Source organism: Hordeum vulgare, chromosome 7H, assembly GCF_904849725.1.
Source record: "Hordeum vulgare subsp. vulgare chromosome 7H, MorexV3_pseudomolecules_assembly, whole genome shotgun sequence".
Classification (NCBI taxonomy): Eukaryota; Viridiplantae; Streptophyta; class Magnoliopsida; order Poales; family Poaceae; genus Hordeum; species Hordeum vulgare.
Genome location: NC_058524.1, coordinates 169,760,093 through 169,904,271, shown reverse-complemented (window position 1 = coordinate 169,904,271; position 144,179 = coordinate 169,760,093). Strand labels below are relative to the sequence as shown.

At 43.9% G+C, this 144,179-nt stretch overlaps 1 protein-coding gene across 1 annotated transcript; it reads right to left on the bottom strand.

The window, feature by feature from the left end:
* Positions 1 to 137,539: 137,539 nt before the first annotated feature.
* Positions 137,540 to 143,454, bottom strand: LOC123413615 (glycerophosphodiester phosphodiesterase GDPDL4-like). Its single transcript, XM_045106552.1, has 9 exons — positions 143,212 to 143,454; positions 142,658 to 142,951; positions 141,210 to 141,322; positions 140,614 to 141,112; positions 139,968 to 140,006; positions 139,577 to 139,867; positions 139,293 to 139,432; positions 138,268 to 138,754; positions 137,540 to 138,018 (listed from the first exon to the last, which is right to left on the bottom strand). The coding sequence occupies exons 1-9, from the start codon at positions 143,360 to 143,362 to the stop codon at positions 137,726 to 137,728; spliced, it is 2,307 nt and encodes a 768-aa protein (XP_044962487.1). The 5' UTR covers positions 143,363 to 143,454; the 3' UTR covers positions 137,540 to 137,725.
* Between the last annotated feature and the right edge of the window lie 725 nt (positions 143,455 to 144,179).

The following is a 144,179-nucleotide window of genomic DNA, read 5'->3' as shown; positions in this document are numbered from 1 at the left end:
TTGTTGGGGCATTGCCTGGAGTAGTGTCCATTCTGACCACATCCAAAGCAGGTGACCTGCCCTGGAATGTTGGGCTTGACCCCACTATTGTTGGGCGGATTGACCGTTCGCTTAGGGTTGGCATGTTACTGGGGATGATAGTTCTGACGGAACGTAGGTGCCTTGTACTGTTGTTGCTGATAACTAGGTCTTGCCGGGGTGGATTGCCACAGACGTGCCTTCTGGTTACTAGAACCTCCATTGCCCATCAGCTTACGCTTTATGAAGCGCACAAGATGCAATAGGGCGGGGTCTGTCTCATGGTCTTCGTTGGCTACTTGGGGTGGCCTACTATAACCTTCACAGCTAGGGTAACAGTAGAATGAGCGGTAGTTAACCCTCAACTATAGGTGTCAGAGTTGAACTATGACCTCTCGAGCTGCTAGCTGGATGGCTTGTGGTTCGTAGGAAATTGACTTTCCTGTGAACCGGTAAGGGCATTCTCGCGAGATACCCCTGCCATATATGTGCATCGTGGCCCAGAAGTGACGGATTGCATCACTTGCATGCTCTTGGTACACAACATACTGTGGGGGCTCTTCTAATGCAAAATCGCGGCGGGTGAGGTTGGCGAGGATGGTTACAAAACCTCCATGCTCAGATGCGGTGCTCTCGCTGTAAACAACGAGGCCCGACATCTTGTTGGTTTGGCTCTTGGGATCTGGATGTGGTGCACTGGGCTGGGGCAATCGTTTCCTTTATGGAAATAAAATGGAGTCGTCTCTCGCACGCTTGCGGATGGGACACCATAGGATCGAAAGTATGTATAGAGGAGGGGTGATTAGACAACTTGACAAGATAATTTTTTTGCCTTTTCCCAATTTTACTAGAGAGGCAGCTACGACAGTTATAACAGGTCAAGTACACCCTGATGGGGATATGTACCTAGGGTAGGGTCATAGGCCTGACCTATATGTCCTACCCAAGGGCACCTCATTATTAGGACAAAGGCCAGACAGAAGACTCCGACTGGATGAAGATGGTATTTAAAAGCCATCCACTCGACAATCCAAAGGCACTTGAAAATTCCAGTCGGTACTGAAGAACATGAGTCACCCACGACTGTCAACGGACACACGTTCAACCAATGGTCTTTAGTAGCATTTATTACCAACTTACGTTATTCGTAACGTATATCTTTAACTCATATTGATCGAGCCCTTAGATGCTGAGGTATTGATGAGAGGTGGCACACTCTATATAAGCCACCCCTCCCCTCTGGCACAAGGGTTCGCACCCCCTGTATTACACAAAAACCAGTCTGCAAGAGCTCCTGAGCAACTGAGACGTAGGGCTATTACCTCCAAGAGAGGGGCTTGAACTCGTACATCTTGCGTACAATATTGTCATAGCTAGGACTGTGCCCTCTCCATTCGTACCCTACACCTCTACTGTCAGGTTTATTCCCACGAAAGTTGGTGCCCACCTTGGGGTAGGTGTCTAAGCGACTTCCGACAAGTTTGCATTTTTCACTCTTCATCATGTCTTCCGGCGACAGTTCGTTCATGGGCGGTGTGATCCATTTCGGCGCCCTCATCTTTGTCGCCGACGACTCGGCATGGCTCCCAAAAGCACCACTTGACGTCGGGACGCTTCCAGTCAGTGTAGGGACGCACTTCCATGCAAATTCCTTTGACGTTATCCTTCTGCAGCCGTCGACCCCACTGTCGGCTCTTCACTCCGCTGTACGTCACCGCAAGCGATCCGGTCGCTCTCGACTCCAGCGGTGGGTGAAGCACACGGTGGCTCGTCAGGCGTTGTCTCCGTCGACCCTTCAAGTTGCAGCCATTGAGCCCGTTGTACCCCTGTAGAGCCCGATCCAGTCGGTGTTAGTCTAGTCTAACGTTCCTTACGAGTGGAAGAGCTGCAACCCAGCAACGGAGGTCTTCATGGCGGGATCCGCGGAGAGCCCACCCGGGTTCGGTCGCAGCGAGCACGTGGTTGGCGAACCGTCTTCTGGACGCGGTCGACGCCGTCATCAAACTTCCAGTCGGCGTCAGCGACAACTCTTCTTAGGCGACCATCGCGCCAATACTGAGGTATATCGTACTCCGGTACTTAATGTTGCAGCCGCAACCAAAATAGCAGATTCAATCCAGCTTTCAGATTCAGAGGCAGGCAGAGGTTTAGAATAGATTCGCGCTTTGCTTCAAGCAGCACAACAACAGAATTCGGCTGTTTCACTGTCGATCAATAGATTGCATAACAATTCGCTAAGGACAGAGACAGTCCGGTCATTATACAGTCCAGGTTCACCCCAGCATCACAGAGACGGGGGTCACGAAGAGTATCAACACAGAGACAAGGGTCGGAATCAGCTTCCCCCTCGTCATCACCGTGATGACCACCATCGAGTGCATTCTCCTCCGAGGAGCGGCTCGTATGTGCCCCAACACTATGATGAACGGCGCCCGTTCGGTGATGAGCGAAACCCCGGATTTGATGCAAGAGATGTGCTTGCGCAGAGACGGATTGACAGAGGCATAGCTCACCTGGAAGGTCTTTACACAGATCAACCGAGTGGAAGTGGAACCAGAAACTCTGGTCCCGAGTGTTTCAGTACATCAATCCACTCTGCTGATATCCCTCCTAACTTCAGGTTGGCAACTGGAGTGAGTAAGTCACAGGCGAGTCCAAGCCTGAGACTTGGTTAGATGATTACCGAGTTGCAGTCCAGATTGGTGGCGGCAACGACAATGTTGCAATGAAGCATTTAACCCTGATGCGAGATGGCTCAGCCCGTGCATGGTTGAATCAATTGGTTCCTTCAACTATATACTGTTGGGCAGATCTGGCCCGAGTGTTCATCAAGACCTTCGAGGGCACGTGCAAGCGTCCTGCTGGCCTTTCTGAGCTACAACATTGTGTACAGAAGTCGAGTGAGTCTTTGCGTGATTACATTCAGTGCTGGACCACCCTTCACCACACGGTGGAGAATGTTACCGAGCACCAAGCAGTCTGCGCCTTCAAGGCAGGTGTCAGGTATCGAGAGATGTATCTGAAGTTTGGTCATTCAGGCGACATGTCAATGAGTAAAATGATGGAGATAGCCACCCGTTATGCAAACGGAGAAGAAGAAGACCGCCTCCGTAGCGGCAAGGGAAAAGCAGTCGACAATGCTGATGCTAATTCCAATCGGAAGCAGAAGCGGAAGGTTGAAACTATAACCCCAGTAGAAGCAACCGCTCCTGCGGCATCAAAACTTAAGGGAAAGGCCAAGGCACCATTTCCTCCAAAGAAATCCAAGATGCAGTCAGATGTTTTGGATCAGTCGTGTGTCTTTCACACGAAGAAAGATGATGATGGCAACCTGATCTTGCCAAAGCATTCCACTCGGTAGTGTTGATTGTTGCTCCAAGAGTTCAAGGGTCAGTCGAGTGGAAAAGAGCCTGTAGAAGAAGAGGATACTAAGGACAAGGAAGATTTCCCCAAGGTCATTGCAACCCTAATGATTTTTGCTGATGTAGAAAACAAAAGTCGATTGGAAGTCATAAACAGGGAGGTCAACATGGCAGTACCAACAACCCCATCGTTCTTGAAATGGTCACAGACTCCCATCACGTTTGATCAGTCGAACCTTCCAGCTATTGTTCCGACTCCAGGTCGCCAGGCTGTGGTTGTTGACCCAGTTGTCGAAGGTGTTCGGCTCCGCAAAGTGTTGATGGATGGAGGGAGTGGGCTCAATATCTCATATGCAGAAACCCTCAAGGGGATGGGCATTCTGATGTCCCTACTCAGCGAGAGTTCCATGTCCTTTCATGGAATAACCCCATGGAAGAAGGCCAAGTCACTCGGTCAGATCGGAATGGATGTTTTTTTTGGCTCCGACCGAAATTTTCGCAAAGAGAAGCTAACATTTGAGGTGGTGGACTTCTAGAGTGCATATCATGCTATTCTGGGCCATCCTACTTATGAACGTTTCATGGCCAGACCATGTTATGTGTACCTGAAGATGAAAATGCCAGGCCCTAAGGGTGTTATCACTATTTTGGGCAATCCGTAGAGGGACGAAGACTGTTTGCAGCAAGGGTTGAAGATTGCAGACCAGCAGATGGTTGTGGTAGAATTGGAAGAATACCAGAAGACTGCCGACCCAGCTCACGTGATGCGTGCCAAGAAGCCAGCTTCAGAGTCCGCTTTTCAGTCGGTAGGAGAGGTCAAGCCAGTTAACATTCATCCGACTGATCCCAATGCAGCTCCAACCAACATATCAACGACACTCGACAGCAAATAGGAAGCCGAGCTCACCCAGTTCCTCCGTTAGAACTAGGTCATCTTTGCATGGAAGCCTGCTGACATGCCGGGTGTACCCAGGGAGCTAGCTAAGCACCATTTGCGAGTGGATCCGAAGGCGAAGCCAGTCAGTGAGCGCCTACGACGATCTGCGTCTGAGAAGAGGAAGGCAATCGGCAAGGAGGTAGCGAAGCTCTTGGAAGCCAAATTCATTCGGGAGATTTACCACTCCGAGTGGCTCTCGAATGTTGTCATGGTTTCCAAGAAGGATAATTCACTTCGCATGTGTATCGAATTCAAAAACTTTAATAAGGTCTGTCCAAAGGACCACTTTCCGCTCCCCCGCATTGATCAGATTGTTGATTCAACTGCGGGATGCGAGCGTTTGTCTTTTTTGGATGCTTACTCTGGTTACCATCAGATTCGTCTGTTTGGTCTAGATGAAATAAAAACAGCCTTCATCACCCTTTTTGGGTGTTATTGTTACATCACTATGCCTTTCGGTCTAAAGAATGCTGGTGCAACCTTCATGCGCATGATCCAGAAGTGTCTGCTCAATCAGATTGGTTGAAATATTGAAGCGTACATGGATGATATAGTTGTCAAGTCACGCAAAGGTTCCGACCTATTGACTGACTTGGCGGAAACATTTGCCAATTTAAGAAAATATGACATCAAGCTCAATCCAGCTAAGTGCACTTTTGGTGTTCCTGGGGGAAAGTTACTCAGTTTTCTCGTTTCCGAACGAGGGATCGACGTTAACCCTAAGAAGATTGGCGCCATCGTCAGAATGCAGAGCCCTGTGCGAGTGTATGATGTGCAGAAACTTACAGGATGTCTGGCAGTATTGAGTCGGTTTATATCTGGTCTCGGTGAGAAGGCACTGCCTTTGTACCGATTGATGAAGAAGTCAGATGTATTCGAGTGGAATGATGAAGCCGAAGCAGCGTTTGTGGAGCTCAAAGCTCTTCTTTCCACCCAGCCAATGTTTGTTGCTCCGTACAGCAAAGAGCCACTGCTCCTATACATCGCAGCCACCAATCAAGTCATCAGTACAGTCCTGACAGTCGAGGGACAAGAAGAGGGCAAAGCCTACAAGGTTCAGTGTCCAGTCTATTATATTTAAGAAGTATCGACTCCTTCGAAGCAAAGGTATCCCCATTACCAGAAGCTTCTTTATGGAATATATTTGACAGCAAAGAAAGTGGCACGTCATTTTCAAGATCACTCCATAGCAGTCGTCAGTGATGCTCCGCTATCAGAGATCCTTCACAATTGGGATGCAATGGACCGAGTGGCCAAACGGGCTATGGAACTGTTGTATTTGGATATTAAGTTTGAATCAAAGAAGGCCATCAAGTCTCAGGCCTTGGCTGATTTCATGGCCGAGTGGGTGGAACAACAATAGCCTGCACAGATTCACTCGGCGCATTGGACTATGTTCTTTGATGGATCCAAGATGTTAAATTAGTCTGGTGTTGGTGTGGTATTGGTGTCTCCAAAGGGCGACAAGCTTAATTATGTCCTTCAGATCAACTTTGATTCATCCAACAATGAGGCTGAGTATGAATCTCTCCTTTACGGGTTGCGTATGGCCATCTCACTCGGCGTCCGGCGCGTGATGGTCTACGGCGACTCAGACTTAGTGGTCAATCAGGTGATGAAGGAGTAGGACGTCCGGAACCCTGCCATGACAGGTTATTGTAATGCAGTGAGGAAGATGGAGAAAAAGTTTGAAGGCTTAGAACTCCATCATGTTCCTCGATTGAAGAACCAGGCAGCTGATGAATTGGCTAAGATCGAATCTACTCGAAAACCTATACCCAACAATGTGTGTTTGGAACATTTGCGCATTCCGTCTGTGCAAGAGGATCCCTTCACTGAAGAGCCCCCACAGCCAACAAGTACTTCTGATCCGACCGAAGTCGATATTCCCGTAATCATTAACCTTATCATGGAAGTTCTGGTGATTACTCCCGACTGGACTGTACCATATATTGCATACATTTTAAGGCGAGAGTTGCCAGAAGACGAAGATGAAGCCCAATAGATTGTCCGTAGGTCGAAGGCCTTTACAGTAATGGGTGATCAACTTTACAGAGGAAGTGTGACCGACGTAGCTCAACGATGTATCTCCCCTGAGGAGGGCCAACTGATTTAGGAAGAAATCCACTCGGGGACCTGTAGTCACCATGCGTCCTCTCGGACCATAGTTGCCAAAGCATATCGATCTGGATTCTTCTGGCCTCGTGCTAATGAAATGGCCAAAGACCTCGTCGACCGCTGTGAAGGCTGTCAGTTCTACTCCAACTTTTCTCACAAACCTACATCAGCCGTGAAGACGATTCCTCTCATTTGGCCATTTGTCGTTTGTGGTTTCGACATGGTCGGACCTTTCCTGACAGGCCAGAGTGGTTTCACACACTTGCTCGTCGCAGTCAACAAGTTCACCAAATGGATTGAAGCCAAACCAATCAAGAAGCTGGATGCTCGCACAACCATCATGTTTGTGAGGGAAATTACATTCCGGTATGGAATCCCGCATAGCATCATCACAGACAATGGGTCGAACTTCGACTCAAACGAATTAAGACGTTTCTGCACCAACCAAGGTACCCGAGTGGATTATGCATCCGTTGCTCATACGCAAACCAACGATCAAGCAGAGCGAGCAAATGGTCTGATCCTGCAAGGATTAAAGCCTCGACTCATGCGAGACCTTGAGTATGTCGCAGGTGCTTGGGTGACTAAGCTGCCCTCTTTCCTTTGGGGTTGGAGGACAACACCGAACCAGTCGACTGGGCGAACCCCGTTCTTCTTGGTCTATGGAGCCGAAGATGTTCTGTCGAGTGACCTGATTCACAGTTCCCCCCTGAGTGGATTTATATTCAGAAGCTGAAGCCGAGAAAGCACGTCAAGATGGAATAGATCTTCTAGAGGAGGAACGCGAGATGGCGCTAGTTTGATCCACATTTTATAAACAGGTCTGATGGCGTTTTCATTCAAGGCATGTAAGGAGTCGGGAATTCCATGAGGGAGATCTGGTGCTCCGAGTGGATCAGCAACGTCCTCATAAGTTAGCTCTTGCTTGGGAAGGACCCTTCATCATTACAAGGGTGTTAAACAATGGATCTTACCGACTCTACAATCTTCAGAGGAGGACAAATGAACCGCGTGCATGGAAAGCAGATCTACTGAAGCGTTTTTATGCTTGATTACCGGTCTATTCGATGTAAGAGACAAAGTTTGCTGAATAAAGTTGCTTGTCCGTGTCATAACTTCCTCAGTTTTAGTCGATTCTGGTCGAGTGGCTATGCGCCCAAAAAATGTACTTCGAGTGGAGAGTGATCCTCACACTCGGGGGCTTAGCTGCGAACAAGATTCACCTAAGTTAACAAATTCTTCCAAGTGGATAAAAATTATCCTCTCGGACGCTTAGCTGCGAACCAGTCTTCGCCTAAGTGTAAACGTACTCCGCGTGGAGAGCGATCCTCACACTCGGGGGCTTAGCTGCAAACAAGATTCCTCTAAGTTAACAAACTCTTCCAAGTGAATAAAAATTATCCACTCGGACGCTTAGCTGCGAACCAGTCTTCGCCTAAGTGTAAACGTACTCCGAGTGGAGAGCGATCCTCACACTCGGGGGCTTAGCGGCGAACAAGATTTGTCTAAGTTAACAAACTCTTCCGAGTGGATAAAAATTATCCACTCGAACGCTTAGCTGCGAACCAGTCTTCGCCTAAGTGTAAACATACTCCGAGTGGAGAGCGATCCTCACACTCGGGGGCTTAGCTGCGAACAAGATTCGTCTAAGTTAACAAACTCTTCCGAGTGGACAAAAATTATCCACTCGGACACTTAGCTGCGAACCAGTCTTCGCCTAAGTGTAAACATACTCCGAGTGTAGAGCGATCCTCACACTCGGGGGCTTAGCTGCGAACAAGATTCGTCTAAGTTAACAAACTCTTCCGAGTGGATAAAAATTATCCACTCGGACACTTAGCTGCGAACCAGTCTTCGCCTAAGTGTAAACGTACTCCGAGCAGAGAGCGATCCTCACACTCGAGGGCTTAGCTGCGAACAAGATTCGCCTAAGTAAACAAACTTTTCCGAGTGGATAAAAACTATCCACTCGGAAGCTTATCTGCGAACCAGTCTTCGCCTAAGTGCAAAACGTACTCCGAGTGGAGAGCGATCCTCACACTCGGGGCTTAGATGCGAATCAGTCTTCGCCTAAGTACGAAACATATTTCGAGTGAAGAGGAATTCTTACACTCGGGGGCTTAGCTGGACATGATTCACCTAAGTAAACAACTTTGTTCCGAATGAATAGCAATCAATTCATTCGAAGGAAACCCAACAAATCTGGAAAATATCAAACGCAAATAAATTCATAAGATCTCAACACGGATCAAAATTATCCGTGCAACCATAAAGTACTCGAGATCAGCAACCGAACGAAGTTTAAGCGACCACTCGGCATACCGAGGCAAATTTAAAGTTTTTGAGAATAACAACAATTTTTTCTCTTTCAAGGACCTCCGGGACTTGTGGGCTAGACAAAGGTATCGATACCGATTCCATCAGCAATGCGAGTCACAACACTGATGAAAGTCTCCATAAAATCTTTGAACTGGAGCTTCTTGGTATTTGCTACCTGGAGCGTCTTCAGTTTTTCCTCCCTCGCCTCCTTACAGTGGACCCTGACGAGAGAAAGAGTAACATCAGCCCCACACCGAGCGGCCGATTTCTTCCATGCTTTGACTCTCTCAGGAACCCGACCCAGGCGCTCCATCACAGCATCCAGATCAACGAGGAACGTGTCTTCAAGACATAGCTCTTTGTCGATTCTTCCTGCAGCAGCTCGCAGTCGAGTGAAGTATCCTGGGACTTTCACGAGGCGGCAGTTGAGGCGATACATGCTCACGGCCAAGTCATCGCGAACAGGAAACTTGACAAGATTCAAGTATGGCTCCACCTCGAAGGTTTCTTTTTCGAAATTAGGACAAAATTCTGTAGAAGAAGAAAAATGAAATATCATCTGCATGTCAGTCGACGAAAAAGGCTAAGATCCACTCGGCAAAGAGAACATACCAATGAGAGAATCAAGCATCTTCGCCAGGAAATCTTTTACAAAACTTTCTAGGGCATTTCCCCTTTTTGTCATGTAGTTAAGCTTCTTGGCCCATTCATCTCTTTCTTTCTTCATCTTTTCATTTTCTTCCATCAACTTATTAAACTCTGCAAGCTTCAGTTCATAGGCTTCGGAATTTTCCTTATGCTTGGCAAGGACTAGATCCTTGTCCTCCAGCACCTTTTTCATTGCATCACACTCCAACTTCAGTTTGTTCTTCTCAGATTCCATCTGGGTGTACTACGACCCAATCTCACAAGCTTTCTGAAAATACATCCGAGTGGAAAAGTCAATTTAATTCAGCACAAGTATTTTTCCACTTCCGAGTGGAGAAATATAAGTCATTAGACACAATTATTTTTCTACTCCCGAGCGGAAAATAAAAGTCATTCGACAATAGCGGCCCGCCACAACCACCCAAGTTCTTGAGACTACTGCCCTTCGTAAACGATTGACACTAGTCTCGGGGACTACACCCAGTGGGTGCACTTAGCGTGCCCCCACTAGATACAAACTTACTCGGCCATACCAGTTTGCCCGAGTCCTACATTTGCTAATTCTAAATAAGACCATTGCCGAGGTAAGCACTCGATAACGGTCTCGGGGACTACACCCAGTGGGTATACTGAGAGTGCCCCCACTGGAAGACAAAAACACTCAACCAGGTCAGACCTGGCCGAGTGACAAAAAAAGTATACATCTTAAACTTCAGACTACTGATGATGCAAGCATTCAACAACAGTCTCGGGGACTACACCCAGTGGGTTCACTAAGCATGCCCCCACTAGAGTAACGAGATCGACAACATTCCAATCGAATTGAAAAACGAGACTCAATCGAAAAATAATTTATGGTGCAACTCACTCGGATGTTTGCTTCAAGTGCCGAGCTGGTGTCATACACCAGTTTGCTGGCTTCGAACACCTCTTTTGTATGTTGCATCATCAAATTGGCTTGGATCATCGCCTCTTTGGCAGCGCCAGTTTGGTCCTCTGGGATGCGATGCATAGGGAATGCAAGTGATGAAGAAGTGGGCATCACGACAGGGGTAGCTTGGGTTACCTGAGGAGCACTCGGCACAGTCGTCACAATAGTTGATCCAATCGGAGGGGCCATCGCCATAGCACCTGAACCGACTGGAGGAGCAGTCGACGCAGGCGTCACAAGCATCCCCAATGCAGTCGTAACTAGCTCAGCACGAGTGTGTTCCATAGCTGTATGTTGAGGCTCTGGATCTTCATCCAAGAAAATGACACCCGAAGCTATAATGGTGATGACCAAATCAGTCTTGATCTGATATATGAAATGGAGTGAGGCTAAGGTTGATCATACCTGGTCGAGGCGCGGGCTGATCCACTGCATCCAGGTCCATACGGTCCTCTCCCATCTCAACAGGAGTCGACACTGAGGTAGCAGCACTCACATATGAATTGCACTCGGTCAACAAAAGTTTGAAAAGACACCATGGCAAGATAAAAAATACAAACACTTACACTGAGGTAACCGGCACAACGATTCTCATTCGCGGCAAAGCCTTCCGGAGTTTCTGCGTATCAGGCTTCGACTGTTTTGTGGTCTTCTGCGCAGAGTCAGGCGCGACGGCTCGGTCCCGTTAAATGCTTGTGCTGCTGGAGGCGACTATTTTACTTGGTGCAGCTGATGGATCGTGGCGTTGCTTGGTTCGTGGTTCTCGGCGTGGAGGAGATTGTTCTTCTTCCTCACTGTCTTCTGAAGTGTCTTCGCTCTCTTCGTTTTCATTTTCTATTCACTATTAGCACTCCCACCTTCACTTTCTCCTCCAAGGTCGAACTAATAACCGTTGGGAACAGGAGAGTGCAGGTGGCTCCATTCCTGCAAAGTTCAAAGGTAACAAATTCAGTCAGACGAATACAAAGTCACTCGACAAAGACATAAATACAATCAGAAAAGAGGCAACATACCAGCTTCCGTGGCTTGTTCTCGGCAAAATAGGGCGCGACTCGTCTAGATCCCATGGGGTTGTCGCAAGGACGAGTGATGCTTCTGGTCCACTGGCTTACCGTCTCCTCGTCCACTTCCTCTTGGTGCGACCTAGTGGAGTCTATGAAACCAGTGTAATGCCACATGGCATGGTCCCTTGCTTGAAGAGGCTGGATGCGTTGACTGAGAAATGTTTCCAGCAGATGCAAACCAGTGAGCCCGTTTCTGACCAAGTTGATCACTTCCCATGCTAGCATCTCCACTTCTGCCTTTTCGTCCTCGAATACGATCAATATCCTAGGGGCATCCGGACGATCTAAGGTAAAGGGAGGAAGACCAGTTGACGTGTTTGGGGATGCAATATCATTGAAGTAGAACCATGGTGCCTGCCAGTTCGTAACCGATTCAGGGAGAATCATCGGAGGATAGGTACTCCTATTCCTCTTCTGAATTCCAAGGCCACTGCACAACTAGATAACATTGGTCCGAGTGTCCCCAGGGTTCGCTTTCTTCACCGTCTGAGACCGGGCAGTAAATATCTTCTTGAACAAACCCCAATGGTGGGGACAAACCAAGAAGCACTCACACAAGGTGATGAACGCAGAGATATATGCGACAATTTTGGGAGGGAGATGATGGAGTTGAATCCCGAAATAGAAGAGGAAACCGCAAAATAAAGGATGCGGAGGAAGAGAGAAACCTCGCTCGACATGAGTGGTGAGGAGGACCCGTTCCCCCTCACGAGGTGCAGGCTCAAGCTCCCCCTCGGGCAGTCTCCAGGACTTCTCCGCCACCATCTCATGTTCCACGAGATCCAAAACACCTTCCCTCGTCACATTGGACGGGAGAAAATCCCCTTGTATCCACCCCGGTGGCAATGCGATCCGACCGGCTTTCTTCGCCTTGCCGCCCTACTTGGCAAGCTCAAGCTTGAAGGTCTTGGCTTTCGTCATGGCTGTGGCGGTGAGGAGAAGATTGAGAAACTATGGTAAAGCTAAGGAAGAAGAAGATCAAGGAAATATTAAGTCGCAACTGTAACCCTAGCCAGGGTTACATTCATATAAGCAACCGACTGAGTCACCGACTGGTGGGACCTCCAGATCACAACGTATCCAGATATCAGTGGAGACGTGCCGTGTGGCGATGATAATGGCGCGATAATCGAGGTGCAGTTTCACAACTTGCCTGACGGTTGCATCATCATCACGAGGTGCACGGAAACCAAAATTTTGAATCCCAGAAAATCTGGACCTACCGCAGTGATTAGTCATATCAAAAGATACCCGTAGTCACTCGGAATAAGCCTAAGCATCCGAAACCACTTGGGCAAACTTCAGAACAAAATCGATCAAGGCGAATGATGAAGATTTCAGTCGACCCAAAGTTTTGTCAATCTCAGGAAAAGGACCAAGATCGGATCGACTCGATAAGAACTCATGTCGACCCCTTCCTCACTCAAACCCCGATCCATTCGGGGGCTAATGATGGGGATATGTACCTAGGGTAGGGTCATAGGCCTGACCTATATGTCCTACCCAAGGGTACCTCATTATTAGGACAAAGGCGAGACAGAAGACTCCGACTGGATGAAGATGGTATTTAAAAGCCACTCGGATTAAATTTACATTCACTCGACAATCCAAAGGCACTCGGAAAGATTCCAGTCGGTACTGGGGTCACCCACGACTGTCAACGGACACACGTTCAACTAATGGTCTTTAGTAGCATTTATTACCCACTTACGTTATCAGTAATGTATATCTTTTACTCATATTGATCGAGCCCTTGGATGCTGAGGTATTGATGAGAGGTGGTGCACTCTATATAAGCCACCCCTCCCCTCTAGCACAAGGGTTCGCACCCCCTGTATTACACAAAAACCACTCCGCAAGAGCTCCTAAGCACCTGAGACGTAGGGCTATTACCTCCAAGGGAGGGGCCTGAACTCATACATCTTGCATACAATCTTGCCGTAGCTAGGACTCTGCCCTCTCCATTCGTACCCTACACCTCTACTATCAGGTTTATTCCCACGACACGCCCTACACATGCAGTTCTAATTGTATAGCAGCGGAAGTAAACACGCAAGTGTAAATAGAGGAGTAAGGTTGGGAGATCAAACGCATGAGGTTGACACGACAATTTTGGCATGGTTCCGGTAGGTGGCGCTATCGTACGCCCATGTTAGTGGAGACTTCAACCCACGGAGGGTAACGGCTGTGAGAGGCCACAGAGGGCTCCACCCACGGAGGGTCCACAAAGAAGCGGCCTTGTCTATCCCACCACGGAGGGTCCACAAAGAAGCGGCCTTGTCTATTCCACCCACGGAGGACTAGCCTTACTCATGGTAGATCTTCACGAAGTAGGCGATCTCCTTGCCCTTACAAACATCTTGGTTCAACTCCACAAAACGAAGTAGGAGGCTCCCAAGCGACACCTAACCAATCTAGGAGGCACCACCCTCCAAAAGGTAATAGATGGGGTAGATTAATGAACTCCTTGCTCTTGTGCTTCTAAAGATAGTCTCCTGAACACAAATCACTCTCTCATAGAATATGCATGGGTAGGAGAGGCTGATTTGGTGGAATGCAGTTTGGGGAGGCTAGATATCAAGTTTCAAATGATTGGATTGGAATATCTTGGTCTCAAGACATGAGTAGGTGGTTCCCTCTCAGAAAATGGATCTGAAATTGAAGTGTGTGTTCTGAGTGCTTCTTCCATGAATGGGAGGTGGGTGAAGGGGTATATATAGGCATCATCCAAAATCCAACCGTTACACCCAAAAGAGCAAACTTGGTGACACTAAAGTTGGAAACTCGGTGGTACCGACTAGCACTAAAGGTGTGAACTTTTGAATCTCGTTGAGACTGATATATACAACTCGGTGGCAACGAAAAGGTGAATAACGATCAGATGGCCAAACTCGGTGGCACCGATACTCAAACTCGGAAATTCCGATTTTGTGTATCTTGGCAACAAAATGTTGGTCACCCAAACTCGGTAGCATTGATGCAATTTCGGTTGCACTGATTTGGTGGGAGTGGCTACGGTTCTGTCTGAGGTTCAAACTCGGTGGGTCCAATGTGGAAATATTGATGACACCGAATTTGTGAATGTGGAACTTGACACAGTGGATATGTGGAAAAATGACTTAGTGTTTTGGTGGCTAATTTTGAGAATTTGAGCAATGAGTTCATTTTAATACATCACCCCCTTTTAATAGTATTGGCTTTCCTATGGAATCAAAAGTGATTTCTTACCAATATAAAATGAAGAGTCTTCTTGCTTGAAGCTTGAGCCAATATTATTCCTTTCTTGCATCAAGGGGCACCTCCACAAAAACTTTAAGCCATAGCATCTTTTGAACTTTTCTGAAATATACTTGGAGAATGCGTTAGTACAATGATGCATATGTTGTGATCAATTATCAAAACCACCCTAGGGAGCAATTGTGCTTTCAATCTCCCCCCTTTTTGGTAATTGATGACAACAAATAGATCGAAGCTTCGACAAAAGATATAATCAGTGATTAGCATTGACGCTTTGAGAAGTATGTGAAAAGCAAGAGCTCGCCCTAAATTTGTGCATTATTTAAAATTTGTGTTTGAATGCAAATGCACAATCGATTCGGATCATGGGTTACTCTTCCATGTCACATACATCTTAGTGGTGCGCAAAAATAATAGCAATGCACACGACACCAACAAGATAAGTGAGTGATCATCACAAGGATAGCTAAGAGATGATATCGTAGCATCACACAGGATAAAGCGTATGATAAATCACACAGATAGGATAAAGTCATCCAACAACCAAAATTTTGAAAACCAAATGAGAGCAAATAAATTTAAAAGCTCTCTCTCACACAAAGTCTACGATCTATACATTTCTCCCCCTTTGGCAACAAGTTACCAAAAAGTTTAAAAGTGTAGAATGACTCATCTCTCTGGGCAGCTGACAATGGAGTCAATAGAATAGCGTCTACGAAGTTGTGTGCTGATGTCCCTGGAGCTGGAGGAATTGATACTGGAGGTGCTTGAGCTGGAGCTGGTGCTGAAGCTTGTGCTGAAGATGTCTGACCTTCCTCCTAAGCTGGAACAACAGCTGACCGAGGCCTGGTGCTGAACCTAGTAGTAGTGGGAGGAGGGGACTCATCCTCGTCATCATCATCATCTTCATCTTAATATTCATCACCTGAGCGTGGAATCTCCATAGAGTCAACTTCATGTTGAAGCTATCTGACAATGGTGGTCAACTCAGTTACCTTCACATCCATGTTATGGAATTTTGTCTCCATGACTTTCTCAAGACTCTTCTGATTTTGCATGATCTCTTGGATGTTCTTCTCCATGCCTTGGATAGTGCTCACTAGAAATGCCATTTGCTCAGCTAGAGTTCTGAGCTGTGGAACTAGAGGTGGCCTATTGCTAGCAGCTTCAACCTCTGCTACCTCTGTTGCCATTCTTGCTGCAGCTGAGTTGGGATCATTGTCATCCATCACAACCTCATTATCTTCAAATTCAGGCTGAAGAGGTAGATGGGGACGATCAAGTAGATATACATGCTTTCCTAGCTTGGCATTGATGAACATCTGAATGTAAGGTGCATATCCACAAGATCTCTTCTCATCTACAGCAGTTCTCCGGATAGTCTCAACTATCAAGTCCATCACTCTAAATCTGGTATGGGTGTCTAGCATGTGCAGCAGGTTGATGGAATATCCTATGATCATCTTCTCATCACCTGACTTAGGCATGAGGGTGTATCGTAGTATAGTGTTCGTCGTGGGAATGCCATCTTGAAGAAAATACACTGAACCAAGCTTGTGACTGGTCAAGTAGTGGTGTGGAATGGTCTTGTGCATATTGGCCATGGAGTTGTGATTCCGCTTAGCGTATGCATACACATCTGCATCTGATTCTTCCTGCTCGGGAGCACCAATGATATCCGCCCATTCAGCAATTGTAGCTTCGTACTTATGACCATTAGTCATCCAGACTAAAGAATCATCATAGAAATGAACAGTTGCATAGAACTGCATGATCAGCTCGTCATTCCATGGGGTCATCTCTTTGCCAAGAAACTTTTCAATGTCCACTAACCTGAAGTTCTCTTGGACATGGGGAAAGAAATTCTCATTTTCCTTGATATATGCCCAGTCGACATACCTCATATCACTGACAACGGGACTCTTGTCATACAAGACAGTCTCATAAAAATCTTGTTGTTCCTTGGTGTGAAACCTTGGATCAACAACATTTCTTCTTCTGCATATGGATCATTAGCTCTCCACTTTCTTAGTCTAGCATCCTTCCTCTTCTTCATGTCTTCTGCTATTGGATGAGCAACATTGTGAATTGGAATGGTTGGTCTGGGCTTCCTAAGAATTGGTGCATTCTCATCTTCTTCCTCTCCACGAGGGGCACTGGATGCAGGGCCTTTGCTCTTGGCAGCTGCATGTATGTCTTTGGTGGTCTTCCTGGAAGCTGGAGCCTTCTTTGCTTTAGCAGCGGGCTTAGGAGCAGACTTCATGGCGTCGGCCATCAACTTCTTCCTCTTGGAAGGAACTGGGATCTCCTCAGGAGCTTCTTCCTCAGCATCTTGTGGGTCTTATTGATGTCTTTCTCCCAAGAAGATGAACAGTTCTCTTCCCGGGCCTCTTCACACCAGCCTTCTTGGCAGGTGCATCCATGGAAAGTGTTGTGCTCTTCCAGGCATATTCAAGTGCTCTCAGATTAGCAGGGGTAGCAGTTACTTTCCTGACAGCTTTCCTTGGAGCCTTTGAAGGAGTGATACGTCCATTTTGCATCATGTTTTCATGTTGTTATTTATCACTTCTTTGGCTGTTATTTCACTTCACGGTACTATTCTTATGCCTTTTCTCTCTTATTTTGCAAGGTTTACATGAAGAGGGAGAATACCGGCAACTGGAATTCTGGCCTGAAAGTGGAGCAAAGTTGAGATACCTATTCTGCGCAACTCCAAAGCCGTGAAAATCAACGGAGATTTTTTTCCCAATATATAAAAAATACTGGGCCGAAGAAGCGTCAAAGGGGCGCCAGGGGGTGGCCACAAGCCTACACGGCGCGGCCACCCCCCAGGCCGCGCCATGGGGGCTTGTGGGCACCCTGCTGGCCCACTGCCCCCCTCTTTTGATATATGGAGGGTTTCTTCCAGAAAAAAAATCAGAAGGGAGCTTTTTCGTGGTTTCGCCGCCGCCACGAGGCGGAACTTGAGCAGAACCAATCTAGAGCTCCGGCAGGACGATCCTGCCGGGGAAACTTCCCTCCTGGAGGGGGAAATCGTCGCCATCGTCATCACCAACACTCCTCTCATCGGAGGGGACTCGTCACCATCAACATATTCATCAGCACCATCTCATCTCCAAACCCTAGTTCATCACTTGTAACCAATCTCCGTCTCGCGACTCCGATTGGTTCTTGTAAGGGTGCTAGTAGTGTTGATTACTCTTTGTAGTTGATGCTAGTTGGATTATTTGGTGGAAGAGTTTATGTTCAGATCCTTGATGCTACTCATTACACCTCTGATCATGATTATGATTATGCTTTTTGAGTAGCTACTTTTGTTCCTGAGGACATGGGATAAGTCATGCTAATAATAATCATGTGAATTTGGTATTCGTTCGGTATTTTGATATGTTGAATGTTGTTTTTCCTCTAGTGGTGTTATGTGAACGTTGACTACATAACACTTCACCATTATTTGGGCCTAGAGGAAGGCATTGGGAAGTAGTAAGTAGATGATGGGTTACTAGAGTGACAGAAGCTTAAACCCTAGTTTATGCGTTGCTTCGCAAGGGGCACATTTGGATCCACTAGTTTAATGCTATGGTTAGACTTTGTCTTAATTCTTATTTCGTAGTTGCGGATGCTTGCGAGAGTGGTTAATCATAAGTGGGATGCTTGTCCAAGTAAGGGCAGTACCCAAGCGCTGGTCCACCCACATATCAAACTATCGAAGTAACGAACGCGAATCATATGAACATGATGACACTAGCATGACAGAAATTCCCGTGTGTCCTTGGGAGCGTTTTTCCACCTATAAGACTTTGTCCAGGCTTGTCCCTTGCTACAAAAGGGATTGGGCCACTTTGCTGCACCGTTGCTGCTTTCTTACTTGTTGGTTGCTACGAATCATCTCACCACACAATCACTAGTTATCGACAATTTCAGTGCTCGCAAATATTTCCTTATTGAAAACCACTTGTCAGATCCTTCTGCTCCTCGTTAGGTTCGACACTCTTACTTATCGAAAGGACTACGATTGATCCCCTATACTTTTCGGTCATCAAGACTCTTTTCTGGCGCCGTTGCCGGGGAGTGAAGCGCCTTTGGTAAGTGGAACTTGGTAAGGAAACATTCATATAATGTGCTGAAATTTCTTGTAACTTGTCACTATGGATACTAATCCTTTGAGGCGCTTGTTCGGGGTATCTTCACCTCAAACGGAAGCACGAATAGTTGCTCCTCAACCTGCTGCACCTACTGAAAATATTTGCTTTGAATTTCCTTCGGGTATGCTTGAGAAACTGCGGGCTAATCCTTTTACAGGAGATGGAACATCACATCCAGACTTTCATCTTATCTATGTAGATGAAGTTTGTGGTTTATTTAAGCTTGCAGGTGTGCCTGAGGATGATGTCAAGAAAAAGGTCTTTCCTTTATCTTTGAAGGATAAGGCATTGACATGGTATAGGCTATGTGATGATACTGGATCATGGGCCTACAATCGGTTGAAATTGGAATTTCATCAAAAGTTTTATCCTGTGCATTTAGTACATCGTGATCGAAATTATATTTACAATTTTTGGCCTCGTGACAGAGAAAGCATCGCTCAAGCTTGGGGAGGCTTAAATCAATCCTATATTCATGCCCCAATCATGAGCTCTCGAGAGAAATTATCATTCAGAACTTCTATGCTCGGCTTTCTCATGATGATCGCACCATGCTTGACACTTCTTGTACCGGTTCTTTTATGAAGAGAGATATTGACTTCAAATGGAATTTATTGGAGAGAATTAAACGCAACTCTGAAGATTGGGAGCTTGAAGAAGGTAAGGAGTCAGGTATGAATTTCACTTTTGATTGCGTTAAATCCTTTGTTGAGACAAATACCTTTAGTGATTTTAGCGCTAACTATGGACTTGACTCTGAGATAGTAGCTTCATTGTGTGAATCCTTTGCTGCTCATATTGATCTCCCCAAAGAGAAGTGGTTTAAATATCATCCTCCTTTAGAAGTCAATGTAGTTAAACCCACTCCAGTTGAAGAGAAAGTCATTGCCTATAGTGATCATGTTGTTCCCGGTGCTTACATTGAGAAACCACCTTTCCCTGTTAGGATAAAGGATCATTCTAAAGCTTCAACTGTGATACGTAGAGGCTATATTAAAACACCTACACCCCTTGAGCAAATTAGAGTTGAACCTAGCATTGCTATTATCAAAGATCTTCTGTCTGAAGAAGTTGAGGGACATAATATTCACTTCCGTGAAGATGCTACTAGAATTGCTAAACCACACGCTAGAGACAAACATAGGCCTGTTGTTGGCATGCCTGTGGTTTCTGTTAAGATAGGAGATCATTGTTATCATGGTCTATGTGACGTGGGTGCTAGTGTTAGTGCAATACCTCAATCCTTATATGATGAAATCAAAGATGAGATTGCACCTGTTGAGATAGAACCTATAGATGTCACTATTCAGCTTGCCAATAGAGATACTATCTGCCCTATGGGAATTGTTAGGGATGTTGAAGTCTTGTGTGGTAAAACGAAGTATCCTGCTAATTTCCACGTTCTTGCTACCGCACAAGATAGCTTTTGTCCCATCATATTTGGCAAACCCTTTCTCAATACTGTCAATGCTCATATTGATTGTGAGAAGCAAACTGTCACTGTTGGCTTTGAAGGTGTGTCACATGAGTTCAATTTCTCTAAGTTCGGTAGATGACCTCATGAAAAGGAGTTGCCTAGTAGGGATGAAACTATTGCCTTAGCCTCTATTGTCGTGCCCCCTACTGATCCCTTAGAGCAATACTTGCTTGAGCATGAAAATGATATGCATATGGATGAAAGGGATGAAATAGATAGAGTTGTCTTAGAACAATATCCTATCCTTAAGAATAACTTGCCTGTTCAACTGCTTGAGGATCCACCCCCACCAAAGGGTGATCCTGTGTTCGAGCTTAAACAGTTGCCTGATACACTTAAGTGTGCCTATCTTAATGAAAAGGAGATATATCCTGTTATTATTAGTGCTAGCCTCTGAGAGCAGGAAGAAAAGAAGTTACTAAAAACTATGAGGAAGCATCGTGCTGCTATAGGATATACTCTTGATGATCTTAAGGGCATTAGTCCCACTCTATGCCAGCACAAGATCAAAACTGATCCTGAATTCAAACTAGTTGCTGATCATCAAAGGAGATTGAATCCTAAGATGAAAGAAGTAGTAAGAAAAGAATACTAAAGCTCCTAGAAGCGGGTATTATCTATCCTGTTGCTCATAGCGATTGGGTGAGTCTGGTGCATTGCGTTCCTAAGAAGGGAGGCATCACCGTTGTCCCTAATGATAAGGATGAATTCATCCCACAGAGGATTATTACTGGCTATAGGATGGTGATCGATTTTAGGAAATTGAGTAAAGCCACTAGGTAAGATCATTACCCTTTGCCTTTTAGCGACCAAATGCTAGAAAGGCTGTCCAAACACACACACTTCTGCTTTCTAGACAGATATTCTAGTTTCTCCCAAATACCAGTTGCACAATCTGATCAGGAGAAAACCACTTTCACCTGCCCTTTCGGTACCTTTGCCTATAGACGTATGCCTTTTGGCTTATGTAATGCACCTGCCACCTTTCAAAGATGTATGATGGCTATATTCTCTAACTTTTGTGAAAAGACTGTTGAGGTTTTCATGGATGAATTCTCCGTTTATGGGTCTTCTTTGATGATTGCCTCAGCAACCTTGATCGAGTCTTACAGAGATGTAAAGACACCAACCTTGTCTTGAATTGGCAGAAGTGCCACTTTATGGTTAATGAAGGCATCATCTTAGGACATAAAATTTCTGAAAGAGGTATTGAAGTTGATAAGCCTAAGGTTGATGCAATCGAGAAAATGCCATACCCCACAGATATCAGAGGTATAAGAAGTTTCCTTGGTCATGCTGGTTTCTATAGAAGGTTCATCAAAGACTTCTCTAAGATTTCTAGGCCTCTTACCAATCTCTTGCAAAAGGATATCCCTTTTGTCTTTGACGATGATTGTGAGGAAGCCTTCGAAATACTTAAGAGGGCTTTGATAACCGCAGCTATTGTTCAACCACCTGATTGGAACATGCCTTTTGATATCATGTGTGACGCTAGCGATTATGCTGTTGGTGCTGTTCTAGGGCAAAAAGTTGATAAGAAGTTGAATGTTATTCACTATGCTAGTAAAACTCTAGACAGTGCCCAGAGAAATTATGCCACTACGGAGAAGGAATTTTTAGGAGTCGTGTTTGCATGTGAAAAGTTCAGGTCTTACATAGTTGATTCCAAAGTCACTATTCACACTGATCATGCTGCTATTAAGTACCTCATGGAGAAGAAGGACGCTAAACCTAGTCTTATCAGATGGGTTCTCTTGCTACAAGAATTTGATTTGCACGTTGTCGAGAGAAAGGGTGCTGATAAACCAGTAGCAGATAACTTGTCTAGGTTGGAGAACATTCTTGATGACCCACAACCTATGATGATAGCTTTCTCGATGAGCAATTGAATGTCATCAATGCTTCACGTAGTGCACCGTGGTATGCTAATTATGCAAACTATATCGTTGCCAAATACATACCACCTAGTTTCACGTACCAGCAAAAGAAGAAATTCTTCTTTGACTTGAGACATTACTTTTGGGATGATCCTCACCTTTACAAGGAAGGAGTAGATGGCGTTATTAGACGTTGTGTACCTGCACATGAACAGGGACAGATCCTACAGAAGTGTCAATCTGAGGCCTACGGAGGACACCATGCGGGAGATAGAACTGCACACAAGGTATTGCAATCAGGTTTCTATTGGCCCACTCTCTTCAAGGATGCTCGTAAGTTTGTCTTGTCTTGTGAAGAATGTCAAAGAATAGGTAATATTAGCAAACGTCAAGAAATGCCTATGAACTATTCACTTGTCATTGAACCATTTGATGTTTGGGGCTTTGATTATATGGGACCTTTTCCAAAATCCAACGGGTATACTCACATCTTAGTTGCTGTTGATTACGTCACTAAGTGGGTAGAAGCTATCCCCACTAGTAGTGCTGATCACAACACCTCTATCAAGATGCTGAAAGAAGTTATCTTCCCTAGATTTGGAGTCCCTAGATATCTAATGACCGACGGTGGTTCACACTTCATTCATGGTGCTTTCCATAAAACGCTTGCTAAGTACGATGTCAACCATAGGATTACGTCTCCCTATCACCCTCAGTCCAATGGTCAAGTAGATCTAAGTAATAGAGAGATTAAACTGATTCTGCAAAAGATTGTCAACAGGTCTAGAAAGAATTGGTCTAAGAAGCTTGATGATGCACTGTGTGCTTATAGAACTGCCTATAAGAATCCCATGGGCATGTCTCCGTACAAAATGGTGTATGGGAAAGCATGTCACTTACCTGTTGAGCTAGACCATAAAGCTTATTCAGCAATCAAAGAGCTCAACTTTGACTTCAAACTTGCCGGTGAGAAGAGGTTATTTGACATTAGCTCGCTTGATGAGTGGAGAACTCAGGCATACGAGAATGCCAAACTGTTCAAAGAGAAGGTTAAGAGGTGGCATGATAAAAGGATACAAAAGCGCGAGTTCAATGTAGGTGATTACGTCTTGCTATATAACTCTCATTTAAGATTCTTTGCAGGCAAGCTTCTCTCTAAATGGGAAGGTCCCTATGTTGTTGAGGAACTATATCGTTCCGGTGCTATCAAGATCAACAACACGGAAGGTAATTGTCCGAGAGTGGTAAATGGGCAGAGAATCAAGCATTATATCTCACGTACTCCCATAAATGTTGAAAGCAATATCATCAATACCATAACTCTGGAAGAATACCTAAGGGACATTTATCAACCTGTTTCAGACTCCGAAAACGAAGAGGTATGTGATTCGGTTAGAAAACAGAGTCCAAAACTTTCCCAATAGGAAATTTTATCCGTTTTGGAATATTTGGAAAATTACAAAAATTGGAAGTAGTCCAGAAAGTGCGCGAGGAGGCGACAAGCCTGAACGGCGCGGGCCCACCCCCTGGCCGTGCCGTGAGGGCTTGTGGCCACCTCGTGCGCCTCCCGGACTCCGTTTTCGTGTAGGGTACTCCTTCTGTTCTGGAAAAAATAATTATATATACTTCCGTTTGGTCTGACCCCTGCATCACGCAGATTTCCTCTGTTTTTCGTTTCCAGCCTGTTTTCTGCCGTAGATCTAGGTCAAGATGTCGTCCCAGGAATCTGTGGTGGAGAACAACCTCCGTCAAATCTATGGGGAAGTTCATGCTGATCTGAAAAGGATGGAGGTCATGGAGGCTAGAGAGAGGCTACCTAAAGAAAACAAGAGCAAAGCCAAGGAGAAGGATCAGGCTTGGAATGAAGTGCAATCTGTGCTCAACAAGGAAGAAGTTGAAGAAGTGGATTTCCTCATACCTTACCTCCACCTACTGTCTCCATCATTGATTGAACTCTTGAGGTTTTGTGAAACAACTCATGCTCGCAATACTTGTCTCACTCGTGAAGTTGTTTTGCTCGAGAAACATGTCATAGATCTCCAAAGTATAAATCGAAGACTGATGGCCCTCTTGGAGTCAAAGATTACAACAGCTTCATCATCCTCACCTCCAAAGGAAGACAATTGAGCATTGGTATGGGCAATCCCCTTGGCTTTTGCCAAGCTTGGGGGAGTTTCCCCGGTATCGTATCACCATCACATATTTTGCCTTTACCTTTGTTTTAGTTTTCCTTTTCAGTTTTCTTTTTCTCTAGTAGTTTAAAAGTCTTAGTGTTTTAGTCTTTAGTTTTGCTTTGTGTCACCCCCGATGTATTCTTGCGCGTGAGCCATATAATAAAGAGTGTCTTAGTTGAAGGACTTTGCCTCTTGCCATGATCAAAAGAGTGAGAATAGAACAAAACCATGAAAGATCATGTAGTGATCTTATGGGAAGTGATGGCTTCACATATAAAAAGAATGAGGATTGAAACTTGTTGAGGGTAGGCAAACGTAGACCTTGGTCATTGTTGCAATTAATAGGAAGCGATAAGGAAGGAGAGGTTCACATATAAATATATCATCTCTGACACCATCTATCATTGTGAACACTCACCAAACTATTGCATGCCTAGAAGTAGATGTTGGACAAGGAAGACAACGTAATGAATTGTGTTTGCTTAGCTCTGAACAATGTTATATGACTAGAGATCCCTTGGCATGTGATGATTGCTTCCACCTCTTATTAGCCAAAACGACCCACACCAAGTAGAGATACTACTTGTGCATCCATAAACCTTCAAACCAGTTTTCCCATGAGTGTCCACCATACCTACCTATGGATTGAATAAGATCCCTCAAGTAAGTTGTCATTGGTGCAAGCAATAAAAATTGCTCTCTGATATGTATGATCTATTAGTGTGTGGAAAATAAGCTTTGTACAAACCTGTGATGAGGAAGACATAAAAGCGACAGACTGCATAATAAAGTTCTTTATCACAGGGGGCAATACAAAGTGACGTTCCTCCGCACTAAGAGGACACACATCCAAACCTCAAAAGCGCATGACAACCTCTACTTCCCTCTGCGAAGGGCCTATCTTGTACCTTCACTTTTTGCACTTGAAAGAGTCATGGTGATCTTCACCAATTCCTTATTTTGCCTTTGTCTTGGCTATCGTCACATGCTTGAGAAAGATCTATATTCATATGTCAACTTGGAGGTAGGTATCCATGAATTATTATTGTTGACATTACCCTTGAGGTACGCAGTTAGGAGGCAAATATAAGCCCCTATCTTTCTCTGTGTTCAGCTGAAACTTTGATCTCATGAGTACCACGTGAGTTGTAGCAATTGTAGAGAATGAAAGAATGGTTGACACTACTGGAAAACAGTTTTTTGCCATCTGCCTAGTCTTTGCCGTGTGTTAACTCATGGCAAAGAGTGTCTTTGCCGTCAACTTCAGCAAAATAGACGGCAAAGCACTGGCTGATGGCATAGAGTGTTTTTGCCATCACTCACATCTTTGCCGTCTGCTAGCGGACGGCAAAGAGTCCGAAGGCAGATGACAAAGATGTAGATGGGCCCACCTGAACGCGGGGTGGTTAGGTCAAACCGGAGTCCCTTCTTTGCCCTCTACTAGCGGACGACAAAGATTCTGGAGGCAGACGACAAAGAGTCTAGACTCTTTGCCGTCCGCCGGCAGACGGCAAAGCGCTAACTCCGTTAACGGCACCTTCCCCCCACCCCGCCCCTCTCTCTCTCTCTCTGTAATGGTCACCTCGCGCGCCCCTCTTTCTCTCTCCCAATCCACGACGCCCACCGGCCGCCACCACCACCGTCGCGCCGCCGCCCCCGTCGCGGCACCGCCCCTGTCGCCCCCGCCGCCGCCCCTGTCGCCCCCACCGCCGCCCCTGTCGCCCCCGCCGCCACCGTCGCGCCACCACCACCGTCCTGCCGTGGCCCCTCCTCGCCCACGCTGCCGCTGCCCCATCACCGTCACGCCGCCGCCCCCGGCGCCGCCCCGCCACCCCCAACACCCCGGCCCCTCCACAGCCGCCTCTCCCGATGAGCCCCCACACCCCACCCCCGCCCCCACCCGCATTATTTTTTAGTAGTTTTAGTAGTTGTTATTGTTAGAAATTTTAGTGGTAGATTTAGTTAGGTTAGTAGTTTTAGTTAGGTTAGTTAGTTAGCTTCGTTAGTTAGGTGGAGGAGGAGAAGAGGAGGAGGAGGACGAGAAGAGGAGAAGAAGAAGAGGAGTAGGAGGAGGAGGAGGAGGAGAAAAAGAAGAAGAAGAAGAAGAAGAAGAAGAAGAGGAGAAGAAAAAAATAAGAAGGAGAAGAAGAAGAAGAAGAGAAGAAAAAAATAAGAAGGAGAAGAAGTAAAGAAGAAGAGAAGAAGAGAATAATAAAAAAATAAGACGGAGAACAAGAGAAAAAAGAAGAAGACGTTGATTTTTTATTGTTTGGTATTTAGTGGTAGCTAGATTCTTTTTTATTTACTTAGTGGTAGATTCTGTTTTTGTTATAGTGGTAGATTCTGTTTTTGTTATTTTTTTGCTGTTTAGTGCTATCTAGGTTTACCGATAGGTTTAGTTAGCTTGGTTAGTTAGGTTAGTTAGTTAGTTAGATTAATACAAAGAATAGGAAGAAGAAGAAGAGGAGGAGGAGGAGAAGAGGAGAAGAGGAGGAGGAGGAGGAGAAGAATAAGAATAAGAAGAAGAAGAAGAAGAAGAAGAAGAAGAAGAAGAGGAGGAGGAGAAGACAAAAATGAGAAGGAGAAGAAGAAAAGAAGAAGAAAAGAAGAAGAGAAGAAGAAGAGAAGAAGAGAAGAAGAATACCTTCTCCTCCTCCTTCTTCTCCTCCTTCTTCTCCTCCTCCTTCTCCTCCTTCTTCTTTATTTCTTCTTCTTCTTCTTCTCCTCCTCCTCTTTCTTCTCCTCTATCTTATTCTCCTTACCTTATTTTCCCCAACAATGAGATAATTAGCCCATTTAGCTACAAAATGGCATAAAAACCTTGGTTAGCTCATGAATATTATATTCTTAACTTGTTTTCCTCTAAAATAACATAATTAGGATATTTGTGTTGATCTGGTGGATTTACATGTCATAGTTGTCTCGTCGATGTGAGGTCTGCTGTGCGAAGACCTGCCCGTGCGTTGTACGAGCTCCGCCCCTGCATTCGTGGTTTAGTAAAAATTTCATCTCCTCCATGCCCCTTCATTTACGATGGCTCGGTTTCCTGATGAAACTTTCTAGATTTAGGTAATTAAATTAATTTATCAGTATGCGTGACCAGCATGCGTCTCCCGTTCGAAAGGGCGACATCTATAAATATGCATGTCTTTGCATATTTATAACCGCCATCCTTTCGAATTGTCCAACATTATCCATGGACAGCCCGAGTATGTGTAGATTGGGTTCATTTTCCCGTATGCTGTGCTCTGGATCCGATGCGGAATTTCGTCAGTGCCTCCCTGTTGTTCTCCGGATGCACATCCTCTCTGTTTATTGCGGAGACGTGTATCAGGAGAACAGCGGGGAGGTGCTGCCGAAATTTTGCGTTGGATCTGGAGCAGAGCATGGGAAAACGAACCCAATCTACACATACTCGGGTGGGATTAGGACCTATCTTTATCTATTAGCGTGTAGGTTGCTTGGACGTAATAAAAATGGCGAACCTGGTTAACCGATGAATATAAATGCTAAATTATATATAAATATATTTCTTCTGTCTTCAGTAGCTAGGCAAGATGAGTGATCGTGCGTGGATGTATACCGGTCACCCTAGTCAGAAAGATATGACGAAAGAATGGGTTATAAAAACAAAGGAATTTGTGAAAGTCGCATTCGCAAATGGCCAGGAAAGAAACTATTTCCCCTGTCCTGGATGCGACAACAATAAAAAGACGACAGAGGCTGTAATGATTAAACACCTGTGGAGGAGGGGTTATAAGCCTAATTATACGGTGTGGACATTTCATGGTGAGTCTATACAACGCACAAGAGCTGAGGTGGTCCGTCGTCACACGGACGAGCATGGTACCGGGATCGAAGACATGGTGCAAGACTTTGATGATGCTCGGGATTCGGAAGATGAGATGGAGGAATCTGCAAAGGCCTTTTATGAAATGTTGGAGTCTTCAAAACGTCCTCTCCATGAGCACACTGAGCTCTGTCTGCTGGATGCAATTGCACAAGTAATGGCTCTGAAGGCTCAGTTCAACTTGGGAAGAGAATGCTACGACGCGATGATGACACTATTTGGACGCTTCCTTCCCAAAGGCCATGTCATGCCTGCAAACCTGTACCAGTCGGACAAAATACTTCGTGTACTTAAGATGCCCTATGAGAAGATAGATGCATGTGAGAAAGGATGTGTCTTATTTAGGAAGGAGTATGCACACTTGGACTATTGTCCCAATTGTGAGTCTTGCAGGTATCTTGTGGTAGACAACGGTATGGGTGAGAAGAGGTAGACCAAAATCGCAGTTAGTGTTCTTCGTTATATGCCAATCGTACCAAGACTTCAACGTATTTTCATGGTCGAAGAGACAACCAGACAGATGACATGGCACAAATTGGGCAAAAGAACCGAACTAGATGCGGATGGGAATAAGATGGTGGTACACACATCGGATGGGGAAGCGTGGAAACATTTTGATGGATTGCATCAGGATAAAGCGGCAGATCCAAGGAATCCTCGAGTGTGCGCCGCCACGGATGGTTTTAATCCCTTTGGCATAACGGCAACCCAATACAGTTGTTGGCCTGTATTTGTCATTCCACTCAATCTCCCCCCCGGGCAGATTATGCAAATAAATAACAGATTTCTGAGATTGATAATTCCAGGGCCCAATTATCCGGGGAAGAATATGAATGTGTACCGGCAACCGATTAAGGATGAATTGGAAGAAGCTTGGAATAATGGGGTCAAGACATACGATGCCGCTAGAAAAGAAAACTTCAAAATGCATGTGTGGTACATGTACTCTATGCATGACTTGCCAGCGTATGCGCTATTCTCTGGATGGTGTGTGCATGGAAGGTTCCCGTGCCCCCAATGCAAGGCAGCTCTTCAGTTTCATTGGTTGCAGGAGGGTCGGAAGTATTCTTGCTTTGACTTGCATAGACAGTTCTTGGATCCTGACCATCAGTTCAGAAAAGACAAGAAGAACTTTACCAAAGGTAAAGTTGTCAAAAACTTGGCACCACCTGCGTTGACAGGCCAACAGATCCTGGATCAGTTAAACGCCCTCGAGCCTGATCCAGAGCGTCCAGGGTATTTCAAGGGGTATAATTCAAAACACGCCTGGACTCACAAGCCATGCTTCTGGGATCTGCCTTACTTCAAAGACCTCCTTCTTCCACACAATATCGACATGATGCACACTGAAAAGAATATCGGAGAAGCTAATTTTGGTACATTGTTCGACATAGATGGGAAGACAAAGGATAATACTAAGGCTAGAGTCGATCAAGAGACACTATGTCATAGACCGTTACAAAACATGCGAGAAGGCAAAGGAAAGCAGAAGTGGTCGAAGCCAAAGGCCTGGTTCAATCTTGGAAGGCCAGCTATGAGGGAAATTATCTTGTGTGTCAAAATGCACTTGTTGTTCCCCGATGGGTATGCAGCAAATCTAAAGAGGGGAGCGAGTCTTGAAAAATTAAAAATCTTTGGTCTTAAGAGTCATGATTGGCACATATGGCTAGAGCGGGTAATGTCAGTGATGTTACGTGGGTTTATTCCTGAGGATGAATGGCTAGTACTGGCGGAGCTGAGCTATTTCTTCTGTGTTCTTTGTGCGAGAGAATTGTCGCCTGGCGTGGTAGAAGACATGGAGGAGTTTGCACCGGAGTTTTTGTGCAAGTTAGAGAAGATCTTTCCACCGGGCTTCTTTAATCCAATGCAACATTTGATTTTACATCTACCGACCGAGGCAAGATTGGGTGGGCCCGTGCAAGATCGTTGGTGCTATGCAACTGAGAGGATGCAGAAGACCCTTTGAGCTAAATGTAAAAATAAGCGTAGAATTGAAGCATCGATGGCTGAGGCATTCATTATTGAGGAGGTGGCAAACTTTGTGATAGCACACTACGAAGCCTAAAATCATCATTTGCATAATCTGAAGCCTCGACACAATGATGCAGACCCTAAAAAGGTGGGTCCAACCTCAGCCTATTCAAAGGGAAGCTTGCACCAGCCGGTGCTTCGAAACCAATAACGTTGGATGTCGAAGAATGGCAGAACATTTCGTTGTATATCTTCAACAACCTAACAGAAGTGCGGCCGTACATCGAGTGAGTTCTCGGCACATTTTCCCGTAACTTCTAATTCATTTGAACTGCTCTTATTCCTGGATATTTCAAACAACCGTTATGTCGCCAAATTCTCGGATGGAGCGATGATCGAAAATGATTCCGTCGAAGAGTATGAGCTTCTGTCAAAGACAGGAGGCGGCTATCCCGGTTTCATCTCTTGGTTCAAACAAACGATAATTATCAATAATGGACCATTTCATTTCTTGGTCTAACTTGCGGCTAATGCAACACTCGTTTCGTATTAAACTTGTAGGCTAATTCAGAGTCTATGGACGCCGAATTGAGACAAGTCGCTAATGGTTTTGACTATAAGGTCCGTTCATTTGAGAAATACAATATCAACGGGTATCTCTTTCGTACCTTTGGCAAAGAGCTATCTATGCCCGACCGGAAATCTACAAATTGTGGTGTCTCTGCTATCGGCGCAGGTGTTATCGAGTATTATAGAAGAGTTGAAGCAATTTATGAACTTCAATTCTATGGTGAAAACCCACCAAACGTCGTAGTCTTCAAATGTTATTGGTTCCAGCCGAAGGAGACTAGAAGGACTCATGAACATATAGGACTAGTCGGAAACAATCCAAACACCCATTTAGATGTTCCCGATGTCTATATTACGGCTCAACAGGCGACCTAAGTTTTCTATCTACCGTGGGCATGCCAAACGGATAAGAATCTGGAAGGTTGGTATGTTGTTTATGAAGTGCCTCCTTCTTCTTTATTTCTTCTTCTTCTCCTCCTCCTCCTCTTTCTTCTCCTCTTTCATATTCTCCTTGCCTTAATTTCCCCAACAATGACATAATTAGCCCATTTAGCTCCAAAATGCCATAATAACCTCAAAATGGCATAAGAACCTTGGTTAGCTCAATAATATTATATACTTAGCTTGTTGTCCTCTAAAATGGGATAATTAGCCCGTTTTGCTCCAAAAAGACATAGTTAGCTAATTTAGCTCCAAGAAGAGGAGAAGAGGAGAAATGAAAATAAAGAACAAAAAGAAGAAGAGAAAGAGAAGAGAAGGAGAAGGAGAAGAAGGAGGAGGAGAAGAAGGAGAAGGTGGAGGAGGAGGAGGAGGAGAAGGAGGAGAAGGCCAAGAACCTTCTAGTCCTTCTCCTCCGCCTCCTCCTTCTCCACCTTCTTCTTTATTTCTTCTTCTCCTCCTCCTCCTCTTTCTTCTCCTCTTTCATATTCTCCTTGCCTTAATTTCCCCAACAATGACATAATTAGCCCATTTAGCTCCAAAATGCCATAATAACCTCAAAATGGCATAAGAACCTTGCTTAGTTCATTAATATTATATACTTAGCTTGTTTTCCTCTAAAATGGGATAATTAGCCCATTTAGCTCCAAAAAGACATAGATAGGAAATTTAGCTCCAAGAAGAGGAGAAGAGGAGAAGAAATTGGAAAAATGAAAAGAAAGAAGAAGAAGAAGAAGAAGGGAAGAAGGAGGAGGGGGAGGAGGAGGAGAAGGAGAAGGAGGAGAAGGCCAAGGAGGGGGAGGAGGAGGAGGAGGAGGAGAAGGAGGAGAAGGCCAAGGACCTTCTAGTCCTTCTCCTCCTCCTCCTCCTCCCCCTTCTCCTCCTTCTTCTTTATTTCTTCTTCTTCTCCTCCTCCTCCTCTTTCTTCTCCTCTTTCATATTCTCCTTGCCTTAATTTCGCTAACAATGACATAATTAGCCAATTTAGCTCCTAAAAGACATTATAAGCTCAAAATGGCATAAGAACCTTGGTTAGCTCATTAATATTATATACTTAGCTTGTTTTCCTCTATAATGACATAATTAGCCCATTTAGCTCCAAAAAGACATAGTTAGCTAATTTAGCTCCAAGAAGAGGAGAATAGGAGAAATGAAAAGAAGGAAGAAGAAGATGAAGAGAAGAAGAAGAAGAAGAAGAGAAGGAGAAGGAGAAGAAGAAGAAGGAGGAGGAGAAGAAGAGAAGAAGAAGGAGAAGGAGGAGAAGAAGGAGAAGGAGCCCTCCTTCTTCTCCTTCTTCTTCTCTCCTCCTTGTTCTCCCCCTTCTTCTCCTTCTTCTTCTCTTCTTATTTTTTCTTCTTCTCCTCCGCCTTCTCCTTCTCCTTCCCCTCCTCCTCCTCCTTGTTTTTCTTCTCCTTGTTCTCTTCTTGCTTCTTCTCTTTCTTCTTCAATTTATCTTATTTGTCATATATATGTTGTTGTCCTTGTTCTTCTGACTTTCTTATTCCCATTTTGCAGATTGGATGTACTACATGTATGGAAGCTGGCATTGGAGTGCTTTAGTTTCTGTTTTTATTTGAGTTGATGAATAATGTGGAACTGTATGTATATCTATATATGGATGAACAATATATGTGCAACTATATGTATGTATATATGGATGAAACTTTGTATGTGTTGGTTCTTTTGATATATGGGATGTACGTTGATGAACAAATGGCATTGACGAGCTTTATATTTATATCATATATGTGTTGTGACCTATTTATCATATATGTGCTATGAATTATATGTATGTGTGCTGTGAAATAGAAAAAATAAAAAAATGTGACAGTATAGGCTCTTTGCCGTCTGCCAGCTGATGGCAAAGGCCTTTGCCATCAGCTGGCCGACGGCAAAGGTGCCACGTGGCGCCCAGCTATGCAACCTGGGCAGTAGCAGCTGGCCATATGGTATCTTTGTCGTCTGCTTCCAGGGGTAGACGACAAAGAAGAGGGCACAGAGGAGGGGGTGGAGGAGGTGGAGGCTGACGACAAAGAAGAGGGGAGGCAGACGGCACATAAGAGGGGGGAGGCAGACGGCAAAGAAGAGGGGGGAGGCTGACGGCAAAGAAGAAGGGCGAGGCAGACGACAAAGCCTCCGTTAGCCCCTAACGGAGGCAACACTTGTCGGCTGCCGTCTCGACCACTTTGCTGACAGCTCCTATGAAAAGTTGAAGGCAAAGCTCTTTGCCATCCGCTTTGGGGAGACACACGACAAAGAAGCTACAATGCCGTCGTAGGCTGACACAGAAATTTTGCCGGCCGTGAGATTCTTTGCTGTCTGTGATATTCTCTTTGACGTCTGTGATGGCAGACGGCAAAGAAGCTAATTCCTGTAGTGTGAGTATGTGGATTTTCTTTACAAGATCTTACTTGACTCTTTCTGATGTTCTGATAAATTGCAATTGCTTCAATGACTAAAGGCTATCGGTTGTTACTTCTCGCTAAGGTTCTTGATCCATGCTTTACTTTGTGAAGCAATTATCACTTTGGCATGAGAGATTATATGTTGGTATGTTGTTCTGATCATGATCATGATGCATGCATGTTCGTATCTTGTTTTGTTGACACCTCTCTCCCTAAACATGTGGACATATTTAGTGAGCTAGGCTTTCGCTTGAGGACAAGCGAGGTCTAAGCTTGGGGGAGTTGATACGTCCATTTTGCATCATGTTTTCATGTTGTTATTTATCGCTTCTTTGGCTGTTATTTCACTTCACGGTACTATTCTTGTGCATTTTATCTCTTATTTTGCAAGGTATACATGAAGAGGGAGAATACCGGCAATTGGAATTCTGGCCTGAGAGTGGAGCAAAGTTGAGATACCTATTATGCACAACTCCAAACACCGTGAAAATCAACGGAGATTTTTTTCCCAATATATAAAAAATACTGGGCCGAAGAAGCACCATAGGGGCGCCAGGGGGTGGCCACAAGCCTGCACGGCGCGACCAACCCCTAGGCCGTGCCATGGGGGCTTGTGGGCACCCTGCTGGCCCATTGGCCCCCCTCTTTTGATATATGGAGGGTTTCGTCGAGAAAAAAATCAAAAGGGAGCTTTTTCGTGGTTTCGCCACCGCCACGAGGCGGAACTTGAGCAGAACCAATCTAGAGCTCTGGCAGGACGATCCTGCCGGGGAAACTTCCCTCCCGGAGGGGGAAATCGCCGCCATCATCATCACCAACACTCCTCTCATCGGAGGGGACTCGTCACCATCAACATATTCATCAGCACCATCTCATCTCCAAACCCTAGTTCCTCACTTGTAACCAATCTCCGTCTCGCGACTCCGATTGGTACTTGTAAGGTTGCAAGTAGTGTTGATTACTCTTTGAAGTTGATGCTAGTTGGATTATTTGGTGGAAGAGTTTATGTTCAGATCCTTGATGCTACTCATTACACCTCTGATCATGATTATGATTATGCTTTGTGAGTAGTTACTTTTGTTCCTGAGGACGTGGGATAAGTCATGCTAATAATAGTCATGTGAATTTGGTATTCGTTCAATATTTTGATATGTTGAATGTTGTTTTTCCTCTAGTGGTGTTATGCGAACGTCGACTACATAACACTTCACCATTATTTGGGCCTAGAGGAAGGCATTGGGAAGTAGTAAGTAGATGATGGGTTGCTAGAGTGATAGAAGCTTAAACCCTAGTTTATGCGTTGCTTCGCAAGGGGCTGATTTGGATCCACTTGTTTAATGCTATGGTTAGACTTTGTCTTAATTCTTCTTTCGTAGTTGAGGATGCTTGCGAGAGTGGTTAATCATAAGTGGGACGCTTGTCCAAGTAAGGGCAGTACCCAAGCGCTGGTCCACCCACATATCAAACTATCAAAGTAACGAATGCGAATCATATGAACATGATGAAACTAGCATGACAAAAATTCCCGTGTGTCCTCGGGAGCGTTTTTCCTCCTATAAGACTTTGTCCAGGCTTGTCCCTTGCTACAAAAGGGATTGGTCCACTTTGCTGCACCGTTGCTAATTTTGTTACTTGTTACTTGCCACGAATCATCTCACCACACAATCACTTGTTACCGACAATTTTCGTGCTCGCAGATATTTCCTTGTTGAAAACCACTTGTGAGATCCTTCTGCTCCTCGGTGGGTTCGACACTCTTCCTTATCGAAAGGACTATGATATATCCCCTATACTTGTGGGTCATCAAGGAGCTGAAGTTTCTTCTGGCGTAAAATATGAGTCATCTTCATCAAAAATTAGCGTCTTCCTTTGCCTGGTGGTTGCCTTGGGCAAGCCATAAGAGCTGGGAGAACTTGGGACTGAAGCAGACTTCTTTGGACTAGTGCCTAAGTCCATCTCTACGCCCTTCTCTCTGAAGTCATTTTGACTATCATGTGAACCTGGCATATTGACAGACATGCTCAGTGGTAAACAACAGAAACTTCTAAGTGGATATAGGAAATATAGAATGGATGAGCATCACAAAATTCAGATATTTTTGAAATTTTGAAGTCTGAAACTTAGGGTATGATCTTCTGAAGGATGTAAATCGGTGGCACCGAGTTGGCATTTTCGGAGTCACCGAGAAAGCTTACCCATTTAACAGAAACTTGGCAGTCTTTTTTGGTGGCACCGAAAAGAGCTGCTCGGTCTCACCGAGTTGCTTCTCAGGAACCCTAAAACAAGAATCGGTGGAACCGATTTTACAAACTCGGTCTCACCGAGTTGCATACTGTGGTAGATCAGATCCGAAATTTCCTACTTCTACTAATCTAAGGATTCATCTGGTGGAGAGTAGGTTTGCACACGGTGTTATGAAGAATAAAGATTCGAATGCGTGAGAATCGGATGGGGAAACGCAAAGGAGATCGAACCATTCCCTAGCTCGGTGGCGTTTTGGCTACAACGACAATAGTGGAGTAGATTGCGTCGACAGTGGCGAGTCCCAGAGGCAGCGGCACTCGGGGAGACAAAGGCAATGACTTGGGGTCTGGGGGCAACAAGGGTTTGGCGAACAAACCGTTTGAAAAAGTGAAATCAAAGGATTTGGTCCGCGTATATATATATATACTCGTGCGCTGCCGGTGTCACCGAGATGGCAAAATCGGTGTCACCGAGTTCCTCTACTGTCAATAGATAGGGAAACTCGGTGTAACCAAGTTGGCAATTTTGGTGGAACCGAGATAAGAAAACCTGATCAACTTTGAAAAATCGGGGGCGCCGAGTTTGTGGAGTTGGCCACACCTAGTTTTTTCAAAGAGGTTTTGGAAGGCACACTTTGAAGATATGGAACTCCGAGTGCACCTTCACATAGAGGAATCAACAAGTGCTTGTTCAAGTTTTGTGATGAAGCATGAATAGAACTTGAGATCAGATAGCATAGATAGGTAGAGATGGGTCCTAGGCATTCTTGTCCATCCAATTGGCAAAAGATAAATCAAAAGCCAAATAACAACAATTGCATGTCCTCGAATGATCAAACACATGCAGGCCAACATGCTCACACAATAAGAATGATGAATATAACATGGTGAACATGCGCAAACATCCTAGCACCTATCAAGCACTTGGGAGATGACAAAGTCATATATATATGATATATTGACATAGGATCCAAGTAAGAATACTTGATCATAGGTCACACTCGTCGTTAAGCACAAGTGGGGTTACCACTTTTACATAAGCATTAATGTGTTCATATCCTTAGGAGATGCTTATACTCAAGTCTTAGAGTAAAGCTCCCCTTGATTTGGTATCCCCACTAAGAGGGATCAACTAACCTTTTGTCGTAGAATACTTCAAGTAGGTGATGTAGTGGTGGATGCTCAATGTTGATGAAGATCATCTTGAGTTGGGAGCAATCCTTGTTGTTTCCATACTCCTTTCACCTACATGGGTTAGTCCCAAAGCAAAAGCAACATATTCAAGAATATCTATGGACATGGAGTGAAGCACACATGGGATAATGTCCAAATGTGCATTAATTACCTTGTTCCTTGCTTACCTTTGAGGAAATGTGTGAGTCCTTGAACTAATGCATATGGTTGAGGTTGATTGCATATAGTTCTTGCCAACACGAATAAGAGTGAATTTCATTGGCAGAGTCACCCCTCAAGAACTTCTAGGCATTCCTCTTGGGAATCCACAACAAAGTGATGGGAATACTTGGAGTTGTGGTAGCACTTGTTGAGGTAGAGCTAGTAGCATCCTTGGGAATCCACTTGACCTTGGCTTGGGGTTCTTCTTCAAATAGGTCAATGTCATCTTGAAGCTTTCACTTGCCTTTGTGGTCTTGTGGTAGAAGGCCATCTTGTGAGCTCGTTCCTTCCGAAGGATTGGAATCACACTTCTCTTCTTGGGGAACAAACTTGGGAGTGGGATATGGACCTTCTTCCCAAACATCTCCGTTGACGTTCAAGTAGCCAACACCTTGTTCCTTCCGATGTCCTCCTTGCTTGCGCACAATTTCCTCAAATTGCTTACTTCCGGCAAGACTCCTAAAGACACCTCTCTCTATAATCCCTTCCAATAGATCATTTTCTTGCTCAAGTGTAACTTGGCTAAGAGAATCGTTAGTGGAATCAATAGAGTTATTAGCAACAACATTATTGGATTTAGCTTTAGCATTGTTGTTACTAGATGAAGAAACCATCTTGCCTTTGTTACTAGTGTTCCTAGATTTAACTTGTGGAACAAAGTTAGACAAGAGCAATCGTTTGGCTAGATAAGAAGAACTCTTCTTCTAGAGTTCATCATTGATTGCTTTTAAGAACTCATGCTCTTGCTCCAAGTTGAGCTTCTCAAAGTGTAGCTTCTCATGGGTTATTGCAAGCTCTCTATGATCTTTTAGAGTAGTCTCATGAAATAACTTAAGAGTTTTTAATTCTTGAGTGAGTCATTCAATTTCTTTCTTATCATCATGATTCAATTTCACTTGACTAGCGTGATAAATAGAAAGTTCATTTTTAGTGCATTCACTAGTTTTATATAGAAGCAAGTCATCTTCTCCTCACAAGTCATCCTCATTACTATTGAAATCAAGATACTCAGGATGTGATACCTTGGGGCCTTTAGCCATGAAGCAGTGTCCGACTCCCTCATTTGGTGAATCAAGTAAGTCGTAGGAGTTGGTGGAAACAAGCGCAATCCCGGCAACACCTTCCTCTTGACTATAGTCGGAGTTGGAGTGATAGCTTCTCTTGGAGTGGTGATCGGACTCGGAGCCATAGACCCATTCACCAACATGAGCTTGATGTCTTCTTCTTGAACTTCTCTTGGTATATTTGTCCTCCTTCTCTGATTCCTTACCTCTCCGTGAGTGTCTTCGTTCATAGTAATCTTCTCTACTCCTTCTCTCTCTACGAGGTGACACATCTCTTGAGCTTCGTCTTTGAGGTGACTCTTCTCTTCTTTTGTAGGGAGCCAAGCACTCATTTGAGTAATGTCCGGGATTCCCACAATTGTAGCAGTTACGGTCACGACTGGACGAACGCTTATCATCATGTCTTGAATTTGAGCTTCTATCTTTGCCCCTACTCTTGTAGAACTTGTTGAATTTTCTGACCATGAGGCTTATCTCTTCATCAGTGACAAGATTGTCTTTTGAAGTACTGGGAGCATCACATGAAGATTTATAAGCACCGTTTGACTTGTTGTGCAACTCATCTTTGTACTTGAGTAACATCTCATGATCAACAATCCTACCAATGACTCAAGTTGGCTTGAGATCTTTGTAATTTGACATCATTTGGATCAATGTACACACTGTGTCATACTTGTCATCAAGAGATCTAAGTGTCTTCTTGATGATGAATTTGTCGGTCATCTCTTCGCTTCCTAAGCCGACAATCTAATTAGTCATGAGAGCTATCCAAGAGTACATTTCAGCGACTCCTTCACCATCCTTCATCTTGAACTTGTCAAGCTAATTTTGAAGCATGTCCAACTTAGATTCTCTGACAGAATCAGTACCTTCGTGCATATCAAGCAAAGTATCCCAAATTTATTTTGCATTCTCAAGACGACTGATTTTATTGAATTCTTCGGGGCAAAGACAGTTGAAGATGATATCGCAGGCTTGAGCATTAAGTTGCAACATCTTCAGTTCATCAGCTGTCGCATCACGATCTGCTTCATGCCCATCTCCAAAGAATTTACATGCACACCAACACGAATAACAGCCCAAACATGATGATTAAAGCCAAGTATATGCATTTTCATTTTATGCTTCCAACTAGAAAAATTAATGCATCAAAGTAAGGACCTCTACGATGATAATTTCCCTCAGTAGATGCCATACTCTCCTGGGTTGCTAAAACAATGAAATGGAGACCAAAGCTGTGACACCACTTGTACGATCGAAAGTATGTCTAGTGGGGGTGTGATTAGACAACTTGACAAGATAATTTTTTTGCCTTTTCCCAATTTTACTTGAGAGGCAGTTACGACAGTTATAATAGGTCAAGTACACCCTACACATGCAGTTCTAATAGTATAGCAGTGGAAAGTAAACATGCAAGTGTAAATAGAGGAGTAAGGTAGGGAGATCAAACACATGAGGTTGACACGGTGATTTTGGCATGGTTCTGATAGGTGGCGCTATCATACGTCCATGTTGGTGGAGACTTCAATCCACGAAGAGTAACGGTTGCAAGAGTCCACAGAGGGCTCCACCCATGGAGGGTCCACAAAGAAACGGCCTTGTCTAACCCAGCACGGCTTCCGTCCATGGAGAACTAGCCTTACTCACGGTAGATCTTCACTAAGTAGGCGATATCCTTACCCATACAAACATCTTGGTTCAACTCCACAACACGAAGTAGGAGGCTCCCAAGAGACACCTAACCAATCTAGGAGGCACCACCCTCCAAAAGGTAATAGATGGGGTAGATCAATTAACTCCTTGCTCTTGTGCTTCTAAAGATAGTCTCCTCAACACAAATCACTCTCTCACAGAATATGCATGGGTAGGAGAGGTTGATTTGGTGGAAAGCAGTTTGGGAGGCTAGAGATCAAGTTTCAAATGATTGGACTGGATTATCTTGGTCTCAACACATAAGTAGGTGGTTCTCTCTCAGACAATGGATCTGGAAATGAAGTGTGTGTTCTGAGTGCTTCTCCCACGAACGAGAGGTGGGTGAAGGTGCTATATATAGGTAGCAGTGAAAATCCAACCTTTACACCCAAAAGAGCAAACTCGGTGACATCAAAGTTGGAAACTCGGTGGTACCGACTAGCACTAAAGGTGTGAACTTTTGAATCTCGTTGAGGCCGATATATACAACTCGGTGGCATCGAAAAGGTGACTAACGGTCAGATGACCAAACTCGGTGGTACCGATACTCAAACTTGGAAATTCAGAATGTTGGTCACCCAAACTTGGTAGCACCGATACAGTTTCGGTTGCATCGATTTGGTGGGAATGTCTAGCCTTTTATCTGAGGTTCAAACTCGGTGGCCCCGATGTGGAAATGTTGGTGACACCGAATTTGTGAATGTGGTACTTGACAGAGTGGATATGTGGAAAAATGAATTAGTGTTTTGGTGGCTAACTTTGAGCATTTGAGCAATCAACTCATTTTACAACCTCGCCCCCTTTTAATAGTATTGGCTTTCCTATGGACTCAAAAGTGATTTCGCACAAATATAAATAAAGATTCTTCTAGCTTGAAGCTTGAGCCAATATTATTCCTTTCTTGCATCAAGGGACATCTCCACAAAAACCTTAAGCCATAGCATCTTTTGAACTTTTCTGAAATACATTTGGAAAACACATTAGTCTAATGATGCATATGTTGTGATCAATTATCAAAACCACCCTATGGAGAAATTGTGCTTTCAATCTCCCCCTTTTTTGGTAATTGACGAGAACATATAGATCAATGCTTCGGCGAAATATATAATCAGTGATTAGCATCGACGCTTTGAGAAGTATGTGAAAAGCAAGAGCTCCCCCTAAATTTGTGCATTATTTAAAATGTGCGTTTGAATGCAAATGCACAATCGATTAGGATCATGGGTTACTCTTCCATGTCACATACATCTTGGTGGTGCGTAAAACTAACATCAATGCACATGACACCAACAAGATAAGTGAGTGATCATCACAAGGATAGCTAAGAGATGATATCGTAGCATCACACATGATAATGCGTATGATCAATCACACATATAGGATAAAGTCATCCAACACCGAAAGTTTTTAAAACCAAGTGAGAGCAAATAAAGTCAAAAGCTCTCCATCACACGAAGTCTATGATCTATACATTTCTCCCCCTTTGGCAACAAGTTACCAAAAATTTCAAAAGTATAGAACTACTCGTCTCTGTGGGCAGCTGATGATGGAGTCGATAGAACAGCGTCTGCGAAGCTGGTGTCCCTGGAGCTAGAGGAGTTGATATTGGGGGTGCTTGAGCTGGAGCTGGTGCTGAAGGTGTTGAAGCTTGTGCTAAAGAAGTCTGACCTGTCTCCTGAGCTGGAACAGCACCTGACCGAGGCACGGTGCTGAACCTAGTAGTAGTGGGAGGAGGAGACTCATCCTCGTCGTCATCATCATCTTCATCTTCATCTTCCTCCTCTGAGCATGGAATCTCCACAGAGTCAACTTCATGTTGAAGATGTCTGACAATGGTGGTCAACTCAGTTACCTTCACATCCATGTTGTGGAACTTTGTCTCCAAAACTCTCTCAAGACTCTTCTGAATTTGTATGATCTCTTGGATGTTCTTCTCCATGCCTTGGACAGTGGTCACTAGAAATGCCATTTGCTCAGCTGGGGTTCTGAGCTGTGGAACTGGAGGTGGCCTATTTCTAGCAGCTTCAGCCTCTAATGCATCCGCTCCCATTCTTGCTGCAGATGAGTTGGGATCATTGTCATCCATTACAACCTCATTATCATCAAATTCAGGCTGAAGAGGTAGATGGGGACGATCAAGTAGATATGCATGCTTGCCTAGCTTGGCATTGATGAGAAACTGAATCTAAGGTGCATATCCACGGAATCTCTTCTGATCTGCAGCAGTTCTCCGGATAGTCTCAACTATCAAGCCGTCACTCTAAATCTGGTATGGTTGTCTAGCAGGTGCAGCAGGTTGATGGAATATCCTCTAATCATCTTCTCATCACCTGACTTAGGCATCAGGGTGTATCGCAGTATACTGTTCGTCGTGGGAATGCCAGCTTGAAGAAAATACACTAATCCAAACTTTTGACTGGCCAAGTACTGATGTGGAATGGTCTTGTGACTAGGGAGAATACACCTTCACTTATCCGCGGATGGGAGCGAGTATGACGCTGACAGTAGGTCCTACCCGGCCCATTTTTGGGTTTGACCGGTCCAACTAGTCTTCTCCCTCCTCCGGCGAGCGGAGTCGTGACCTCCAGCGATGCTTGCCGGCGATTGGGGACGCAGCGTGGGAGTTTACTACACCATCGGTCTCAAGAGCCTTCCGTGATCATGAGGAGGTGCAGTGAGGTTGGCATGGAGAACGAGGTCGTTGGCGGCGAGCTCACCCGAGAACCTCCGACGGAAGAAAAAGAGGGCCTCCGCCGAGAGAGCGCCTCCGGCGAAATTGACGGTCGGAATGGGCTCTAGACTTTGGCAGGGGCTTTATTGGGGTGGAATAGGCGAAGGGGACGACTCGACTCTGCGGAATTTAATGGGGCAACAACGGCGGTCGAACTCGGCAAAGGTGTGGAAGACGACCATCCCCGAACGATTTGCTGGCTTGGAGACCACAGAGAGGGAGAGGGCAGCGCTCTCTAGACCAGAGATAGCCTAGAGAGGGGCTTTTATAGGCGGAGACGTCGGTGGCCTCCTGTGGCCAAGGTGGCCAAGGTAGCGCTAGCCATTACTAGTGCTCCAAGCTATAGGTGGGGGTTTACGTGCGACCGAGGCGCTGTCAATAGGCTTAGGCAAAGGCGAAGATCACACTACTGGCCTAGAGGGAGGAGTGCTTAGTCACGCTGATGTGTTGGTTTCCCTCCAAGCTTAAAGGGTGATGTGGCACAACAATAGAAAGTAGTTCCCTCAGTTAAGAAACCAAGTTATCAATCCAATAGGAAGATACACAAGACTATGTAAGCATCACCTGCACACAAATAGCAAATCCTTGCAACCCAACGCGTGGAGGGGTTGTCAATCCCTCGTGGGTAAAGTAAGGATAGATTGATAGATGCAAATAAGAGTGACAGCAAATAGAGCACAACAGGGTATTTTTTGGATTTATTGATAATATAGATCTGAAAACAAAAGAGCAAATGAAGTAGAAACGCAAATAGCAAAGTAGAGATTGCAAATAGATGGTGTGAAGTAGACCCGGGGGCCATAGGTTTAACTAGTGGCTTCTCTCGAGAAAATAGGAAATGGTGGGTAGACAAATTACTGTTGGGCAATTGATAAAAGAGCAAATAAATATGAAGATATTCAAGACAATGATCATGTACATTGGCATCAGGTCCAAGATAAGTAGACCGACTTCTGCCTGCATCTACTTATATTACTCCACACATAGACCGATATCGAGCATGCGTCTAGGGTATTGAGTTAATGGAGAAATGGAGTAATGCCTTAAGAACTATGACATGATGTTGACAAGATGTGTTCATGTAGGAATAGACCCCATCATTTTATCCTTTATAGCAACAATACATGTGTTTCATGTCTCTTTTTGCCACCGAGGTTGAGCACTGCAATATCGAACCCATCACAAAGCATATCTTCCCTTTGCAAGATAAAAGATCTAGTTGGACACACAAAAACCAAATATCAGAGAAGAAATACAAGGCTATAATAATCAAGCATGAATATGTTTTCATAGATCTGATCATAAACTCACAATTCATCAGATCCCAACAAACACACCGCAAAAGAAAGAGTTACATCATATGGATATCCAAGAGACCATTGTATTGAGAAAAAAAACGAGAGAGAAAGACATCTAGCTATTGCCTACGGGCCCGTAGATCTGATAAGAACTACTCACGCATCATCGGAGGAGTACCAATGAGGATGGTGAACCCCTTCGTGATCGTGTTCCTCTCCTGAACGGGCTCTAGATTGGATTTCATGGCTCCATAACTTGCGAAGGCTAAAATGATTTTCGTATACTCCCCAGAGTTTTCTAAATATTGGGGGTACTTATAGAGCTGACGGGGGGTGGAGGAGGTGCCCGAGGTCCCCACTAGACATGAAGCCGCGCTAGGGGCCTCTAGCATGTCGTAATGTCTAGTTGCCCCACTGGGCCTCATGTGCAGCTCATTCTTAGCTCACAAGTTTCCTTCTGGTCCTAAAAAGTCTACGTAAAATTTAGTGGCAATTGGACCTCATCTGATATGGATTTTCTGTGAAGGAAAAAATAGCAAAAACAACAACTTGCACTAGGCACTATGTCAATAGATTTGTCCCAAAAAATGATATATAGTTGCTATAAAATGATCATAAAACATCTAAGAATAATAATATAACAACATGGAACAATCAAAACTTATAGATACATTGGAGACGTATCAGCATCCCCAACCTGAATTCCTGCTTGTCCTCGAGTTGGTAAATGATAAAAAAAATATTTTTTGATGTGGAATGCTTCCACACATGTTCATCATATTATTTTTCTGTCAGCATGGACATATGGACTTATAGATGATGCAAAGGAATAGTCTATAATTTGATATGAAGATCTCAATACTCAAGCATATCAACAAGCAACCAAGTATTTCAAAATATCAACGCTAAAGAATGTTATCCCTAGCCCATCACGCTGTATCATTGATCCATTCATGCAACACACTCAAATATTAACTACATCTAATTCTCAAGTATGATAATGATGTTCCTTAGTTGGTGCTTTATAAGAGAAGATGGAGACTCCAATTCAAAATAAAAATTATGTAAAGTAAATAGATAGGCCTTTCGCAGAGCGAAGGAAGGATTCGTAAAGGTGCCAGAGCTCAAAGTGAAAAACTTAGAGATAATGTTTTTAGGGTGTCATGCATTTCCTGTCAACGAGAACAACCAAGAGTTTCCAATATCCTCCATGCTAAACAAATTATAGGCGATTCCCAAACTGAAAATAAAGTTGATTCCTTTTTCCACCATTCTTTCACATTCCATGGCTAGCCGTATCCACGGGTACGATCCATACCAACGCTTCCCAAGGAATTTATTATTTGACAACATAATTTTTTTTCTTTTTGGAACTGGGCATCCCTATTACCGCCATACTCTTGTGCAATGATAAGTGACTAAACACTCATCTTGAGAATAACCAACTTAACATGGAAGATATCGGGCACCCCTCGCCACTTCATAAGTAGTACGGGCACACAAAACAGAATTTTATTTTGAACATTAGAGTTGGCACTTGCAAATTTACTTGGAACGACGTTGAAATACCGCATATAGGTAGGTATAGTGGACTCATTTGGCACCAAATTTGTTTTATGATTTGGATGCACAAGCGTATCCACGCTTAGTACTAGTGAAGGCTAGCGAATAGATTGAGAAGCGCCCAACCAAGGAACAAAAATCATCATAATTTAAAATTAAACATAACTAACACCAAATAATGCAACACAAGTAGGATGTAATTTCATAGAATAATTATTGACTTCATGTGCATGCATAGGGAATCACAACCCTTAACACAAATATTCTTACTTGAGCATAGTTACTCATCAACATAACTCACATATTACTATCTTCATACCGCAAAACTATTGCAAAGAATCAAGCTTAATACCCAATGATCTTCATGAAAGTTTTTATTTTATCTTTCCTAGACATTCATCACTTTGGGACTAATTTTCATTTAATGCAAATAACAAGCTCTCAAACAATTATAAGTCAAGAACGAGACACAAGTTTCTTTGAAATTTCAACTCTCAAAATTATATAAGTGAAGCAAGAGAGGATTTATTCAAAATTTCAGTAACTCTAAAAATAATCTAAATGAAGCATGAGAGAAAATTTCTTCAAAATAATAGCACCACTATCCTAAAAAATATATAAGTGAAGTACTGGAGCAATTCCATGGCTCAAAAAATTTAAGTGAAGCATAGAGAGCAATTCTAACAAATCATAGCATAATTTAGCTCTCTCAAATGGGTGTGTCGAGCAAGGTTTATTATGAGAAACTAACTAGAAAATAAAGTAAAGAAACAAATGACACAAGTCGCTCCAAGCAAAACTCATGATACGTGACGAATAAAAATATAGCTCCAAGTAAAATTACCGATGGTTTTTAGAAGGAGGGGATGCCTTCCGAGGCATCCCCAAGCTTAACTGCTTTGTACTACTTTGATATTGCCTTGGGGTGCCATGGGGAATCCCCAAGCTTAGGATTTATCACTTCTTATTCCTTCATCAATCATGATCTCACTCAAAACTTAAAACTTCAATCACGCAAAACTCCACAAAATTTTCGTGAGATCCGTTAGTATAAGAAAACCAAACTTTACTATGGGTACAGGTTAAAACCTGTTATAATTTTATTTTTGCATATACCTATTGTATTCTATCTTTACCATGGCTTATGCCCTGATATAAACCATAGAATCATTAAAATAAGCACACAACACAAAGAAAACAGAATCTGTTAACAATAGAACAATTTGTAAATATTAGAAATTTACTTATACTTTTGTAACTCTAAATTCTAAAAACTTAGGATAATGTAGGGTATTTTTATATTAATCTTGTGTAAAAAATTCAGACACTTTTGACGTTTCTGTGATTTGTTGGATTGTTTCTACTCGACGCAAAAGTTTCTATTTTTAACAGGATTAACTAACACCCTACATGATCCCAAAGGCTTTACTTGGCACAAACACTAAATAAAACTCAAAAAACACAATTATAACAGTAGAATAATTGTGAAAACACTCAAGAACAGAAAGCGAAAGTGAAAACAAATTGTATTCATTGGGTTACCTCCCAACAAGCTCTTTCTTTATAGCCATTAAGATAGGCTTGAGGTTTTATTGATGCTCACATGAAATATTGTAGATGAAACACAAAGAGAGAATCATGTAGCATAAGACAAACACATTTAAGTCTAACATACTTCCTATGCATAGGAATTTTATAAGAAAACAAATTATCGAGACAAGAAATATCTAACATATGCATGGAAGAAGAAAGAAACAATATCAATCTCAACATGAAGAGGGGAAATTTAGTAACATGAATATTTCTATAGCCATATTTCCCTCTCTCATAATAATTACATGTAGTATCATATTCAAATTCAACAATATATCTATCACATAAAATATTACAATCTTCAGCATGCATAAAAGTGTTACAATCTTCCAAGATAATGGGATTAACATTAAATAAAGTCACGACCTCTCCAAACCCACTTTTATCGAAAAAAATCACGAGATAGGTAATTCTCCAAAATAGTGGGATCATTATTACCTAAAGTTGACACTCTTCCAAAACCAATTTAAATTCTATTGCAAACATTATTATCAATATGATATTCATCATGAGGATTAAATAAATTTTCAAGATCATAAGAAGCATCACCCCAATCATGATCATTACAATGAGTAGTGGACATGAAAAAATTGCCATGCCCAAGCTTGTAGTTTTGCATATTATTAGAACAATTGACATTAATAGAATTTATAATGACATCATTGCAATCATGCTTTTCATTCTAGGAGATATCATGAATCACTTTATAAATTTCTTCTTTTAACACTTCATCACAATATTCAGATTCACGATTTTCAAGCAAAACTTCACCAAAGAAATCAAGAGCATTTGAGTCACTAGAAATTGGTTCAACATAATTATATATTTTGAAAAGATTAGCAAGTAGATGAGGATCCATATGTATTTACTTTTCTTGTTTATTTTTCTATTTTCAAGTGTTGTCATGATGGCAATAGAAGCAAGCAAACAATAAATAGGAAAATGGAAAGAAGGAAAATAAAAGGAATTTTTTTGTGAAGTGGGGGAGAGGAAAATGAGAGGCAATTGGCAAATAATTTAATTAAAGGAGGAGAGATTTGTGTGTAGGAACCTGATAGATCTTGACTCGATCTTCCTGGCAACGACGCCAGAAATCTTGCTTAGTCTCGCTGATGCGTTGGTTTCCCTCCAAGCTTAAAGGTTGATGTAGCACAACAATGACAAGTATTTCCCTCAGTTAAGAAACCAAGGTATCAATCCAGTAGGAAGATCCACAAGACTATGTAAGCAACAACTACAGACAAATAGAAAATCCTCGCAACCCAACGCCTGGAGGTGTTGTTAATCCCTCGTGGGTAAAGTAAGGATAGATTGATAGATGCAAATAAGAGTGATTGAAAATTGAATGCAGAAAGGTCTTTTTGGGTTTTTCGATAATATAGATGTGAAAGAAAGAGAGCAAATAAAGTAGAAACGCAAATAGCAAAGTAGATATTGCAAATAGATGATGTGAAGTAGACCAGGGGCGGTAGGTTTCACTAGTTGCTTCTCTCGAGAAATAGCAAACGGTGGGTAGAAAATTACTATTCGAAAATTGATAGAAGAGCAAATAATTATGATGATATTCAAGACAATGATCATGTATATATGCATCATGTCCAAGATAAGTACACCAACTTCTGCCTACATCTACTTCTATTACTCCACACATCGGCCACTATCCAGCATGCATCTAGTGTATTGAGTTCATGGAGAAATGGAGTAATGCCTTAAGAATGATGACATGATGTAGAAAAGATATATTCATGTAGGAATAGACCCCGTCATTTTATCCTTCATAGCAACGATAGATGTGTGTCATGTCTCTTTCTATCACTGAGATTGAGCACCGCAAGATCGAACCCATCACAAAGAACCTCTTCCCATTGCAAGATAAAAGATCAAGTTGGCCAGACGAAAACCGAATATAAGAGAAGAATTACAAGGCTATAATAATCAAGCATGTATATGTTTTCATAGATCTGATCATAAACTCACAATTCATCGTATCCCAACAAACACACCGCAAAAGAAAGAGTTACATCATATGGATCTCCAAGAGACCATTGTATTGAGAAATAAAATGAGCGAGAAAGCCATCTAGCTACTGCCTATGGACCCATAGGTCTGATATGAACTACTCACGCATCATCGTAAGAGCACCAATGAGGAGGGTGAACCCCTCCGTGATCGTGTTCCTCTCCGGAACGGGGTCTAGATTGAATATCGTGGCTCTGGAACTTGCGGTGGCTAAAACGATTTTTCGTCGACTCCCCCAGGGTTTTCTGAATATTGGCGTTTTTATAGAGCTCCGAGGCGGTGGAGGAGGTGCCCGAGGGCCCCACTAGACACCAGGCCTCGCCAGGGCCTCTGGTGCGCCCTAAGGTCTAATGGGCCTCCTGGGCCTTGTGTGCATCTCATTCTTAGCTCCCAATTTTCCTTCTAGTCCAAAAAATACCGCGTAAAGTTTCATGTAAATTGAAACTCATCTGATGTGGATTTTCTGTGAAGGAAAAAACAGTAAAAAACATCAAGTTGCACTAAGCACTATGTCAATAGGTTACTCCCAAAAAATGATATAAAGTTGCTATAAAATGATCATAAAACATCCAAGAATGCTAATTTAATATCATGGAACAATAAAAAATTGTAGATACGTTGGAGACGTGTCAAGGAGCTGGTTGGCTCTGGTTGCTCGGGCGGCGCCGACCATGGCTAATCATGGCGACGACGCTAATTGGCAAACCGAGGCTGCGCCAAAGGCTGGTAGGGGTGTCAGAGGTTTTGGTCGCAGCTATGGATAAGCCCAACGAGATGGAGGGCTCAGGGATGCACCACACGTCTTGTATGGTAGCTCCTCGCTACTATGGCTGCTGCGGTGGTGTTGCGAGGTGCGAGGAGGCGGTCGGGGTGACGCTAGTGAGTTGGAGAGGGTGCAGTGCGGCTCTCCGGACGAGGGAAAATCCAGGGGCACAAGGTAGGTTGTGCACGGCGACTCGGCTATGTTGGCTGCAATAGACGCACTCTGCTCGCGCTGTGAGCATGCACATCACGTGCTCGACGCAATACGAGAGCATGCTAGGCTAGTCCAAGGGAGCTAATGTTTGGCACAAGGGTAATAATGGTCATGTAGGAGGTCTAGGGCATTATGATCCAAATTTTGTGGAATTTTTAAAGAAATATTGAAAGAGGTTGTAGTGCAATGGAGGCCCTTTAAAGAATAAAAATGCTAGTTTAAAAAAAAGTGAGACAAGTTTACCTATTTAAATATTTATCATTAAACTCTTAAAATAAAAGGAAAACTTTTAAATAAAACATCCAAGTCTCGCAATATTTTTCAAAAGCCTCTATATGGTGGGAAAGGATCTGAGAATTTAAAGAGAAGGGGTGGTTCTAACTTTAAAAGTAAATGTAGAAATTAAATATTTAATTGCATGGCAAAAAATTTAATTAACAAAACATGGAGAAAATTTTGGGGTGTGACACTAAGATCATCAACGCTTTTGGATGGAGGTGCCGCATATGTAGGCTATAGTGATCCTGCACCGCCAAGAAGAAATCGGAGAAGGGCGCACCAAACCTGTGACAAGGAAGTTAACAAAGATAATAAACATGTCATCATCTTCCCCTGGGCTACTGACTCCCTACTGATTTGCGTTGGTTTCCCTCCAAGATTAAAGGTGATGTAACACAGCGACGACCGTTACTTATGAAACCAAGGTATCAATCGAGTAGGAAGATTCTCTCGCCATGCCATTCTTCAATACAACGTATAAAAATCTTTAGGGTGTGGTACCATCGTGGGCGATACCCGCCACACGGCAAGGCATTGGAGTGTCATGGCCCCATTACACATCTCGGGCCACGCTACTAACAAAATGAGTAACGGGCGTGGAGGCCACTATCAGCGTTAGTAAAACTAGGGTAATGCCGACCCGGTAAGAAGAGCCTTGGTCATGGAGGAATGGATAGTTTCTCCATTTCGAGAGACGCTGATGAAGACCCTAGTGCACGGAATTGTCCATACCTTGGTGCGTCAAAAGGAAGCTCCAAGGAAAAAGGTAACTTTTGATAGGGACCTCTTTGCGGGACCTTTCCCGCTAAGCCACAACAAGGTGTCACCCAATTTTTCGGACGAAGCCCATGGTTTCTATTGGAGGCATACAAAGGTGCATACAGGTAAACCCTACTCCATGCGTCAGGAGGCGTACGGAGGTTGAATGGCTGGCCTTGGCACACATGTTACAAATATACCTGTGAGGCCCAAGGCATACATGAAGATTACTGTAAGATTCACCTGTCGCTTACACCGCTACATCACAGGTATTGTGTCGCAGACCAACGAATACTGGAGGCAACATGTAAGTATCCGCGGGATAACACGCAGCCCTGGAAGGACATCATCATCGCTTGTGTAGGCGTGTTGTGGGTGGACATACAACCAAGGTATGGACTATACTAGCCTATTCACATGTATATTCAACCAATGAGAGCATCCGGCAAGACATCCCTCTACACTATAAATAGGAGAGTCGAGGGCCTCTCAAAGGGTTGATCTTTTCGAGCATAGAGGAGACATAGGTTAACCTCTCACCTTTTAACACACATTGTAGCTCTAAACCATTGCAATACAACAAAGCAGGAGAAGGGTATTACACCAAGAAGGTGGCCTAAAACTAGGCAGCTCTTTGCATTCATCACCATTTCATCCACCACATTTCATCGTGACTTAGGATTGTAGGACGTGTTCAGTCCCTAGCTGAACTCTTGAAGAGTTTTTGTTCAGTGCTCATATGTAGATTCTTAGAAACCAACAATAAGTACTCCACATTGTAGTTGTGCATTTTTTGAAAGGATAAGAAATAACTAGATATGCTAGTTCACTGAAGGTTCAATTTACAACAGGGCAAGCAGAAAAATAAATGAATCCTATTAAAGTTTAAAAGTTCTTTTGTAAAAAGAGTTCTCATGAGAGTCATGTTTAACTAGCATATCACATGAAAAGTGAAGTTATGCTCTTAATCATGTCCCAATGACAGGAGACCAAAAATGCTTAAACATAATACGGAATATGTGAAAGTAAAGAGGAGAAAGAATCTTAATCTGCTTGCCCAGTTGTAATAACGATGAACTAGGATTGAAGTTGTTACCTGTCTACAATAAAATTGATTGACAATGTCTAGACCCATTCATGACCATTATCATAGTAAAGACGATATATCATTTATGATAAACCCCCTTATCCCTACTCATTTCTATAGGTAGCAATGGACTCATACTTCTTTCATATCTATATCGCATAAATATCAAGTTGATCGTGTTATTTACAAGCTATGGTACTTTATCGAGGACGAGCAAGACTTGATCTTGGGGAGTTGATGAGTCCAATTTATGTGATAATTTTTCCAAGTATTTTATGCCTTACATGGTAGGTTTTGTGGAATTTTACCACATTCGTGCACCTCTTTTCGTTGATAATCTCTTAGGTAATGCTTTTCGGACCAATTACATAATATGGAGAAGATCCCCAGGAATGGTAGTAAATCACATATTTAAAGTGATATTAGCCTACCATAAAATAACCAGGCAAGAAGGCCGAAGGAGAAATCATCATTGCGGTTCCAGACCAAAAGACGACATTCATACGACTGTGCCTGCTCGTATGGGCGGTCATATGTAGTGCCGCCACCATTTCTAGATCAATTATTTCAACCCCGTGAAATCGGATCGTGAATCAAATGCCCAAAAACACCGGAAAATCTTCTAGAAGGCAAAACCCAATGAAAGGACGTGGATGTCACCTAGAGGGGGGTGAATAGGCGCTTTAAAATAATTATGGTTTAGGCTTGAACAAATGCAGAATAAAACTAACTTTTAATTTTTCAAGCACAAAACCTAAAACAACTAGGCTCACCCATGTGCACCAACAACTTATGTGAAGCAAGATAAACAACTAAGTGATAGCAAGATATATAACAAGAAACAATATGTCTATCACAAAGTAAAGTGCATAAGTAAAGAGCTCGGGGAAAGGATAACCGAGGCACGCGGAGACGGCGATGTATCCCGAAGTTCACACCCTTGTGAATGCTAATTTCTGTTTGGAGCGGTGTGGAGGCACAATGCTCCCCAAGATGCCACTAAGGCCACCGTAATCTCCTCACGACCTCGCACAATGCAAGATGTCATGATTCCACTAAGGGACCCTTGATGGCGGTCACCGAATACGTACAAACAAGGTTGGGGCAATCTCCACAACTTAATTGGAGGCTCCCAACAACAACACGAAGCTTCACCACAATGGATTGTGGCTCTGTGATGACCTCAAATGCTCAAGGCAATCTCCACAACTTAATTGGAGACCCCGAGGCTTGCTCGGAGCTTTACACCACAATGATTGAGCTCCAAGGAACCACGAAGCTTCTAGGACGCAAAAGCATCCATGAAGAACAATCTCTAGGGTACCAAGCACCCAAGGGTAACAAGCTTCTCAAACTTTTCACTTCCACGTATCACTATGGAGAACTCAAACCGATGCAGCTAATGCAATGGCAAGAACACACGAAGTGGTCAAGTCCCTCACACTCAAATCCCTCCACAACAACGAAAGCTATGGAGGAATATGAAAGGGAGAACAAGGAGCTCACAAAGAACTCAATGATCAAGATCCATCGGGTTCCCCTCACATAGAGGAGAAAGTGATTGGTGGAAATATGGATCTAGATCTCCACTCTCTGTTCCCTCAAGAACTAGCAAGAATCATTGGAGGGATTGAGAGTTAGAATTCTCTAAGAAGGTCAACAATGGGAGGCAAACACGAGGTGGAAAGATGGGAATCATTGGGGAAGAAGACCCCCTTAAATAGGTCCCCACAAATCTGCCCGTTATGTGTAGAATTACACATGGGCGGTACAACCGGTGATGTGGGCGGTACAACTGGTCAGTGTAATATAGCGGTACAACAGGTTCACAACCACCCAAGAACTGCTCCGAAACAGAACCTAGTCCGGTGGTAGAGCGGTACATGGCTGATACAACCTCCGGACCAATTCTGGAGAGGTACAATGGATCCAAACACCGGTTTTATCGGTACAACCTTTGTTAGAACCGGTACAACCTCTGAGTGAAAACAGGTAAGACAAAAACAGCCATAACTTTCGCATACAAGCTCTGAATTGAGCAAACTCAAGCTTGTTGGATAGCAAACGACAAGTACTATCCAAACAAGGAAAATGCCAATGATATAGAGATGTGAAACGTCTATGAATGAAGAACCAGAAAAAACTCCAACATTGAAATATCATAGAAGATGCGCATGAACTACGTTTTCTCTGAACTCGAGCTTGTCATAAAGATGACCATAAGCTCTAATGCTCACAACACCAAACAACAACCAAGAAAGATGATGCAAGGATGCAAAAGGTCTGAGCTCTCAATGAATGATACGATCAAGCTACTCACTTGAGAGCCCCCCCTTGACAGGATGACACTCTATCCTAAAATAGAAAAATCTATCAAGGGCAAACCTATACCTTGCACATAGTCCACTTTAGCTAGATTATGAAGATCTTGACTTCCTCAAGATGGACAATGTTTCTTGATTGCGTTGGCTTGATGAAGACTGGTTGATTTCTCCCCCATACTCAATATGGGTGAGCCACTCTTCAACACATCTTCACAAGCCCATTGCCACCACAATGGACGACAAGCTTCAAGCATGATGTCTTTGTGATGCTCCTCTTGAACTTGCACACCACAATCTTGATGATGATCACCACTTGATGTCATCCTTCATGGTTTGAATGACATCTATCTCTTGACAAAAGCCCATGAAAACACACCTAACCCCACATAGAACTCTCACGAAGCTTACTATACAATGGGATCACTTGATCCCTCTCAGTACATCTTGTATGCTTTGTGTGTTGATTAACTTGATTTTACTCTTTGTCTTAGTCTTGATCAACCTTGTGTCCTTATGACCATTATTTGGATAATACCTTGAATACCACCTTGGTCATCATGAAAACTCCTTGAAACCAACACATGGACTTCAAGAAGTGCATGTGGACAAATCCTTTGAATAATACTTAAGACAACCATTAGTCCATAGGGATTATCATCAATTACCAAAACCACATATGGAGAAATACGCTCTAACAATCTCCCCCATTTTTGTAACTGGTGACAATCACTTTCAAGAGAGTTTATATACGGAAATAAGGATAACCAAGCACACGCATGCAAAGCACTAATGCATGGGTTCAAGATGCGAATGCTTGAGCAATAAAAGCAAAACTCTCTAAACATCTCTAAACTAAACTCTCTAAATTTGATATCCACCATTTTGGTAATTGATGACAACCACTTTCAAGAGAGTTTACATAAGGAAATAAGCCTAACCAAGCACACACATGCAAAGCAACAATGCATGGGTTCGAGATGCAAATGCTTAAGCAATAGAAGAAAAACTCTCTAAACATCTCAAACTAAAATCTCTAAACTTTCCCCCATTGACATCGATTGCCAAAACGGACGAAAAGTTTAGAAAGCCAATATAATAGGTGGTCCTCCAAAACGTGTGTACTTCTTGACAAAAGAGTGCAAAGAAATATACATATACAATGATAATTAGTTGGAGGAAAACGAACTATATCGAGGACCCAAAGATTGCAAGAAGGATCATATGGCACAGAGACATACAAAAGAGAAAAGCAAACAAGCAATCAAAAGATATCAATTGGAATAAACAATAACATGGTCCTTCGAACCACATAAATAAAGGATATTATGATATTGGCAAAAGAGTGTTTTATCAAAAGTAGAGAAGCTCCCCATCATTTGTGCACTAATAATAAAAAATTGTATTTGATGCAAGTGCACAAAATAGGATCGTTGCTCCCGAAAATTAATAAAAACACACAACAAGTGCAAGCAATTAGATAAGACCATAAGCATATGACTTGCACAAAACATATGGTTGAGAACCATTAAAAAGAGGCAACTTAAGAAAAGGCTCGACCAAAAAGATGTGTGTGAGTCATAGCAAAGCACTTGAAAGGACTAAGATAAGGATGAGCACTACTCATGAACATAGTCTTGATGAAGTGAGACACAAAGTGCAAGACATGTCCTTTCCCCACACACACTACTAGAAAATGGGTTCACAAACTTACTAATAAACAAATTAACAACCAACGCTTGTGACAACCTATGGTGAAGATAGGAAATAATAACCTTGTGAAGAGGAGGGATATTAATCGAAATGGCAAAACCCTCGTCAAGACAAGAATGAGGAAGAATGATCTTCACCACCAAAGAGTGCATCAAGATGTAGGGATATAAGATCTGCACTCAAGATAAATCCTTTCACGAAACCACCAAAAACTAAAAAAGGAAATACAACAGTGGGCGTGAAAGAAAAGAAGATATCAATTAGAGATGTAACTTCTCTCATGTGTAAAAGATTCTAGGTAGAATACAATCATGATGATATATATATCCACAAAGAAGGATGTATACACAAAATAGTTACAAGCAGGGACAAACAAGATATCCAAAAGGAAGTCATAAATATACCAATAAGATCTTTGCTTGAAAGCATAGCACATGGCCTAATATTTTCTTATTGTATATAAATGAACTTACAACTTACGAACATCAAAGACATCACAACTAGCAATAATACATCATCATTGGGATGGTTTGAGAAAGGAAACAAGTACCACAAGAAATGAATCAAGAAATTCATGCCATAATGCAACCTACGAAAGGTTGAATGCAAGAAATGTATACATGAAGTAGAGACTTGTTATCGAGATAGCATTGGATTGATGTAGTAGATAATTGTTTGTTCACCATCCTAACTTGTATCCAATAAGCCCATGGTGTCAACACCTTCCTTGTAAGTGAGCCGAGCATCCAATGCATCTCCAATTGTTCCTAGAACAACAACACAAACAGAATGGTGCCCAAACTCATTGGGACCTGTGGGGACCCCGACTTACGAGTCGAGAATCGCTGTGCTCAGTGATCCCAGAGATCAATGCTCACCGAACACAAATACTAAATAAAGAGTCTTACATTCAAACCTACACCAATAGGCATTCTGACTCGGAAGCGTTCTAGTTCGCAGGGGTGTCGCCGAAGACGTACTCATCTCCAAACCCGGTCCTGCCATGTCTGGTCAATAACATAACCAGTGGCTAGCCAATGAGTACTTTGAATGTACTCGCAAATAGCCCATGATATGAACAATGAAAGTGAAGGATGACAATATCATGCATTTTCTAGTATAACTCATCTGGGTGGAATGATCAAGAATATGCATCAAGTTAAAGAATTACTCTTGAAGAACAGGTTACAGATATCAATATATATCTGCTGAGGGCTGAACCGTCCGGGTTCACCCTATATGCCAAGTTACCGAACTTGGTCATATCCTCAATGTATCAGTTGAGGGTCAAACCATCCGGGTTCACCCTATATGCCAAGTCACCGAACATGGTCATACATTTACTTTCATAACAACACCTTTTTAACACCACACACACTCACTCACGCACACTTGGTTTATGCGGAAATATCAGGACGTAGTTTAAGCAGGATTACCCAACTGTCCTTGACCATGGACACGGCCATTCGAATAGTTTACACTCGGCAGAGGTAGTACGCTCGACCCACGAGATCCGGGAAACTTCCGTGTCATCCACCACTTGCGGTATATCACATACCCGAGGTAAGTACCCGATCAATGCCTTTCCCCTAACGATAATAGACAAATAGGTCCACTCGATTGGTACCCAGCCCACATGTCGTACGTCTTACGAGCACCAACTCTGGACCGTATCGACCATGCGGGGACCAACGGTGTGACTGGAAGTCATAAAAATGGCATAGTCGTCCTACCCAGCACGACCCCATCACGAGAGTGACTACAATCACTCCCGCCACTAGTAATGTGGCTCTTTGCTAGCACTGACCAGAGTTATTAACATAGCCCCATCCCATAAGGGGTAACGTGGCCGTACTGGTAAGGTTGGGACGGTCGGCACATCATAAATCTAATCCCATTTCCGAAACCTTACTCACACAAAATACCGGGTGCATCACTTCACCAAAAGTGACCACCTAACTCATCATCACCCTTGGGCATTAGTGGCACCTGACGGGGTTTTCATAAACTCTTGTTTTATGATAACAACATGCTCATGATAGTACTACTGCTACTTCTACTTGTCAACATGGTATTAGCATGACCCTAAGGGGTAGAGTCAAGCTTAATGCATGTGCTCCGGAGGAGCCTTCGGTAAAATCATATCGAATGATTACCGCCACTTATGATCATATGCAACGGGAATACTTGCTATTATATCATGCAAAGTGATATATGCTCAGTCATGGTCAAAGGGCTGCTTGCCTTGGTCAGCTAAGTATCCGGGGTCTTCGAGGTCTTCGGCTCCGATTCCCTCGTCACACGGGTTTTCTATCGTCGATAAAACCACAAACAAGAAATAGCTCACAAAGAAACAGTCCACACAGTCATTTTAAAAATGTTCCCTATTTCGAATAAATCTAAGATATCATTTTAAAAATACTTGCCTAAATTTTCCTTGAAGGGATATTTTTGAAAACAACCAAGCAGAAGCAAAACTATTTCATTTTAGTCCTTTTTAATATTGCAAAATAGAATAGTTGCTGGAAAAATTCATCTAAGCATCTCATTAAATACTACACATTTTTAGAAAACTAACAGTGGAAGAATTATATTTATATACTGGTTAAATATTTTTATAAAAAAATTAGAAATACAGTTCTTAAAAATAAAAGAAATACACAGGCCAGCTCCTCGCCTGGCTCGGCCCAGAGCTGGGATGGCCCATGGCTAGCCGACGGCCTGCCCAAGCGCGTGCGCCGTCAGGTTTGAACCTGACGCACGGGGCCCTGCGGTCAGCGACCGAGGCCAGCACGGGGGAGGAGGCTGGGCCACCGACATGTGGGGCACACCTGTCGGGGTCGTCTCCTACCTCCAGCCAAAGAGGAGGAGGAGGACACCAACATGGCTGCCGACGTGCTCAAGCTACAATGAGCACGGGAATGGGTTCGCCTGAACGTCGCCTACCTGCTGGTGGTCGAAACAACGACGGGGAAGTAGGGGTTCACCAGCGACGAGGAGGCCGTGGCGAAGGGGTTTCGGGAAGTGGTCGAGGAGGTGGCTAGAGGCAAGAAAAAGCTTGGGCGAGTTGGGGGAAAGCTTCCTCGGGACAAGGGGGTCAGTTTGTTGGGTCGAGGGGCGCAGGAGCCTTCGTGTAGCCGGAGATCAACCGGAGCTCCGAGGCGTAGGGGCCTCGGTCGATCTCGAGCACCGGGGCTCTGCTAAGTTGCTGGGGTGGCTAGGGAGGTGCTAGTGGTTGCGGCGAAGCTATCTGAGGGGTGCTGGAGTGAGGGGGAGGGCTATTTATAGGCCCGCGACGGTGAGCAGACTCGGGTGTGCTGATGACTCATAGTGGCGCGCATGGGGGTGCAGAGAGACGTTGGGGTTGAAACCACGGTCTCAGGACGTGGTATTGGACTCCCCAAACCGTCTGCTTCAGAGAGAGAGAGAGAGGAGAGCTGCATTCGTGGCCGCGCAAGCTTGGCCGAATCTGGAGCGCGCGGGCACGCGTCGCGTGAGCTCTTGCGCGAGAGAGGAGGGGCCCCGAGGCTTGCCCGACATAGAGGGGTTGTCGGGGAAGGGGTTGGACATCTCGGGGGAGGCTGGAACTACCTGAGGGCGTCGCCCCCACCTCGGAGACTCCCTATAGCGCGCCCAGAGCGCAGTTTCGGCATGCCACGGCATGCTGGTGCGCTCTGGGGCACTTTGGACGTGTCTAGCATGTCCTGGCATTTGTTGGGGGTGTGGCTAGCCGTTTGGTTTTAGTGGGAGCTTTGGCTGGTCAAAGGAGGCAACAAATACCGGTGCTTTCAATCATGAACTGAGGTCTAAATTGGGGGTTTTTGGCCTTTCCACTTTGAACCAGTGAGGGGCCAGTTGACTGGGGTTAGCTACTTGTGCTACTAGTGCTGGCTACATAATCTAGGAGTTTGAAGCAAAGGAGTTTGGTTTAGCTATGGCTAAGGTGGCTTTTTCCTCTCTGTCAGAAGGTGTTCGACAGTGGTCACACGGGGTTGCATCCCACCACTGGTGCTGAGGCTTAACATGTTTGGTTTTGGGGATAAACCATGGAGTTCCACCAAATTTGAGCTCCAATGGACAAGTTTAGCTTTGTAAACTTGAAATCACTCCAATATGACCAGATTTGTTCCTTCCAAAGGGAGTGTGGGCAAACTAAGTCCCACAAATCCCGTTTTTGGTGTAGAACCCTCATTTGAGGTATTAGGCACTCCTGCAAAGTTCTAGCCTCATTGGAAAACCTTTGCTATGTAGAGTTGCTCTAACTTGATTCTGGACAGACAAGGTATTTGGGTTATTTCGGGTCCTTATCCACCTGTGATCAAGGTGAAACTTTACGTGGACAGCAAACAAGGCTTAGGAACAACACTGGAATTTTCTAGGAATTTATTGAGAATATTTCCTTTGGAAATATTTCAAAATGCCAAAACAGACAGAAATAGTTTTTATAGTTTTAATAAATAAATATAATATAATATGGGGTATAAAATCCTATGTATGGAAAATATATGTTCTTCTGATCATCTCCAATTTAATCAGATTTTTCTAAAGCAGAAAAGTATTTTTCATTGTTGGTATACCAATTCTGACCTTAGAAATGGACAGGTTATTTAATTAGGAAAATACTCACAAAAATAATTATTATTGTGGTTTTGAAATATAAATATAGGTAAAAATCACATTACCAAATATGAGTAGAAGCACTGCTTGCTATCAAGGACATGTAGTGCAACTCAAGGTCGTTTTACTTTGGTTATCAAAGGTTTTTGGACATCACTAAAATACGAAAAGGATTTTTGGGTTTTAAAACTCACATAATCAAACATACAAGCAATGAATGTCAATCATGGCACTCACAACATTAGTTTTGAAAAAGTTTTAACAATCTCAGAATTTTACAACACACAGAGGTGACAGCAAAAACAGGGTGTGACAGACCTATCCCCCTTACAAGAATCTCGTCCCCGAGATTCCTAAGCTAGGTGCTAAAAAGGTCTGGAAACTCAGATCGAAGATAGTCTTCACGCTCCCATGTAGCTTCGGCTCCGGTGTGGTTGCTCCATTGAACCTTGAAATACTTGATGGTGCGGCTTCTAGTGCATCGCTCTGCTTCATCCAGAATGCGGATTGGCCTCTCGCGATAGGTGAGATCAGACTGAAGGTCAATGGCCTGGTGATTAATGTCCTTATAAGGATCGGAACGACTTGGCGTCTGGAGACACTTCCGAAGCTGTGACACGTGGAAAATGTTGTGCACACCCAAAAGTTCCGGAGGTAACTCCAACTGATAAGCGACCTCTCCACGCCTAGTCGTGATCTTGAATGGCCCAATGAACCTTGGAGTGAGTTTCCCCTTAACGTGGAAACACTTGGTTCCCTTGAGAGTTGTGACTCGGAGGTACACCCGATCTCCGAGAATGAACTCCACATTCCTGCAGCAAGAGTCCGCATAACTCTTTTGTCGCGACTTGGCTGCCTTCAGATTTTCTTGGACTAGTTGCACCTTTTCTTCTACCTGGTGCAAAACTTCCGGTCCGAAGATCAGCCCATCTCCGGTTTCTGACCAGTTGAGCGGGGTGCGGCATTTTCGTTCGTACAACACTTCGAACGAGGCCATCTGGAGACTAGACTGGTAGATGTTGTTGTATGAAAACTCAGCGAACGGCAGACAGTCTTCCCATTTGGCTCCATGCGCTAGGACACATGCGCGGAGCATATCTTCAAGTATTTGATTCACCCTTTCCGTCTGTCCTCCTGTCTACGGGTGGAAGGCGGTGCTGAAAGAGAGTTTGGTACCGAGGGCTTCCTGAAGTTTCCTCCAAAACATTGAGGTGAACTGCATGCCTCGGTCAGATACAATCTCCTTGGGAACTCCGTGAAGGCTTACTATGTGCTCGATATAGAGACTGGCCAACTTGTTCCCGTCATAAGTGGTGTTGATAGGGATGAAATGGGCCACCTTGGTCAAATGGTCGACAACAACCCATATCGAGTTATGTCCCTTGCTAGACCTTGATAGACCGGTAATGAAATCCATCCCTACCTTGTCCCACTTCCATTCCGGCACTTGGAGAGGTTGTAGCAGTCCTGTGGGTCGCCGATGCTCAGCCTTAACTTGCTGACACACATCACACCTGGCCACATAGGATGTGATTTCCCTCTTCATGTTGTGCCACCAGAATCTCTCTCGGAGATCTTGATACATCTTGGTACCACCGGGGTGAATGGAGTAGGGTGCATCATGAGCTTCCCGTAAGATGAGTTCCTTGAGCTCGGCCTTGTTGGGTACGCATAAACGTTTCCCAAACCACACCACTCCTTGATCATCCACCAAGAATCCTGGGGCCTTGCCTTCTGGAATCTTCTTCTTGATACCTTCGATACTCTTGTGACCCTCCTGGACCTCCTTCATGTCGTCTTCCAGTGTTGGTTTGACTTCGAGATTATCTAGGAATCCTGGTTCCACCAGTTCCAATCCGAAGTTCTCCAACTCTTCGTATAAGGCGGGCTGCCTTTCCTTAAGCATGACGTTTAAGGTGTTGGTCTTCCGACTCAAGGCATCGGCCACTACATTTGCCTTACTGGGGTGATATTGAATGTTGAGGTCGTAGTCTTTGATTAACTCCAACCATCTCTGTTGCCTCATATTCAATTCCCTTTGGGTAAAAATATACTTCAGACACTTGTGGTCGGTGTATATTTCACATCGCTTCCCCAGAAGGTAATGTCGCCATGTCTTCAGGGCATGCACTACTTCTGCCAACTCGAGATCATGGGTGGCATAATTCTCCTCGTGCGGGCGCAGTTGCCGCGACAAGTATGCCACGACCCTGCCATCCTGCATTAGAACTCCACCTAGCCCGGTCCTGGAGGCATCACAATATATCACGAACTCCTTGCTGATATCTGGAGTGGCCAATACCGGGGCGGTGGTTAGCCTCTTCTTTAACTCTTGGATACTTGCCTCACATTCTGGCGTCCATTCGAACTTCTTGACTTTCTTCAAGAGCTGAGTCATAGGTCGCGCGATGCGGGAGAATCCTTCTACGAACTTGTTGTAATAGCCCGCAAGTCCGAGAAAACTCCTGACTTTCTTCACGTCGATTGGCGATTCCCAGTTGGTTACCGTGGTAATCTTAGAGGGATCAACTGCCAATCCACTTGCTGTCATGGTATGACCTAGGAATCCTACTTCGTTCAACCAAAACTGGCATTTGCTCAACTTGGCATATAGTTGGTGTTGAAGCTTTTCCAATACTAACGTCAAGTGTTGCTCATGCTCTTCTTCAGACTTGGAAAAGATTAATATGTCGTTGATGAATACGACGACAAACTTGTCCAAATATTCCATGAAGACCTTATTCATTAGGTACATGAAGTAAGCTCGGGCATTCGTCAATCTGAAGGACATGACAATGCACTCGTACAGACCATACCGGGTCACAAATGCCATCTTCGGAATGTCTTCGGGTCGAATCTTTAGTTGGTAATATCCAGATCGGAGGTCGATCTTGGAGAATACCTTTGCTCCATTAAGCTAGTCGAACAAGTCTGCAATCTTGGGGAGTGGATACTTGTTCTTGATCGTGACCTCATTGAGAGAACAGTAATCGACACAAAGTCGGATTGTCCCATCCTTCTTGGACACGAAGAGAACAGGCGATCCTCAAGGTGACGCACTTGGATGAATGAATCCTTTCCTGAGTTGCTCATCCAGTTGCTTGTTCAACTTCGCTAGCTCTTCGGATCCCATCCTGTAAGGCTTCTTATAGATAGGCCTTGATCCGGGCATGAGTTCGATGATGAACTCGATGTCTCGGTCAGGAGGCATCCCTGGTAGCTCATCAGGAAAGACATCCGGGTACTAACAGACTATCGGCACTCGGTCGAGTCCTTCCTCTGATAGGCTGTTAACTCGTGGCACTCAAGAAGGTACTTGCTCAGAGACATACTTGACTTTGACCCCTTGATCACTTGTCATGGTAATGGCCTTGTTAGCACAGTCCAAGATACTCTGATGCTTGGCCAACCAGTCCCTACCAAGGATTACTTCTAGGCCTTTCGACTTAAGCACAATGAGATCCGTTGAGAAGCTCGTCCCATTGATAACTATCCCAACCTTTCTACACCCTAGGTTGGTTCTCAAAACTGCTCCCGGTTTTGAATTGCCATATGCCCACAAAGCAAGGTAGGTTCTAGCCCACACTTTTCCGCAAACTCTTGTGTAACAAAGGAATGCGAAGCACCACAATCAAACAATACTGTTGCTGGGGTAGAGTTGATGAGGAACGCACCCAAAATGCAGTCCGGGTCTTCCTATGCCTCTTCCACGGAAATATGATTAATCCACCCCTTGTTGTGATACTGCTGATTGCGGGGAGCCTGGTTACTGCCGGTGCTCCTTGGCCTGGATTTGGCGCATTGGGGCGCGGAACATCGGGTTTCTTATTGGGGCACTGCTTGGAATAGTGCCATGGTTGTCCACACCCAAAACAGGTAACTTGAGCTGGAAGATTGGTCTTGCTCCCACCGTTGTTTGGCGGTGTGCTTGCTGGCTTGTTGCTGACTTGTTGAGGTTGGTAATTCTGGTGAAATGTTGGGTGCTTGTTCTGCTGCTGCTGATAGTTGGGTCTTGCTGGAGCTGACTGCCATGGTCGTGGTTTCGAGTTGATCGGTCCTCCACTACTTATTAGCTTGCGCTTACGGGTGTCGTCCATTGCAGGACGCCTGTCTTCCAACATAAGAGCCTTATTAACCAGGTCACTGAAGGTCCGACATTCGCAAAAAACCAGTTGATACTGGAGTGATTGCTGCAGTCCTTCCATAAAGCGCTCCACTTTGGCAGCCTCATTGCTGACATCTTCAGGTGCATACCTTGATAGAAGGTTGAACTTCTGCAAATACTCCTTGACTGATCCACTGCCTTGCATTAAGGCTCGGAATTCCTGCTTCTTAATGGTCATCATCCCCGGAGGAATGTGAGCGGCGCGGAATCCATCCTTGAACACGGCCCAAGTGATGACTTGCCCGGCTCACATGATCTGAAATCCATCCCACCAAGCTCTGGATGTGCCACCAAGACAGTGGGTTGCATAGAGAACTTTCTCGTTGTCGTCAGTGCATTTGACCAACGCGAGAAGGTCTTCGATAGTGCGGATCCAGTCATCGACATCCAAGGGCTCAGTCATCTCCGTGAATATGGGTCGCGTAGTCCTCATAAACTCAGAGAGAGTTGAGCGACCGTTGCCATTCCCGTTCTACGGTGGGTGGTTCACCAAGGTTTGAGCCAGCTGCTGGATAGCGGCATTGTTGGCTTGGCGCTCCTCCCGAAGAGCTTGAAGGAACTGAGCCATGGTCAAGATTTCAGGGGGTGGTGGCGGCGAAGGAACATTGTCTTGCTGCACATGGTGATCTCCAGCTTGAGCTTCCCCTCCGGTTCCCTGCTGCTGTCCCAAAGAGGCAGAGCCGGGGTTGCCGAAAGTGCTGTTGCGAGTTGCATTCACCATCCTATCAGGGGAGTAGACAGGTCAAATTCTGCTAAACCGGTTGCACTCGAAAGGGATGACGTTCTAGTAAGGAGGGGGGGGGGTCTGGTGTGTGCTAGTGTGCAAAGTTTCATGACAAGGTTTTTGGAAAGAACTACTGTATTAAATAAAAAGCAAGCGATGTAGTCGCTCACACACTGCTCAAGGCAGAATGCGACTTTCATCAACAGGTTCACACAACATCCGGGTCATAAAATCCTAATACAAGAACTTCTACGCTCGGTACATCTTACCCTACTATGCAATCGACTGCGCGGTCTCATAAGCCGCCTCTGTGGGATCTTCGTCTTCATCTTCATCTCTATCTTCATCTTCCTTAGTGCTTCCTTTCCTCGAAGGGGTAGGGGAAGGAAGTAAACCATCTCGGCGTCTCTTGGTTGGTGAGGTAGCAAAAAGCTCGTTGTACTCTTTTGCGGTTAAGCGTCGACTCTGAAGAGGAACTGCCTGAAACGGGGGTATTCCTCCTCGGAAAGCAAAACCCAGTGATATCACAGGTGCTCCTTCTTTCTTCACCTTGTTGTTCTTCATCTTCTCCATACGATATAGGTCCTTAACTTGGTGCAGCTCTTGGCGAATCCTAATTGACTCCTTGATCAAAATATGAGTCAAGGTGTCTGAGGAGAGGCTGAAGTAGGTCTGAAACCTTAATGGCATCCCGTCCTCAGGTGAGGGGTTGAGTGTCTAGCTTCCGTCTATCTTATCCTTAACAAAAGGTAAGTGATGAGTAGCGGGTTTATTTGCCATATCGAGAAGGATGTCGCGGAGTCGCACGAGTGCCTCTTGTGCTGCAGTGTCCATGGCCAACATCAGGTCCTCCATTTGCGGCCCTTCAAAGAGCCAGCTAGTTGGGAAGTCATTAGCCTTCACTATCACATCCACGTGATACTCCTTAGTGTCGGCGTTGACCCAGTGTTTGTGGTAGAGAAAGACGGGCGTGCTACACACTTGACACTTCTCGAGGCTATCACTCAAAAGCAGAGGAAAGCCCGTTTCTAGAAGCGTCTCGAGTACGGCGGCCATCTACAAGGTGTAGAGGAGAGGGTTAGAAACATATAGTGGGTGTGGTTCTCGGCTCACTCTAGGACCACAATCGTCCGGCTATCGTCCATGCTACCTAAGGCTTCCTATAGTCAGGATGGCTCTGATACCAGCTTTGTGGGGACCCCGACTTACGAGTCAAGAATCGCCGTGCTCAGTGATCCCAGAGATCAATGCTCACCGAACACATATACTGAATAAAGAGTCTTACATCCAAGTACCGATTATTACAACACGTGACCGAAGGGTCAAGTTCACAAGACAGGGCCTAAGGCCATATCACACGAATACACTAACAGCGGAAAATATAGGGCTAAGCGGGTGCCCATGCCATCAAGCCTACACCAACACGCATTCTGACTCGGAAGCGTCCTAGTTCGCAGGGGTGTCGCCGAAGATGTACTCATCTACAAACTCCGGTCCTGCCATGTCTGGTAAAGAACATAACCAGTGGCAAGCCAATGAGTACTTTGAATGTACTCGCAAACAGCCCATGATATGAACAATGAAAGTGAAGGATAACAATATCATGCATTTTCTAGTATAACTCATCTGGGTGGAATGATCAAGAATATGCATAAAGTTAAAGAATTACTCTTGAAGAACAGGTTATAGATATCAATATATATCTGCTGAGGGCTGAATCGTCCGGGTTCACCCTATATGCCAAGTTACCGAACTTGGTCATATCCTCAATGTATCAGTTGAGGGTCAAACCATCCGGGTTCACCCTATATGCCAAGTCACCGAACTTGGTCATACATTTACTTTCATAACAACACCTTTTTATCACCACACGCACTCACTCACGCATACTTGTATTATGCGGACATATCAGGACGTAGTTTAAGCAGGATTACCCAACTGTCCTTGACCGTGGACACGACTATTCGAATAGTTTACACTCTGCAGAGGTAGTATGCTGGACCCACCAGATCCGGAAACTTCCGTGTTATCCATGACTCGCAGTATATCACATACCCGAGGTAAGTACCCGATCAATGCCTTTCCCCTGACGATACTAGACAAAGAGGTCCACTCGATTGGTACCCAGCCCACATGTCGTACGTCTTACGAGCACCAACTCTGGACCGTACCGACCATGCGGGGACCAACGTGTGACTGGAACTCATAAAAATGGCATAGTCTTCCTACCAGGCACGACCCCATCACGAGAGTGACTACAATCACTCCCGCCACTAGTAATGTGGCTCTTTGCTAGCACGGACCAGTGTAATTAACATAGCCCCGTCCCATAAGGGGTAACGTGGTCGTACTGGTAAGGTTGGGATGGTCGACACATCATAAATCGAATCCCATTTCCGAAACCTTACTCACACAAAATACCGGGTGCATCACTTCACCAAAAGAGATCACCTAACTCATCATCACCCTCGGGCATTAGTGGCACCCGACGGAGTTTTCATAAACTCTTGCTTTATGATAACAACATTCTCATGATAGTACTACTGCTACTTCTACTTGTCAACATGGTATTAGCATGACCCTAAGGGGTAGAGTCAAGCTTAATGCATGTGCTCCAGAGGAGCCTTCGGTAAAATCATATCAAATGATTACCGGCAATTATGATCATATGCAACGGGAATACTTGCTATTATATCATGCAAAGTAATATATGCTCAGTCATGGTCAAAGGGCTGCTTGCCTTGGTCAGCTAAGTATCCGGGGTCTTCGAGGTCTTCCGCTCTGATTCCCTCGTCAATAAAACAACAAATAAGAAATAGCTCACACAGAAACAGTCCACAAAGTCATTTTAAAAATGCTCCCTATTTCTGATAAATCTAAGATATCATTTTAAAAATACTTGCCCAAATTTTCCTTGAAGGGATATTTTTGAAAACAACCAAGAAGAAGCAAAACTATTTCATTTTAGTCCTTTTTAATATTGTAAAATAGAATAGTTGCTGGAAAAATTCATCTAAGAATCTCATTAAATACTACACATTTTTAGAAAAATAACAGTGGGAGAATTAAATTTATATACTAGTTAAATGTTTTTATAAAAATCTTAGAAATGCAGTTTTTAAAAATAAAAGAAATACACAGGCTAGCTCCTGGCCTGGCTCGGCCCAAAGCTGGGCTGGCCCATGGCGCGCGCGGCGTCAGGTTTGAACTTGACGCGCGGGGCCTTGCGGTCAGCGACCGAGGCCAGCGCGGGGGAGGAGGCTGGGCCACCGACAGGTGGGGCACACCTGTCGGGGTCGTCTCCTACCTCCAGCCAAAGAGGAGGAGGAGGACGTCGACGTGGCTGCTGACGTGCTCAAGCTCCAATGAGCACGCGAATGGGTTCACCTGAACGTCGCCTACCTACTGGTTGTCAAAACAACGACGGGGAGGCAGGGGTTCGTCGGCAACGAGGAGGCCGTGGCGGAGGGGTTTCTGGAATTGGTCGAGGAGGTTGCTAGAGGCACGGAAAAGCTCGGGCGAGTTGGGGGAAAGCTTCCTGCGGTCAAGGGGGTCAGTTTGGTGGGTCGAGGGGCACAGGAGTCGTCCTGTAGCCGGAGATCGACCGGAACTTCGAGGCGGAGGGGTCTCGGTCGATCTCAAGCACCGGGGCTCTGCTGGGTTGCTGGGGTGGCTAGGGAGGTGCTATTGGTTGCGGCGAAGCTATCTGAGGGGTGCTGGAGCGAGGGGGAGGGCTATTTATAGTCCCGCGACGGTGACTCCCTCGGAGACTCCCTGTAGCACGCCCCCACCTCGGAGACTCCCTGAAGCGCGCCCCCACCTTGGAGACTCCGTGTAGCGCGCCTAGAGCACAGTTTTTTGGTATGCCACGGCATGCTGGTGTGCTCTGGGGCACTTTGGACGTGTCTAGCATGTCCTGGCACTTGCTGGGGGTGTGGCTAGCCGTTTGGTTTTAGTGGGAGCTTTGGCTGGTCAAAGGACGCAAGAAATACTGGTGCTGTCAATCATGAACTGATGTCTAAATTGGGTTTTTGGCCTTTCCACTTTGAACCAGTGAGGGGCCAGTTGACTGGGGTTACCTACTGGTGCTGGCTACTTAATCTAGGAGTTTGAAGCATAGGAGTTTGGTTTAGCTGTGGCTAAAGTGGCTTTTCCTCTCTGTCAAAAGGTGTTCGGCAGTGATCACAGGGGGTTGCACCCCAGCATTGGTGCTGAGGCTTAACATGTTTGGTTTTGGGGATAAACCATGGAGTTCCACCAAATTTGAGCTCCAATCGACAAGTTTAGCTTTGTAAACTTGAAATCACTCCAATATGACCAGATCTGTTCCTTCCAAAGGGAGTGTGGGCAAACTAAGTCCCACAAATCCCATTTTTGGTGTAGAACCCTCATTTGAGGTATTAGGCATTCCTGCAAAGTTCTAGCCTCATTGGACAAACTTTGCTATGTAGAGTTGCTCTAACTTGATTCTGGACAGATAGGGTTTTTGTGTTATTTGGGGTCCTTATACACCTTTGATCAAGGTGACACTTCATGCGGACACCAAACAAGGCTTAGGGACAACACTGGAATTTTCTAGGAATTTATTGAGAATACTTCCTTTGGAAATATTTCAAAATGCCAAAAGAGAGAGAAATAGTTTTTATAGTTTTAATCAATAAATATAATATAAAATGGGGTTTAAAATCCAATGTATGGAAAATATATGTCCTTTTGATCATCTCTAAATTTAATCAGATTTTTCTAAAGTAGAAAGTATTTTTCCATGTTGGAATACCAATTCTGACCTTTGAAATGGATAGGTTATTTAATTAGGAAAATACTCACAAAAATAATTATTGTTGTGGTTTTGAAATATAAAGATAGGTAAAAATCATATTACCAAATATGAGTAGAAGCACTGCTTGCTATCAAGGACATGTAGTGCAACTCAAGGTGGTTTTACTTTGGTTATCAAAGGTTTTTGGAAATCAGTAAAATACCAAAAGGATTTTTGGGTTTTAAAACTCACATAATCAAACATACAAGCATACAATGTCAATCATGGCACTCACAGCATTAGTTTTGAAAAAGTTTTAACAAGCTCAGAATTTTACAACACAGACAGGTGATAGCAAAAATAGGGTGTGACAGGACCAAAGAGTTAGAAAACCAAAAATACATAGGAGTAACTCCACATAAATATGTGCATATAGATGTGAAATAGAATTTCATGAACACTTTAGCTAATTCGTGACAAGGTGGAGTTTCCCCTATATATCGTGTCAAAGAAAGAAAGCATGCAAAATAAACTATATATGTAGTAAACATGCATGCTCAAGGCTTTCAAAAATAAAAAATCAACATATAGTTGATAAGACACCAAAGGACAAGGTATCAAGTGAGAATAAAATACTAAACGAAAAATTATCACTTGAAGGATATCAATTAAAATATACATCAAGGAATGTGATATCCATTGACACATTCAAATAAAAAGACAGAAGATACCAATTGAAGGAAAACAAACACGAGGTATCAAGTTCCCAAAAGAGAGCAAGGTTCCTAACAAACCAAATCCTCGACAAATTTTTATGATGGCACAAAGAACTATAAAGAGCAAGACTTGCCTCCCATCAACACACACTTGATGGGGATATCTCCCCCAAGATATGTGCATTATATAGAATTTGCATTTTAATACAATAATGCACAAGATGGGATCATCACTTTCTCTATATCTATAGAAGCACTATACATGTTAAAAAAGATCCACAAGAGGCGATGAAAAGGAATGAAACACAAAATCCAATGTAAAGATGATTAGCAATTTCTACCACAAGAAGGGAATACCAATTCTCAAAGGACAAGAAGTATTTGGAAATAATTCCCATTGGTAGATTGCAAATATATCCAACATCATCTTTACAGCTAAAACACAAGCAAATCGCACTTGTAGAGATAACATACCACCTAAGAACAAGATAATTTTCAATATCAACACTAAGTGGAAATACCTCAAATATACACATTTTCTAGGCTTGTAATATGACATAGCATATTACTCCCCCATAATGTGATAACCCAACATTTATTAACAAGTGACAAATGAAACCCGACAATAGATAATTAATGGACCAGTTAGAATTTGAATTTTTCATGAGTAGGACATACCACATAGAGACTAGATGAACTTGTAATATCAATACTAAGTGGTATTACTCATGTATACACATTTAGATGATTCTGAGGAAATTGGGATAATCCATTAATCTCTCAAAGGATCCAACAAAGATACAAATAGGATGCCAAAAGGCTCAACACAAGACTCACACATACATGATGTGCAAACCAATATACACATACTTTATTACTCAAGATAAGAAAGTTGGAAGCACAACATATACAAACATATGCAAGGTACAGAACCACAACATGCAAAGGGGCAAGTAACTAACAATTTAAACAGTTTAAGTATAAGTTACGGTAAGGAGGCACATATGATATAAGATAGAAACTCAATAATCCAAATGACTTTTCCTTATATAATATGAAAGATGAAGATCCCTTAGTTCTTCATGATGTGGACAAGTCTCCAATGTCCTCCAATATCACCTATTTATCAAGTTTGAGCTTGTTGGTACCCAACCAAGTTGGGTCCTAAGAGGTTAGTCACAATAGGCTTGGCTACCAAAATGATTCTTTTCTTGACACCACTTTGAGTACCAACAAACTTGGCAAACACATTTCCAACCGTATACTTCCCAAGAGAATAGATATAATCAATAGTTATTGTGTTGGATAAGTAACCTCTCATGCAAGAAGAAGCAAAGTGACCCTTCTCATGGCATAAGTAGCAATATCTACCGTTTACTTTCTTCCCAATCTTGGGCCTTCCTGGGAAGAGGTCTTTCCTCAACTTGTAGTTTAGAATGGGACTGAACTTGTGGCAGCTTCCCATGTTTCTTGTGACTTTTGGGCTTCTTCTTTAATGGGCAAGATTTAACATGGTGCCCTTCAATTTTGCAATTGAAAAAAATAATCTTGGTCGAGTTCTTGACTTGTCCTTGGCCCTTCTTCTTGAAGCTTTTGGACTTCTTCTTCTTGTTGGAGTCGAATCCAAGTCCACCTTTGTCATTTGCGGATTTTTGCCCCCACAAGATATTGTTGAGTGTGGACATAACTTCATGACCCTTTTCAAAGTCCTTCTTCAAAGAAGTGACTTGGACCTTGAGCTCTTTGATTTCCTCTACATGGTTAGTATAAACACAAGTACTAGAGGTACTATAAGCATCATTGTTAGAGCAACAAGGTAAGGAAAGTAATTCATCACAAGATGTAGCGACATTATGAGTAGATGAATTACAAGGACTAGCACATGGCAATATAGCATTTTCACTAGAAGTAGTGCTAACGTCAACATGAGACTCACTTGATGGTACCTTGGTAGTAATAGCCTCATGAGCTAACTTTAGCACATTATGGGATACTAGAAGATCATCATGAGACTTATGAGCATTAAATGACTTTCTTCCAATTTCCCATAATTGCTAGATAGCAACTGAAGTTGAGCCCTTATCTCAACATTCTCCTTTAATATGGATGCTTCACAAGAAATAGAGTTAGTAGCACAAGCATTATCATTAACAACAAGAGGAGTAGGCAACTTGGCAAGATCTTTTGCATAAGAAGTTTCAAGTTGAGCATGAGACTCAGCATGTTCGATGAGCGAACTCTTAAGAGTCCTTGAGACATTTTCGAGGTGCTCATAGTCCTCAAGGAGTTTAGCATGTGCAACTTCACGCTTATCATTTTTAGTTCTAAAAACATTAGCCACCTCGAGAGCTCTTTCATGGGATTCCTTTAATCTAGATAATTCTAGGGCAAAGGTTTCCTCAAGAGATTCCTTGGTGGTTTGTTCATTTTCAAGAGCTTGAGATAGGTCCGCTATCTCATTAGCATAATCATGCTCAGGACCTTCCATTGTCTCAATGGTGGCCTCATGCTCCTCGAGATGAGCTTCCAACTCCTCAATACATCTCTTGCCCTCAATGGCAATAGCCATGACTTCAGTAAAGTTGGAAAGAGCAAGATTATTCTTATGAATAGCTTTAAAAATCATTTCACCCTTAATTTTTAAGGATGCAATATTGTCACTCTCTTCATCATTATACACATCCTCATTATCATCAACATCATCATCATGAGACACATTGGGATTCAAAGTAGGAGATACCTATGAAGCCTTAGCCATAAGGCAATAGTGAGACACAATAGCTAATGATGTAGGATCCCTTGAAGCATCACTCAAGGCCACATCTTGTTCCATGGAGTGATGGATTTCATCTACATTGTTAGCACAACAACTAGAGGAAATAAATACATTTTTATCATGGCAACAAGACAAAGAAAGCATATCATCATGAGATTTAGTCAAGCAGTTTTTACATGATATGCAAGGACTATCAACACAAGAATGTAAAACATTTAGAGTGCTCGAAGTGTTAACGCCCAAAGATGAAGCATTGTGATACGTCTCCAACGTATCTATAATTTTTTATGGTTCCATGCTATTATCTTGTCAAACTTTGGATGTTTTGTATGCCTTTTATATCTTTGTTGGGACCAACTTATTAACTCAGTGCCAAGTGCCAGTTCATGTTTTTTCCGTGTTTTTGACCCTTTTCATAGGATAATATTAAACGGAGTCCAAACGGAATAAAACTTCCGAAAAGATTTTTTTTCAACAGAAGATACGCAGGGGGCGTGAGAACCAAGGCAGAGGCCACCAGGGGAGGCCACAATCCCCATAGGTGCGGCCAGGGGGGTGCGCCTAGCAGGTTTGTAGGCCCCCTGTGGCTCGTCTGCCCTACCTCTTCCGCCTATAAATTCCCGAAAAATCCAAAACTACGCGAGAGATCCACAAAAATACTTTTCCGCCGCCACAAGCTTCTGTCGCCGCAAGATCCCATCTGGGGCACGTTCTGGTGCCCTGCCGGAGGGGGTTCGGATACGGAGGGCTTCTTCATCAACACCATTGCCTCTCCGATGATGCGTGAGTAGTTCACGATAGACCTTCGGGTCCATAGCTAGTAGCTAGATGGCTTCTTCTCTCTCTTGGATCTTCAATACAAAGTTCTCCATGATCTTCATGGAGATCTATCCGATGTAATCTTCTTTTGCGGTGTGTTTGTCGAGATTCGATGAATTGCGGATTTATGATCAGATTATCTATGAATCTTATTTGAGTTTCTTCTGATCTCTTATATGCATGATTTCATATCCTTGTAATTCTCTTCGAGTTGTGGGTTTTGTTTGGCGAACTTGATCTATGATTCTTGCAATGGGAGAAGTGCATGGTTTTGGGTTCATACCATGTGGTGACCTCACCCTATGACAGAAGGGGTAGCGAGGCACGCATCGTGTTGTTGCCATCAAGGGTAAAAAGATGGGGTTTATATCTATTGCATGAATTTATCCCTCTACATCATGTCATCATGCTTAAGACGTGACTTTGTTCGTCATGAACTCAATACACTAGCTGCATGTTGGATAGCGGTCGATGTGTGGAGTTATAGTAGTAGATGCAGAAAGTATCGGTCTACTTGTCTCGGACGTGATGCCTATATGTATGATCATTGCCTTAGATATCGTCATGACTTTGCACGGTTCTATCAATTGCTCGACAGTAATTTGTTCACCCACCGTAATATTTGCTATTTTGAGAGAAGCCTCTAGTGAACACTATGGCCCTGGGTCTACTTCACATCATATTTTCAGCCTTACACTTTTATTTTGTTGCACTTTCCGCCTTCAGATCTCACTTTGCAATCAATCTTGAAGGGATTGACAACCCCTTTATAGCGTTGGGTGCAAGCTCGTTTGTGTTTGCGCAGGTACCCTGGACATTTGGCTTTATTCTCCTACTGGATTGATACCTTAGTTCTCAAAGTAAGGGAAATACTTACTGCTACTGTGCTGCATCACCCTTTCCTCTTCAAGAGAAAAACCAACGCAAGCTCAAGAGGTAGCAAGAAGAATTTCTGGCGCCGTTGTCGGGGAGGATCAAGTCAAGAATAGTCTCCCGTCAACGTGTCAATTTCTGGCACCGGGGATTATTCTAAGTGAAGCTTATCCAAGTAAGTGTCGCAAACTCATCTCTTGCATTTACTTTTTTGCCTCTCGTTTTCCTCTCCCCCAATTCTGAAAAACAAAAAATTTACAAAAGTATTTGCCTTTTTCGTTCGCCCTTTTCTTTCGCTTGCTTTCTGTTCGCTTGTGTGCTTGTCTGCTTGCTGAAGTCACCATGACTGAAAACACCAAACTTTGTGACTTCTCGAATACTAATAATAATGATTTTATTAGTACTCCGATTGCTCCCGCCACTAGTGCGGAATCATACGAAATCAATGCTGCTTTGCTGAATCTTGTTATGAAAGAGCAATTCTCCGGCCTTCCTAGTGAAGATGCCGCATCCCATCTTAATACCTTCATTGAGCTTTGCGATATGCAAAAGAAGAAAGATGTGGATAATGATGTGATTAAATTGAAGCTATTTCTGTTCTCGTTTTGAGATCGAGCAAAAACTTGGTTTTCCTCTTTGCCCAAAAATAGTATTGATTCTTGAAACAAGTGCAAATATGCTTATATATCCAAGTATTTTCCGCCGGCTAAGATTATCTCTCTCCGTAATGATATCATGAATTTTAAGCAACTTGATCATGAACATGTTTCACAATCTTGGGAGAGAATGAAATTGATGATTACAAATTGTCCCGCTCATGGCTTGACTCTTTGGATGATTATACAAATCTTCTACGCTGGTTTGAATTTCGCTTCTAGAAATATCTTGGACTCTGCCTCCGGTGAACGTTCATGGAAATCATATTAGGAGAAGCCACAAAACTCCTAGACAATATCATGACAAACTATTCTCAGTGGCACACCGAAAGGTCACCTACTAGTAAAAAGATACATGCTATAGAAGAAATTAACTCGTTTAGATCCAAATGATATTGTTTGCTAAGATGGATGAGTTAATGAAATTGTTTGCTAGTAAAGGTGCTCCTTTAGATCCAAATGATATTCCCTTGTCTTCCTTGATTGAGAGTAGCAACGAAAGCTTGGACATTAATTTTGTTGGTAGGAATAATTTTGGCCACAACAATGCTTTTAGAGGAAACTATGTTCCTAGGCCTTTTCCTAGTAATCCCTCTAATAACTTTGGCAACTCCTACCACAATGCTCATGGATATTACAACAAATTACCCTCTGATATAGAGAGTAATATCAAAGAGTTCATCAACTCGCAAAAGATTTTCAATGCGTCCATAGAAGAAAAACTACTCAAAATTGATGATTTGGCTAGGAGCGTTGATAGAATGTCTATTGATATTGATGCTTTGAAAGTTAGATGTGCTCCTCCCAAGATCAGTATGGATGAAACTTTGAAAGCTATGTGTGTTTCCATGAATGAGAGTAAAGAAAGAACCGCCCAAATTTGTGCTAGACATGAATGGCTTAAAAAGGCGTGTTCTCGTGATGAGAATCACGAAGATCTTAAGGTGCTTGGTGTGGCTCCCATTGAATCCTTGTTTTGTAGTGTCAAACCTAATGATGATGGGGCTGGATATGAATCCACCTTGGTTGAAAAATTCCCGAATGATTCGGAGTCTATCTATCTTGATGCTAAAAGAATTGAAAGTGGAGTAGAGGATATCAAAACTTTGAGTAGTAATGAAACTACTACTTTGGATTTCAAGGAATTCAATTATGATAGTTGCTCTTTTATTGAATGTATTTCCTTGATGCAATCCATGCTAAACTCTCCACACGCTTATAGCAAAAACAAGGCCTTTACCGATCATATCGTCGATGCTACGATATAATATCTTGAAGAGAAACTTGAGTTGGAATTTTCTATTCCTAGAAGGCTTCATGATGAGTGGGAACCTACCATCAAAATCAAGATCAAAAACTATGAGTGCAATGCTTTGTGTGATTTGGGTGCTTGTGTTTCCGCGATTCCAAAATCTTTATGTGATGTTCTAGGCTTTAATGAGATTGAGGAGTGCTCTCTTAATTTGCATCTTGCGGATTCTACTATTAAGAAACCCATGGGAAGGATCAATGATGTTCTTATTATTGCAAATAGGAACTATGTACCCGTGGATTTCATTGTGCTTGATATTGATTGCAATCCTACATGTCCTATCATTTTGGTAGACCTTTCCTAAGGACTATTGGTACTATCATCGATATGAAGGAAGGGAATATTAGATTTCAGTTTCCTTTAAATAAGGGCATGGAGCATTTTACTAGAAAGAAAATAAGATTGCCTTATGAATCTATGATGAGGGCTACTTATGGTTTGAGTACCAAAGATGACGATACGTGATTCTATAACCTTATGCCTAGCTAAGGGCATTAAACAATAGCACTTCTTGGGAGGCAGTCCAATGAATTTATCTTTGCTTTTTGCTTTCAGTTTTGTTGCGTCCACACCATCATAATTCTGTTATGATTGTGTCTTTTGTGTTTCTTTTTGTGTTTGAGCCAAGTAAAACCTTTATGACTAGTTTGGTGATGGTTCTTTGATCCTGCTGGAAAAAGACAGAAACTTTTCGCTCACGGAATTATTTTTCATTTTTATCCAGAAAGAGCTTTTGAGTTGATTCTTTTTTCTGCTGGTCGATATGCATTTTTCCCAAACAGTCGTAATGTTTCAGAATTTTTGAGATACCATAAGTATACAAAGTATACAGATTGCTACAGACTGGTCTGTTTTTGACAGATTCTGTTTTGTTGTTGTGATAGGTTGCTTGTTTTGATGAAACTATGGATAGTATCGGGGGTATTTGTTGGAAATATGCCCTAGAGGCAATAATAAATTAGTTATTATTATATTTCTTAGTTCATGATAATCGTTTATTATCCATGCTATAATTGTATTGATTGGAAACACAATACTTGTGTGGATACATAGACAAAACACTGTCCCTAGTAAGCCTCTAGTTGACTAGCTCGTTAATCAAAGATGGTCAAGGTTTCCTGGCCATAGGCAAGTGTTGTCACTTGATAACGGGATCACATCATTAGGAGAATCATGTGATGGACTAGACCCAAACTAATAGACGTAGCATGTTGATCGTGTCATTTTGTTGCTACTGTTTTCTGCGTGTCAAGTATTTATTCCTATGACCATGAGATCATATAACTCACTGACACCGGAGGAATGCTTTGTGTGTATCAAACGTCGCAACGTAACTGGGTGACTATAAAGATGCTCTACAGGTATCTCCGAAGGTGTTAGTTGAGTTAGTATGGACCAAGACTGGGATTTGTCACTCCGTGTGAACGGAGAGGTATCTCGGGGCCCACTCGGTAATACAACATCACACACAAGCCTTGCAAGCAATGTAACTTAGTGTAAGTTGCGGGATCTTGTATTACGGAACGAGTAAAGAGACTTGCCAGTAAACGAGATTGAAATAGGTATACGGATACTGACGATCGAATCTCGGGCAAGTAACATACCGAAGGACAAAGGGAATGACATACGGGATTATATGAATCCTTGGCACTGAGGTTCAAACGATAAGATCTTCGTAGAATATGTAGGATCCAATATGGGCATCCAGGTCCCGCTATTGGATATTGACCGAGGAGTCTCTCGGGTCATGTCTACATAGTTCTCGAACCCGCAGGGTCTGCACACTTAAGGTTCGACGTTGTTTTATGCGTATTTGAGTTATATGGTTGGTTACCGAATGTTGTTCGGAGTCCCGGATGAGATCACGGACGTCACGAGGGTTTCCGGAATGGTCCGGAAACGAAGATTGATATATAGGATGACCTCATTTGGTTACCGGAAGGTTTTCGTACATTACCGGAAAAGTTTCGGGCTCATCGGTAGTGTACCGGGAGTGCCGGGAGGGGTGCCGGGGACCATCGGGAGGGGTGTCACGCCCCAAGGGGTCTCATGGGCTATGGGAAGAGATAAACCATCCCCTAGTGGGCTGGAATAAGTTCCCACTAAGGCCCATAAGGTTTGAGAAGGAAAAAACACAAGGTGGAAAGAGTTTCCAAGTGGGAAGGTGGAATCCTACTCCAAGTAGGATTGGAGTAGGACTCCTCCACCTCCAATTTCGGCCAAACCTTTAGGTTTTGAGGCTGCCTCCTCCCCTCCCTCCCACCTATATATACGGAGGTTTTAGGGCTGATTTGAGACGACTTTCTCACGGCTGCCCGACCACATACCTCCATAGTTTTTCCTCTAGATCGCGTTTCTGCGGAGCTCGGGCGGAGCCCTGCTGAGACAAGATCATCACCAACCTCCGGAGCGCCGTCACGCTGCCGGAGAACTCTTCTACCTCTCCGTCTCTCTTGCTGGATCAAGAAGGCCGAGATCATCGTCGAGTTGTACGTGTGCTGAACGCGGAGGTGCCGTCCGTTCGGTACTAGATCGTGGGACTGATCGCGGGATTGTTCGCGGGGCGGATCGAGGGACGTGAGGACGTTCCACTACATCAACCGCGTTCACTAACGCTTCTGCTGTACGATCTACAAGGGTACGTAGATCACTCATCCCCTCTCGTAGATGGACATCACCATGATAGGTCTTCGTGCGCGTAGGAAAATTTTTGTTTCCCTTGCGACGTTCCCCAACAGTATTAGCCATGGAAAAGTGAGAATACAGTAATCTAACACCAATATAAATAGAAATCAAGATTGCTACAGTACCTAAAGAGGTGGTAGTTTGTTTTCTTGTGCTAATGATATCACGAGTTTCTGTTTAAGTTTTGTGTTGTGAAGTTTTCAAGTTTTGGGTGATGTTATCAATGACAAAGGGATAAAGAGTGGAAAGAGCTCAAGCTTGGGGATGCCCAAGGCATCCCAAGCCAAATTCAAGGATACCAAAAAGCCTAAGCTTGGGGATGCCCCGGGAAGGCATCCCCTCTTTCGTCTTCAATCCATCGGTAACATTACTTGGAGCTATATTTTTATTCACCACATGATATGTGTTTTGCTTGGAGCATATTGTATCGTAGGAGTCTTTTATTTTTGTTGTGTCACAATCATCCTTGCTGCACACCTTTTGAGAGAGACATGCACTCATCGTGATTTTTCTAGAATAATCTTTGAGCTTCGCTTATATCTTTTGAGTTAGGCAATTTTGCTCACATGCGCTTCACTTAGATCTTTTAGAGCACGGAGGTGTCATATTTTGGAGAAATAAGAACTCTCGATCTTCACTTATATCTTTTTGAGAGTGATCTCTCTGAGAAACTTGGTAGTTTGCGTGTGTTATGAAAGTAGTCCCAAAGGTGATAGGAATCCAAAGAGGATACAACAAAACTTCCATCTTCATGTGCATTGATTAGAAAGAGAAGTTTGATTCCTCTCGAATATTTTTGAGACATGGATTTGGTAATATTAAGATTTATGTTAGTAGGGTGTTGTGAATCTAGAAATACTTGTGTTTAAGTTAGTGATTCCCGTAACATGAACGTATGGTGAACCGCTATGTTAGGAAGTCGGAGCATAATTGATCTATTGATTGTCATTTTTTGTGTTGCGGTCGGGATCGTGCGATGGTTAACACCTACCAACCCTTACCCTAGGAGTATGCGTTTAGCACATTGTTTTGATTACTAATAAAAACTTTCGCAATAAGTATGTGAGTTCAGCATGACTAATGTGAGTCCATGGTATAGATGCACTTTCACCTACCACCATTGCTAGCCTCTCTAGTGTCGCGCAACTTTCGCCGGTGCACAAACCCACCATATGCCTTCCTCAAAACAGCCACCATACCTACCTACTATGGCATATTCATAGCCATTACGAGATATATTGCCATGCAACTCCCACCGTTCCATCTCATGACTTGTACCGTCACTTTCATATTGCCATTTCATGATCTTAAGATAGCTAGCGAGTTATACGCCAAGCTAAATCGTTGCACATCCCGGTACATTGCCGGAGGCATTTCCTATAAGAGTCATCATTGTTCTAAGCATTGAGCTTTGAGTAAATTAAAGTGTGATGATCATCATTATTAGAGCATTGTCGCATGTGAGGAAAAATAAAGAAAATAGGACAAAGTTGCCCACAAAAAAAGAGATTTGGAAAGAGGCCAAAGAGCCCAAAAAAGGAGAGAAAAAGAGAGAAGGGACAATGCTATTATCTTTTTCCACACTTGTGCTTCATAATAGCACCATGTTCTTCATGATTGAGAGTCTCTCGTTTTGTCACCACCATATGCTAGTGGGAATCTTCATTATATAACTTGGCTTGTATATTCCAATGATGGGCTTTCTCAAAATTGCCCTAGGTCTTCGTGAGCAAGCAAGTTGGATGCACACCCACTAGTTCTCCTTTTGAGCTTTCACATACTTATAGCTCTAAGTGCATCCATTGCATGGTAATCCCTACTCTTTCACATAGATATCTATTGATGGGCATCTCCATAGCCCTTTGATACGCCGAGTTGATGTGACCATCTCCTCCTTTTTGTCTCACAACCTCCACCACACTCTATTCCACCTATAGTGCTATATCCATGGCTCACGCTCATGTATTGCATGAGAGTTGAAAAAGGTTTGAGAAAGTAAGAGTGCGAAAACAATTACTTGGCCAATACCGGGGTTGTGCACGATTTAAATTACTTGTGTGGGGATGATGGAGCATAGCCAGACTATATGATTTTGTAGGGATAACTTTCTTTTGGCCTTGTTATTTCGAAAGTTCATGATTACCTTACTAGTTTGCTTTAAGTATTATTGTTTACATGTCAATAGCAAACTATTGTTTTGAATCTTACGGATCTGAACATTCATGTCACATGAAAGAAGTTACAAAGGACAAATATGCTAGGTAGCATTCCACATCAAAAAATCAGTCTTTATCACTTCCCTACTCGAGGACGAGCAGGAGTTAAGCTTAGGGATGCTTGATACGTCTCCAACGTATCTATATTTTTTGATGGTTCCATGCTATTTTCTTCTCAAACTTTGGATGTTTTGTATGCCTTTTATATCTTTTTTGGGACTAACTTATTAACTCCGTGCCAAGTGCTAGTTCCCGTTTTTTCCGTGTTTTTGACTCTTTTCACACGAGAATATTAAACGGAGTCCAAACGGAATAAAACTTCCGAAAATATTTTTTCCGAAACAGAAGATACGCAGGGGGCGTGAGAACCAAGGCAGAGGCCACCAGGGGAGGCCACAAGCCCCCTAGGCGCGGCTAGGGGGCACGCCTAGCAGGCTTCTGGACCCCCTGTGGCTCGTCTACCCTACCTATTCCGCCTATAAATTCCCGAAAAATCCAAAACTACGCAAGAGATCCACGAAAATACTTTTCCGCCGCCACAAGCTTCTGTCTCCGCAAGATCCCATCTGGGGCACGTTATGGTGCCCTGTCGGAGGGGGATTCGGATATGGAGGGCTTCTTCATAAACACCATTGCCTCTCTGATGATGCGTGAGTAGTTCACCATAGACCTTCGGGTCCATAGCTAGTAGCTAGATGGCTTCTTCTCTCTCTTGGATCTTCAATACAAAGTTATCCATGATCTTCATGGAGATCTATCTGATGTAATCTTGTTTTGCGGTGTGTTTGTCGATATATGATGAATTGTGGATTTATGATCAGATTATCTATGAATCTTATTTGAGTTTCTTATGATCTCTTATATGCATGATTTCATATCCTTGTAATTCTCTTCAAGTTGTGGGTTTTGTTTGGCCAACTTGATCTATGATTCTTGCAATGGGAGAAGTGCTTGGTTTTGGGTTCATACCGTGCGGTGACCTCACCCAGTGACAGAAGGGGTAGCGAGGCACGCATCATGTTGTTGCCATCAAGGGTAAAAATATGGGGTTTTTATCTATTGCATGAATTTATCTCTCTACATCATGTCATCTTGCTTAAGGCGTTACTCTGTTCGTCATGAACTCAATACACTAGATGCATGCTGGATAGCAGTCGATGTGTTGAGTAATAGTAGTAGATGCAGAAAGTATCGGTCTACTTGTCTCGGACGTGATGCCTATATGTATGATCATTGCCTTAAATATCGTCATGACTTTGCACGGTTCTATCAATTGCTCGACAGTAATTTGTTCACCCACCGTAATATTTGCTATTTTGAGAGAAGCCTCTAGTGAACACTATGGCCCCCGGGTCTACTTCACATCATATTTTTAGCCTTACACTTTTATTTCGTTGCACTTTCCGCCTTCAGATCTCACTTTGCAATCAATCTAGAAGGGATTGACAACCCCTTTATAGCGTTGGGTGCAAGCTCGTTTGTGTTTGCACAGGTACTCTAGACACTTGGCTTGATTCTCATACTGGATTGATACCTTGGTTCTTAAACTGAGGGAAATACTTACTTCTACTGTGCTGCATCACCCTTTCCTCTTCAAGGGAAAAACCAACGCAAGCTCAAGAGGTAGCACATTGCAATAAGGTTGTGATGAATGATCATCAACAACAAGCCCGCTATCATCATTGCAACGATCACCACTACTCACCATATCATTACCTTGTGGCAACCCACATGTAGGTGAAGTAGTTGAAGTTGACAAGACAACACGACCGGAAGTGGAGGGAGAACAATCATCCCTACAAAATCTTGGACACACCATATTTATCTTGACGCTTTGTACACAACCCATGAGCATCCTGGAATGGCAGGAGTTGAAATATAACTACATTGCTCAAAGCATCAAAATGCACATTAGAAGCTTGAGCATTGAGATAAGAGTTTTTCTCATTCTCTAAATATATATATTGAGAATCCTTTGGAGGAGAAAAACCCATACGTACAACTCACTCTAATTTTGGGTCCATGACCCTAAAGAGATTAAGCATGCAAATTACCCAAACATAGACATTTGTGCCATTGAAACTAAGAGTGTGAGAGAATCCTAATCTCCTAGTAAACATCATTACTCTCTAGGTGGTAGAAACTAATAATTAGATACCTCGCTTTGATGCCAATTGAAAGGACGTAGATGTCGCCTAGTCGCTTTAAAATAATTATGGTTTAGGCTTGAACAAATGCGGAATAAAACTAGCGTTCAATTTGTCAAGCACAAAAGCAAAAACAACTAAGCTCACCTATGTGCACCAACCACTTAGGCTAAGCAAGATAAACAACTAACTAATAGCAAGATATATAACAAGAAAAATATGACTATCACAAAGTAAAGTGCATAAGTAAAGGGCTCGGGTAAGGGATAACTGAGGCTTGCGAAGACGAAAATCTATCCCGAAGTGTACACCCTTGCGGATGCTAATCTCCGTTTGGAGCGGTGTGGAGGCACAATACTCCCCAAGATGCCACTAAGGCTACCGTAATCTCCTCACGCCCTTGCACAATGCAATATGTCATGATTCCACTAAGGGACCCTTGAGGGCGGTCATCGTACTCGTACAAACAAGGTTGGGGGCAATCTCCACAACTTAATTGGAGGCTCCCAACAACACCAGGAAGCTTCACCACAATGGATTGTGGCCCCGGAATGACCTCAAATGCTCGGGGCAATCTCCACAACTTAATTAGAGACCCCAACACTTGCCCGAAGCTTTACACCACAATGATTGAGCTCCAAGGAACCACCAACCTTCTAGGACACCAAAACATCCACGAAGAATAATCTCTAGGGTACCTAGCACCCAAGGGTAACAAGCTTCTCAAACTTTTGACTTCCACGTATCACTGTGGAGAACTCAAACCGATGCAACTAATGCAACGGCAAGAACACATGAAGTGGTCAAGTCCCTCACACTCAAATCCCTCTACAACAACAAAAGATATGGAGGAATATGAGAGGAAAACAAGGAGTTCACAAAGAACTCCAAGATCAAGATCCAAGGGGTTCCCCTCACATAGAGGAGAAAGTGATTGGTGGAAATGTGGATCTAGATCTCCCCTCTCTTTTCCCTCAAGAACTATCAAGAATCATTGCAGGGATTAAGAGTTAGAAAGCTCTAAGAAGGTCAACAATGGGGGGCAAACACGAGCTAGAAAGATGGGGAACCATTGGGGAAGAAGACCCCCTTAAATAGGTCCCCACAAATCTGCCCGTTATGTGTAGAATTACATAGGGGCAGTACAACCGATGATCTGGGCGGTACAACCGGTCAATGTAATATAGCGGTACAACCGGCCCACAACCGCCCAAGAAACGCTCCAAAACAGAACCTAGTCCAGTGGTAGAGTGGTACATGGCTGGTACAATCTCCGAACCAATTCTGGAGTGGTACAACCACTCCAAACGACCGGTACAACCTCTAGTAGAATAGGTATAACCACTAAGTGAAAAAACAGGTAAGACAAAAACAACCATAACTTTCGCATACGAGCTCCGAATTGAGCATGTTCAAGCTTGTTGGATAGCACACGACAAGTATTATCAAAAAAATGAATGGTCATAGAAAGAAGAGGTAGTAGAAAATGCCAATGATATAGAGATGTGAAACCTCTATGAATGAAGAACCGACAAAAACTCCAACATCCAAAACATCATAGAAGATGCACATGAGCTTCGTTTTCGCTGAACTCGAGCTTTTCATAAAGAATACCATAAACTCTAATACACACAACACCAAACAAGAACCAAGAAAGACGATACAAGGATGCAAAAGGATTGAGCTCCCAATGAACGATACGATCAAGCTACTCACTTGAGAGCCCCCCTTGATAGTACGACAATCTATCCTAAAATAGAAAACCCTATCAAGGGCAAACATATACCTTGCACGTAGTCCACTTGAGCTAGATTATGACGATCTTGACTTCCTCAAGATGGACCACCATTCTTGATTGTGTTGGCTTGATGAAGACTGGTTGATTCCTCCCCCATACTCACTATGGGTGAGCCACTCTTCACCACATATTTACATGTCCATTGCCAGCACAATGGACGGCAAGCTTCAAGCATGATGTCTTCGTGATGCTCCTCTTGAACTTGCACATCGCAATCTTGATAACGATCACCACTTGATGTCATCCTTCATGGGTTGAATGAGATCTTTCTCTTGACGCAAGCGCATGAAAACACACCTAACCCCACATAGAACTCTCATGAAGACCATAGGTTAGTACAGAAAAGCGTAATGGACAATTCTTACCATACCAAGGGATCACTTGATCCCTCACGGTACATCTTGTACGTTTTGTGTGTTGATCAACTTGATTTTACTCTTTGTCTTACTCTTCATCAACCTTGTGTATTTATGATCATTATTTGGGTAATACATTGAATTACACCTTGGTCATCATACAAACTCCTTGAAACCAACAGATGGACTTCAAGAAGTGCCTATGGACAAACCTTCGAATATAAGTTAAGGCAACCCCAAAACCACATATGGAGAAATATGCTCTAACAATCCCCCCCATTTTTGTAACTAATGACATTCATTTTCATGAGAGTTTATGTAAGGAAATAAGCATAACCAAGCACACACATGTAAAGCAATAATGCATGGGTTCGAGATGCAAATGCTTAAGTAATAAAAGAAAACTCTCTAAACATCTCGAAAGTGAACTCTCTAAACTTGATCTCCCCCATTTTGGTAATTGATGACAACCACTTTCAAGAGAGTTTATATAAGGAAATAAGGATAACCAAGCACACACATGCAAAGCAATAATGCACGGGTTCGAGATGCAAATGCTTAAGCAATAGAAGCAACACTCTCTACACATCTCCAAACTAGACTCTCTAAACTTCTCCCCCATTGGCATCGATTGCCAAAATGGACGAAAAGTTTAGAAAGCCAATATAATAGGTGGTCCTCCAAAAAGTGAGTACTTCTTGAGAAAAGAATGCAAAGAAATACACATATACGATGATAATTAGTTGGACAAAAATGAACTATATCGAGGACTCAAGGATTGCAAAAAGAATCGTATGGCACAAAGACATACAAACTTGAGAAGCAAGCAAGCAATCAAAAGAAACCAATTGGAATAAACAATCACATGATCCTTCGAACCACATGAATAAAGGATTTTATGATATGGGAAAAAGAGTGTTTTATCAAAACTAGAGAAGCTCCCCATGATTAGTGCACTAATAAGAATTTTTTTGTATTTGATGCAAGTGCACAAAATAGGATCGCTGCTCCCCCAAAATTAATAAAAACACACAACAAGTGCAAGCAATTAGATAATACAATAAGCATATCACTTGCACAAAACATATGGCTGGGAAAGATTAAAAAGAGGCAACTTAAGAAAAGGCTCAACCAAAAAGATGTGTATGAGTCATAGCAAAGCACTTGAGAGGCCTAAGATAAGGATGAGCACTACTCATCAACATAGTCTTGATGAAACGAGACACAAAGTGCAAGACATGTCCTTCCAACACACATACTACTAGAAAATGGGTTCACAAGCTTACTAATAAACAAATTAACCACCAACACTTGTGACAACATATGGTGAATATAGGAAATAATAACATTTTGAAGAGGAGGGATACCAATCGAAATGGCAAAACCCTCCTCAAGACAAGCATGAGGAAGAATGATCTTCAACACCAAAGAGTGCATCAAGATGCAGGGATATAAGATCCACACCCAAGACAAATCCTTTCACGAAAACACCAAAAACTGAAAAGGGAAATACAACGGTGGACGTGAAAGAAAAGAGGATATCAATTAGAGATGTAACTTCTCTCATATGTAAAAGATTCCAGGTAGAATACAACCGTGATGATATATATATATATCCACAAAGAAGGATGTATACATGAAATAGTTACAAGAAGGAACAAACAAGATATTCAAAAAGGAAGTCATAAATATACCAATAAGATCTTTGCTTGAAAGCATAGCACATGGCCTAATATTTTCTTATTCGACATAAATGAACTTCCAACTCACGAACATCAAAGACATCAAAACTAGCAATAAGACATCATCATTGGGATGCTTTGAGAAAGGAAACAAGTACCACAAGACCGAATCAAGAAATCATGCCATGATGTAACCTACGAAAGGTTGAATGCAAGAAATGTATGCATGAAGTAGATACTTGTTACCGAGATAGAATTGAATTGATGTACTAGATAATTGTTTCTTCATCATCCTAACTTGGCTCCAGTAAGCACATGGTGTCAACACCTTCCTAGTAAGTGATCTGAGCATCCAATGCATCTCCAATTATTCCTAGAACAACAACACAAACAAAAGGGTGCCCAAACTCATTGCGACCAAAGAGTTAGAAAAACCAGCAATACATAGGACAAACTCCACACAAATATGTGCATATAGATATTAAATTGAATTTCATGCACACTTTAGCCAATTTATGACAAGGTGGAGTTTACCCTATATATCGGGTCAAAGAAAGAAAGCATGCAAAAGAAACTATATATATAGTAAACATGCATGCTCAAGGCTTTCAAAAATCAAATCAACATATAGTTGATAAGACACCAAAGGACAAGGTGTTAAGTGAGAATAAAATACCAAAAGAACAATTATAACTTGAAGGATATCAATTAAAAGATACATCAAGGAATGTGATATCCATTGACACATTCAAATAAAACGAACAAGATACCAATTGAAGAAAAACAAACACGTGGTATCTAGTTCAAAAAAAAGAACAAAGTTCCAAACAAACCAAACCCTCAAAAAACTTTCATGATGGCACAAAGCACCATAAAGATCAAGACTTGGCTCACATCAACACACACTTGATGGGGACCAAAATATTTTATGATAAACGCATAAAGAGAGTGTTCCAAAGCAAATAGGATAGCTCCCCGAGGGTATGTGCATTATATAGAATTTGCATTTGAATACAATAATGCACAAGATGGGATCATCAGTTTCTCTATATCTATATAAGCACTATATATGTTCAAAAAGATCCACAAGAGGCAAGAAGAGAAACGATAGACAAAATCCAATGTAAAGATGATTAGCAATTTCTACCACAAGAAGGGAATACCAATTGTCAAAGGACAAGAAGTATTTGGAAATAATTCCCATTGGTAGATTGAAAATATATCCAATGTCATCCTTACACCTAAAACTGAAGCAAATGACACTTGTAGAGATAACATGAAACCTAAGAACAAGATAATTTACAATATCAACACTAAGTGGCAATACCTCAAAGATACACATTTTCTAGGCTTGTAATATGCACATAGCATATTACTCCCCCACAATGTGATATCCCAACAATTATTAACAAGGGACAAATCAAAACCAACAATAGATAATTAATGGACCATTTAGAATTTGAATCTCTCATGAATAGGACATACCACATAGAGACTAGATAAACTTGTAATATCAATACTAAGTGGTATTACTAATGTATACACATTTATAGGATTGTGTGGTGCGCAAAGACCCTCACTCCCCCAAAATGGGATAATCCATTAATCTCTCAAAAGAGCCAACAAAGATACAAAGAGGATGCAAAAGGCCTCAACACAAGACTCACACATACATGTTGTGAAAAGCAATATACACATACTTTACTACTCAAGATAAGAAAGTTGGAAGCACAACATATACAAACACATGAAAGGTACAAAACCACAACATGAATAGGGGCAAGTAACTACCAATATAAACAATTTAAGTACAAGTTACCGTAAGGAGGCACATCGGATATAAGATCAAAAATTGATAACCCAAATGACTTGGCTTGAGATAATATGAATGATGAAGATCCCTTAATTCTTCATGATGTGGCCAGGTCTCCAATGTCCTCCAGCATCATCTATTGATCAAGTTTGAGCTTGTTGGTCCCCGAACAAGTTGGGTCCTAAGAGGTTAGTCATAATTGGTTGGGCTACCCAAATGGTTCGTTTCTTGACACCACTTTGAGTACCATCAAACTTGGCAAACACATTGCCAACGTTATACTTCCCAAGAGAATAAATATCATCAATAATTATTGGGTTGGATAAGTTACCTCTCATGCAAGAAGAAGCGAAGTGACCCTTCCCTTGACATAAGTATCAACATCTACCCTTTGCTTTCTTCCCAACTGATTTCTCAACTTGAGGATTGTTGGATTGGGTCTTCTTGGGAAGAGGCCTTTCTTCAACTTGTAGTTGAGAATGTGATTAAACTCGTGGCAGCTTCCCTTGTTGCTTGTGACTTTCGGGATTCTTCTTTAATGGACAAGATCTAACATGGTGCCCTTCAATTTTGCACTTTAAGCAAACAATCTGGGACAAATTCTTGACTTGTTCTTGGCCCTTCTTCTTGAAGCTTTTGGACTTATTCTTCTTGTTGTAATTGGATCCAAGTTCACCTTTGTGATTTGGGGATTTTTCCCACACAAGATATTGTTGAGTGTGGACATCCCTTCATGACACTTTTCCAAGTCTTTCTTCAAAGAAGTGACTTGCACCTTGAGCTCTTTGATTTCCTCTACATGGTTAGTATAAACACAAGTACTAGACGGACTATAAGCATCATTGTTAGAGCAACAAGGCAAGGAAAGTAATTCATCACAAGATGTAGCGACATTACGAGTAGATGAATTACGAGGACTAGCACATGGCAATATATCATTTTGACTAGAAGTTGTGATAATGTCCACATGAGACTCACTTGACGTTACCATGGTAGTAACAGCCTCATAAGCTAAATTTAGCACATTATGGGATACTAGAAGATCATCATGAGAGCTTGTGAGCATTACATGACTTTCTTACAATTTCCCATAATTGCTAGTTTGCAACTCAAGTTGATCCCTTAGCTCAACATTATCCTTTAATATGGATGCTTCACAAGAAATAGAGTTAGTAGCACAAGCACAACAAGAGGAGTAGGCAACTTGGAAAGCTATTTTGCATAAGAAGCTTGAAGTTGAGCATGAGACTCAGTGGGTTCGATGAGCGAACTCATAATAGCCCTTGAGCCATTTTCGAGGTGCTCATAGTCATCAAGCAATTTAGCATGTGCAACTTCAAGCTTATCATTTTTAGTTCTAAAAACATTAGCCACCTTGAGAGCTCTTTCATGGGATTCCTTTAATATAGTTAATTCTAGAGCAAAGGTCTCCTCAAGAGATTCCTTGGTGGTTTTTCATTTTCACGAGCTTGAGCTAGCTCCTCTATCTCATTAGCGTAATCATGCTCATGACCTTCCATTATCTCAATGGCGGCAAAATGCTCCTCGAGATGTGCTTGCAACTCAATATATTTCTTACCCTCAATGGCAATAGCCATGATTTCCATGAAGTTGAACGAGCAAGATTATTCTTATGAAGAGCTTTAAAAAACCATTTCACCCTTAAGTTTTAAGGATGCAATATTGTCACTCACTTCATCATTATCCGGAACCCGGAAAGTCATAATGGCAAAACAAAAAGTACAAATATTCACACCGAGGCAACTCGCACAACAATGCTCATTCGGGGCACAGCCTTCTGAAGCTTGGTCGCGTCGGGCTTGGGCTGTTTAGCAGCCTTTTCCGCGGAGTCAGTCGCAGCAGCCCGGTCGCGCTTCACGTTCGTGCTGCTGGATACTACGGTTTTGCTGGGAGTAGCCGTTGGGTCGTGGCGTTGTTTGGATCACGGTTCGTGGCATGGAGGAGACTGATTTTCTTCTTCACTGTCGTCCGAGGCATCTTCACTCTCCTCGTTGTCGTCAGCGTAATCGCTCTCGGCACTGCCGCCTTCACTTTCCACCCTGAGGTCAAACTGCTCCCCGTTGGGTACAGGAGAATGCAAGTTCGTCCACTCCTAAAAAGAACAAAGGAAGGAGAGTCATTCACACAAGTATGCAGTCACTTGACAAAGACATGAACACAATCAGAAGAGATACAACATACGAGTTTCCGTGGTTTATTCTCAGCGGAATAAGGCACGACTCACTTGGATCCCATGGGATTATCACAAGGTCTGGTGATGCTCTTGATCCACTGACCTACTGTTTCTTCCGAAACTTCCTCAGGATGCGACCGAGTGGAATCCTCAGAGCCCGAGTAGTGCCACATGGCATGGTCCCTCGCCTGAAGGGGCTTGATGCGCCGGCCAAGGAACGTCTCCAGCAGATCCATTCCAGTCAGTCCATTCTGGACCAAGTTGATCACCTCATCTACCAACATCTCCACCTCTGCTTTCTCGTCCTCGAATACAGTCAGTGTTCTAGGGGCAGTTGGACGATCTAAGGTGAAAGGAGGGAGACCAGTCGACATGTTCGGAGACGCGACATCCTTGTAGTAGAACCGTGAAATCCGGACCTGCCAAAGTGATCCGTCACATCCAAAGATCCCATCAGTCACTCGGCGTAACTTCAAGCACTTAAACTCACTCGGACATGCTTCGCAATAGAATCGATCAAGGTGAATGACGAACATTGCAGTCGACGCGAAGTTCCATCAATCCCAGGAGTATGACCAAGGTCAGTATGGCTCGACAGAATCTGCATCGACGCCTTCTTCACTCGAACCCCGATCCATTCGGGGGCTAATGATGGGGATATGTACCTAGGGTAGGCTCATAGGCCTGACCTAAATGTCCTACCCAAGGGTACCTCATTATTAGCTGAAGGGTCACACAGAAGATTCCGACTGGATGGACATGGCACCTAAAAAATCACTCGGTACACAAACACAAAGAAGATATTCCCATCCATTCGACGACCCACTTCCACTCGGAAGGTTCCATACGACATAGAAGACCAGAAGCCACCTCCACGGAGGCCAACGAGCATGCGCTCAGCTAATGGTCATGAATAGCACTAATTACATACATACGTTATCAGTAACATATATCTTTAAACCATATTGATCGAGCCCTTAGATGTTGAGGCCTTGATGAGGGGTAGTGCACTCTATATAAGCCACCCCTCTCATCTAGCACAAGGGTCCGCACCCCCTGTAACACACATTCCACACTACAAGAGATCCCGAGCACTGAGACGTAGGGTTATTACCTATAAGAGAGGGGCTTGAACTCATACATCATCTGTACAAGCTTGTCCTAGCTAGGACTCTGCCCACTCCATTCGTACCCTACACCTCTAGTGTCAGGTTCATTCCCACGAAAGTTGGCGCCTGCCCACCGTGGGCAGTTGTCTTGCGACTTCCGGCAAGTTTGCGATTTTCACTCTTCGTCATGTCTTCCGACCGCGATACGTTCATGGGTGGTGAGATCTGTTTTGGCGCCCTCATCTTCGTCGCCGATGACTCGGCATGGCTTCAAGAAGCGCCACTCGACATCGAGGCGCTCCCAATCCATGGAGCGATGCACTTCCGTGCAAGCTCCTTCGACGTACTCCTTCGGCAGCCGTCGACTCCGCTGTCAGCCGTTCACTCCGCTGTTCGTCATCGCAAGTGATCCGGTCGCTCACAACTCCAACGACGGGTGAAGCACGCACTGGCTCGCGAGGTGTCATCTCCGTCAACTCCTTAGCTCGCTGCCATCGAGCCTATTGTACCCCTTCGGGACCCGATCCACTCGGGATCAGATCAGTCTGATGTTCCTTTCGAGTGTGAGAGCCACAATCCAGAAGCGGAGGTCTTCATGGAAGACTCCGCGGAGAGCCCACCCGGGTTCGGTCGCGGCGAGCATGAGGCTGGTGAACCGCCGACTGGATACGGTCGGGGCGTCCTCCAACTTCCAGTCGACGTCAGCTACAACTCTTCTCAAGTGGTCGACAAGACAACATTGAGGTATATCATACTCCGGTACTTAATGTTGCAGCAGCAGCTAAGATAGAATAGTCTATTCAGCCATCAGATTCAGAGGCTGGTAGAGGCTTAGAGCAGATCCGAACTTTGCTTCAAGCAGCACAACAACAGAATTGAGCTGTATCACAGTCACTCAATAGGTTTCACATCAATTCACGAAGAGCGGATACAGTCCGTTCAGTTTTCAGTCCACGGTCACCGCAGCGTCGCACAGACCGGGGTTACCGAGAGAATCAGCAGAGAGACCAGGGGCGGAACTAGTTCCCCCCTCGTTATCACCGTGATGACCAACGTCGGGTGCATTCTCCTTCGCAGAGCGGCATGTATGTGTCCGGACACTACGATGACTGGCGCCCGTTCGGTGACGAGCGGAATCTAGGATTCGATGCGAGAAATGTGCTCGCGCAGAGAACGATCGACCACGGCAGTTCTCATAAAGATGGTTTCTACAAAGATTATCCGAGTGGAAGTGGTACTGTAGTTTCTGGTCCTGAGTGTTTCAGCAGAGCAATCCGCTCTGCTGATATTCCCCCCAACTTCAGGTTGGCGGCTGGAATCACCAAATTCACATGAGAATCCAAGCCTGAAACGTGGTTGGACGACTATCGTGTCGCAGTACAGATTGGTGGTGGCAACGACAATGTTGCGATGAAGCACTTGCCCCCGATGCTAGATGGTTCGGCCCGTGCATGGGTGAAACAGTTGGCCCCCTCAAGCATATACTGTCGGGTAGACTTGGACCGAGTGTTCATCAAGACCTTCGAGGGCACCTACAAGCGCCCTGTCGGCCTTTCTGAGTTGCGGCATTGCATACAGAAGCCGAGTGAGTCCTTGCATGATTATATCCAGCGCTGAACCACTCTCCACCACACAGTGGAAAATGTTACCGAGCATCAAGAAGTTTGCACCTTCAAATCAGGCATCAGATACCGGGAGTTATATCTGAAGTTCGGTCGGACAGGCGACATGTCAATGAGCAAAATGATGGAGATAGCAACCCGTTATGCGAACGGGGAGGAAGAAGACCGCCTCCGTAGCGGCAAAGGTATACCAGTCGACACTGACGCCAATTCCAATCGGAAGCAAAAGCGAAAGGTTAAAAGCACTACGTGAGCAGAAGCAGCCGCTCTAGCGGCAGTGAAATACAAGGGAAAACCCAAGACACGGTTTCCTCCCAAGAAATCCAAGACTCAGTCGGATGTTCTAGATCAGCCGTGTGTACTCCACACGAAAAAAGACGAAGAGGGCAATTTGATATTGCCAAAGCACACCACCCGGCAGTGCCGACTATTGATCCAGGAGTTTCAAGAGGGTCAGTCGGGTGGAAAAGATCCTAAAAAGGAAAACGACAAAGAAAAAGATGATTTCCCTGAAGTCCAAGAAACGCTGATGATTTTTCCTGATGTAGAGAGCAAAAGTCGACTGAAGGTCATCCATAACGAAGTCAACATGGCAGTTCCTTCCACCCCGACGTACCAGGAGTGGTCGCAGACCCCCATAACGTTTGATCAGTCAGATCACCCAGCTCTTGTTCCGACTCCAAGTCGACAGGCTCTAGTGGTCGATCCAGTTGTGGAGGGTGTTCGGCTTCGTACAGTATTGATGGATGGAGGAAGCGGACTGAATATCCTGTATGCAGAAACTCTCAAGGGAATGGGCATTCCGATGTCCCGACTCAGCAAGAGCACTATGTCATTTCGTGGAGTCATCCCAAGAAAGAAATCCAACTCACTCGGCCAGATTGCATTGGATGATGTTTTTTGCTCCGACAAGAATTTCCGCAAGGAGAAGCTGACGTTCGAGGTGGTAGACTTCCAGAGTCCATATCATGTGATTCTGGGTCGTCCCACTTATGCACGTTTCATGGTTCGACCATGTTACATGTACCTGAAGATGAATATGCCAGGGCCCAAACGAGTCATCAGTGTCTCAGGAATTCGGCAGAGAGTTGGAGAGTGTTTGCAACAAGGATCTAAAATTGCAGATCAACACATGGCTGTAGTCGAATTGGAACAGTATCGGAAGAACGCCAACCTTGCTGACCTAATTCCCTCCAAGAAGCCTGCTTCTGAGTCCGCTTTTCAGTCGGTAGGCCAGGTCAAACTAGTGCACATCCACCCGACGGATCCCAATGCTTCTCCGACCAACATATCCACAACACTTGACAACAAATAGGAAGCCGAGCTCACCCAGTTCCTCCGTGAGAACTGGGATATCTTTGCATGGAAGCCTGCTAACATGCCCTGTGTACCTAGGGAGCTGGCGGAGCACCGCTTGAGAGTGGAATCGAAGGCAAGGCCGGTGAAGGAGTGCTTGCGGCGGTCTGCAGCAGAGAAGAGAAAAGCAATCGGCAAGGAGGTGGCGCGACTCTTGGAGGCCAAATTCATTCGCGAGGTCTACCACTCCGAGTGGCTCGCGAATTTCGACATGGTCCCCAAGAAGGACAAATCCCTTCGCATGTGTATCGACTTCAAGAACATTAATAAGGTCTGCCCGAAAGACCACTTCTCGCTCCCCCGCATTGATCATATTGTCGATTCAACTGCACGGTGTGAGCGTTTATCTTTCCTTGATGCTTATTCTGGCTACCATCAGATTCGTCTGTTTGGTCCAGAAGAAATAAAAAGGGCCTTCATCACCCCTTTCGTGTGTTTCTGTTATATCACCATGCCTTTTGGTCTGAAGAATGTCGCAGAACCTTTCATGCGTATGATACAGAAGTGTCTGCTCGATCAGATCATTCGGAACGTTGAAGCGTACATGGATGATATTGTGGTCAAGTCACGCAAAGGTTCTGACCTGCTGACTGACCTAGAAAAAACATTTGCTAATTTGAGGAAGTATTACATCAAGCTAAATCTATCCAAGTGCACTTTCAGCGTTCCTGGTGGCAAGTTGCTCGGTTTCCTCATTTCCAAACGAGGGATCAATGTTAACCCCGAGAAGATCGGCGCCATCGTCCGAATGCAAAGCCTTGTGCGGGTGCACGACGTTCAAAAACTCACAGGCTCTCTGGCAGCATTGAGTCGGTTCATTTCTCGTCTCGGTGAGAAGGCACTGCCTTTATACCGACTGATGAAGAAATCAGATGTGTTCAAGTGGAATGATGAAGCAGAAGTCACGTTTGTAGATCTCAAAGCCCTGCTTTCCAACCAGTCGGTGCTTGCTGCTCCGCATAGCAAAGAACCACTGCTCTCATACATCGCAGCCACCAATCAGGTCGTCAGCACAGTTCTGACCGTCAAGAGAGAAGAAGAAGGTAAAGCCTACAAGGTCCAGCACCCAGTCTATTACATTTCATAAGTATTGACCCCTTTGAAGCAACGGTATCCCCATTACCAGAAGCGTCTTTATGGAATATACTTGTCAGCAAACAAGGTGGTGCATTACTTTCAAGATCACTCTATATCAGTCGTCAGTGATGCTCCACTATCAGAAATCCTTCACAATCGAGGCGCAACCGGTCGAGTGGCTAAATGGGCCGTGGAGTTGTTATATTTGGACATCAAATTTGAGGCAAAGAAAGCCATCAAATCTTAGGCCCTTGCTGGTTTTACGGCCAAGTGGGTAGAACAACAACAGCGAGCTCAGATTCACTCGGCACATTGGACTATGTTCTCCGATGGCTCCAAAATGTTAAATGGGTCTGGTGCTGGTGTGGTGGCGGTGTCTCCAAAAAGCGACAAGCTTAATTATGTCCTCTAGATTTATTTCGATTCCTCCAACAATGAGGCTGAGTATGAAGCTCTCCTTTACGGGTTGCGTATGGCCATTTCACTCGGCGTCCGACGCCTGATGGTATACGATAACTCGGATTTGGTGGTTAACCAGGTGATGAAGGAATGGGATATCAGGAACCCCGCCATGATTGGATACTGCAATGCAGTGAGGAAGCTGGAGAAGAAGTTTGAAGGCTTAGAACTCCACCATGTACCCCAACTGAAAAACCAAGCTGATGAATTGGCTAAGATTGGATCCACTCGGAAACCTGTACCCAGTGACATGTGCTTGGAACACTTGCACACCCCTTCGATGCAAGAAGACCCTTTCACTAAAAAGAGCCTCCGCAACCTATAAGTACTTCCAATCCTACTGAAGTCGATGTTCCGGCAGTCATCGATCTGATCATGGAAGTTCTGATAATCACACCCGACTGAACAGTGCCATATATTGCATACATGTTGCGGCGAGAGTTGCCAGAAGACGAAGACGAAGCCTGATAGATTGTCCGCCGGTCGAAGGCCTTCACGGTGATAGGTGACCAACTCTATAGAGAGAGCGTTATCAGCGTAGCTCAACGATGCGTCTCCCCTGAGGAGGGACGTCTGATTCTAGAAGAAATCCACTCGGGGACCTGTGGCCACCATGCGTTCTCTCGCACCATCGTTGCTAAAGCATACCGAGCCGGATTCTTCTGGCCACGCGCAAATGAAATGCCCAAAGACCTCGTTGATCGTTGTGAAGGTTGTCAGTTCTAATCCAACTTGTCTCACAAACATGCATTTGCTTTGAAGACTATCCCTCTCATCTGGTCGTTCGCTGTCTGGGGCTTAGATATGGTCGGACCTTTCCAAACGGGTCGGAGTGGGCTCACACACTTGCTCGTTGCAGTCGACAAGTTTATCAAATGGATCGAAGCTAAACCAATCAAGAAGCTGGATTCCCGCGCTGCCATCAAATTCATGAAAGAAATTACATTCTGGTATGGGGTCCCGCACAACATCATCACGGACAATGGGTCAAACTTCAACTCGGATGAATTCAGAAGTTTCTGTTTTAACCAAGGGACCCGAGTGGATTATGCATCTGTTGCCCATCCCCAAACCAACGGCCAAGCTGAGCGAGCAAACAGCTTATCCTCCAAGGATTGAAGCCTCGACTCATGCGAAACCTTGAGTATGCTGCGGGCGCTTGGGTGATTGAATTGCCTTCTGTTCTCTGGGGTCTGAGCACAACCCCGAATCGGTCGACTGGGCGAACCCCATTCTTCCTGGTGTATGGGGCTGAAGCCGTTCTACTCAGTGATTTACTCCATAACTCACCCCGAGTGGATCTCCATTTAGAAGCTGAAGCCAAGCAAGCACGAAAGGATGGAGTGGATCTCTTGGAGGAGGAGCGCGAGATGGCGTTGATTCGGTCGACAATTTACCAACAAGATCTGCGGCGTTTTCACTCAAGACATGTCAGGAGTCGGTCATTCCACAAAGGCGATCTAGTGCTCCGAGTAGATCAGCAGCGACCTCATAAGCTAGCTCCTACTAGGGAAGGGCCTTTTGTCGTCACCAAGGTGCTGAACAATGGAGCTTATTGACTCTACAATCTCTAGAAGAGAATCGATGAGCCACGTGCATGGAATGCAGACTCAAATGCTTTTATGCTAGACCACTGATGGGTCTGATGTAACAGATGAAGTTTGCTGAACAATGTTGTTTGTCAAAGCCATAACTTCTTCAATTTGTGTCAATTCCGATCGATCAGCTTCCCACCCAAATCATACTCTGAGTGAAGAGCAATCCTCACACTCGGAGGCTTAGCTGCGAACATGATTCGCCTAAGTTGAAAAAAACCTTTCGAGTGAATGACAAACTATTCACTCGGATGCTTAGCTGGAAACAATTTTTCGCCTAAGTACAAATCATACTCCAAGTGAAGAGAGGTCCTCACACTCGGGGGCTTAGCAGAGAACATGATTCACCTAAGTTAGAAAACCCTTCCGAGTGAATAACAAACTATTCAGTCGGATGCTTAGCTGCGAACTAGTTTTTGCCTAAGTACAAATCATACTCCGAGTGAAGAGCAATCCTCACATTTGGGGGCTTAACTGCGAACATGATTCACCTAAGTTAAAAAAAACCTTCCGAGTTAATGACAAACTATTCACTCGGATGCTTAGCTGCGAACCAGTTTTCGCCTAACTATAAATCATACTCCGAGTGAAGAGCAATCCTCACACTCGAGGGCTTAGCTGCGAACATGATTCGCCTAAGTTAAAAAACCCTTCCGAGTGAATAACAAACTATTCACTCAGACGCTTAGCTGTGAACCAGTTTTAGCCTAAGTACGAATCGTACTCCGAGTGAAGATCAATCCTCACACTCGGGGGCTTAGCTGCGAACGCGATTCGCCTAAGTTAAAAAAACCCTTCCAAGTGAATAACAAACTATCCACTCGGACGCTTAGCTGCGAACCAATTTTTGCCTAAGTACGAATCGTACTCCGAGTGAAGAGCACTCCTCACACTCGGGGGCTTAGCTGCGACACGATTCGCCTAAGTAAAAACATACTCCGAGTGAAAGGAAAATTGTACACTCGGAGTCTTAGCCGCGAGTAAATCGCGTAAGTTAAAAACTTCTCCGAATGTATAGCAATCTATTCACTCGAGAGGTTCAGAAATCAAGCAAATCTCAGAAGCACATAAGATCAAAAGAATTCGGCACGGATCAAAGTCATCCATGCATCTAGAAAGTACTTGGGTTCCACACCCAAACGAAGTTTTAACGATACATAAAACACTCGGCATACGAGGCAAATTTAAGTTTGGTAGTAACCACAGTCCCGAAACTTAAATTTGCCCTCGGATCAGAGATAGAAGGTGTACCCAAGTGTCTCCTTTGGGTAACCTATGAGGACGCACTTTTCTGCTTTGGGTTCCAGCTTTTCAGGCTGAAGCTTTTTTACATAAGCATCACATCCCCAAACTTTAAGAAACGACAACTTTGGCCTCTTGCCATACCACAGCTCGTATGGTGTCATCTCAACGTATTTTGATGGTGTCCTATTTAAAGTGAATGCAACTGTCTCTAATGCATAACCCCAAAACGATAACGGCAAATCGGTAAGAGACATCATAGATCGCACCATTTCTAACAAAGTATGATTACGACGTTCGGACACACCATTACGTTGTGGTGTTCCAGGCGGTGTCAACTGTGAAACAATTCCACATTGTCTTAAGTGAGCACTAAACTCAAAACTCAGATACTCACCCCCACGATCAGAACGTAGGAACTTGATCTTCTTGTTACGATGATTTTCAACTTGACTCTGAAATTGCTTGAACTTATCAAACGTTTCAGACTTGTGCTTCATCAAGTAGATATCCATACCTACTCAAATCCTCAGTGAAGGTCAGAAAATAACGATATCTTCCGCGCGCCTCCACGCTCATTGGACCGCATACATCGGTATGTATGATCTCCAACAAGTCACTGGCACGCTCCATTGTTTCGGAGGACGGAGTCTTAGTCATCTTGCCCATGAGGCATGGTTCGCACGTGTCAAGTGATTCAAAATCAAGTGACTCCAAAAGCCCATCGGAATGGAGTTTCTTCGTGCGCTTTACACTGATATGACCTAAGCGGCAGTGCCACAAAAACATGGCGTTATCATTGTTTACTCTACATCTTTTGGTCTCAATGTTATGTATATGTGTATCATCACTATCAAGATTCAATATGAACAATCCTCTCACATTGGGTGCATGACCATAAAAGATATTACTCATAGAAATAGAACAACCATTATTCTCTGACTTAAACGAGTAACCGTCTCACAATAAAAAAGATCCATATATAATGTTCATGCTTAACGCAGGCACTAAATAACAATTATTTAAGTTCATAACTAATCCTGATGGTAACTGAAGTGAGACTGTGCCAACGGCGATTGCATCAACCTTGGAACCATTTCCCACGCGCATCGTCACTTCATCCTGTAAGTGCATCTAGTGCCCCTTAGTGATTTTGGTGGTTTGAAGACTTATAGGTTAAGTATCTAATGTGTTTATAAGTGTACACAGGATCTATAAGTCATTGAGGAGTTTGAGATATTTGAAGAATATCGACCCCTAAAAATGTATGTCTTCAGTTGAAGAAATTGGTCTGGAGCTGAAGAAATGAATCACGAGGAATCTGTGATGAAATTGATATTCCTCATGAAGATATTGATATTGAGAAGATCGGCGGTTCCTGAAGAAAATCATTTTGAAGAAATTGAAGCGTGAAGATTTACGTTTTCTGTTTTACTTTCTTCGCATTTGATGAATAGGAACACCGTACTGTTAAAGGGGGTCAAAGTAACGCTATGGAATGAATTTCCTCATGATGCTCAACCCAAGCCAAATCCTACCAAAAGCCTCAAGTGAGGAATATGAGTGACATGAGGACTCTCACAGTTGAGGGTCCCGACCGTTTCGATAGCCACGCCAAGTCACTGGTCTTATCCACTCCAACGGTCATATTATTTAAGGGTATTAGTGTCAAATCATGTCGGGATGCTCCCAGGCTATAAATAGCCGCCCCCCACAACCACTAGCTGGTTGGCTGCTCTGTTAGAAACTGACACTTGTCATAAGAGCAACCCAAATTCCTCAGAGCCTTCGAGAGTAAATCATCAGTGAGGAAATACACCACCCACCGAAACCACAAACCAAACCTAGTGATTGAGCATCACTGAAGAAGTTGTTACTGTGTGGGACTGAAGCCTTTTACCTTCGAGGACTGTGCATCCTCCAGACGGTTAGGCGTCACGGTCTAGAGCAATCCAGCAGTCAATTGTGGATCGCCGGGTGACCGAATTTGTGAGGGTTTGGAAGTCTGCCCTGAAGACTTACCACGAGTGTTGGGCGAGGACTGTGTGTCCTTAGCTCAAGGAGAATACGGTAGGGACTGTGTGTCCCGGGACTGGGTGTCCTTTGGTTTCAATACCAAGCCGCTCCAAACCAGATGTACAACTGTCACAACAGTTGGAACTGGGTCATCAACAACAGTCTTCACCAAGAATCGGGTTCTAATTCCTCAACTCCTTACTTTCTCTGTATTATGTGTTGATGATTTTCACTGTGACTGTTTGAAGAATTTGCTGAAGACTTTCTCCGAATTTCCTCAACCCCAAATTCTTCACAATAGTTAATCATCATCTGTATTCTGCGTGCCTGCTTACTGTGCAATCTGTTTTCATAATCTTCACTCTGTAATACTGCTGTTGTGAACGTTTGCACGACTGATCCTTAACTGTTTCCGCTGTAAGTTAGTCATCAGTGAGGAATTTCCTCAAAAGGAATTTCCTCAGTGATGAAATTCTAAAAATCTCCTATTCACCCCCCCCCCCCCTCTAGTCGATATAACGCACTTTCAATTGGTATCAGAGCAAGGTACTCCCTTGTTCTGTGTGATTTTGGTTTAACCACCTGGAGTTTTAGTTATGTCGACTGCAGGCATGTTTAAGTTGACTGCAGCATGTCCTACCTACGAGGGAAAGAACTTTCCCTTCTGGAAGAACAAAATGCAAATGCATCTACAAGCTATAGACAATGATCTCTGGTATATTGTGGAAAATGGTGTCCCCATCATTTATGCTAGTATCACTGCAGCTGATGTGAAGAAATTCAAGCAACTCGAGTCTCAAGCGAAGAACATCATCTGTGGTCATCTGAGCCCTGGCCAGTTTGGAAGAGTAAGTGCCTTAGGCTCTGCAACACTGATCTGGGAGAGACTATGCAAGGTAAATGAAGGAGTATCAACCCAACGTGACTCTCGTGTTGATATTCTTCGAAATCTCTTCAATCGCCTCAAGAGACATGACAATGAAAGCTGCCAAGACACCTTTGATCGCCTCACTGACATATCAAATGAACTGCAAGCACTGGGAGCTCGAGACATCACTGATCATGAAGTTGTGAAGAAACTGCTGAGATATTTGGATTCTTCATTTGGCACTTTAGTTCTGATGATTCAAGAAAGACCAGACTACAAGATGCTTGATCCTGCTGATATCCTCGAAAGGCTAAATACTCATGAATTCCAGCTAGAAGAAAAGAGAGATCTATATGGACAAAGCTATTCCAGACCACGTGCACTGAAGGCAAGAGAAATTTCCTCATCTGAAGAAGAAGACACAGATGACAGCAGTTGTGACCCCGAAGAATTTGGTCAGGAACTTGCAATGCTTGTGACGAAATTCCACAGATTTACACGACGAGGCCAGTTCGGTAAATCATCAAGAAGAGACATGAGGAAATCAGAATCTGCATCTGAGGACTACAAGAAACGGACCTGTCATAAGTGCAAGAAATCAGGTCACTACATTGCTGATTGTCCTCGCTGGGGAAAGGAATCAAAGAAGAAGAAATACAAGGATGACAGTTCTGATGACTCAAAGAAGAAGAAGAAAGCTTCAAAATCCTCATCTTCAAAGTCCTCCTCACACAAGAAGACTAGCTTCAGAAAGGCTCGGGCACTTATTGGCAAGGAAATGGATTCCGAGGCAGAATCAGAGGAATGTGATGAAGAAGAAGGCTCTAGAGAAGACTCAGAATTCGGACAGGCTAGTCTTGCACTAGCAACCAATTTCGTCAGCAAATCAATCTTCAATCTTGAAGAAAATGAGTGCACCATCCATACTGATGACTATGCTGATGACTTCGCTCCAACCTATTGCTTCATGGCAAAAGGTTCAAAGGTATCAAATAATGCCTCCTCCTCTGATTCAAGTGACTGTGGACATGATGATTACAAAATCCCAGTTACAGTAAACTTGCCATCATTGCCACTAAACAACAAACTGCTCTGGAAAAGCTTCAAAAACTGCTAGACAAAAGTAATGATCTGTTGAATGATGAAATGAATCTTAATCAAATCCTCGCTGATGACATGAAAAATCTTCAGTCTAGATTTGATAATCTTCAGGATAGTCATGATACACTCCTCACTGATCATGAGAAGCTTTCCTACGAATTCCTTCAAAGAAAGCTTGATCTTGAGAAGCTGAGGATGTCTCATGATGAACTTCGTATGGAAAATGATTCATTACTAGCTCAACAGATTAGCGCTAGTCAATTTGAATTTATTCCTCCATGTCTTAAATGCATTGAACGTGAAACTGCTAATTCCTCACCAGAAACATCAAATGCTACAAATTCTTCAACTGCACCTGCTGTGTCTATTTCCTCACTTGAGGAAAACACAAATGTTACTGATGAAAATGCAGGGTTGAAGGAATTGTACGTGACAGGCATGTACAAAAGCCTCAAAGGACACCAAATCCTTTGTGATGTGCTGAAAACGCAGATCTTGAACACGAACCCGAGGAAAGAAGGAATTGCCTTTGAGAGGAAATTGAATGCTGATGGATCTTATTGGAAACCTGAGCAGTATCCCAAAACCTCATGGGTTGCTGCTACCGGGCCTCCTTTTGATCCATCTAATCTAACTGGCTTCTCATGTGAATTATCCTACTCCTCGGATGAGTCATTTGATTCGAACTATAAACTGTTCAAAAATCAATCTGGTGAAGTATTTGCTCGATATGTTGGAACTAACCGGAGGAATGGCCCTCCTTTGAGGAAAATCTGGGTTCCCAAAAGTTGTCTTGAAAATCTTCAAGTGAATGTTCTCATGACATCACCTCTGAAGAATCTAAACCCCAGATCAAATTCCTCAGGAGGACCAAAGTCTTCAAGAAGATCAAAATCCTCAACTGGTCAAAACTATGCTCGTACCCGTGCTTATGCGTCTAACATGCAGGGAAACTACAAGGAATATGATTATGAGCGCTATTCCTCAAATCATTATGTTCATAAATCCTCAAACCAGTTCTCTGCATACTCATATGAGTACTTTAACCCCCCTACTGTTAAGAGAAGTGCATTAGCTTCAATGCCACCTTTCTCATATGGTGCTCGCAGGATGATGAATGCTTTGCCACCCCTTCAGATGTGGGTGGTGAAGAAATCAAACTAATCACTTCTGCAGGTCAGGTCTCCAGATGAAAATCATCATCTGAAGAATTTGCTGGAGACCTGAGGAAATGCTTGATAGGACGCAAGCTAATGATTGATGAAATAGAAATATTTCACACGTCCTTACATTTCTGTTATGATGAAATTACTGAACTGATGAAATTAGTATCATATTCTTCAAATCTGAAGCATATGAGATGGTAAGCTGTACTAATTCATCTGCAGGAAGACAAACCCAAAAATACTGAGTGGGTTCTCGATAGTGGTTGCACACATCACATGACTGGTGATAAAAGCTTACTGATGTATATGCCACTAACTCCATCACCTCTGAAGCAAATCACATATGCTGACAAAGGTAAAAGCAAGGTATTGGGACTTGGCAAAGTAGCTATTTCCAAGGATAGGCATATGGACAAAGCGATGCTTGTTGAATCCCTTGGTTTTAACCTCATTTCAGTCTCGATGCTTTGTGATCTTGATATGATTGTTATCTTTGGTAGATATAGATGTGTAGTCATCATGGAATCTGACAGATCCAAAGTCTTCGAAGGTGTAAGAAGAGGGGATTTGTACATTGTTGACTTCTCTACAGGTCCTCAACCAGCCACTTTCTTACTAGCAAAAACCTCAGAAGGATGGCTGTGGCACCGAAGACTAGGTCATGCAGGCATGAGGAATTTTCACACACTTGCAAAGAAGAAGCATGTCATTGGCATCGAATCAGTCAAATTCCTCAAGGATCATCTCTGCGGTGCTTGTGAATCTGGAAAAATGACCAGATCCAAGCATCCCTCCAAAACCATCATGACCACTACACGTCCATTTGAATTGCTTCATATGGATTTATTTGGACCTACACACTATGCAACACTAACCAATGCAGCATCTCTATATGGCTTTGTCATAGTTGATGATTATTCCAGATACACTTGGGGGCATATTATAGTGTATAAAACTGAAGTGCAGGAAATCTTCAAACGATTTTCTTCAAGGGCCTCGACGAACTTCGGCATCAAGATCAAACATATCAGGAGTGATAATGGAACCGAGTTCAAAAACACTGGTCTTGATGATTATCTTGATGAACTTGGTATTACTCACGAATTGTCTGCTCCTTATACTCCTCAGCAGAATGGTGTCGTCGAAAGAAAGAACAGGACTCTGGTTGAGATGGCAAGAACTATGCTTGAAGAATATCAGACTCCTCGTCGCTTCTGGCCTGAAGCAATCAACATTGCATGTCATATCATCAACAGGGTATATCTTCACAAATTCCTCAAGAAAACCTCATATGAACTCCTCACTGACAAGAAACCCAATGTAAGTTATCTCAAAGTCTTCGGTGCAAAATGCTGGATTAGAGATCCTCATCATAGCTCGAAATTTGCACCTAAGGCACATGAAGGTTTTATGCTCGGTTATGGAAAGGACTCGCACACCTACAGAGTCTTCAACAACTATCACAACAAAGTTGTTGAGACTGTAGATGTGCAGTTCGATGAAACTAATGGCTCGCAAAGAGAGCAATTGCCTTCTGATCCAGATAAGCTGTCTCCTGAAGAAGCAATAAAACTTAAGCCTACTGAAGACATTGTCCCCACTGAGGAAATTGGTGAAGAAACGATCCCCATCGCTGATGAAAGCCAAGAAGATGCTCCTGAGGAAATTGCAACAGCACCACTTCCTCAGCCCAGACAAAATCCTCAACCAGCTCATCCGAGGATTGCAAATGAAGTAGAACTTGACAAAATCCTCAACGACATCAACGCGCCAGGTCCTCTCACTCGCTCAAAAGCTTCACACTTAGTTAACTTTTGTGGGCATTTTTCTTTTGTATCCATCACAGAACCCTCAAAAGTAGCTGAGGCTTTTCTGGAACCGGAGTGGATCCAAGCCATGCAAGACGAACTTCTTCAATTCAAGCTGAATGACGTATGGGAGCTAGTCAAACAACCAGATCCTCGCAAGCATAACATCATCGGCACCAAGTGGATTTTCCGAAACAAGCAAGATGAGGACGGTCAAGTGGTGAGGAACAAGGCACGACTTGTAGCCCAAGGCTACACCCAGGTTGAAGGAATAGCTTTTGATGAAACTTTTGCACCTGTTGCTAGACTTGAAGCTATTCGAATTCTACTTGCTTATGCTAATCATCATAACATCATCTTATATCAAATGGATGTGAAAAGTGCATTCCTCAATGGTAAGCTTGAGGAAGAAGTATATGTTGCTCAGCCCCCAGGTTTTGAGGATCCAAAGAATCCAGACAAAGTCTTCAGACTCAAAAAGGCTCTGTATGGCCTCAAGCAAGCCCCTCGGGCATGGTATGATACATTGAAGGAATTCCTCATGAAGAAAGGCTTCAAACCTGGTTCACTCGATCCAACTCTTTTCACAAAATCATATGATAATGAGCTGTTTGTATGTCAAATATATGTTGATGACATCATATTTGGTTGTACTGACAAAAGATACAGTGATGAATTTTCCTATATGATGAGTGAAGAATATCAGATGTCCATGATGGGGGGGCTGAAATTCCTCTTAGGTCTTCAAATTCGTCAACAAAACAATGGAATCTTCATATCACAGGAGAAATACCTCAAGGATGTTCTGAGGAAATTCGACATACATGAATGCAAAGGTGCCAAGACTCCTATGCCTACCAACGGTCACCTCGGCACTGATGAAAATGGTAAAGATTTCGATCAGCAGGTATACCGTTCTATGATTGGCTCTTTATTGTATCTATGTGCATCTAGGCCAGATATAATGCTTAGTGTTTGCATGTGTGCACGTTTTCAAGCAAAACCGAAGGAATCACACCATAAGGCTGTGAAACATATTCTTCGATACTTAGCTCACACACCAACACTAGGATTATGGTATCCCAAGGGCTCCAATCTTCATCTGGTAGGGTATTCCGATTCAGACTATGCTGGTGACCGTGTGGATCGCAAGTCAACTTCTGGCACATGCCATTTCCTCGGAAGATCACTAGTTTGCTGGTCCTCAAAGAAGTAGAACTGCGTATCACTCTCCATTGCCGAAGCTGAGTACATTGCTGCTGGTTCTTGTTGTGCTCAATTGCTATGGATGAAGCAAACCCTCAAGGACTACGGCATCAACATGAAGAATGTGTCTCTCTACTGTGACAATGAGAGTGCTATCAAGATTGCCTACAACCGAGTGCAGCACTCGAAGACCAAGCACATCCAGCTTTGTCATCATTTTCTTCGGGACCATGTCCTCAAGGGCAATATCCTCATCGACCATGTGAAGACTGATGATCAACTGGCTGATATCTTCATAAGCCCTTGGATGAGAAAAGGTTTTGCAAGTTGCGGTGTGAGCTAAATATCTTAGAGTCTTCAAATGTTTTGTAAAAACATGCACACATCCTAACACTTATGCAAAGTTGATGACTTAGATGTGCAACATATGATGAAACGATTTTCTTCAACCAATGAAGAAAGTCACTCTAAATGTGAAGAAATTAACGAAGAAATTGATTCTCAGGGCCCTACGACAATTCTACGCGGCGTCTGTAATCAACATTCTTATATGGTGGGTAACGCCACCGCCCAATGTGAAATTCCTCAAGTTGATTTTCTTCAAATGATTAGTTACCTCACAATGCATTTTTTTTAAATAGTCATTCTTCATTGTGATGATCTATTACAAAATCTTCAAAAAACACTTGATGACTTTCATTTGCCTAGGTAGACTGTGATTTCTAGTCCTCAACAGCATTCACTTATTGCTATTTCTTCAAGTTGATGTTTCTCCTAAGTGAATGTGATCGGACCCTACCTTACCTCTATGCTATACTTATCCAGTCTATTCAATTCTTCATATGCGTTCTACTTGAAACTTTGTTCAAAATCCTCACTGCATCCTTGTGAGCTGATGATTTTGTAACGAAAATCCTCAAATCTTCAAAAATTGTTTGATTCAAAGGAACAGTAACTGAACCCCCACTTCCCACGATCGGATAACCACGATCTCCACTATCTCCACCGCATCGTACGGGAGCTACACGTGTCCTGCGGAGACGTAGAGGCAAGGGTTATTCGGTCCGAAACTTTCGCGCCAAACAGTAACTTTCGGGCTATAAATAGGTCCTTATCCCCCTCGGTATCTTCTTCTTCGCCTCATCGCTCTCCTGCCATCACACTCTCCATCGAACCCTAGTGCCACCGCTGGTTGTCTTGTCGCCGGCAAGGAAGAGCTTCACTGCCTCAACCTTTTCGCCGCCAGGATCACGCCGGAGTCGGAACATCTACATCCGCCGCCGCCGTAGGCGTCCTCTGCTGCCAAGTTAGGGTGCATTGGACACTTGACCGAAGAGCCTCTCCAACACCACCTTTTGTGTTCTTCACTCACACCTTCTAGGGTAAATATACTCCATTTTTACAGCAGCTCAAATCTGAAATTTTACCACTCCCATGTGAAATCTGTTTTTCCTCAAGATACGATGCGAATATGATTCCTCAAACACTATCCATCACCACAATCATTGATGAACTAGCTAAGCATCTAAGATTTTCACGAGATTCCTCAATTGTGCGAATTTTCGGATCTGTACAACTCTGGAACCCAAGAACAGTATGCTTAAGAAAATTCCTCAACCACTGGTTATATTCCTCAAACTGTCAAACTTTTTCATTTTCTTCAAATCTGAGAACGCATATGACCTCTCCAAATTCCTCGCAACTATACTCTGTTCACAGGTACACACATGTCAGCTGATGAATCTCTCGGTTCTCATCACATTAACTCATTTCAGCGTTTCTGGAAGAAACTCTTCAAGGCTCATCAGAATCTTCAAGAGTTCAAAATCATCAGCAAAATCCTCGTCTGAAGAAAATGGAGGAAGAAAGGAAACAGAAGGGAGGAAAGAAAATGGAGCAGAACACAGCTGTTGATATTCCTGATGACATATACATGGACTATTGCATGCCTGATGAAGAACCTCAGACAATGGCTAAAAGAAAGATTAGGCTGTAGAAAATTGAACGCAGATGGGCAAAGGAGTGGAAGGAGTACATGTTTGTGACCCCAAAATATGCGAAGAAATTCGCCTTGAAGCCTCCTGGCAGAAGGGCTCCACTTGAGGATCATCAACTAGCTCATCCCTCAAGTCTTATGACACTTGATGACTACCCAGATGAAAAAGAAAGGCATCTGGCCAAGCTCAAGAAGCAAGCCAAAATAGCAGTGAAGAAATTTAATGAATCCTCAGCTGCTGCCTCCGGTGCTGCTCATTCCTCAGCGGCAGAAACTTCAGGCTCAAAGATACCTCAAAAGCAGTCTGCGCCATCAAAGCCAAAGGCTCCAAAGCCTCAAGAGAAGTCTGCACAGGCTTCTGTCACAAAATCCTCAGCTCCAAAACCTCAGCTCCAAAACCCTCGGCTCCAAAACCGTCAACACCAAAACCCTCAGCACCCATCTCATCTACACCAAAGTCCTCAGCTCCACCTCCAAAACCAGTACAGAAGAAAGTCGTGAAGCCTACGACTGCCAGCTCCAGCTCCTCACTCCCAGCTGCAACTAGCTTGGAGAAAAAGTCTTCAACACCCCTTGTGAAGACTTTGGCAACTACTGAACCTGCACCTCTGCCCAGCCCCAGCAAAATCATCGCAGTCCCGTCTGCATCAGAGGGAAGTGATGATTATGATGATGAATCCCTGGAAGCCATCATCAGGAACAAGCAAGAACGGGTAGCACAAGCATCAGGCAGTGCTATTCCTCTGGCCATGGACCCCAAGGTCCTCCTCGACTTCATCAATGTATGGTATGAAGACCCAAACACACCCATTGATGATTTGAAACTTCCTCCTGGCATCAGCCACATGGTGGCCACCTTCATAAACGAAGCCAAGTGGAAGGAACAGAAGGCCAAGCAGGCAAAGATTGCAAAGGCCAAAAAGGAGAAATTCCTCAGGCAAAATCTCCTCAAGCTGACGCCTGAAGCATTGGTGTCAACCCAGGAAGAGCTGCAAGTCTTGACTGACAAGTGTGACAAACTGTCAGACCGCAAAGGCATCAAATGCAATTTCATCAAGCTAGCCACTAGTGCTGTTGATGACTACAACAAACGACACCCACCACCAGCAGCAACTCCTCAGCCCCTGGTTGAGCAGCCAGAAGATGCATCTCCTGATGAGGAGGAAATTCCTCAAGCTGAGGAACAACACCAAGAGCGCCGTGCTGATGAGCCGGCCATTGAAGAAATCATCACTGAGACCGCTCCTGATGAAACTGCAACCCCTGATGCAACTGCTCCTGATCCAGCTGCTTCACCAAAGCAGGCTGATGACTCTCTTCCAGCTGGCTCCTCACTACCAGCTGAAGAATCTGTAGAGAAAACACCTTCACCAAAAGCTTCAAAGGTGAAGAAGGTAATCCCGTCTGCATCAGACGTGAAAAAGACAAGAGCTGCTGAGAAGGAAGCGAAGAAGAGAAAAGCTTCCTCGGCAGAAGAAAAGATTGAGGCAAAACGCCTCAAGGAAACTAAAGAATCTGCCCCTCTGGACCCGGTGCCTCTAAATGTTGCACCTTCATATGAAATGGTCGTCATTGGTGACCAAACTACAAGGGCAGATGAGGAAATGAAGGATGCTGCCTCTGAGGAGCATACTGATGAGGAAATCCAGATTGATGAAAGTCCTCAACCTCATGTTCCTCAGACAGAGACTACTCAAGCTTCAGCTGCAACTGCTGATAAATCTGCTTCTGCCACAAAGTCAGCTGATGAAAACCAAGCTGAAGAAAATGTCCAGTCTGAGCAGGCTCCTCCCACTGAACAGGCTGACCAAACTCCTCAAGCTGAGAAGAAGAAGAAATTCCTCAGCCTGAAGCTCAGCCAGAGCAAGAAATACCAGCTGATGAAATTCCTCAACCTGAGGAAACTGCTGAAGAAAATGTTCCCGCCCCTGACAATGACTTCATTGTGCTCAACCCAGAGACTGCCATGGTTGTTTCCCCTCCCATTCCTCAGCACAATATCAAGCTAGTTCAGCACCAGCCATTCTCGAAACGGCCAAAGTTTCAAAAAGAAAATTTCTTTGAGGAACGCATGTATTTCATCGGAGAGAATCCCTATGACAAGCCTCAAATGAGGCATCTGAAGTTTTGGACAAGGACTCAGATGAACTACTATGCTTCTGTGCTCTGTGGACGCAACAAGATATTCCAGCACAGGAACATTCCTCATGATGAACTTGAAGAAATTCCCTGCATGGAACCAGTCCTCAGTGTACTCCATGATGCAGGTTTGCTCCCTATGTGCTAAGACATATTAGATTGGAATAGTGAGCTTATTCTTCAGTTCTATGCAACTCTGCACATCTCGGGCAATGCTGATGACATCAACACTTGGGTGTTCGACTGGATGACCCAAAACACTCACTACAAGGCTCCAGCGTCTGAACTCCTCAGAGAACTGCCCGTACCAATTCCTTCAGACGGGGCAGTGAAGCTTTATGGTGAGCGTGAGCTGCCAAATGGAATGATGGAAGTCCTCATGAAGCCTTTGGCTGTAGGAAAACCCACAAGAACCACATTCCTCGTCCATGAGCTCAAGTACACACCCCGGTCTGTCTACCGCATTCTCTGCAGTGTGCTCGCGCCAATCAAAGGCCATGACGATGAAGAAGATGTTGTCAACCTCATGAAGAATATCCTCTTCAACATCATTCACGGTATCCCCATGAATATCCATGATTTCTTCTTGAGGACTTTGGCTGACAATGCAATGTGCCCCTATGATCACAAAATTTATGCACCATGGATCATGAGATTCCTCAGGACTAGGACAGGCATCAACTTCCACGCAGATTTCCAGAACCATGTTGGTTATATGCCTCCTATACGGGTCAATAAGAAGACTTTCGAGCCCATTGGGGGAAAAGGAAAGTCTGTGATTGATGAAGGCAGCAGGCCTCTTGATGGCCAGTTTAAAGAGCCAGACGCATATTCTTCATGGGACGATACTGATACTCGTCCACCCAGCCCTGTTCCTCCTCGCGTGCTAAACACCAGAGAGCTTCTTCTCAGTCTTCATCAGAAGGTAGATCACAACCACAAATGGGTCAAACGCTAGTTTGGTGCCATTGTGAAAACCCTCACTGAGACACAGAACTCTGTGAAACTTAATCATCACTATCTGCATGAGGTTTTCGATCGCACCTGGGCTACTCTTGCACACCTGAAGACCCAGACTGAGCTTGAAGAAATGAACTTTGAGCAAGACTTTGAGTGGTTGTGGCCTCCCAAGAAGAAGTTCAGGCCCATTCCAGTGCCAGATCTTGAAGCCAGCTCCTTCTCGTCATTCCGCACCGCCGAATCTGATGAGGAACAACTCGACACCGCAACAGGCCCAAGGAAGAAGACTACACCCAAGAAGCGTCAAGGATCTTCATCAACCGCCAAGAAATGAAGTCTTCATGGGCGTAAGTCCTTAGTTTGTCCCTTTTTGTCACTTGATGACAAAGGGGGAGAAACTTGAGAGTTAGTCTTCAAACAGGATTTATTTTTGGGGCTTATGAACTATATTTAAGTTACAAACTCTTGGCTCTTCTGAAGTTTTTATGTAATGAGTTGTAACTTAAGCCCGATGGTACTCTGACGCTTTTGAACGTTTTTCTTCGCATGCTTATTCCTCAAGTTTTAATGCACACATGCTGAAATTCGTCAGATACCATTTGCCATCATGCATCTTCATTTTCTTCATATGACATGTTATATGTATGCATGATTTACAAGATTCAGGGGGAGATCTCCATGATATAAATCATCAATGTGCGTATGCTATAAAAGAAAAATCCTCAAGGTATGCACATCTTCAGGGGGAGTCTCTGTGAATCTTGTCTTCAAATTCCTCAATTGAGTATTTACACTTCACATTTTATTCCCTCTTGAAGACTTAACCTAATTGTCATCAACCACCAAAAAGGGGGAGATTGTAAGTGCATCTAGTGCCCCTTAGTGATTTTGGTGGTTTGAAGACTTATAGGTTAAGTACCTAATGTGTTTATAAGTGTACATAGGATCTATAAGTCATTGAGGAGTTTGAGATATTTGAAGAATATCGACCCCTAAAAATGTATATCTTCACTTGAAGAAATTGGTCTGAAGCTGAAGAAATGAATCACGAGGAATCTGCGATGAAATTGATATTCCTCATGAAGATATTGATATTGAGAAGATCGGTGGTTCCTGAAGAAAATCATTTTGAAGAAACTGAAGCGTGAAGATTTACGTTTTCTGTTTTACTTTCTTCGCATTTGATGAATAGGAACACCGTACTGTTAAAGGGGGTCAAAGTAACGCTATGGAATGAATTTCCTCATGATGCTCAACCCAAGCCAAATCCTACCAAAAGCCTCAAGTGAGGAATATGAGTGACATGAGGACTCTCATAGTTGAGGGTCCCGCCGTTTTGATAGCCACGCCAAGTCACTGGTCTTCTCCACTCCAACGGTCATATTATTTAAGGGCATTAGTGTCAAATCATGTCGGGATGCTCCCAGGCTATAAATAGCCGCCCCCCACAACCACTAGCTGGTTGGCTGCTCCGTTAGAAACTGACACTTGTCATAAGAGCAACCCAAATTCCTCAGAGCCTTCGAGAGTAAATCATCAGTGAGGAAATACACCACCCACCGAAACTACAAACCAAACCTAGTGATTGAGCATCACTGAAGAAGTTGTTCCTGTGTGGGACTGAAGCCTTTTACCTTTGAGGACTGTGCATCCTCCAGACGGTTAGGCGTCACGGTCTAGAGCAATCCAGCAGTCAATTGTGGATCGCCGAGTGACCGAGTTTGTGAGGGTTTGGAAGTCTGCCCTGAAGACTTACCACGAGTGTTGGGCGAGGACTGTGTGTCCTTAGCTCAAGGAGAATACGGTAGGGACTGTGTGTCCCGGGACTGGGTGTCCTTTGGTTTCAATACCAAGCCGCTCCAAACCAGATGTACAATTGTCACAGCAGTTGGAACTGGGTCATCAACAACAGTCTTCACCAAGAATCGGGTTCTAATTCCTCAACTCCTTACTTTCTCTCTATTATGTGCTGATGACTTTCACTGTGACTGTTTGAAGAATTTGCTGAAGACTTTCTCCGAATTTCCTCAACCCCAAATTCTTCACAATAGTTAATCATCATCTGTATTATGCGTGCCTGCTTACTGTGCAATCTGTTTTCATAATCTTCACTCTGTAATACTGTTGTTGTGAACGTTTGCACGACTGATCCTTAACTGTTTCCGATGTAAGTTAGTCATCAGTGAGGAATTTCCTCAAAAGGAATTTCCTCAGTGATGAAATTCTAAAAATCTCCTATTCACCCCCCCTCTAGTCGATATAACGCACTTTCACATCCTTCGCCAGCCTTCGTTTATTCCGCAGTTCCTGCTTCAAGTTGCAAATATGAGCAACAGAACTGGTATCAAATACCCAGGCACTACTACGAGAGTTAGTTAAGTACACATCAATAACATGTATATCAAATATACCTGAATTTTCTTTGGCCGCCTTCTTATCAGCAAAATACTTGGGGCAGTTGCGCTTCCAGTGACCCATCCCCTTGCAATAATAACACTTTGTTTCTGGCTTAGGTCCAGCCTTGGGTTTCTTCGTTGGATTGGCAACAGCTTTGCCGCTCTTCTTGGAGTTACCCTTCTTTCCTTTGTCGTTTCTCTCGAAACCAGTGGTCTTATTAACCATCAACACTTGATGCTCTTTCGGGAGTTCTGACTCTGTGACTTTCAGCATGCGAATAACTCGTCGAGTCACTTGTTCATCCCTTGCATGTTATAGTCAACACAAAGCTCTTATAGCTAGGTGGCAATGGTTGAAGAATTATGTCAGTGATAGCCTCTTGAGGGAGTTCAATCCCCAGCTCAACTAGACGGTTTGAGTACCCAGACATTTTGAGCACATGCTCACTGACAAACGAATTCTCTTCCATCTTGCAAGCATAGAATTTATTGGAGGTCTCATACCTCTCGATCCGGGCGTTCTTCTGAAAGATAAACTTCAACTCCTGGAACATCTCATATGCTCCATGACGCTCAAAGCGATGTTGAAGTCCCGGTTCTAAGCCATACAAGAATGCACATTCAACTACTGAGTAGTCCTCCTTACGTGTTAACCAGACGTTCAAAACATCATGGCTAGACGTAGCGGGTGGTTCATCTCCTAGCGCTACATTAAGAACATAATCCTTTTTCCCAGCTTGTAGGAGCAGCTTTAGATTATGAGCCCAGTCTACAAAGTTGCTAACATCATCTTTCAACTTAGCTTTCTCTAGGAACGTATTGAAATTCAGGGTTGCTACTGCGTGAGCCATTGATCTACAACATAAAATATTGAAAAGTGGAGTTAGACTATGTTCAAGATAATTAGAGTTTAACTAATCAAATTACTGATAAACTCCCACTCAAAAAGTACATCTCTCTAGTCATTTGAGTGGTACATGATCCAAATCCACTATCTCAAGTCCGATCATCACGTGAGTTAGTATAGTTTTAGTGGTAAGCATCTATATGCTAATGATATCAACTATACGATTCATGCTCGACCTTTCAGTTTCTTGTGTTCCGAGGCCATGTCTACAGATGCTAGGCTCGTCAAGTTTAACCCGAGTGTTCCATGCGTGCAACTGTTTTGCACCCGTTGTATGTGAACGTTGAGTCTATCACACCCGATCATCACGTGGTGTCTCGAAACGACGAACTGTCGCAACGGTGCACAGTCGGGGAGAACACAATTTCATCTTGAAATTTTAGTGAGAGATGCTACTGCCACAAAAGACCTTCGAATGGCGCCAGAAATAGGTGTGTCGATGGCACCATGAATCCTTCTGCTATGGCTACGCCTTAAGGGACTTCCTAGGAAAATATGCAAAGGATTTCCCCTGTGGCCTTGGAGCCTTGTGTTGGTGTTCCCTTGAAGTGAAAAGGGTGATGTAGCGTAGCGGTGGTAAGTATTTCTCTCAGTTTGAGAACCAAGGTATCGATCCAGTGAAGGAGTATCACAAGAGCCTGCACAAACACAAAAAAGCTTGCTCCCAACGCTATGAAGGGGTTGTCAATCCCTTATGGATTGTTTGCCAAGTGAGAACTGAAAGCAACAAAGTAACAAAGCAAAGTAAAAGCAAGAGTGGAAACGATAGATGTGAATAGACCCGGGGGCCGTAGTGTTTACTAGTGGCTTCTCTCATGAAAGCAAGTAGACGGTGGGTGAACAAATTACTGTCGAGCAATTGATAGAACCGCGCAAAGTCATGACGTCATCTATGGCAATGATTATATCTATAGGCATCACGTCCAAATCAAGTAGACCGATACTTTCTGCATCTATTACTATTACTCCACACGTCAACCGCTATCCAGCATGCATCTAGTGTATTAAGTCCAAAAGAACAGAGTAACGCCTTAAGCAAGATGACATGATGTAGATGGACAATCTCATATCTACTACAGAGCCCACCTTGTTACCCTTGATGGCAACTACACAATGTGTGCCTTGCTCCCCCTACTGTCAGTGGGAAAGGTCACCACACGGTAAGAACCCAAAACCAAGCACTTCTCCCACTGCAAGAATCATAGATCTAGTTGGCCAAACAAAACCCAAGACTCGGAGAGACTTACAAGGATATCAAATCATGCATATAAGAAATCAGCAAAGACTCAAATATATATCATAGATAATCTGATGAAAAATCCACAATTCATCGGATCTCGGCAAACACACCTCCAAAGAAGATTACATCGGATAGATCTCCATGAAGATCATGGAGAACTTTGTATTGAAGATCCAAGAGAGAGAAGAAGCCATCTAGCTACTAACTACGGACCCGTAGGTCTGAAGTGAACTACTCACGAGTCATTGGAGGGGCGATGATGATGATGAAGAAGCCCTCCAACTCCAAAGTCCCCTCCGGCAGGGCACCGGGAAGGGTATCCAGATGAGATCTCGTGGAAACGGAAGCTTGCGGCGGCAGAATAGTATTTTTGTGGATCCCTTCATTTTCTTCTGATTTTTAGGGAATATATAGGCGCAAGATCTAGGTCAAGGGGGCGCCAGGGAGGCCACAAGCCTGCCCACCGCCGCCCCCCTGGTGGCGGAGTGGGGGCTTGTGGGCTCCCTGTAGCCCTCCTCGCTTGGCCCACAAGCCCCCTGATCTTCTTCCGTTCGGGAAAAAAATCATTTCAGGGATTTTATTCCGTTTGGACTCCGTTCCAAAATCAGATCTGAAAAGAGCCAAAAACACAGAAAAAACAGGAACTGGCACTTGGCACTGAATTAATAAGTTAGTCCCAAAAAAGATATAAAAGGTACATAAAACATCCAAAGATGACAAGATAACAACATGAAACCATCAAAAATTATAGATACGTTTGAGATGTATCAAGAGATCACCTTATAATTCTACTGTCGTTCTAAGCAAAATAAGGGGCATAAAAGGATTAACATCACATGCAATTCATAAGTGACATGATATGTCCATGATCTTGTGCTTCTTAATCTCCATCTCCAAAGCACCGTCATGATCTTCTTGTCACCGGCGCCACACCATGATCTCCATCATCGTGCCTCCATCGAGGTTGTCGCGCTATCTATGCTATTACTACTAAAGCTACAACCTAGCAATATAGTAAACGCATCTGCAAACACAAACGTAAGTTTAAAGACAACCATATGGCTCCTTCCGGTTGCCGTAGCATCGACATGCAAGTCGATATAAACTATTACAACGTGATCATATCATACATCCAATATATCACATCATGTCTTTGGCCATATCATATCACAAGCATACCCTGCAAAAACAAGTTAGACGTCCTCTAATTTGTTGTTGCATGTATTACGTGGCTGCTATGGGTATGTAGTATGATTGTATCTTACTTACGCAAAAACCACAACGATGATGTGCAAATTGCTATTTAACCTCTCTCCAAGGACCGCCTCGGACAAAACCAATTCAACTAAAGTTGAAGAAACCGACACCCGCCAGTCATCTTTATGCAACGAGTTGCATGTCACTCGATGAAACCAGTCTCTCGTAAGCGTACGAGTAATGTCGGTCCGGGCCGCTTCAATCCAACAATACAGCCGAATCGACAAAAGACTAAGGAGGGCAGCAAATCGAACATCAACGCCCACAAAACCTTTTGTGTTCTACTCGAGATAACATCTACGCATGAACCTAGCTCATGATGCCAATGTTGGGGAACGCTGCATGGGAAACAAAAATTTTCCTACGCACACGAAGACCTATCATGGTGATGTACATCTACGAGAGGAGATTAGATCAACATACCCTTGTAGATTGCTAAGCGGTAAGCATTAAGAAACGCGGTTGATGTAGTGGTACAGCTTCATGATTCAAATCACCGTCGTCCCACGATCCGTTCCGATATAGCGCCGAATGAACGGCACCTCCGCGTTCAGCACACGTACAGCTCGAGGACGATCTCGGCCTTCTTGATCCAGCAAGAGAGACGGAGAAGTAGATGAGTTCTCCGGCAGCATGACGACACTCCGATGGTGGTGATGATCTACTCCTGCAGGGCTCCGCCCGAGCTCCGCAGAAATCCGATCTAGAGGAGGAACTACGTGGTATAGGTTTAAGTTGCACGTGGAAAAGTTGTGTCTCAAAAAGCCCTAATCCACCAATATATATAGGAGGAGGGGAGGGGCTAGCCTTGGGGCTCAAGGGAGCCCCAAGGGCGCCGGAGAAGGGAGGAGGTGGACTCTGCTACTTCTCAAACAACAGCGCCAGAAATTGACACGTTGACGGAGACTTGCTTGCGTTGGTTTTTCCCTTGAAGAGGAAAGGGTGATGCAGCATAGGAGCAGTAAGTATTTCCCTCAGTTTGAGAACCAAGGTATCAATCCAGTAGGAGAATCTCGTCAAGTCCAGAGTACCTGTGCAATCACAAAAGAGCTTGCACCCAACGCTATAAAGGGGTTTTCAATCCTTTCAAGATTGATTGCAAAGTGAGATCTGAAGGCGGAAAGTGCAACGAAGTAAAAGAGTAAGGCTGAAAATATGGTGTGAAGTAGACCCGGGTGCCATAGTGTTCACTAGAGGCTTCTCTCAAAATAGCAAATATTACGATGGGTGAACAAATTACTGTCGAGCGATTGATAGAACCGCGCAAAGTTATGACGATATCTAAGGCAATGATCATACATATAGGCATCACGTCCGAGACAAGTAGACCGATACTTTCTGCATCTACTACTATTACTCCACACATCGACTGCTATCCAGCATGCATCTAGTGTATTGAGTTCATGACGAACAGAGTAATGCCTTAAGCAAGATGACATGATGTAGAGGGATAAACTCAAACCAATGATGAAAGCCCCATCTTTTTACCCTTGATGGCAACAACACGATGCATACCTCGCTACCCCTTCTGTCACTGGGTGAGGTCACCGCACGGTATGAACCCAAAACCAAGAACTTCTCGCATTGCAAGAATCATAGATCAAGTTGGCCAAACAAAACCCACAACTCGAAGAGAATTACAAGGATATGAAATCATGCATATAAGAGATCATAAGAAACCAAAATAAGATTCATAGATAATCTGATCATAAATCCACAATTCATCGGATCTCAACAAACACACCGCAAAAGAAGATTACATCGGATAGATCTCCATGAAGATCATGGAGAACTTTGTATTGAAGATCCAAGAAAGAGAAGAAGCCATCTAGCTACTAGCTATGGACCCGTAGGTCTATGGTGAACTACTCACGCATCATCGGAGAGGTCATGGTGTTGATGAAGAAGCCCTCCGTATCCGAACCCCCCTCCGGTAGGGCACCAGAACATGCCCCGGATGGGATCTTGCGGAGACAGAAGCTTGCGGTGTCGGAAAAGTACTTTTGATTTTTTCTGGAATTTTTGGGAATATATAGGCGAAAGACCTAGGGCGGAGGAGGCCCAGGGAGCCCACAAGCCTGGGAGGCGCCCCCCTGGCCGCGGCTAGGGGGTTTGTGGGGTCCCTGGTGGCCCCCTGCCTTGGTTCTCAAGTTCCCCGATCGTCTTCTGTTTCGGAAAAAATCTTTTTGGAAGTTTCGTTCCGTTTGGACTCCGTTTAAAATCCTCCTGTGAAAAAGGTCAACAACACAGAAAAAACACGAGCTGGCACTTGGCACTGAGTTAATAAGTTAGTGCCAAAAAAGATATAAAAGGCATACAAAGCATCCAAAGTTTGACAAGATAATAGCATGAAACCATAAAAAATTATAGATACGTTGGAGACGTATCAAGCATCCCCAACTCCTGCTCGTCCTCGAGTAGGGAAGTGATAAAGACTGAATTTTTGATGTGAAATGCTACCTAGCATAGTTGTCCTTTGTAACTTCTTTCATGTGACATGAATGTTCAGATCCGTAAGATTCAAAACAATAGTTTGCTATTGACATGAAAACAATAATACCTCAAGCAAACTAGCAAGGTAATCATGAACTTTCGAAATAACAAGGCCAAAGAAAGTTATCCCTACAAAATCATATAGTCTGTCTATGCTCCATCATCCCGACACAACTAATTTAAATCATGCACAACCCCGGTATTGGCCAAGTAATTGTTTTCGCACTCTTACTTTCTCAAACTTTTTATAACTATCAATCGATACATGAGCGTGAACCATGGATATAGCACTATAGGTGGAATAGAGTGTGGTGGTGGTTGTGAGACAAAAAAGGAGGAGATGGTCACATTGACTCGGCGTATCAAAGGGCTATGGAGATGCCCATTAATAGATATCAATGTGAATGAGTAGGGATTGCCATACAAAGGATGCACTAGAGCTATAAGTATGTGAAAGCTCAAAAGGAGAACTAGTGGGTGTGCATCCAACTTGCTTGCTCACGAAGACCTAGGGCAATTTGAGGAAGCCTATCATTGGAATATACAAGCCAAATTATATAATAAAGATTCCCACTAGCATATGGTGGTGACGTAACGAGAGGCTCTCAATCATGAAGAACATGGTGCTATTATGAAGCACAAGTCTGGAAAAAATAGTAGAATTTCCCCTTCTCTCTTTTTCTCTCTTTTTTTATTTTATTTTTTATTTGGGGTCTTGGGCCTCTTTTTTCTCTTTTTTTTATTTGGCCGTTTTTTTTATTTCCTCACATGGGACAATGCTCTAATAATGATGATCATCATACTTTTATTTACTCACAGCTCAAAGCTCAGAATGATGATGACTCTATAGGAAATGCCTCCGACAGTGTACCGGGATGTGCAACGATCTAGGTTGGCGTATGACGTTGAAACATCTCGCTAGCTATCTTACGATCATGCAATGGCAATATGAGAGTGACGGCACAAGTCATGAGACGAAACGGTGGGAGTTGCATGGCAATATATCTCGGAATGGCTATGAAAATGCCATAGTAGGTAGGTATGGTGGTTGTTTTGAGGAAAGCATATGGTGGGTTTGTGTACCGGCGAAAGTTGCGCGGTACTCAAGAGGCTAGCAATGGTGGAAGGTGAAAGTACATCTATACCATGGACTCACATTAGTCATGAAGAACTCACATACTTGTTGCGAAAGTTTTTATTAGTAATCGAAACAAAGTGCTAAACGCATACTCCTAGGGGAAGAGTTGGTAGGTGTTAACCATCGCGCGATCCCGACCTCAACACAAAGGATGACAATCAATAGATCAATTATGCTCCGACTTCCTAACATAGTGGTTTACCATACGTGCATGCTACGAGAATCACTAACTTCAACACAAGTATTTCTAGGTTCACAACACCCTACTAACATAACTCTTAATATTACCAAAACCACATCTCAAAACTAATTGAGAGGAATCAAAACTTCTCTTTCTACTCAATGCACATGAAGATGGAGGTTTTTGTATCCTCTTTGGGTACCTATCACCTTTGGGAATACTTTCATAGCACAAGACAACTACCAAGTCATGCACCGCCATGCTCTAAAAGATCTAAGTGAAGCACATAGAGCAAAATTATCTAGCTCAAAAGATATAAGTGAAGCACGATGAGCATTCTAGCAAAATCACGATGAGTGCATGTCTCTCTCAAAATGTGTGTGGCAAGGATGATTGTGATACAACAAAAAGAAAAGACTCCTACGATACAAGACGCTCCAAGCAAAACACATATCATGTGGTGAATAAAAATATAGCTCCAAGTAATGTTACCGATGGATGGAAGACGAAAGAGGGCATGCCTTCCCGGGGCATCCCCAAGCTTAGGCTTTTTGGTGTCCTTGAATTTGGCTTGGGATGCCTTGGGTATCCCCAAGCTTGAGATCTTTCCACTCTTTATCCCTTTGTTCATGAGAACATCACCCAAAACTTGAAAACTTCACAACACAAAACTTAAACAGAAACTCGTGATAACATTAGCACAAGAAAACAAACTAGCACCTCTTTAGGTGTTGTAGCAATCTTGATTTCTATTTATATTGGTGTTAGATTACTGTATTCTCACTTTTCCATGGCTAGTACCCCCCCCCCCCGATACTATCCATAGTTTCATCAAAACAAGCAGCCAACTCAACAAAAACAGAATTTGTCAAAAACAGACCAATCTGTAGCAATCTGTATACTTCGTATACTTCTGGTACCTCAAAAATTCTGAAAAATTACGACTGCCGGGGAAAAAGGCATATCAACCAGCAGCAAAATGAATCAACTTAAAATCTCTTTCTGAATAAAAAATGAAAAATAATATGGTGAGCGAAAAGTTTCTGTCTTTTTCCAGCTGGATCAAACAACCATCACCAAGACTAGTCATAAAGGTTTTACTTAGCTCAAACACAAAAAGAAACACAAAATACACTATCATAACAGAATTATGATGGTGTGGACGCAACAAAACAGAAAGAAAAAGATAAATTCATTGGGTTGCCTCCCAACAAGCGCTATTGTTTAACGCCCTTAGCTAGGCATAAAGCGATAGAATCACGTATCGTCGTCTTTGGTGCTCAAACCATAAGTAGTCCTCATCATGGATTCATAAGGCAATCTTATTTTCTTTCTAGGAAAATATTCCATGCCCTTCTTTAAAGGAAATTGAAATCTAATATTCCATTCCTTCATATCGATGATAGCACCGATAGTCCTTAGGAAAGGTCTACCAAGAATGATAGGGCATGTAGGATTGCAGTCAATGTCAAGCACAATGAAATCCACGGGTACGTAGTTCCTATTTGCGATAATAAGAACATCATTGATCCTTCCCATGGGTTTCTTGACAGTAGAATCTGCAAGATGCAAATTAAGAGAACATTCCTCAATCTCATTAAGACCCAGAACATCACATAAAGACTTTGGAATCGCGGAAACACTAGCACCCAAATCACACAAAGCATTGCATTCATAGTTTTTTATTTTGATTTTGATAGTAGGTTCCCACTCATCATGAAGATTTCTAGGGATAGAGACTTCCAATTCAAGTTTCTCTTCAAGATATTTTATCATAGCTTCGACGATATGATCGGTAAAGGCCTTGTTTTGGCTATAAGCGTGTGGAGAGTTCAGCATGGATTGCATCAAGGAAATGCATTCAATCAAGGAGCAACTAACATAATTGAATTCCTTGAAATCCAAAGTAGTAATTTCATTACTACTCAAAGTTTTAATATCTTCTACTCCACTTTCAATGCTCTTAGCATCAAGATAGATGGACTCCGAATCATTGGGGCGTTTTTCAACCAAAGTGGATTCATATCCAGCCCCATCATCATTAGGTTTGACACAAGAAAACAAAGATTCAATGGGAGTCACACTAAGCACTTTAAGATCTTCGTGATTCTTGTCACAAATTTTAGGTCTAGCAGCCATTTTATTGACTAAAGTAGCCTGTTTATCAGAAATCTGGCCTACCAATTTTTCAAGACGAGCAAACTGAGAATTTAGCACAAGGAATTCTTTGGCCATATCATCAACTTCTTTATTCATAAAAGACAAAAAAGAATTTTGCTCCTTCAGTTCTCTACAAAAGTAACTGTTGTATTCAAACTGTGTAGACATGAAGCCTTTAACACTAGTTTCAATTTCTTCCAACCTCGCATACTGAGCATCAAAATCCCTTGGTTGGGCCATACATGTCTTAGCAGGCAGACAAGCGGACAAAGAGCAAGCGAGAGAAAAGGGCAAACGAAAAAGGCAAATGAAGAAAAGGGAAAATATTTTTGTAAATTTTTGTTTTTCAGAAGTGGGGGAGAGGAAAACAAGAAGCAAAAAAGTAAATGCAAGAGATGAGTTTGCGACACTTACTTGGATGAGTTCTTGACTTGATCCTCCCCGGCAACGGCGCCAGAAATCCTTGTGCTACTTCTCAAACAACACCGCCAGAAATTGACACGTTGACGGAGACTTGCTTGCGTTGGTTTTTTCCTTGAAGAGGAAAGGGTGATGCAGCACAGGAGCAGTAAGTATTTCCCTCAGTTTCAGAACCAACGTATCAATCCAGTAGGAGAGTCTCGTCAAGTCCAGAGTACCTCCAAAAACACAAAAGAGCTTGCACCCAACGCTATAAAGGGGTTGTCAATCCCTTCAAGATTGATTGCAAAGTGAGATCTGAAGGCGGAAAGTGCAATGAAGTAAAAGAGTAAGGCTGAAAATATGGTGTGAAGTAGACCCGGGGGGCATAGTGTTCACTAGAGGCTTCTCTCAAAATAGCAAATATTATGGTGGGTGAACAAATTACTGTCGAGCAATTGATAGAACAGCGCAAAGTCATGACGATATCTAAGGCAATGATCATACATATAGGCATCACGTCCGAGACAAGTAGACCGATACTTTCTGCATCTACTACTATTACTCCACACATCGACCGCTATCCAGCATGCATCTAGTGTATTGAGTTCATGACGAACAGAGTAACGCCTTAAGCAAGATGACATGATGTAGAGGGATAAACTCAAACCAATGATGAAAACCCCATCTTTTTACCCTTGATGGCAACACCACGATGCGTGCCTTGCTACCCCTTCTGTCATTGGGTGAGGTCACCGCACGGTATGAACCCAAAACCAAGCACTTCTCCCATTGCAAGAATCATAGATCAAGTTGGCCAAACAAAACCCACAACTCGAAGATAATTACAAGGATATGAAATCATGCATATAAGAGATCAGAAAAAAAACAAATAAGATTCATAGATAATCTGATCATAAATCCACAATTCATCGGATCTCGACAAACACACCGCAAAAGAAGATTACATCGGATAGATCTCCATGAAGATCATGGAGAACTTTGTATTGAAGATCCAAGAGAGAGAGAGAGAAGAAGCCATCTAGCTACTAGCTATGGACCCGTAGGTCTATGGTGAACTACTCACGCATCATCGGAGAGGTCATGGTGTTGATGAAGAAGCCCTCCGTATCCGAAACCCCCCTTCGGCAGGGCACTAGAACGTGCCCCAGATGGGATCTTGCGGAGACATAAGCTTGCGGCGGCGGAAAAGTACTTTCGATGATCTCTTGATTTTTTCTGGAATTTTTGGGAATATATAGGCGAAAGACCTAGGGCAGAGGAGGCCCAGGGAGCCCACAAGCCTGGGAGGTGCGCCCCCCTAGCCGCCGCTAGGGGGTTTGTGGGGTCCCTAGTGGCCCCCTGCCCTGGTTCTCAAGTTCCCCTATCGTCTTCTGTTTCGTAAAAAATCTTTTTGGAAGTTTCATTCCGTTTGGACTCCGTTTGAAATCCTCCTCTGAAAAGGGTCAAAAACACGGAAAAAACATGAACTGGCACTTGGCACTGAGTTAATAAGTTAGTCCCAAAAAGATATAAAAGGCATACAAAACATCCAAAGTTTGACAAGATAATAGCATGAAACCATCAAAAATTATAGATACGTTGGAGACGTATCAGACTCCCACCCCAATTCGGTTTGGGGGAAGGAGTCCACTCCTTCCTTCCCACCTCCCTCTTTCCTTTCTTTTTCTTTCCTTTGGTATTTTACCTTGTGGCGCCATAGCCCTTTTGGGCTGGCCTCACCAGCCCACTAATGGCTGGTGCGCCACCCTAGGGTCACTGGCCTCACTCCCGGGTGGGTGGGCCCCTCCCAGTTATTACCCGGAACCTATTCGTCACTCCCGGTACACTGTCGGTAATGCCCGAAACTTTCCGGTGACCAAATGAAACCATCCTATATATCAATCTTCGTTTCCGAGCCATTTCGGAAACCCTCGTGACGTCTGTGATCTCATCCGGGACTTCAAACAACCTTCGGTAACCACACATATAACTCAACTATATTAAAACATCATCGAACCTTAAGTGTGCACACCCTGCGGATTCGAGAATTCTGTAGACATGACCCGAGACACTCCTCGGTCAATATACAATAGCGTAACCTCGATGTCCATATTGTATCCTACATATTCTACGAAGATCTAATCGGTTGAACCTTTGTGCCAAGGATTCATATAATCTCGTATGTCATTCCCTTTGTCCTTCGTTATGTTACTTGCTCGAGATTCGATCGTCGGTATCCATATACCTATTTCAATCTCGTTACCGGGAAGTCCCTTTACTCATTTAGTAATACAAGATCCCATGACTTACACTTGAGTCACATTGCTTGCAAGGCTTGTTTGTGATGTTGTATTACCGAGTCGGCCCCGAGATACCTCTCCATCACACGGAGTGACAAATCCCAGTCTTGATCCATACTAACTCAACGGACACCTTCGGAGATACCTATAGAGCACCTTTATGGTCACCCAGTTACGTTGTGACGTTTGATACACACAAGGTATTCCTCTGGTGTTAGTGAGTTATATGATCTCATGGTCATAGGAATGAATACTTGACACGCAGAAAACAATAGCAATAAAATGACACGATCACATGCTACGTTCATAGTTTGGGTCTAGTCCATCACATGATTCTCCTAATGATGTGATCCAGTTATCAAGTGATAACACTTGTGTATGGTCAGAAAACCTTAACCATCCTTGATCAACTGGCTAGCCAACTAGAGGCTTGCTAGGGACATTGTTTTGTCTATATATCCACACATGTATCTATGCTTTCATTCAATACAATTATAGCATGGATAATAAACGATTATATTGAAACAGGAAATATAATAATTATTATTTTATCATTGCCTCTAGGGCATATTTCCAACATGAGTAACCAAAAAGAAATACCAACTTTTTCCCAATTAGACCCTTACCGAGGCAAGCACTCGACAACGGTCTCGGGGACTACACCCAATGGGTGCACTCAGTGTGCCCCCACTGGATACAAAGCCACTCGACCAGGTCCGGCCTGGCTGAGTCAAAAACGGAGCATGACTCTTCAATTCAGACTCCTGCCGATGCAAACATTCAACAACAATCTTGGGGACTACACCTAGTGGGTTCACTAAGCGTGCCCCCACTAGAATAAAGAAAAACTACTACACAGCGTACCCCCACTGGGTGTAAAGTAAGATTGACAAGATCCAATCAGAAAACAAGATTGACAAGATTCAATCGGAAAACAAGATTGACAAGATTCGGTCGGAAATTAACTTACAATGGAACTTACTCGGATGTTCGCCTGTAGCATCGAGCCGGCATCATATGTCAACTTACTGGCCTCAAACGCCTCCTTAGTCCGCTGCATCATTAGCCCAGCTTGGATCATAGCCTCTTTTGCGGCTCCACTCTGATCCTCTAGGACATGTTGCATAGAAAATGCAAGCGTCGAAGAGGTCGGTATCGCAACAGTGGTAACATGAGTTACTGGAGGAGGCGCAGTAAGCACGATCGTCACAATAGTCGACCCAGTCGGAGGGGTTGTTACCATAGCAGCCGAACCGACTTGAGGCACACTCGACACAGTCGTTGCAGGCATACTCAACACAGGCATTGCAGGCATGGCTTGAGTCCATTCTACAGCTGTATGTTGCGGCTCTTGTTCGTCATCTAAGAAAATGACATCTGAAGCTGCAACAATGGTGGCTAGATCATTCGACAGATCCAATCCAGAAAAGAGAGTAAAGCTAATACTTATCATACCTGGTCGAGGAGCAGGCTTATCCACGACGTCCAAGTCCATGTGGTCCTCTCCGGCCTCGATAAGAGTCGCCACCAAGGTAGCAGCACTAGCGATAAAATTACACTCGGTCGTCACGAACCCGGTAAGTCATAATGGCCAAACAAAAAGGATGAATACTCACGCTGAGGCAACTGGCACGGCAATTCTCATTCGGGGCAGGGCCTTCCGAAGCTTGGGCGCGTCGGGCTTGGGCTGTTTAGCAGCCTTCTTCGCGGAGTCACTCGCAGCAGCCCGGTCGCGCTTCACGTTCCTGCTGCTGGATACTACGGTTTTGTTGAGAGTAGCCGTTGGGTCGTGGCGTTGTTTGGATCACGGTTCGTGGCATGGAGGAGACTGATTTTCTTCTTCACTGTCGTTCGAGGCATCTTCACTCTCCTCACTGCCGTCAGCGTAATCGCTCTCGGCACTGCCGCCTTCACTTCCCACCCCGAGGTCAAACTGCTCGCCATTGGGTACAGGAGAATGCAAGTTCGTCCACTCCTACAAAGAACAAATGCAACACAGTCAGTCGGACAAGTATGCAGTCACTCGACAAAGACATTAACACAATCAAAAGAGATACACCATACCAGTTTCCGCGGTTTATTCTCAGCGGAATAAGGCGCGACTCACTTGGATCCCACGGGATTATCACAAGGTCCGATGATGCTCTTGATCCGCCGACCTACTATTTCTTCCGAAACTTCCTCAGGATGTGACCGAGTGGAATCTTCAGAGCCCGGGTAGTGCCACATGGTGTGGTCCCTCTCCTGAAGGGGTTGGATGCGTCAGCCAAGGAACGTCTATAGGAGATCCATTCCAGTCAATCCATTTTTGACCAAGCTGATCACCTCATCTACCAACATCTCCACCTCTGTTTTTTCATCCTCGAATACAGTCAGTGTTCTAGGGGCAGTCGGACGATCTAAGGTGATATGAGGGAGGCCAGTCGACATGTTCGGAGACGCGACATCGTTGCAGTAGAACCATGTCGACTGCCAATTCCGGACCGATTCACGAAGGGTCATTTGGGGATAAGTGCTCCTACCCCTTTTCTGGATCCCTAAACCGCCACACAACTGGATAACATTGGTCCTATTGTCGCCTAGGTTCGCTTTTTTCACCGTCTGGGATCGCACAGAGAATATGTGCTTGAACAGCCCTGAGTGAGGAGGGAAGCCCAGGAAACATTCGCACGGGGTGATAAATGCAGGGAGATATGCAAATGGTGTTCGGAGGGAGATGATGAAGTTGTGCCCTGAAATAATAGAGGAAGCCCCGAATAAAAGGGTGAGGAGGCACAGAGAAACCTCGCCCGACGTGTGTGAGGAGAAGGACCCATTCCCCCTCGCGGGGCTCCGGCTCAAGCTCCCCCTCCGACAACCTCCAAGAGTTTTTGACCACCATCCCGTGCTCCACGAGATCCAGGACGTCCTCCTTCTTCACGGTGGATGGGAGAAAATCCCCCCTGAATCCACCCTGGCGACAGCGCGGTCCGACCTGGCTTCTTCGCCTTGCCGCCCTTCTTGGCGTGCTCGAGCTTCGAGGTCTTGCCTATCGTCATGGTCGCAGCAGCGAAGACGAACCCAAGCGAAGCCTGCGGGATGGAGGTGGAGAAGAGGCAAGCAAGGATCACAGGAAGGCACGACCTTAACCCTAGCGTCGGCCGCATTTATATAACCGACCGACTGTGTCACTGACTGGTGGGCCCTCCAGTTCCTAGCCTATCCCGGTAACAGAGGAGATGTGACGCGTGGCGATAATGACGGTGCGATAACCGAGGCGTCATTGCTCCACTTGCCCTAACAGTTGCGTCATCCCCGCATAACGCATGGAAACCGATATTTCGAATCCCATGAAATCTGGACCTGCCGAAGTGATCCGTCACATCCAAAGATCCCGTCAGTCACTCGGCGTCACTTCAAGCACTTAAACTCACTCGGACATGCTTCGCAACAGAATCAATCAAGGTGAATGAGGAAGATCGCAGTGGATGCGAAGTTCCATCAATCCCAGGGGTATTACCAAGGTCAGTATGGCTCGATAGAATCAGCATCAACCCCTTCTTCACTCGAACCCCGATCCATTCGGGGGCTAATGATGGGAATATGTACCTAGGGTAGGGTCATAGGCCCGACCTAAATGTACTACCCAAGGGTACCTCATTATTAGCTGAAGGGTCACACAGAATATTCCGACTAGATGAGCATGGCACCTAAAAAATCACTCGGTACACAAACACTTGGAAGATATTCCCATCCATTCGACGACCCACTTCCACTCAGAAGGTTCCAGTCGACATAGAAGACCAGAAGCCACCTCCACGGAGGCCAACGGGCATGCACTCAGCTAATGGTCATGAATAGCACTAATTACATACATGCGTTATCGGTAACGTATATCTTTAAACCATATTGATCGAGCCCTTAGAGGCTGAGGCCTTGATGACGGATAGCGCACTCTATATAAGCCACCCCTCTCCTCTGGCACAAGGGTTCGCACCCCTGTAACACACATTCCACACTCCAAGAGCTCCCGAGCACTAAGACGTACGGCTATTACCTATAAGAGAGGGCCTGAACTCATACATCCTGGGTACAAGCTTGTCGTAGCTAGGACACTGCCCTCTCCATTCGTACCCTACACCTCTACTGTCAGGTTAATTCCCACAACAGTTGGCGCCCACCGTGGGGCAGGCGTCTAAGCGACTTCCGGCAAGTTGCGATTTTCACTCTTCGTCATGTCTTCCGGCCGCGATTCGTTCATGGGTGGTGAGATCCGTTTCGGCGCCCTCATCTTCGTCATCGATGACTCGGCATGGCTTCAGGAAGCGCCACTCGACATCGAGGCGCTCCCAATCCGTTGAGCGAGCACTTCCGTGCAAGCTCCTTTGGCGTACTCCTTCGGCAGTCGTCGACTCTGCTGTCAGCCGTTCACTCCATTGTTCGTCGTTGCAAGCGATTCGGTCGCTCACGACTCCAGCAATGGGTGAAGCACGCAGTGGCTCGCCAGGTGTCATCTCTGTCGACTCCTCAGGTCGCTACCATCGAGCCTGTTGTACCCCTTCAGGATCCGATCCACTCGGCATCAGATTAGTCTGATGTTCCTTTCGAGTGTGAGAGCTGCAATCCAGCAGCGGAGGTCTTCATGGCGGGCTCCGTGGAGAGCCCACCCGGGTTCGATCGCGGCAAGCCTGAGGCTGGCGAACCGTTGACTAGATACGGTCTGCGTCGTCCTCTAACTTCCAGTCGACGTCAGCTACAACTCTTCTCAAGTGGTCGACAAGACAACATTGAGGTATATCGTACTCCGGTACTTAACGTTGCAGCAGCAGCTAAGATAGCATACTCTATCCAGCCATCAGATTCAGAGGCTGGTAGAGGCTTAGAGCAGATCCACACTTTGCTTCAAGCAGCACAACAACAATATTCATCTGTATCACAGTCACTCAATAGGTTTCACAAAAATTCACCAAGAGCAGATACAGTCTGTACAGTTTTGAGTCCAGGGTCACCCCGGCGTCCCAGAGATGGGGGTTGCCGAGAGAATCAGCACATAGACCAGGGGCAGAACCAGTTCCCCCCTCGTTATCACCGTGATGACCACCGTCGGGTGCATTCTCCTCCGTGGAGCGCCACATATGTGTCCCGATACTACGATGACCGGCGCCCGTTCAGTGACGAGCAGAATCCAGGATTTGATGCGAGAAATGTGCTCGCACACAGAAGGATCGATCGTGGTAGGGCTCACAGAGATAGTTTCTACAGAGATCATCCGAGTGGAAGTGGTACTGTAGTTTCTGGTCCCGAGTGTTTCAGCAGAGCAATCCGCTCTGCTGATATTCCCCCCAACTTCAGGATGGCGGCTGGAATCAGCAAATACACAGGAGAATCCAAGCCTGAAACATGGCTGGACGACTATCGAGTCGCAGTACAGATTGGCGGCGGCAACGACAATGTTGCGATGAAGCACTTGCCCCTAATGCTAGCTGGTTCGGCCCGTGCATGGCTGAATCAGTTGGACCCCTCAAGCATATACTGTTGGGCAGATTTGGCCCAAGTGTTCATCAAGACCTTCAAGGGCACCTGCAAGCGCCCTGCCGGCCTTTCTGAGTTGCAGCATTGCATACAGAAGCCGAGTGAGTCCTTGCGCGATTATATCCAGCGCTGGACCACTCTCCACCACACAGTGGAAAATGTTACCGAGCATCAAGCAGATTGCGCCTTCAAAGCCGGCGTCAGATACCGGGAGTTATCTCTGAAGTTCGGTCGGACAGGCGACATGTCAATGAGCAAAATTATGGAGATAGCAACCCGTTATGCGAACGGGGAGGAAGAAGACCGCCTCTGTAGCGGCAAAGTTAAAGGAGCCGACACTGATGCCAATTCCAATCGAAAGCAGAAGCAAAAGGTTGAAAGCACTACGCGAGCAGAAGCAGCCGCTCTGGCGGCAGGAAAATACAAGGGAAAGCCCAAGACACAGTTTCCTCCCAAGAAATCCAAGACTCAGTCGGATGTTCTAGATCAGTCGTGTGTATTCCACACGAAAAAAGACGAAGAGGGCAATTTGATATTGCCAAAGCACATCACTCGGCAGTGCCAACTGTTGATCCAGGAGTTTAAAGAGGGTCAGTCGAGTGGAAAAGATCCTGAAAAGGAAAACGACGAAGAAAAAGATGATTTCTCTGAAGTCCAAGCAACGCTGGTGATTTTTGCTGACATGGAGAGTAGAAGTCGACTGAAAGTCATTAATAGAAAAGTCAACATGGCAGTTCCTTCCACCCCGACGTACCTGAAGTGGTCGCAGACCCCCATAATGTTTGATCATTCGGATCACCTAGCTCTTGTTTCGACTCCAGGTCGACATGCTCTGGTGGTCGATCCAGTTGTGGAGGGTGTTCGGCTTCGTAAAGTATTGATGGATGGAGGAAGCGGATTGAATATCCTGTATGCAGAAACTCTCAAGGGAATGGGCATTCCGATGTCCCGACTCAGCGAGAGCACTATGTCATATCATGGAGTCATCCTAGGAAAGAAGGCCAAGTCACTCGGCCAGATCGCATTGGATGTTGTTTTTGGCTCCGACAAGAACTTTCGCAAGGAGAAGCTGACGTTCGAGGTGGTAGACTTCCACAGTGCATATCATGCCATTCTAGGTCGTCCCTCTTATGCACGTTTCATGGCCCGACCATGTTACGTGTACCTGAAGATGAAGATGCCAGGGCCCAAAGGAGTCATCACTGTCTCAGGCAATCGGCAGAGAGCTGAAGAGTGTTTGCAACAAGGATAAAAAATTGCAGATCAACAGATGGCTGTAGCCGAATTGGAATAGTATCGGAAGAACGCCAACCCTGCTGACCTAATGCGCTCCAAGAAGCCTGCTTCTGAGTCTGCTTTTCAGTCGGCAGGCGAGGTCAAACCAGTGCACATCCACCCGACAGATCCCAATGCTGCTCCGACCAACATATCCACAACACTCGACAACAAATAGGAAGCCGAGCTCACCCAGTTCCTCCATGAGAACTGTGACATCTTTGCATGGAAGCCTGCTGACATGCCGGGTGTATCTAGGGAGCTGGCTGAGCACCGCTTGAGAGTGGATCCAAAGGCAAGGCCGGTCAAGGAGCGCTTGCGACGGTCTGCAGCGGAGAAGAAAAAGCAATCGGCGAGGAGGTGGCACGACTCTTGGAGGCCAAATTCATTCGCAAGGTCTACCACTCGAGTGGCTCGCGAATGTCGCCATGGTCCCCAAGAAGGACAAATCCCTTCGCATATGTATCGACTTCAAGAACATTAATAAGGTCTGCACGAAAGACCACTTCCCGCTCCCCGCATTGATCAAATCGTCGATTCAACTGCGAGGTGTGAGCATTTATCTTTCCTTGATGCTTATTCTGGCTACCATCAGATCCGTCTGTTTGGTCCAGACGAAATAAAAACGGCCTTCATCACCCCTTTCGGGTGTTTCTGTTATATCACCGAAAGACCACTTCCCGCTCCCCGCATTGATCAAATCGTCGATTCAACTGCAAGGTGTGAGCGTTTATCTTTCCTTGATGCTTATTCTGACTACCATCAGATCCGTCTGTTTGGTCAAGACGAAATAAAAAACGGCCTTCATCACCCCTTTCGGGTGTTTCTGTTATATCACCATGCCTTTTGGTCTGAAGAATACCGGTGCAACTTTCATGCATATGATACAGAAGTGCCTGCTCGATCAGATCAGTCGGAACGTTGAAGCGTACATGGATGATATTGTGGTCAAGTCACGCAAAGGTTTCGATCTGCTGACTGACCTAGCAGAAACATTTGCTAATTTGAGGAAGTATACCATCAAGCTAAATCCAGCCAAGTGCACTTTCGGCGTTCCTGGCGGCAAGTTACTCGGTTTCCTCGTTTCCGAACGAGGGATCGACGTTAAACCCGAGAAGATCGGCGCCATCGTCCGAATGCAAAGTCCTGTGCGGGTGCACGACGTTCAAAAACTCACGCAGCATTAAGTCGGTTCATTTCTCGTCTCGTTGAGAAGGCACCGCCCTTTTTGGCTTTTTTCAGTGACCCTTATCTGTCTTGGTGCTGCACACATGTTTCTTCAGCGAAAACATAAGAGCAAGTACAATAGTAGAGCCGGCTGCCGGCTGTAAGCTCATGCCATGTCACCTATAGTCCATCTTATAGCTAACATGTACAATAGTTGATTAGAAGAGTGTACTACTTATTTATTATATGGTCCACCTTTCATACTCACAAAGTGTCTAGTAGCACGTGCTAGAGCCGGCTCTTAGCTAAGAGCCCGCTTACCTTCTCTCTCCTCTTCTCTCTCCTCCAACTAAACAAAAATATACTATTTTATTCCTTATAGCCAGCTGATTCAGCTCTATTGTACTTGCTCTAAGAGACCACACCTACTAACACTGTCGAGATCTTACACCTGAATCTGCAAACATGCACACTTCCCAATTTTTCACAGCGCAACACATGCTTTTCAGCTAAGAAGTACTGTAATTCTATACACAACAATGGTAGACAGCATCTTCCACCGGTCAGCACTCAGCAATGTAGTACTATGAAATATGAAGCCCTAAATATAAATCTTTTTAAAGATTTCATTATAAACTACATATGGATGTATATAGGCATACTTTAGACCTAAATTCATCCATTTTGCTCCGAATATAGTCTATAATGCAGTCTCTCTAAAGATTTATACTTCCTCCTTAAAGTAATATAAGAACGTTTCTAAACGCTCTTATATTACTTTACAGAGGGAGTATTTAGGAAGGGAGGAAGTTCAACCGAACCTCTTCAATTCAATTGATAGATCAAATACACCAATGTACCGGAATAGCTACAGAAACGAACGCCCGGTGTATATGTGTGTATATGTTGCACAAAATAGCAAGATTATAGCTTGCGCAAGTCTAATGGCCCTTCTGGTAACTTAACCTACCAGCACACGGCCTCATGGCCTACTGCTCAAAGCAGCAGAGCTGCACAGGCCGCTACCAGCAGAATGCAGGTGCTTGCAGCTGTTGTGTGAGCGTCAGACGGCGATGAACCCGGAGGTGGGGCGGCACCAGGAGGTGCATTCTTGGACGCGACAGGCGGGAATGGCGGCTGCTGCACCTCTGTTGCGTTCAATCCTGGCATCGGTGACACGGTTGGCGGCTGAGCCTGAGGAACGGCATTTCTCTCGAGTAACTGCGCGAGGCCGCCGACTTCAACGGTCTCCATGTAGGCGGGCTTGACCTTTTCTGTACATGAATTCCCTGCCAAGACAATATAGCAAAGGTCAAATACTGTCGGTCACTTATCCCAAGAAGTTAGTTATGTGAATGTCTAAAATGGTTCAGCAGAGGCACCACAACCATCAATATTCCAAATTGGCCTAAACAACTACGCACGGCGTTACCCGCAAAAAAAAAACTGGGCATGGCGCAATGCTAATTTTCAGGAGCGTGTCTAAAACGTAGGTACAGGCAGAAAAACATGAATGGAAGATGGCGAATTTTACTTACTCTTGTATCTCCTTACTGTCTTGGGGAAGTCAGTAATTAAGCCATCGACTTTAAGAGACTGAGCATAGCTATTGATTTCCACTGTCTCGTCTGAGAAGAAGTCCCAAGGTTGTGATAGAAACTCATTGCGGAACACCTGCGCATATACCGTTAGTCCTGCGGACTGCAGATCTTTCACAAGGCTGGTTTGGTTGATGATAAATTGAACACTTGTTGCAAAAAAGGAATTCCTGTCAACGACTACAGCCTCGGCAAACTTCTTGACATCAGCTAGGGAGGAAGGAGAAGCATCCCCAATGCCTAGCGGGAGAGTGTAAACAAGCTTGTATTTTGTTTTCTGCTGCTTCAATTTGACAAGAACAGCGCTATCTTTTGACTGGATCATGACTTCCTTGGTAGTTTGATTATCATAGCCAGCCTCACTTAAGGCAGTGGTTAAGGACTCGAGAACATCAACTCCTAATGACTTCGCCATAAATGCAGCATTCTGCAATACAGAAGATATGTTGATCAATTAACAGAGGACTCCACTGATTAAAGCTTTAGAAAATTGCCAGAAATCTGACTTCTAAGGACTAAATATCCATATGGTAACGCTTGTGAGACAAATATGAGATTTCAGTAATAACCTTAACAAGGAACACGGTACGAATCACCGCACACATAATAATGAATATAATTACACATTATATCAGTATTTGCTATTTCCACGTGTTGCATGTTCAGCACATAATCATGATTCTCATATTCCTTGCCAATAAGAGAATACATGGTGATGAAATCAGTTAAATAAATTATACTCCCTCCGTTCCAAAATAAGCGTCGTAGTTTTAGTTTAAATTTGAACTAAAACCACGACACTTATTTTGGAACGGAGGAAGTACAACTAAGGAAAAGACAAATAAATAAATATAGTATGTTCCTTAAACTAGAGCTCTCTTTTTTGCATATAAGAAAATCAAATTAGAAGTAGTAAGCATAACCTAACGTATTAAACTTGAAGTTACTTCAAGCAGAAGTATCACCTCCACAATAATCATGATGCCAGACAAATCCTTATCCTTTCCATATTCCAGAAAGTCTGAGAACTTGACAAACTTCCCATCATTTGTGTACCTCGGGTTTCTTACAAGATAGTAGCTACTCAATGGGCTAGATATCTTGGCTGCAGAAAGAGGGCATGTATGAGGACACTACAAGAATTAATCCTTTGTTTTATGTCATCCACATACTTCTCAGTTGTTAGCCATCAACTTCCACAGAAAACAACATTAAGAAAAAATATCCACGCTGTGATGAAGGAACTCACGTTTCAAAGAACTATCGCTTATGTCGTTCCAAGTAAGGTTGAATGTAAAAATCCCTGGTGTACTCTTAATTTCAGGAATGACAGATGTACGGGTACTGAAAGGTGTCATCTGAACATTGGTGGTATCGAGCAGGTTGATGGAACTCATGCAAATAAGAACTCCATCTTCTGTCACTTGAAGGGCACAGTCAATCACGTCCGCACCATCTTTAATTGCATTCAGGTAGGCAAGATCAGTACAATCCGGATAGTCTCCACTGGCACCATTATGTGAAATAATTAAAGGTTTCCCTGCAGAGAAACACTGCAACAATTAAGCAGAGTTGAACTTGTACTCATCCAAGCATCATTATGGGCAGCAGTACTCGGATTCACGCCTAGATATACATACCATGATCCGCTTTACTTTCATTCAAGTGAGTAAAACAGCCTGAAGAGAAGATTCAAATGAATTAGCAAAGGGAGAAAACTACATTGCTCATATATTTATACAATTAATAAGTGTTCTGCATTTTCTTAAACATCCCTTTGATTATTTGATGCATGTTACATTTGTAAAAAAGCCCAATGTTTCTACTTATCGGCTAAAGGTCTAAAGTTGGATGCCTTAGGGGAAGGCAAGATCAACGAGGATGCAGTGCGTTAAACAGAAATGTGTTCAACAGGCGAATGATTGTAATCTAGTTCATTTGCTTTAATAAGAGATCACAAGTACAAAAGATAAAAGAAAATGACTCACAAGCAAACTCAAAGATAAAAAGGCATAAAATTAACTTGTCTACAGCCATAAGTTAGAAACATCTTTTAATCATTCATAGATATACAAATAAAATGACATGATAAAGAGATGCCAATGCACAGGTATAACACTGTTTGTCATTGTATATTTACAGAGTTATTCCTCTATCCCTATGCGTTAAGATCTTAGTTAAGGTTAAAGAAGAAGAAAACATGATGAAGCGGAAAGTCGAAACAACACCGTAGTCAATGATTTCATAGGTATTCGGTGTAGAAAGAAGTGCAACTAAGTAACCTACCAATAGCCTCAGATGCAGTAATAGGATAGTCTGTTAACACACCATCCACGGAGAATCCGCCATCACTTATAAATGATAGGTATTCTTGCAAGGGATCATAACTGTAGTTATAGGGAATAATCCTATCATTTGCAAAGTCAGATGCATAAATTTCTAGCCCTGCACTGTGGGCATCTTGTACAAAGGATGTTGGAGGCTGCAGATAGTTATCATTCGTCACTGGCCAGATGTAGCTCTTCGGGACCATGATACCAGAAGCAATTGTCTTAATAAACGTTAGGTTCTTGGACAGCAAGCTATAGGTTTGGTTTATAGAAGGATCAGACATAAAGTTATCAGGAAAGCGAAACACAAGCTTCGTTCTGCTGCCAACTCTTTTAGATATGCTTTTGAGGAAACCCAACTCAGGTGATGAAATATACTTCACAGAGACACTCTTTAGGATGGAAACAATGTATCTTCTCATGTTCAAACCATGTTGCGTATAGAAGATGTCACGCTACACATATGAAGAAGAAGTTAGTTCTTAAGGGATTCGACAAAGAAGTAGCAACAGTAGCAGATAAAGGCAAAATGGCAAGAACAGTAAATTTAACCTGAACATTCAACCAAACCGAAGGCGGCTTGATATAGGACTGCAAGTCTGTCACAGAAAAGATAGTATATATGGAATCAAACCTGTCGGTGCGAGAATAAAATCCCTGTGTTACTGCACAAAAGATTGGATAATCAGGTAAGAAGAATAGCTACAGATATATCATCAGGTCAAGCCCCTTTATAGAAACTGGAGCGATAAAAATCATGCAATCTGAAGAAAAGAAGAGCAGAGAACTAATATAAAACATGTAATGTCTATGTAAAACAACGAAAGAGCGAGAGGAAAGGCATGCCAGTAACTTCAGTGCTTACTAGAAGCCAGCTGTCTGGCATGGATGCAGAGCACTAAACCCTGACTGCTGGGCTGGGACACTAGGTACCACTGAAGCCACCCACAAGATTATACAGCAAGCTGCCCCAGGAACTGAAAGAAAGGCCATGAAGTCCATGATAATCCTAATTACTAGGGTAATCTGGCAGGAAAGGAATCAATGCACTTTTCGAGGGAAGATTGTCTCAGGTTGAAGAGGTGATCATCAACATCAAGCACACTTTGGAACTGTGGAAACTTGCTGGCGCCAAGTTTCTTGACCACCCCTTTGGGGATTTGGTAGGGAGAAGTTAGTCTGTATGTAGCGCCCACGGGCTTGTACCCTTGAACTTTTTCTTTCGCCGACCTGATCGCTTGATCAAACATTGTTTTCCGCTCTCCTCTGCTAATCAATGAAATGCCAGCAGCATGCTGGGTCTTTCAAAAAAAAATTCTTACTAGAAGGGTTGTGCGCGCTTTGCTGCGCCGTTTGTGTTGTCGGGATTTCATAAATTTTTATTTGGTTTGATGCGTGAGGAAGATGATAATGTATGTTTTCTTTATCTATAGTGCGGTGTTTTGGTGGGCACTTTCTAGAGGTATGATTCTGTGTTATCTGCTTACAAATCCATATGTATGTGGGGAAGTTTCTTTTGCGGACGACTGCGTGTACTATATTGGTGCTAGAGTGTTGCATGTTGACAATTCTCTTTTGCCAGGTGATGAGAGGGTGTGCGGGACTCATCTGCTTTTATAGGCTGGTTGTTGCTTATTGGTTTGAGAAATCCTTGACTTTGTCAAAATCATGAACCAAAATCAAAATTGGACATCTCAATCGAAATCATTGGCCCAGTCCAAATTGTGAAGCGGATCTGAAATTGAACATCTCAATAGAATAAAATCTATGAACCCAATTCGAAATAACCTCTCAAAATCGCTGACCCAGTCAAAATTTGTAAACCAAATTCAAAATTGAACACCTTAATTGAATGAGAGAGCTTCAAAATTAGGGAGTATAGTGTGTTTATAGATAGATAGATAGATTGGTCCAGCGTCCACGTTTACTAGCATGTAAGCACGTAATTGAGATGTACAGATGGCATGCTCGAATATTAGACAGCTGAAAGTGGTACTCACAATAAGTCGTTTGGACCTCAGAATAGTTGAAGTCGAGAGAGAAGTATCCAGTCTTCGGCACGCCATCGATAACATATTTCTTCTTTTTCGCAGGGTAGACTAGTGCGGCATTGGTGCAGTTTGCCATGTTTATATCCCGAAGGCAAACCCCAACACCATCCTTTGTGAGTTGCACATCGCACCACACGCTTGTATCAGGTGCGCTGGCAAGCAATGCGAAAGCAAAGGCGGCCTGGCTGGAATCAGGAAATACCCCTGAAAATCCGCCTTGGGCGATAACAAGGGGAGCATCACCTGCATAATAATTAAAGACGGTTGTTCAAATTCTTGAATATTTTGCTCAGAATCATCCCTTGCGTACTTTTTATTTATTTATTATATGAACACGAATAATTAATAACCCCGCGGGGATTATCAATCAACCTTCTGAATATTGACCTCTTTTCAGAACCAGGAGAGGGAGGAACTTCCTTCAGCCGTGCTTCTGCCCGCTGACTAGCACACGCCTCTGCCCCCGGAAAAAAATACACGAGACGGAACAGGGAGGTGTTTACCTCGTAGGGTTTTGTAGGCGGTGGGGCGCCGGATGCCCTGCGCGTCGGCGGCGCCGAGCAAGAGCAGGAGGCCGCACAGCAGCGCGGCGAGGAAGGCGGCGGCCTGTCCGCCACCACCTCCTCCTCCGCGGACTCTGCTGCTGCTCCTCATGTCTGGAAGCTTCCCGCAGAGGACGCGGACACGGGTGGTAAAAGGAGGAAGAAGAGGTGAGAGAGAGCCCGCGCTCAGAGAAGCAGAGCACTGAAGAAATGCTCTGGTGCTCTGTCGGAGCGCATATATGGAGCACGGGTGCCACTTGCGGTTCCGTTCAGTCTCGTTCTGTCAGTCAATGAATGACAGCGGGCTTGGGGCCGGGCCCAGGCGACAGTGACACGCCCGTGAGCCCGCGTGCGGGACGCTTGCGACCCGGCTGGCGTCTACTTCACCACCACTACCGGCGGCGCGATATTCCCTGGCCGTTCTGGCGTTCCGGCCTTTTTCCGTCTTTTTTTACTGTATAATATCCTGATCTTGGTTCGGTACTAGTGCTTACAAAATGATTGCTGGAGAAAAAGAAGGGTTTTCTATCTAGCTTCTCAGGTATCATCGATAGTGCGCTTTGGACATTTTTTTTTGACTCTTGAACGGTTTTCACGTCCCACGATGTTCGTGCGCGGGCGATTCGGTCCGGTCGTATGCGCTTTTTTCAGAAACCGGCGACGCTGATGTACACACGCGCTTAGGCCTTTAGGCCTTGTACAATGCTTTAGGTGTTTAGAAAAATAAAACGAATTTTTCTAAAACACCAGCGCCTCCTTTTACAAAAGAGACGTCCAACTAAGTGTCTATCGTATAGAATCGATGCTTAAGAAAAGTTTGGTTTATTTTTTTAAACACCTCCCCTAAGCACCTTGCATTATACAAGGCTTTAGAGCATCTCCAACCGTTCGGCCCCATAGAGGCGCAAAATAGCGTCGTCTGGGGGCGT

Bases quoted from the DNA above. Each gene is read 5' to 3' on its own strand.
- LOC123413615 (XM_045106552.1), bottom strand. From the start codon at position 143,362: ATGAGGAGCAGCAGCAGAGTCCGCGGAGGAGGAGGTGGTGGCGGACAG. The intron at 139,868-139,967 runs GTATGTATATCT...GTTTCTCTGCAG, and splicing joins TGAAAGTAAAGCGGATCATG to GGAAACCTTTAATTATTTCA. The intron at 138,755-139,292 runs GTGATACTTCTG...TCTGTATTGCAG, and splicing joins GCATCATGATTATTGTGGAG to AATGCTGCATTTATGGCGAA.